Source organism: Pan paniscus, chromosome 6 (assembly GCF_029289425.2).
Source record: "Pan paniscus chromosome 6, NHGRI_mPanPan1-v2.0_pri, whole genome shotgun sequence".
In the NCBI taxonomy this organism is placed as follows: domain Eukaryota; kingdom Metazoa; phylum Chordata; class Mammalia; order Primates; family Hominidae; genus Pan; species Pan paniscus.
Genome location: NC_073255.2, coordinates 180,879,034 through 180,994,917, shown reverse-complemented (window position 1 = coordinate 180,994,917; position 115,884 = coordinate 180,879,034). Strand labels below are relative to the sequence as shown.

Here is a 115,884-nt window from a genome sequence, read left to right as displayed (position 1 = left end):
TACTCCCATGTCACCCGAATCACTCAAGGGTCAATTGATTCTAAAAGATAAGTTTATTACCCAATCAGCCACAGATATCAGGAGAAAGCTCCAAAAGCAAGCCCTGGGCCCTGAACAAAATCTTAGAGGCATTATTAAGCCTGGCAACCTCGGTGTTCTATAATAAGGACCAAGAGGAACAGGCCCAAAAGGAAAAGCGAGATCAGAGAAAGGCCACAGCCTTAGTCATGGCCCTCAGACAAACAAACCTTGGTGGTTCAGAGAGGACAGAAAATGGAGCAGGCCAATCACCTGGTAGGGCTTGTTATCAGTGTGGTTTACTAGGACACTTTAAAAAATATTGTCCAATGAGAAACAAGCTGCCCCCTCATCCATGTCCACAATGCCGAGGCAATCATTGGAAGGTGCACTGCCCCAGAGGATGAAGGTTCCCTGGGTCAGAAGCCCCCAACCAGATGATCCAACAACAGGACTGAGGGTGCCTGGGGCAAGCGCCAGCTCATGTCATCACCCTCACTGAGCCCCGGGTATGTTTAACTATTGAAGGCCAGGAAATTGACTTCCTCCTGGACACTGGCGTGGCCTTCTCAGTGTTAATCTCCTGTCCTCAAGGTCCGTTACCATCCGAGGAATCCTGGGACAGCCTGTAACCAGGTATTTCTCCCACCTCCTCAGTTGTAATTGGGAGACTTTGCTCTTTTCACATGCCTTTCTTGTTATGCCTGAAAGTCCCACACCCTTATTAGGGAGGGATATATTATCCAAGGCTGGAGCTATTATCTACATGAATATGGGGAACAAGTTACCCATTTGTTGTCCCCTACTTGAGGAGGGAATCAACCCTGAAGTCTGGGCATTGGAAGGACAATTTGGAAGGGCAAAAAATGCCCACCCAGTCCAAATCAGGTTAAAAGATCCCACCACTTTTCCTTATCAAAGACAATATCACTTAAGGCCTGAAGCTCATAAAGGATTACAGAATATTGTTAAACATTTGAAAGCTCAAGGCTTAGTAAGGAAATGCAGCAGTCCCTGCAACACCGCAATTCTAGGAGTACAAAAACTGAATGGTCAGTGGGGACTAGTGCAAGATCTTAGACTCATCAATGAGGCAGTAATTCCTCCTTATCCAGTTGTACCCAACCCCTATACCCTGCTCTCTCAAATACCAGAGGAAGCAGAATGGTTCATGGTTCTGGACCTCAAGGATGCCTTTTTCTGTATTCCCCTGCATTCTGACTCCCAGTTTCTCTTTGCCTTTGAGGATCCCACAGACCACACGTCCCAACTTACGTGGATGGTCTTGCGCCAAGGTTTTAGGGATAGCCCTCATATGTTTGGTCAGGTACTGGCCCAAGATCTAGGCCACTTCTGAAGTCCAGGCATTCTGGTCCTTCAATATGTGGATGATTTACTTTTGGCTACCAGTTCAGAAGCCTCGTCCCAGCAGGCTACTCTAGATCTCTTGAACTTTCTAGCTAATCAAGGGTACAAGGTGTCTAGGTCGAAGGCCCAGCTTTGCCTACAGCAGGTCAAATATCTAGGCCTAATCTTAGCCAGAGGGACCAGGGCCCTCAGCAAGGAATGAATACAGCCTATACTGGCTTATCCTCACCCTAAGACATTAAAACAGTTGTGGGGGTTCTTTAGAATTACCACCTTTGCTGACTATGGATCCCTGGATACAGTGAGATAGCCAGGCCCCTCTATACTCTAACCAAGGAAACCCAGAGGGCAAATACTCATCTAGTAGAATGGGAACCAGAGGCAGAAACAGTCTTCAAAACCTTAAAGCAGGCCCTAGTACAAGCTCCAGCTTTAAGCCTTCCCACAGGACAAAACTTCTCTTTCCACATCACAGAGATTGCTGGGATAGCTCTTGGAGTCCTTACACAGACTTGTGGGACAACCCCACAACCAGTGGCATACCTAAGTAAGGAAACTGATGTAGTAGCAAAAGGCTGGCCTCACTGTTTAAGGGTAGTTGCAGCAGTGGCCGTCTTAATGTCAGAGGTTATCAAAATAACACAAGGAAAGGATCTCACTGTCTGGACTACTCATGATGTAAATGGCATACTAGGTGCCAAAGGAAGTTTATGGCTATCAGATAACTACCTACTTAGATACCAGGTGCTACTCCTTGAGGGACCGGTGCTTCAAATATGCATGTGTGTGCTCCTCAACCCTGCCACTTTTCTCCCAGAGGATGGGGAACCAATCGAGCATGGCTGCCAACAAATTATAGTCCAGACTTATGCCACCCAAGATGATCTCTTAGAAGTCCCCTTAGCTAATCCTGACCTTAACCTATATACCGATGGAAGTTCATTTGTGGAGAATGGGATACGAAGGGCAGGTTACACCATAGTTAGTGATGTAACCATACTTGAAAGTAAGCCTCTTCCCCCAGGGACCAGTGCCCAGTTATCAGAACTAGTGGCACTTACCCAAGCCTTAGAACTTGGAAAGGGCAAAAGAATAAATGTGTATACAGATAGCAAGTATGCTTATCTAATCCTACATGCCCATGCTGCAATATGGAAAGAGAGGGAGTTCCTAACCTCTGGGGAAACTGCCATTAAATACCACAAGGAAATTATAGAGTTATTGCACTCTATGCAAAAACACAAGGAGGTGGCAGTCTTACACTGCCAAAGCCATCAAAATGGGAAGGAGAGGGGAGAACAGCAGCATAAGTGGCTGGCAGAAGTAGGGAAAGACCAGCAAGAAGGAAAGAAAAAAAGAGAAAGTTAGAGAAAGAAAAAAAGAGAGGAAGAAACAAAGAAGAACTTGAAGAGAGAAAGAAGTAGTAAAGAAAAACAGTGTACCCTATTCCTTTAAAAGCCAGGGTAAATTTCTGTCTACCTAGCCAAGGCATATTCTTCTTATGTAGAACATCCACCTATATCTGCCTCCCCACTAACTGGACAGGCACCTGCACCTTAGTCTTTCTAAGTCCCAACATTAACATTGCCCCAGGAAATCAGACCCTATCGGTACCTGTCAAAGCTCAAGTCCGTCAGTGCAAAGCCATACAACTAATATCCCTATTTATAGGGTTAGGAATGGCTACTGCTACAGGAACTGGAATAGCCGGTTTATCTACTTCATTATCCTACTACCACACACTCTCAAAGGATTTCTCAGACAGTTTGCAAGAAATAACGAAATCTATTCTTACTTTACAATCCCAATTAGACTCTTTGGCAGCAGTGACTCTCCAAAACCACCGAGGCCCAGACCTCCTCACTGCTGAGAAAGGAGGACTCTGCACCTTCTTAGGGGGAGAGTGTTGTTTTTACACTAACCAGTCAGGGATGGTAAGCGATGCCACCCGGCATTTACAGGAAAAGGCTTCTGATATCAGACAACGCCTTTCAAACTCTTATACCAACCTCTGGAGTTGGGCAACATGACTTCTCCCATTTCTAGGTCCCATGGCAGCCATCTTGCTGTTACTCGCCTTTGGGCCCTGTGTTTTTAACCTTCTTGTCAGATTTGTTTCCTCTAGAATCGAAGCCATCAAGCTACAGATGGTCTTACAAATGGAACCCCAAATGAGTTCAACTAACAACTTCTACCAAGGACCCCTGGACCGACCCACTGGCACTTCCACTGGCCTAGAGAGTTCCCCTCTGGAGGACACTACAACTGCAGGACCCCTTCTTTGCCCCTATCCAGCAGGAAGTAGCTAGAGTGGTCATCGGCCAAATTCCCAACAGCAGTTGGGGTGTCCTGTTTAGAGGGGGGGATTGAGAGGTGACAGCGTGCTGGCAGCCCTCACAGCCCTCGCTCGCTCTCAGTGCCTCCTCGGCCTTGGTGCCCACTCTGGCTGTGTTGAGGAGCCCTTCAGCCTGCCACTGCACTGTGGGAGCCCCTTTCTGGTCTGGCCAAGGCCAGAGCCAGCTCCCTCAGCTTGCAGGGAGGTGTGGAGGGAGAGATGCAGGTGGGAACCAGGGATGCACACGGAGCTTGCGGGCCAGCATGAGTTCCGGGTGGGCGTGGGCTCGGCAGGCCCCGCACTAGGGCAGTGAGGGGCTTAGCACCTGGGCCAGCAGCTGCTGTGCTCGACTTCTTGCCGGGCCTTAGCTGCCTCCCCGTGGGGCAGGGCTCGTGACCTGCAGCCCACCATGCCTGAGCCCCCCATCCCGCCGTGGGCTCCTGCACAGCCCAAGCCTCCTCGACAAGCACCATCCCCTGCTCCACGGTGCCCAGGCCCATCGACCACCCAAGGGCTGAGGAGTGCGGGCACACGGCGTGGGACTGGCAGGCAGCTCCACCTGTGGCCCTGGTGCGGGATCCACTGGGTGAAGCCAGCTGGGCTCCTGAGTCTGGTGGGGACTTGGAGAATCTTTATGTCTAGCTAAGGGATTTTGAATGCACCAATCGGCACTCTGTATCTAGCTCAAGGTTTGTAAATGCACCAATCAGCACTCTGTGTCTAGCGCAGGGTTTGTAAATACACCAGTTGACACTCTGTATCTAGCTAATCTAGTGGGGATGTGGAGAACTTTTGTGTCTAGCTCAGGGATTGTAAGCACACCAATCAGCACCCTGTCAAAACAGACCAATCAGCTCTCTGTAAAACAGATCAATTGGCTCTCTGCAAAATGGACCAATCAGCAGGATGTGAGTGGGGCCAGATAAGAGAATAAAAGCAGGCTGCCCGAGCCAGCAGTGGCAACCCGCTCAGGTCCCCTTCCACACTGTGGAAGCTTTGTTCTTTCGCTCTTTGCTATAAATCTTGCTACTGCTCACTCTTTGGGTCAACACTGCCTTTATGAGCTGTAACACTCACTGCGAAGGTCTGCAGCTTCACTCCTGAAGCCATCGAGACCACGAACCCACCAGAAGGAAGAAACTCTGAACACATCTGAACCTCAGAAGGAACAAACTCCGGACACGCCGCCTTTAAGAACTGTAACACTCACTGCAAGGGTCCACGGCTTCATTTTTGAAGTCAGTGAGACCAACAACCCACCAATTCCGGACACAGTAGGACATTGTGGGAGTTGCTTACATACATCATCTCATTTAATCTTCCCATTAGCTGATAAGACTGATATTTTGTTTTATATGAAAAAAACTGAGATTAAGATGAATATGTTCAGAAATGCAATGCAAAACTAAGTCTTCCCTACTGCAAAGCCCAAATTCTTTTCTTCAGCATTTGATAAATTATATTTTTGAGAGTCTTATATATATCAAATATCATTAATTTTCCCCTACCAATATACAGTTGATGTTGTGCCCTTCTCCAAGCTAAATCAGGTATGCCCCCTGCCCAAATTCTACATGGGATAAATTACATGATCACATCTATAAAAGGACAATTTTACACTTATAGCTACATGTGCATAGAAGAAGTCAAAACTGAGTGTTGGGTTCATCAAGACTGTTTCCAATCAGAAGAAGTCACTGAACAGCCATGAACTTTCAGCAAGCCAACATTCCAAGCTGATAAAGGACTCAGAATTGTGAGTAATCTGGTATGTCAGAACCTCAGTGTACCAAAGTACAGATTACTTTCTAAAATGGGACATGATTAAGCCAAACATGTATGGACAAGAACTCATTTTTTTCCATTCAGAGAGGGAGTTTTCAATCACTACTTAGTATAACCACCTTGAAGCCCTTTTCTAGTGAATAAAGCCTTTTGATCCTCACCCTGACCCCCTCCCATTAAGTATTCAGTGAATTTTGTTGACAGTGTATACTCCTTTGTCTGGCAGGCAAGTAAATAAACTCAGGAGAGAGAGAGTAAGAGTGTGTGAGTGTGTGTGTGTGTGTGTGTGTGTGTGTGTGTGTGTGTGTGTGTGTTTAACATTCTGGTGGACTTTGTTTTATTCAGAGACATACCTGATTACTCTTCTCCATCTTGAATAAGGAGGTGAGCTTCTAAAATGTTTGCTCTTTCCTAAATTGTTAGCCTTCAAGAACAGTTAAGAATCTTGAATCCTTAATATACATTATCCTGAGACACATGCCCCAGGCAGTTCAGGGCATACCTGAGACATAGCTGTCTAAGATGCTGGCTTCGGACAGGCCAGAAGTAGCTGATTCCAGCTCTTTCAGTTGAAGCTGATGCTTTGGAAGTGATATATTCCCTTTATGGAACTTCCAAGGAACAACTCTTCCTGCACTTACCTCTCCCAGACATAAGTCACAGAACTCCACCATCTGTGAGAGAAAAATCCCAGCTATTGGCTATGAATTGTTTTAATGCTGAGATAAAGGCTTAGAAGGGAACCAGCACCTGCCCAGCATCCTCTGTGATTAACATAACACAGAACACCTGCTAGACCATGGCGGCTATTCCAGTCCAAGTTTTATTTTATTTTTTAAATCATTCCCACATGCCTCCAAATAAGCAAGCCAATACTATTTTCAGAAAGCAAGATTATGCACTATGACAGGGCATTCATTCAGAAGTAGACATTTGCCAAGAACCTAAGTCAGGCACTAAGCTGGGCTGAGAGATGAAAATGTGAATAAGATGTCGAGATTACTGCCCTTGAGGAGATGAAGACATCTCCATCAGGTGTGTAAGTCAAATAAAGACACTCTATAATAGTGTTATAAGAACATAATAAAATCATATCCTGTAGCAACTAACACTCAGGTCTGGTAAAATTTAACAGAGGAACTGGTAATCGAGTTGGGTCTTGAGGAACAAGCGGGATTTGGAAAGATGGAAGATACAGGGGAATAAAGTCATCCTAGACAAAGACAAGAGCATGTGCAATGCACTAAGACATGAAAAAGTATGGATATGGTCAAGAGGTGGCATGCTGTCTTGAGTTACTAGAAGTGGGTGAGGTGTGGGTAGAGATTGTCATGAAGTCTGCTTGTAATGTACTAAGTATGCTAAACTAATGAGTTCGAACTTTATCCTGTACACAGTGGAGAACTAGTCAACATGTATAGTTTGTGGGCACTTCATCTTCCAGCCAAAATGGGCAAACAGAAACCAGATTTACCCTACCATCCCAAACAATTAGAACACTTTACAAAATATGGAAAACAATGGTTTTCAGATATTGCACAACAGCCAGTACAAGACAATCATTCTTGAGAAAAAGGAAACAAGGTGAGCCCACAATTACTGTGGCTTATTGTCTAGAGGAAAGTTCCAGATTTCAGGCCAGAGGGTGGTCTAGCTGAGTTGAGGATACAGAATTGAGAATTTGGGAAGACGAAGGTGGGTACTGGGAAGGAGAGCACCACCCGGAGAGGAGCTGAAGGAGAGAAGGATGGAGCAAGAGAACCCTCAGCTGGGTACTAATTACTACATGTGTGTGAGGAAACTACCCTAGTGAGGAAAGAACCAATGAAAAAGAAAAGGTAAAATAACCAGTGAAGTTCACACAGGGCCAGGAATAGTTTGGATTTCTACCAGCCAGAGTGGAAGGACATTGTAATTCATGGGGCATTGGGTGGAGTATTTAGAAGATATTGCTTTGGCAGTAGGGAAAATTAGCCTTAGTTGGAATCCCTCTCTATCTTAAAAAACTTAAAAGTAAGTCTTGAAAAGGTGATAGTACTTCCAAGTAACAGGATACAGAACAAGCACACAAGCACACACACACACTTACATATACACACACACCCTCTCACACAGTAAATCCGGTAAGGTAAAATTCACAATGTTACAATGTCTAGCATCTAATAAAACACTTCCAGCTACGCAAAGCAGCAGAAAAAAATGAGCCATAATCTAGACAAAAGTATTGATAGAAATAGATATAAAAATAGTAGACAAGGGCGTTAAAGCAGTTACATAATTTTATTTCATCTATTGAGGAAGATAAAGGAGAATATTTGCATGTTTAGACACTGAAGATATAAAACACCCAAATCAAATGTCTAGGGATTAAAAAAATTAATGTCTGAGATGACAAACTGGATGTAATAACTACAGACACTGAAGAAGAAAAAAATATAAAACTTAAAGATATAGCAATAGAAACTCTCCAAAATGAAACACAGAGACAAAAAAAACAGTTGCCTTAGGGAACCTAAGGCAACTTCAAAAGGCTAATATCTGTAAAATTGGTGGCCCCAAAGAAAGAAGAGAGAGAAGGATGGAAAAAAATATTTGAAGAAATAATCAGTGAAAAAAATCTCCTAATTTGATGGAAACTATAAACTCACAAATTCAAGAAGCTAAATGAATCCCAAACACAAGACACATAAAGAAAACTACACTAAGGCACATCATAAACTATTTAAAATCAGTGATAAAGAGAAAATATTAAAATCAGCTAAAGACAAAAAGTCACCTGTGCAGAGAAACAAAGATAAGAATTGTGATAGCAGCTTTTTCTTTAGTAACAATATATAAGGTAGAAGAAAATGGACCAACATCTTCATAGTAGTATTCAAGAAACAACAAAACATATCAGCATAGAATTCTATACCCAGCTTTCAGAAATGAAGGCAAAATAAACACCATTCACAAATATAAAAGCTGAAAGAAATTGTCACCAGATTTTTACTACAGGAAATCTTGAAGACATTGCTTTAACATGGAAAATGATATCCTTTGGATATATCCAAAGGATAGAGCACTAGAAATGATAATATGTAAGTAAATACAGAATACTCTTTTTCCTTATTTTGAAAATATTTTTTAAAGATAACTGACCATTGAAATAAAAAATAACAATGTGTTGTGGGGTTTATAACACGTAGGAGAAAACTGTATAATGATAGCACAAAGGCTGAGAGGGGAGACACAGAAGTCTAATGTTGTCTGTAATCCCAGCACTTTGGGAGGCCAAGGCGGGCAGATCACCTAAGGTCAGGAGTTCAAGACCAGCCTGGCCAACATAGTGAAATATTGTCTCTACTGAAAATACAAAAATTAGCCAGGTGTGGTGGTACACACCTGTAATCCCAGCTACTCGGGAGGCTGAGCTGGGAGAATCACTTGAACCCAGGAGGCGGAGGTTGCAGTGAGCTGAGATGGCACAACTGCACTTCAGCCTGGGCGACAGAGTGAGACTCTGCCTCAAAAAAAAAAAAAAAAAAAGAAGAAGAAGTCTAATGTTGTAAGGTTCTTATATTTCAATGAAGTGATTTAATGTCACTTTAAGGCACACTCTGATAAATTAAACATATATCTTGTAAGTCTCAATGCAATCACTAAAAAAAATCAATGAATTTTATAAATCAATAATATACTCAATAAGCCAACAAATGAGATAAAATTGAGTCATAAAAATATTCAATGACTCAAAAATAAGGAGAAAAGAGGAAATAAGAACAGGTGTGACAAATAGAAAAAGAGCACTAAGATCATAAATTTAAACTGAACTATATCAATAATTTTTTTTTTTTTTTGAGACAGAATCTTGCTCTGTCGCCAGGCTGGAGTGCAGTGGAGCGATCTCAGCTTACTGCAACCTCCACTTCCCGGGTTCAAGCGATTCTTCTGACTCTGCCTCCTGAGTAGCTGGAACTACAGACTCACACCACCACGCCCAGCTAATTTTTGTATTTTTAGTAGAGACGGGGTTTCACCATGTTGGCCAGGATGGTCTTGATCTCTTGACCTTGTGATCCACCCACTTTGGCCTCCCAAAGTACTGGAATTACAGGCTCAACAACTTTTATATGTGGTCTAAATGCCCTAATCAAAAGGCAGAGATTGTCAGACTGAATTTTAAAAAGCAAGATTCAACTATATGCTGCCTTCAATGCCATTTTTTGGTTGTCTGTGCCCATCTTTGAAGACTGTAACAGCCTTAATGGGCTGTAGCTCTGACTACTGCTTTTCTTCTCAGCCTCTGAAAAGCAATGGCCTCTGGTGACTATGGACTTTACCAAAGTGTAATGCAAGTCTCATTGTATTCTCTAGAATGGACATTAAAATGCCACATTTTATCCCTAGTTTCTGGATTCTTCAGTTCTCAAAATGGCCAATCCATATTTTCAGGAAGCATTGTAACTTAATGTGCTTACCAAATACCTGTAATGTATCAAATTGTGAATTTCCCAAAACTGCCATTTGTGCCATGAATCTGATAATTTTCTCTTTCTTCCAACTAAAAGGTCCACATTATTAGTTCATTTATTCATTCAACAAACAGTTAACACTTAGAGCCCAGCCACTGTGCTAGATATGTCCTATCTACAGGTATACATTGTTGAAACAAACTGGGATAGTTTCTGTACCCATGAAACTTAAAATATAGTAAAAGCGATAGATTGTAAACAAATAAACATATAATTACATGTTGTGTTAGGAGTTGTAATGGAAACAAAAAGAAAATATCAGGAGGCAGATGTTAAGCAGATAATGTGGCTGAAGGACTTGACATTGAGGGATACCATTTAAACTCAATCCTGGCTATGAACTAGTCACAAGAACAAAGAGAAGAGTTTGGCCAAGCACAGGAACAGCATATGTGAACACCTTGAAATGGGAAAATTCGATCTATTTCAAGTGCTTGAAGGATCAGAAGAGTCACCTGAGATGAAGCTGGGGTGGTAAACTGGAGCCGGATCACACAGGACCACAGCGAGAAGTTTTAATTTTCCTGTAAGTACACTGGAAAATCACTGAAGCTACAAATAGGAGAAAAACATATGTGACTTAATTTACTTTTTTTTTTTTTTTTTTTTTTGAGACGGAATCTCGCTCTGTAGCCAGAGTGCAGCGGCGCCATCTCGGCTCACTGCAAGCTCAGCCTCCCAGGTTCAAGTGATTCTCCTGCCTCAGCCTCCTGAGTAGCTGAGACAACAGGTGTGCACCACCATGCTCAGCTAATTTTTTTGTATTTTTAGTGGAGACAGGGTTTCACCATGTTGGCCAGGATGGTTTCCATCTCTTGACCGTGTGATCCTCCTGCCTTGGCCTCCCAAATTGCTGAGATTACCGGCGTGAGCCACGGCACCCGGCCTTAATTTACATTTTAAGACTTTCACATGCAAATCTCTGGAAAATGGGTGACAGTGGGCTGGGAGTAGAAAGAGGGCAACAGGAATAATCTGGCAGTTTCTATAGATGCTGTGTGTGAGAGAGAAATCAAGGGTGATTCCAGCTGGCTGGAGGATACAAAGATCGGGAGGACAGGAGGAGTGACAAGTTTGGGGGTGGGAATCAGGAATTCAGTTTGAAAATCAGGTTAAGTTTGAGAGATGTGTTTCCCTTGCTCAGGAGCCCACATCACAGAGAAGCTGAAGAACTGGACCTTGGAGCAGGATCTCTAAGAGCTCAGATCATAAACTAGTTCTCCTGACTCAAGAATGCATATCCAGTGATATCTAGTACATCTCTAGTTCCAAATATGGCTTTTCCCTCTCTGTTGCTCTGCTCTCCTTTTCCTTAGGACTGCTCTGAATGAGAGCCTGACTGAGCTCCAGGTTGCCCACTCACAACCTACACTGCCTTGCACCACCTTAATAACATGTGCAGCATACAGCAATGCAGCTTGTAAAACAGAAACGATCAGAATCCCTTTGCAAAACAAAGGCTGGATCTCATAGCCTATCCAGTTTGATTGCTTCCTTCCAAGCAACGGAATGACAGGTTTTGCAGGCCTAATTATTTGTCAGGTAATCAATCTAGTCTGCTATCATTGTTTAATCTCTACGCCTCACTAAACGCAAGCCTAATATTTCACCATTCTCTCCTCCGTGCAAAGGAAGCTGCTCCCAGCTTCTAAACCACACTACTGATCTTGCCCTCGATTGACATCAAGCAAAGGAGATATTTAAAGACAAGCTCTAGTATCTTCAATTTTACAGATCTAGAATTGTCACCATAAAGTTAGTGAGCTTAAAGTGTGTTGCCCCAAAAGGATAGAGGAACCTGCTGGCCATGACATGGCTCTCCTTTTGACACTAACATCACCAGACCTGGAGGGTACCTGGGACACCAGAGACAAGGATGGCTTCGAAGCCCAGGAGGGTGAGCTCGTGTCCTGGAAGCAACAGCAAAATTGTGAGCACCACACTCTGAACAGAAGACAGAGTTGTCTTCCCATACACTGAGGACTCTTGGTAGAGCATCCCCTCTTGGGAGCCAGTGACCCTAGACTCAAACATTGGAAAAATCTATCAAGCCACCAGCAGAACCGGTACAGCCCCAAGATACCAAAGGAGGAAAAAATACCTTGTTCAGGGACATTTCTTGCCTCTCACTAAAGCTGCCCTGCTGGCTGTCAAGTTTACGACCTTAGAATCCCGGACCCCTTCTTAAAGTTACCCTTAGCTATCCACTTGCCAGCCAGGCAGCCTGTCTATTCCTGTGAGATAAACAGCCTCATGGCTTCTCATGGGCTTGGGACTATTAAAAAAATATATAGGGAGATGAATAACCAAGTGGAAGAGGTTTTTATTTTTTAAAAGCCATTAAGGGAAAAAGATGCAAGCTGTATTTCAAATTTGCCTTTTTAATTTTTTAAAACGTATAATATTTAAGTTCAAAAGATTGCTCCAACAGTTGAAAAATAGTTAAATAACAGTACTGCCACTCAATAAATTCTGAAGACTTTGAAACAATACAGAACTGTGCTTTTCATAGTACATTTTAAGGGAGACATGCTTGAAATTATATATGGAGTGTAATTACAATCATGAAAATCATATACAAAACAGCAATAATGGAAAAAATGCTGTGAGGAAATGTTCCAAATTGTTAATAACTGATACTGTTGTTTGATGAGAAATACCATCTTTTTCATTTTTCAGTTGTTCGATATTTACCCTTTTTTCTAATAAATTTGCATTCCTATTATGAGACATGTTATTGTTTTACTTTTAGAACAAATTAGATATAAATTCTTCTGCTTGCTCACCCACACCCCTGTTAAAGGTGTAGATATCATTTAAATCTATATTTTAAAGTTACTATTAAGCAAAAGTTAATAATGCTACTATACCAAAACATTATTTCTGTGAATTATATTTAACCAAGTCCAGGAGAACCAAACTTGTGGTCAGAACACTAGGATCAACTTTTTTCCTGCTTTTTGAGATAATTGTAGATTCACATGCAGTTGTAAGAAATAATACAGGGATTCCATATACCCTTTCCCCGTTTTACATCTTCTGTGACGCCAGTACAATACCACACCAGGAAATTGACTTTGATACAGTCTGTGACCTTACTCAGATTTCACCAGTTTTCATGCACGGGGTGGGTATTTAGTTCTGTGCAGTTTTATCTTGTGTGTAGACTTGTGGAAGCACCGCTATAGCCAAGATTCAGAACGGTTCCATCACTGCTACTATGCTTTTGAACTCACAGCCACTTCCCTCCCCTGCTCCCTAACTCCTGGCAATGGTCAACTTTTTGTCACTGAACAATGATCCATCCCCCATGTGGGATTCACTATGCCAGTACAGTGATGGATACAATCAAATAAACAGTGTAGCCTAGTGTTTAGGAGTGCAGGCAGGAACCAGACTAACTGGGTTCAAATCTGAGGTGGCCACTGTCACCTTCAGAGAAGTATTAAACTCTTTATGCTACATTTTCTTCAATAAGATGGGGATAATCATATAATAGAACTTCATAGGTTGTTAGAATTCAATGAGTTGATACTTAGAAAGCAAGAAGAAAGCACCGGGCCTGAATAAATGCATGTTACCATCTAAGAACTCCGAATCCAGTGGAGAATACACAAAACGCTAATCAGTTCAGCCTGTATGCAGTGATGTAATATACATGTAAACACAGTACAAGGGGAGGACCTAGGAGGGGGCAGTTAATTCTGGCTGTGGAAGGCTGAGCCAGGCTTCCCCAGAAAGGGAATATTTGGGTTGGGTTTTGGAGGATGAGTAAGACTTTGCCAGGAAAAAAAAAAAAAAAAAAGTTTCATGCTGATATACAGCTTGATCAGTGACCCTGAGAAGGCATGGCCATTTCTAAAGGGTAAAAGCTTGGAACAAAAACCTGGAAGAGTGGGGGAGACTTTGCGGGGGGGCAGGGGAGTGGTGGTGGCCAAAGAGGAAGCCTGAGTGAAGGTTGGGGCCGGGTTTTGAGGGGTCCTTGAATGCCATGCTATAATTAGCACAGCAATTGCAATCCTGGAGAAGACTAGAATAGAATAGAAAGAAGAAAGTGCATCCCAGACTCAGGCACATCAGGAGAATTAGAATGGATGTGAAAGTACATTCTAAATTACAAAACGCCAGCAGTGGCGATTAATTGTAAACAATAGCAGCAGCAGCAGAATGTTTAAAACACAGTCACCATTGTTGTTAAACGCAGATTATCCTGAGTGTCTGGGGCAAGGGCATTAGAAGTTACAACGCTAATTCACGCCAGAACTTGTCCTCGCCCTGCCCGGCAGTTTCCACTCTAGCCAGGTGTTCCTAATTCCCTTCACAGGCAACCTGAAACCATCCTTTTCTGGGCTTTCAAAGGAAGCCCCTGGGCAGATACTTTGGCAGTTGCCAGTGTCTCTCCCAGTCTCTGGGACCATTCACTTTTTCCCTGTCATCGGTCCCCAGTATTTATCCAATCATCTGGCCTTTTGCCCGGGCTCTGGCAGTGCCGGTCCCTGAGCACGTGCCTGGCTCAGGCTTCCCTTCGCTCTCTCTGCTTTGGACAGGTCATCTCTTCCCGGTGGTTTTCCGGGGGCCCTGACCTCCCGTACCTTGCTGTGACTACGATCTCCCTGCAGATTTCTGCCTGTCTTTCACAACTTATTCTTGCCTTTCTGGTCCTAGGTGTTCCAATGACCTGATGCTGCCTACACTGGGGTGTGGCCCATAGAACAAGAACACATTACCTTGTGGTTTTGCTTCAAAAAATGTTCTCAATCAGCCGCCTTCTTCTGGTTATTTTTCTCATTATAGAGAGAGAGGGAGAAGGATCAAGAACACTTATTTCACTTACTCTTCATAGACTGAAAAAAATTAACTACTTTTTTTTAGTATCAGACACCTTTCTTTTTGTTCTGGCATTCTCATATCTGTGAGGGGAAAAAAAGATTTTGGAAGAAATGACTCTTGCTAAGTGCATGGTGGTAATGGTGTAAAGTCTAGCTCTGAAAATTAAGAAACCAAAAAAAAAAATTAAAAATTAAAAAAAATACCTCCCTGTCCTCTAAACAAAGTTGAGTTAGGCTATGAACTAGTCAGCTGATCACAAAGATGAAATGCGACCAAACAGGACTTAGGAAGAAACAGCCCCAAGTTCCCCTAAAACAATACCTTGTTGTCCTCTATATAATTGAGCCGTCTCTTTGCTCTAGCCAGTATTTTAACTTCCATAACAAACCTCCTTCACTTGAAGTTGATCCATGTAAGATATGACTTAACAGGATATATCAAAAACACAACACCTTCCCAACAAAACTCACCAGATATTTTCCCATGCAATGTACATCTTAGATAAAATTCACTTGCAGCCAATAAAATTCTTCATGTAAATAAACAAAACATCCAACTATATTACTTGTGGGGAAAAAAAACTCATTTCTATGTTTGGAAAAATGCCAATTTTTTTTTTTCTTTTTTGAGACGGAGTCTCACTCTGTCACCCAGGTTGGAGTGCAGTGGCATGATCTCGGCTTATTCCAACCTCCACCTCCTGGATTCCAGCAATTCTCCTGCCTCAGCCTCCCAAGTAGCTGGGATTACAGGCGTGTGCCAACACGCCCAGTTAAATTTTGTATTTTTAGTAGAGACAGGGTTTCACCATGTTGGCCAGGCTGGTCTCAAACTCCTGACCTCAGGTGATCTGCCCACCTTGGCCTCCCAACATGCTGGGATTACAGGCATGAGCCACTGTGCCCCGCTGGAAAAATGCCAATATTTTAAATTCTCTAAGTCCCTATGCCAATCTATTGTAGAGTCAGACCCTGTATCTTTCACAGTTTGTGGAAGGGTGCCATACAGCCTATGGGCAATTTGGATCTTTGCTTTCTGACCTTCACCCTGGCAGAGGGGAGCCAGCTAGAGAGAGGAAATACAACATAAACAATGGCAGAGAAGGATGACTTATTTTCAGTTTAATGTGACAGGATAATCTGTTAAGAAATTAATTGCACCCGCTTCTCACTGCAGCAGACACCTCAGTAAAGGGCAAAAGGTCATTTCCTTTCCCCACACAGGCCCCTACCATCCCTTGCCCCTACTCCTATCCCCAGGATAGTTTTTAACTGACTTAGTTTTTGCAAAGTCTAAAAGTGTCTCAAACTCTGAAACGCACAAAAATTACCTGAGGGGATTCAAATGGATGTTTCTGGGTACCTCCTTGGACCAACCAATTAAGATTTCTGGGGATTGGAACCCCCATTTTAAACAAATTCCCTAAGAAATTCTGATCCAGGGGGTTTTAAGAACATTCTTTGAGAAACATTAGGCCAAAAAAGACATACACACACCACCACTGAAATACCCAGGTGGGCAACACAGGGGAGCTGAGGATCCAGGGGAAAGACCCAGATGTCAGAGCTTGCCATTCATCCTGGCAGTCAGGGGTCACTGTCAGGTTTTAAGTGGGACTGTGATGTGGTAAACTCCACAGCTCATAGCCCACGTGTCGCCTTCTCCAAGAAGCTTCCATCCTAGTCCAGAAGGGGTTCCTGCTCCTCCGTACTCCATAGTAGCCTTTCATACTTCTAACTCACCACTGACCACACTACCCTGACATGATCATTTGATGATCTCCCCTCCACCAGTAAGCTTCTGTGAGCAAGGACGTGCCTGGGTTCCATTTACCATGTCGCCACCAAATGGTCCTGATTTTTCACCATCAAATGATCCTGGAAGCAATGTCAGTGCCTCACAACTGCTTGCTCACTTGTCCTGGAATGCTTCATTTCTAGCACAGAAACTGGGCCCCATCTATCTGAACGCCTCATAAAACAGAAGCTATCCGCCTTATGGAAGGCATCAGAATGAAACAGCAGATGCCTGAAGTCTTGATCATATTCGAAGTTAGTTTACATTTTTGTGTTTCAGAAAGAACTAAAGGTCTCACAATCCTCCAAAGTCCACATGTGTAGGCCAAGCCCCTCAAGGCAATTAAAGGAATAGGAAAATGTACCCACAGCTGATTTCAGCATGAAAGCACGTGGTGTCCAGAGTCTTTTAAATCCTTAAAGCAAAACACCTGGATTCTGTTCCAGGCCGCCCCGCTCCCCACCCAGCTCCAAGCACCTGTTTCTATCTGACCAGCCCTCCGACTTTCTACCCCTCCCCGCTCAGAAGAGGCAAGAATTTTTAAATTCTGATTTTGTTTGTATAAAGATAGTAAGAAACATTCCGTGAACCAGGAATCATAAGGCTGCACCCCTGTGAGATCTCCCCTAAGAAAGTCCCTTCCATTCTCAGAGAATAAAATCGAAACACCAAATGGATGGAAACACAGTAACCACACCGTCCCTGGCAGGGCCGCCCCTGGCTGTACCTGAATTTCCTGTGTGTGGACTGTACCGGATCTACGGAGTCTGTGGCTCTTTCAGCTCCTTCTTCATCATCTGGTGCAGGCTTTGTGCTCTGGAGACCCTCAAATCAGTACGGGGGGCGAGCGCTGTGGCTCACGCCTGTAATTCCAGCACTTTGGGAAGCCCAGGCGGGCAGGTAACTTGAAGTCAGGAGTTCTAGCCCAGCCTAGCCAACGTGGTGAAACCCCGTCTCTACTAAAAATACAAAAAATTAGCCGGGCGTGGTGGTGGGCGCCTGTAGTCCCAGCTACTCGGGAGGCTGAGGCAGGAGAATCGCTTGAACCCAGAAGGCAGAGGTTGCAGTGAGCCGAGATCCCCCACTGCACTCCAGCCTGGGCGACAGAGCAAGACTCCGTCTCAAAAACCAAAACAAACAAAATCAGGAAGGGGACTTTGAAGCTCCTTAATACTGAGGCTTGGAGGGGCCCTAGCATGGGAGTTGGGCAACCCAGCGCTTCCCCTTTGAGGAGTGGCTCTAGAAATCGCCTTCCACAGTCCACGGGGAAGGGCTTTAGCCACGATCCAGGACTGAGTCCTCCATAGGGTGTGGGTGAGCCCCACGGCTGGGCCCAGCCCCGCGAAGACCACCGGGTAGCCTCGCTCCCGCCTCCCACCCCAGCCTCGCCCTCCAGCCCCGCCACGGGAGGGGCCGCCTGAAGGAGACCCGCACCTGGGCCTGGGCTCCTGGCTGGGGGGAGCGGAGCAGGCGGCGCCCAGGCCCGGGTCCTCCCCGCCCTCGCAGCTGCCCCAGCCGAGCCTCCCGGGCCGGCCTCGCCCTGGGGGTGGGGGTGGGGGTGAGGGGGCGCAGCCTCGGGCTACGGCTCCCCCGGCCCGGCCCGTGCGGGCTGCACACCTGCCCGCCCGGCGAGGCTTCATTAGGCCGCGCCTGTGCATCACGGGCCGGCCGCGGCGGCGGGAGTCCAGGCCATGGAACCCACAGAGGATCCCTGCCAGGGACCGCTGGGTGAGTGTGGAGACCCCGTCGTGCGAGGGGGTCAGGCTTTGGGGGTTCGGGGAAGGGGGAGGCCTGTGATCACCAGGTCAGCGTTAGCCGACCTAAGAGCTTCAGTAGGCCGAGGGCCGGGTGGAGTCGGGTGGGGTAGGGTGGAAGGAGGCCGACCTCACTGCCCCCTGTGCTTTGGGATTGCAACCCCCCTCCCCGCTCCCCCGCGCCCCCTGCCCGCCTCCAGTCTCCCAGCGCGCAGGGGAGAGAACCCTGGGAGCCCCAGGACCCTTCTAGTCTTAGGTCTGACACCCGTCCCCTTCTTACTAGCGCACATCACTCCCACAGGACACGTGCTTACGGAGCACCCACAGTGCTGGGTACCAGGCTTTTTGCTACAGTACAAGCTCTCCTAAAATGCTGTAAAACAAATTTGTCCCTGCTTCCCCACACCACCAGCCAGCTTTGTCCCTTCACTCCATAGAGGCCTGCTCACCCTCTTCACCAGCCCAGACCCTCTCATGCAAGTCGGGTCCAGCCTGTGTCCTAGGAAAGGACTTGGAACAGCACCCTTGACCATGACCTTTTTCCTTGACACTCTGTTACAAAGTCATTCCTAGGGCCAGGCGCAGTGGCTCAAGTCTGTAATTCCAGCACTTTGGGAGGGTGAGGCTGGTGGACTACCTGAGGTCAGGAGTTGGAGACCAGCCTGGCAAACATGGCAAAACCCCATCTCTACTAAAAATACAAAAATTAGCTGGGTGTGGTGGCACACACCTGTAATCCCAGCTACTTGGGAGGCAGAGGCACGAGAATTGCTTGAACCCAGGAGGCCGAGGTTGCAGTGAGCCAGAATTGCACCACGGCACTCCAGCCTGGGCGACAGAGCGAGACTCCATCTCAAAAAAAAAAAAAAAAAAAAAAAAGTTATTCCTTAAGACCTATCTCATGCAATTTTCATTAAAGTAACAGTAGCTCTTAGTCGTTACTTAGCATTCATTACAAATGTTCCAATTTAGTTGGAAATGACAAAGCAGCTCCCTGAGCTGAGGGTTCTTGGAGTTATGAGTAAGTTGGGAGGTGAAAGTGGGGGGATCATTTGATGGCCCCAGGAAGGACTCCATGTGGTGATTAAGTACACAGAGTACGTGCTCAGGGTGCTGTGTGATCTTGGACATATTACTCTGCTGTCTCATCCTCATTTCTTCATCTGTTAGAAGGGAATATTAGCAGTGCTGTTCTTGCAGAGATTAAATATGCACTATGCTAATCTTTGAAAGGTGCTTAGCGCCATGCCTGGAACATGGTAAGCTCCCAATGCATCAGTCAGCTCACAGAAAGGAAGGCAAGCTTTAGGGATGAGTGGTAGGGTTTTTAGTTCTAGCTGGGTCCCAGTTTCCTTACTCGAAAGAGAGGTTGACCAGAGAGTGAGATCCTGCTTTGCAGGGAGGGGGAGGAAGTGGATGTGCTGGATGGTAGTGGGGTGGGGGGTGTGGGCGGGGGGGCATGTATGGAGCTGAGGAGAGTTGGCAGAGACAGAGTTCCATGGTTCTCCCTGTTATCTCTTTTGATGCTCTTGCCTCAGCTGCTGGAGACAATCGAATCCTTTCTTGTCCCTTCTCCAAGCAATAATGCCTGTTGTGCAGCAGAAACAGCATCCCGCCTTGGGAGAAGCAGAATCTCTGTCAATCTGTTTCTCTTTGTCTTCCTGGTCCATCCCCAGCCCCAACATGATCCCTTAGAGATACCTGAACAGTCCCTCAAACTCATACCCCTGGTGTCTGGGAAAAAGGGAACTCACAAGGGGTGAGTACCCCCAAATTAGGAGATACCATGAGCTAACGCCGTCTCAGAATTGCATAAATTTGTCTACATTTTTCAAAGAAGTTGGGTTATCTGATTTAATCCTCACAATAGTCAAGCTAGGAAGGTAAGTGTGGAATTATTACCCCATTTGATAGGTAGACAAATTAAAGCTTAAGATCAAACCGTTTGCAAAGCAGGAAGCAGCACTTCCTCTTGGTCCAGTTCTTCCTTCTCCCTGGTGCTAAGGTCAGTGGATGTTGGCTCCCCACAGGCCAGAAAGCTGGAGAGAAGCCCCTGGCTGCAGGACCCGGGGAGGAGGAACTGCTCCGGGGCTCAGCCCCTCATGCTCAGGACACTCAGAGTGAGGAACTGCCACCCTCCTGCACCATCTCAGGAGAGAAGAAGCCGCCAGCAGTCTCTGGAGAAGCCACCGGGGCTGATGCTGGGAGACTGTGCCCGCCCCCCCGCTCCAGGGCTCCCCACAAAGACAGAACTCTAGCCCGCTCCAGGCCCCAGACTCAGGGGGAAGATTGTTCCCTCCCAGTGGGAGAGGTGAAGATAGGAAAGAGGTCCTATTCTCCAGCCCCCGGGAAGCAGAAAAAGCCTAATGCCATGGGTCTGGCCCCAACATCATCTCCGGGTGCCCCTAACTCAGCCCGTGCCACACACAACCCAGTGCCCTGTGGGTCAGGCCGGGGGCCCTGCCACCTGGCCAATCTCCTCAGTACATTGGCGCAGAGCAACCAAAACAGAGACCACAAGCAGGGGCCCCCGGAAGTGACCTGCCAAATTAGGAAAAAGACACGAACCCTATACCGCTCAGGTAAGTCCCTAAAGAGAGGAAACCGAAGAGATCTGGGGTCATCCTGGGGAAAGGTGGGGCTGTGTGAAGAATCTACCCCCAGGAGACCCGAGGGATGGGGTTAGTTTGTATGTCACTTCGTCCCGGATTCTCTCTTGGGCCGTGGTAGTGCAACTATCTCTGACCCTCAGAGGGAAGGTTGGGTTATCACATCAGAAAATGAGGCTGGAGCCAGGCACAGTGGCTCATGCCTGTAATCCCAGCACTTTGGGAGGCCGAGGCAGGTGGATTACCTGAAGTCAGGAGTTTGAGACCAGCCTGGCCATCATGGTGAAACCCCGCCTCTACTGAAAATACAAACATTAGCCAGACATGCTGGCCTGTGCCTGTAATCCCAGCTATTTGGTAGGTTGAAGCAGGGGAATTGCTTGAACCTGGGAGGCAGAGGTTGCAATGAGCTGAGATTGCGCCACTGCACTCCAGCCTGGGCGACAGAGTGAGACTCCGTCTAAAAAAGAAAAAAAGAAAATGATGTTGGGACCAGGGTAGAAGAGTAAAGAAAGTAAACATACTGCTCTCTGCTGTAGCACCCAAGAGCGAGAAGGCCCAGCCCAATAGGAAAAAGGCTTTGGGAAAGTGTTGGGTTAGGGGCAGTGGCCCCATCTGTTGGAGATACTTGGTGAGCATCTCTCTTTCTCTTCACCTGCCTGTCACTGGCATTTGTCCTCCTCACACAAGTTTCTTCTTCTTTCAGATCAGCTGGAGGAGCTAGAGAAGATATTCCAAGAAGACCACTATCCTGACAGTGATAAACGCCGGGAGATTGCCCAGACGGTGGGGGTGACCCCCCAGCGCATCATGGTAAAGGGGGCCGGCTCACTGGTGGCAGGGTGGAGTGGCGGAGGGCCCACCATTGAAACACTCGAATTGCAGAGTGAGCGCTCAGCGGTCGCCTGGGTAGGAGCTGAATTGAGGCCTCAGATGTGGCTGTGTCCCTGACTGTTTCCAGAGTGCCACAGCCTGAGAGCATTAGGAGAGGAAGGCACTGCAGAGACTTTTGATAAAACCAGCCTGACAGAGGGCTCAGAAGCAGAGTGCTGGAGTGACCTTCCAAAGTCCTGTAGCTCCTTGTGCAACAGCCAGGACCTAAGCCTCAGTCTCTGCCCCTCTTCTCCAGTTCTTCAAGCACCTTTCGCCCCATAGGTGTGGTTCCAGAATCGCCGGGCCAAGTGGCGAAAAATGGAGAAACTGAATGGGAAAGAAAGCAAGGACAATCCTGCAGCCCCTGGCCCTGCCAGCAGTCAATGCAGGTCAGAATTCCTCCTCTTTCTGTATCATCCCTGTGGGTAGAAGTGGGGTCCAAGCTGGGATCCTGAGGGTCTAGAAGGAGACCATTGGAAGGCTAGGCATGAGTCCTAGGTTTGCCAGCTAAGATTTAGAGGGATTTTGGCTGCCATGGGATTGGGAAGTTGCCAATGCCCTGTAGGAGGCAGAGTTTGGGAATTGGTGTCTCTCCTGGCAATGAGGCACCTGTGCAAATCCAGAGACCACCAAAGCTACAGTCTTCATTCTTCCTGTCTCCAGCTCTGCAGCTGAGATCCTACCTGCTGTGCCCATGGAGCCAAAGCCTGACCCTTTCCCTCAGGAGTCCCCTCTGGATACCTTTCCAGGTGAGTTCCCACCTTCAGAGCTGGGGGAAAATGGCAACTAAAGATAGTGAAGACAGGCCTTGTTTGATGGAGGTGGGAGTGACTGGAGTCCTCCAGTGTTTCAGCCAGGAGGGCCTATTCGGGGGGACCTGGGCATGGCTTGTGTCTACCATTCAGCAATGCCAAACCTGCCTCCCATTTCCTTACTGTTATAGCCCCTCTTTGCCTTCTGTTCCTAGAGCCCCCCATGCTGCTGACTTCTGACCAGACTTTGGCCCCCACCCAACCCAGTGAGGGTGCTCAGAGGGTGGTGACCCCCCCACTCTTCAGCCCCCCACCTGTGCGAAGGGCCGATCTTCCTTTCCCCCTTGGCCCTGTCCACACCCCCCAACTGATGCCACTGCTGATGGATGTTGCTGGCAGTGACAGCAGCCACAAGGATGGCCCCTGTGGGTCCTGGGGGACAAGGTAAGGAACCTACGGGGGTAGGTCACTCTAGTTATCTGGGCGGGGGTAGGGGGTTGTAGATGGAGAGAAGATAGACACAGAGAGGAGAGGGTTAACTGAGAGGAGCACAGAGTAGTAGTACAGGAGATGGGGATGAAAGGGATAAGGGGATCTGGGGAATGACCTAGGGGGATCACAGCAATAGAGCAGAAACAAGGGCAAGATGCTAGGAGCAGGAGTGGGGAGAAGAGGCAGTTGCAGCAGCCTTGCAAGGCTGGGCTTACCATGGAGATGAGGAGGAGGTGAGAGGTAGGGACTCAGCTACTGTGGTAGGAACGGGGAGCTCCCCCACCCCTGCACCTCACCAGCTGTTCCTCTGTCCTTGCAGCATCACCCTGCCACCCCCCTGTTCATATTTGGAGGAGCTGGAGCCCCAGGATTACCAACAGAGCAACCAGCCAGGACCCTTCCAGTTCTCCCAGGCTCCACAGCCCCCGCTTTTCCAGTCCCCTCAGCCCAAGTTTCCCTACCTCCCCACTTTCCCCTTCTCCATGCCCAGTTCACTGACGCTTCCACCGTCCGAAGACTCTCTGTTTACGTTTCCCTGTGGCCCCAGCGGGGGCACATCGCAGGGCTATTGCCCAGGTGCCTCCTCAGGACAGATCTTGATGCAACCACCTGCTGGGAATATGGGTGAGTTGAGGCTGGGAGAGAAGGTCCCCTTGAGATTGAGGAAGGTGGGAGGGGACAAAGAGCCAAGTTATCTGGAGGGTAGACTGAGGCAGGTCATGGGTGGTGAATGAATCCTTCTGTTTGCCCCTAGTTCTCTCTATTAAGCTCTTCTCCCTCGAATTCTGCAGAGGCTGCAGAGCACAGTGAGAGTTAGCAGAGAACTCTGGAGTTTGGCATCAGGAAAACAGGCTTGAAGTCCAGCTCAGCCAGTTACTAGCTCTCCTGAGTCTCAGTTTCTGGGACTCTGAAATGGGACTCACAGTTCTATGTCAGGGAGGGACTTGGTGAGGATTAGATACAATAGGAGTGAAAATATTTGGCCTAGAGTAGATGGCAGCTAATATTCTGCTGGGCCACTTGGACCTCTGAAATCCCAGAAACATCTGTCATATTAAAACTAGATTCTAGCAGAAGGGGAGGAAAGATCAGGTGGTTCCTGGTCTCCTTGTTGCATGTACGAAACAGCATTGGCCTGATCCATGGTTCACTTTGTGTCAATGTTACTAAACCACAGGACCTTGAGTGCTGGAGCCTGTGTGGTCCTAAGGACAGAGCCCCAGGCTAGAGTTTGACCCAGACTTACACTGAGGTCCTAAGCTGCGTCTATGTGTGTTGGGGCACGGGGGGATCTGTTGTAGAACACAGTTAATGATAGTTGATACTCTCCGTCCTGTCTGGTAATTCCTACACCCTCCGACCCCACAGGTACAGCCTCCTGGAGTGACCCCTGTTTGCCAGAGCTGCCCTTCCCTGGTCCGTTCTGCCCACAAGCTCTGGGGCATCCCCCAGGAGGGGATGGCTACTTTCCTGATCTATTTCCAACTCCCTGCCCCCAGGCTCTGGGCAGGCAGCCTTCGTCAGCTCTCTCATGGATGCCTGAAGGGGCCAGACCAGGGACTGGGCCCTTACTCAGCAAGGTAAAAGAGGAACCACCAGCTGCTTCCCTGGATCAGCCCTCAGCACTGGAGGAGGCCAGAGGGGATGACAAGAATAGCCATGTCCCCTAGTTGGGGGGTCAAAGAGTGAAAAGAGGCTGCTTGGTGGGATAGGATTGGGCTCGCTGAGAGGACAGGGGTTGGGGGTTTGGGAAAGAGTGTGGACTCTGTAGACTGAGGGGAGAATTAGACATTTCCCCTGTGTAGGCTCGTCTTGTTGATATGAGAAGGAAGAAAGAGGGCTGGCGCTTCCCTTTTCTTCACACTCTGTGTGGGGGTCCTGAAGGAAGCAGGTGGCCTGTGTTACTTCTGAATGTTGTATCAGGTGTTTTTGTTTGTTTCCTATCCTTGCTTGACAAATGAGCTGGAGTGTCCACCGTAAGCAGTAAACTAGTCCATCCTGCGGTTTTCTCTGTGGTTATGTGTCTCCATTATGTGTCTCCACACTCACACTAATGAAGAGCTCCATTTTCGTCCTTTTATTCCACTTGGCTGAGCAGTTATTGGATGCCATTCTCAGGTGGGCACCACCGGGCATGACCACATGGAGGACCTCTTCCCTGGGCTCATCTCTCCCACTAAAGAAGGAACTGGGCATCTCGGGCTTTTCCTTCGGTCCTGACATTTAACCATATTCTATTCCCAAACCCATGACTGACCCTGAGCAAATCTGAGTCTGGGACTTTCTCTGAAAGTTGGGCCCCATAGGGACAGGATCACAAGAGAAGCCTGAGAATATCTGAAGTCACTTCTCTAGTATTGTGAACTATGACTTATTTTCCCACAGCTCTTGTTTTTGTGTATGGGGGGCGGGGCTGGGGAGCACTCCGAGGATAGCAAGTAGACAGATCTCTCCCGCACAGGAGGATGTGACAGCATCCCCAGACTATAATGGCCCAGACCTCACTGGGCCAGGACGAAGGGCCCAGAATGTTCTCTGTCTCTCCCACCCTAGCTTGCAGAGGCACCAAAAGACACTTTGCTAAGCACCTTGAGAGATCACCCCCTAAAATGATCACCAACCATTTCATGCTAAACTCTCACCCATAGACTGCAATTTTACCTCCTCCATTTGTTTATGGTTACCGTTTGAGGTTGGGTGCTAATCTTGGGAGGTTTGGTTATAGGTTGAGATGTAGGAAGAGGAGGGAACAAGAGAGAACTTAACCAAAGATGGAGAATGCTCCCTAGATGTCTGCACAAGGGGTCAGGAGCTCAGGAAAGAATGGACACTGACTGAGGATGTACCACCCTCCTGTTCCATTGCACAGAGTGATTCTGCATCCACATTGAACTTGAATAGCTTCCTTCTGTCCTCTGGTGGTGAGCCAAATTAGGCAAATGACAAATTAGGCAATGAAGGAAGAAACATCAATTAGACCTTATTAGTTCTATGCTTGAGATCCTGCTTTAGTATGTTAAGGGCTAAAGGGAGCATGAGAAGGAGGGTAAACAACCAATTTGTATAAAAAGAGAAGTGGGTGGTGCCTGGGAGAAGGGCGAGATGGGACTGAAAAGGACAAGAAAGATGAATGAAGGGTGAAGACAGTAGTATAAGAAGTAGCAAAACATTGACTGGGTGATGAAAGAGAAAGATAACCACAGAAGAAAATCTATCCTAAAATACATCTAAACAGAAAAGAAAAGGTAAGGCACAGATCTGGAGATTGGAGGAAAGGGACCTGAGGGGTACTAAAGTAGGAAAGAACAGGTCAGGAAGGGAACAAAGGAAAGAGGCTAGGGGGGTGGGAGAGACAGGAGATGACACATGACTCAGGAAGTGGAATGGAAAAAGAGCAGAGAAAGACTGGGCGTGGTGGCTCACGCCTGTAATCCCAGCACTTTGGGAGGCCGAGGCAGGCGGATCACGAGGTCAGGAGATCGAGACCATCCTGGCTAACATGGTGAAACCCCGTCTCTACTAAAAATCCAAAAAAAAAAATTAGCCAGGTGTGGTGGCAGGTGCCTGTAGTCCCAGCTACTCAGGAGGCTGAGGCAGGAGAATGGGGTGAACCTGGGAGGTGGAGTTTGGCTTGCAGTGAGCCGAGATCGCGCCACTGCACTTCAGCCTGGGAGACAGAGCGAGACTCCATCTCAAAAAAAAAAAAAAGCTGAAGGGACAGGAAGATGAATATGAAAAGGGGGAAAGTCAGTAAATAGTTATAAAGATCAATGTCCTCCTAATAGATAAAGAAGAGGAGTGTTTAGGGATTAGAGAGGTGTGATTAAAACCATAGATAAGTGCAAGCCAATGAGAAAATGTCTCTGAAAGAATGCAGAAATCCACCAGAGGGGCAGAAGTCAGGAGAAAACCAGAAGGTCGACTTGGCGGATATGTGATGGAGATTGTAATAGCCAGGTTTCAGTACCCTTAACTTAGGGATTAGGATATGTATTTGTTAAATTGTGAAATGTTTTATGATGCATAACAACTGAGTTTTTAAAAGTATATATTTACATATCTCATTTTATTTTCACATTCTGTCTCATGAGGCTCATGAAATGAACAGCCTAAAGACAGACATAGGGCAAAATAGATGGGAAGACTGTAACTGCTCTTTCTATTAATCACCAGAGCATTCTGTTGCTTTCAAAGCCCTACGTGGTGGCTGGATATTTTCTCCTCCAGATCTTAATTGGTTCATGCTCCCGCTATTCAATGATTAGCAGCACCTTTGTATGGAGCAAATACAGCATCTAACACCAAGAATCGAAGGGAAATCAACTTTGACATCTATCCTTACACGCAACTCTTAGATAAAAAGTGTTGATTTAATAGTATACTAAAAATAAAATGAATTGAGAATTAAAAACAAACACTAAACAAAGAGAAAATCGTGAAAACTTCTTAGAAGCATGGAAACTTAGGGGTGAAAGAAAAAATCCAAGCTCCTGACTTGCAGGAATCTCTTCTACCCACCATTGATGGGGCATCATTCAGTATTGTTTTCCCAGTGGAGGGCCCGGGGCTTGGGGCTAACTCCCTTTCACAAGAACCTGCAGAATTTTTGAAGAGCTTTATTATAAAATTCTTCTACTAGAAATAAACCAATATCTTGTTTGATTGATCTGGGTTTTGTTTTCCAAGTACTACAAAAAATAAATCACAAATCTAAGGACTGTATATCATTCCTATTATAAAAGCTTTGCCTTCTACAGGCGATGGTGGGAGCTCTGTCTGCTAGTCCTCGTGGGGCTTGGGCTCCAGGCTCTTTGCCACCCTGTATGCCTCTTTTCAAATAAATGTGAGTTTGCCCATGTTCCTTTTAGGAGTGGTGTCAGAAATGAAGCCTACTTTGAATGTGGTCTGGTCAACATTTTGGTACAGCTGTCATCTCCATTAAATAGGATACCCTACAAATGGTGTCGCTATTAAAACACATTAGCATTTTTGTGCTGCTGGTTCATATTCTTGGTCCAAAACTATGACCTCTAGGTCATTTAAATAGAAGCTGTTTTAAAGGCAGTTCACCCTCCTCATTTTGCACTTGGAGAATTAACATTTCTAATCTAAACATACAGAGATTTATATGGCCTGTTCAGTTTCATTTTGTTAATTTTAGCCCAATATTGAGCTTAAGATGCTCTGGAGTTCTTATATAATATTAGCCATTTTTTTGCAGTTTTGTTCTGCCTGCAGATCTGATCAATATGTTTTACACATTTTATAATCAAATCATTAATAAATTAGTAAACAGAATATAGGTCAGCACAGGACATTTTGGTACTCCTCTTTGAAAATACTCCATTAATGGGTACTTTTTTTTCTGTATAGAGGGTTAAACTAGCTACAAATCTTCCTTAACTGTATTATCATCCCATACCATCCTTTACTATCTCCCTCAAGGATTTAGGAATAAAACTCCTCTATGATTCAATAAAATCAAAAACATATTCTCTGTATAGCACTCTGATAATATAACATTCTTGTAAACCTAAATATATAACAAATGAGACAGATTAGTTTAGAACACCTGTTGTCTTTTCTGGCTAATTTTTACCTAAGTGTTCATAAGCCATTTTTCAAGAATCTCATAGAATTCCATAAGATTTTACATTAAATTTATTGTCCTTTAGTTTCAACAAATCATGTCATTGGAAATTAGGATATTTGCCTCTAGTAAGTCTTAGAAACCCTCTCTTGTCCTGTACTAGAAAACATATAGGATGATTTAAAAGTTATAAGGCTCCAATTTGGGTTTTTAAGTCCATCTTAGTATTATTATTTTTTTTTTGTCCAACTCTTTTTTTTTTTTTTTTTGAGACAGAGTCTCACCCTGTTGCCCAGGCTGAAGTGCAATGGCATGATCTCGGCTCACTGCAACCTCTGCCTCCCGGGTTCAGGCGATTCTCCTGCCTCAGACTCCCGAGTAGCTGAGATTACAGGCACGTGCCACCATGCCCAGCTACTTTTTGTATTTTTAGTAGAGATGGGGTTTCACCATGTTGGCCAGGCTGGTCTCGATCTCTTGACCTCGTGATCCACCTGCCTCGGCCTCCCAAAGTGCTGGGATTACAGGCATGAGCCACTGCGCCTGGCCCAACTCTTTTAATTTCTAGAATATTTTCATTTCTTTGGGAAGATAGTCTGAAATAAAACTCAAGTGCATCTGCTGTGTTTGTATTGTTTGTTGACATTATGATGTCTGCCGGCAGGAGTACATTTCTCTTTTCTCTCTCCTTCCTGTCCCAAGTTTGGCTTTATTATTATCATTGCTAGTGCTACTGTTCGTATTGGTCTTCAGCATGCTTGCAGAGCGGAGTTTCTTCCAGGCTTCTCACTTTGAGATACCGTCTTTGGAATTCCAGTGTGTGCTTTCTTTTAACTTTTGCATTTTTTTCAACCTTTTCAAGATCTGAGCTTGCCTGTGTAGCCAGCCACACTGTCACCTTTTGGATGACTTCCTTTGTCGCTGGTTGTAACGATGAGTGATTATATCTTTAGAATTTTGTTTCTGATAGTTCCACATCACTTTGAGCCATCCTCAGGTGGAAGAATCTTGCGCTTCTTACAGGAAGCTCTAGCTTTTGCTCTGGTTTTGCGTGGAGAGGGAGCAAAGTTTCTGCATGCTGGAATGGAACAATGGTCCAGGCACTCTGCTTAGAACACGAGGTAAATGCATTTCAGCCTTGCTCCTATTCCATCTGCTTCCTACCCTCCCTTCCCCCCACCCATGTCCTCCTCGTCTAACAGTGCAACCTCAGGACTTTGCAGTTGGCCAGAGCAGAATCCTTCCTGGCAAACTCCAGAAAAACAAACAAACAAACAAAAAAAAACAAAAAATCTGTCCAGTCCTCCAATTTTAGCTTTCACTACTAATATCTTTCCACTAGATGGCAATCTACCACCAGTTTCACTGTGGCCCTAAACTACTCCGGTTGTTTACAGCAAGAAGAGTCCACGCGAATCTTCCTCAATTCTTTCTCCTAAATGCCCCAGAGCCCCATCCTGTCAATAATATCGGGCTCAAAGTTGTTGAAGTCATTTGGGTTATAGCTTGGTTTTCCAGATTAAAAAAAAAGGATGTGCAGTTAACTTCGAATTTCAGAAAAACAACAAATAATTTTGTAGCATAAGCCTGTTCCCTGCACTATTTGGATATCTTGCATTTTATATATATATATATTTTTTTTTTTTTGCTAAACCTGGCAAATCCTAGTTGTAGCACTTTGCTAAGGACATCTACATCCATGTTAGTTTTGCAGTTCAAACAGATAATCCTGAAGTTGGCCTCCATGTTTTACCCAACTTTCTTACTGTTCAGACGCCTAGGCAGCCCTGGGTTCATTGCTGGCATTTTAGTAACTCCTCACCCCACCCCTCACCATTAGGACTCTCATACAGGCTCTGCAACTGTCCAAAAAAATCATTTCCTTTCATGTTCTAAAACTGTTTGATCCCCATTCTATTTTTTGTTCCTGTAGGCTGAATATTTTTTTAATTTTGAGACAGGGTCTCACTCTGTTACCCAGGCTGGAGTGTAGTGGTATGATCATGGCTTACTGCAGCCTTGACCTCCTGAACTCAAGCAACCCTGTCGCCTCAGCCTCCCGAGCAGCTAGGACTACAGGCAAGCACCACCACGCCCGGCTAAATTTTTGATATTTTGTAGAGTTGGGGTCTCACTATGTTACCCAGACTGAGCTCAAGCGATCCTCCTGCCTTGGCTTCCCAAAGTTCTGGGATTACAGGCCTGAGCCACCTCACCGGGCCCTGAATCTTTTATATTAGTTATTCAGATAATTTTATGAGATAGCCCATTAGAATTAATTTTAAATGTCTATTTAAATATTATTTGCGGAAATGGAACACAAAACAGAAACAGGCTACAAAAGACAATTAGGCTTTTGTTGGCCCCACTCCAAGTAAATGGTCTTTATTAGTCAACAGCAAATCTGCTTCCCTGGAAATGATGCACCTTCTTCATTCACCCCCAAGTGCTGATATTCGAGTCCAGAGGGCCAGTCCGGGAGATTCAGCGTTCTTATGTTTGTAGTTTAGTTCATACTGTTCTTTCATAAATACCCTTTCATTTGAGTTTATAACAAAGCCCTGAGATATAGGGCAGACATCCATTCCATCAGGTGACGGGGGTTTACAGGCACAGACAGTACTGGGTGAGCACAAAGATAAACAAAATCTCGTCTCAGCTTTCAGGGAACTGCCACTCTCTCTGGGGAGTCTGACAATCACATGACCAGTTACAATACAGGGGGCCAATGCTGTGAGGTGCCAGCCTGGGAACAAAGAGTGGCAGGAACTCAAATGGAGGAAAAGCCACGTAAGAAAGCTCTAGAGTCTAAGGCATTAAAGCTAGCTTGTGAAGGAACAGTGGAATCTGGATAAGCAGAGGAAGGAAGGAAGGATATTTCAGGCAGAAAGTGTAGGCAGTATAAGACCACTGAGATTGGTAAGAGGATGACAGAGATGCTCAGAGTGGTAGGGTTTGAGTGGAGGGGCTGGGGTGGCAGATGAGGCTGGCAGGGAGATTGGGAAAGGCCTCACACAATGCTGAGTGTTTGCATGTATTCTTTGGGCAAACAGTGGCACTGGCAGTTTTAACTCATGGGCATGACTCTCCCACATTTGTGTTTTAGAAAGTTGAACAGGCCGGGCACGGTGGCTCATGCCTGTAATCCCAGCACTTTGGGAGGCTGAGGTGGGAGGATCACGAGGTCAAGAGATTGAGATGATCCTGGCCAACATGGTGAAACCCCGTCTCTACCAAAAATACAAAAAATAGCTGGGCATGGTGGCGTGTGCCTGTAGTCCCAGCTACTCAGGAGGCTGAGGCAGGAGAATTGCTTGAACCCAGGAGGTGGAGGTTGCAGTGAGCCGAGATTGCTCCACTGCACTCCAGCCTAGCGACAGAGCAAGACTCTGTCTCAAAAAAAAAAAAAAAAAAAAAAAAGAAAGTTGAACAGAGAATGAGATTGATAGATGGAAAGAGGAGATGCAGGGACATAATCCAAGGCTGCTGAGACAGCCTCACTGAGAGATGTGTAGAGTAGGGCAGGGTGAAGAGAGAAGAGCGAACAGACTTGAGGAATATTTTGAGATGGAGTTTCGCTTTTGTTGCCCAGGCTGGAGTGCAATGGCACTATCTTGGTTCACTGCAACCTCCGCCTCCCAGGTTCAAGCGATTCTCCTGCCTCAGCCTCCGAAGTAGCTGGGATTACAGGTATGCGCCACCACACCTGGCTAATTTTGTATTTTGAGTACAGACAGGGTTTCACCATGTTGGTCAGGATGGTCTCGACCTCCTGACCTCGGATGATCCACCCACCTCAGCCTCCCGAAGTGCCGGGATTATAGGTGTGAGCCACTGTGCCCAGCTTTGACGAATATTTAAGTCAGAATCAATATAATGTGGTAGATAATTAACTGAAAGAAAATAAGACTTTGGTAACTAAGAAATGCTATAATTGAGAAAAAATAATGGAGATTGTATTATGCCATTTTTGCATTGCTAGGCTGGGTAAATAAAAGAAGTTTAACTGGCTCACGGTTCTGCAGGCTGTACAGGAACCATGGTGGCGGCATTTGCCTAGTGAGGGTCTCAGAAAGTGCAGGATCATGGCGAAGGCAAAGGGAGAGCAGGAACAAGCAAGGGAAGAGGAGGAGGGTGCCACACTCCTTTAAACAACCAGATGACCATATATGGCATGAAATCAAAGCGAGAACTCAGTCATGATTGCAAGGCAGCACCAAGCTATTCATGAGGGATCCTCCCCCATGACCCAAACACCTTCTACCAGGCCCCACCTCCAACACTGGGAATTACATTTCAACGTAAGATTTGGAAGGGACAAACATCCAGACCATATCAGAGATGAAGCAAATTTAGGGAAAAGGAGAGCTTCGTTTATATATGTTGAGGATAAAATTTCTGTAGTTATCTGGTTAGATAAGTGGTTATCTGGGTAGAGTAGGGTCTGTAAGTTCCCCCCATAGGGTAGAACTTACAGATCTTTGTTGTAAGAAAAATATAGAACTAGGGTCTGTAACAGAGACAAGGACTAAAAAGACCAAAGGCAGCTCTTAGGCCTATTCAGCATAGAGAACACTAGTTCAAGTCAAGAGAAAGTCACGCAGGCACAGCACGTAGCAGGAAGAAAAGTGGTCTTAGGCAGACTCACTATGTTTCCTACGGAAAAAACAACACAGTGAAGGAGCACTGGGCAGAAGTAAAAGTGGCATTGATAATGGGTCAGGGACAGCCTGAGAGTACAAGTAGAAAGAGCTCCAAGAGGTGCTGGATTGGGAAATGATCAAAAGCCCAAACAGGGCCGTAGGTCCTGGGGAGGGAGGTTGAACAGGTGTGAAAATATAAATGCAATTATCCAAATTCACAGAGCAAGAAACAGGTTTAAATGATTACCTAAAAATGCCTTAACCAAGGTCAGGTGTGGTGGCTCATGCCTGTAATCCAGCACTTTGGGAGGCCGAGGTGGGAGGATGACTTGAGTCCAGGAGTTCAAGACCAGCCTGGGCAATATAGCGAGACCACACCCCCCCCCCACCCCCATCTCTATTTTAAAAATTATCTTACAATTATCTTTTAAAAAAATGAAATTAAAATAAATGCCTTGACCAAGTCTAGATAGAAGTCTTTTAGTTTTTTATTCTCCACTTCAGCAAGTGCAGATAGAAGAGTCTTGCTTTGGGAATGCTAATATATCTTTGAAAAAACTGAAAGAGCCTTAACAAGTAAAAGGCTATAAATGATAGCCAATTTTGTGTGCTTGTATGTTTTACAAGATCATCAGGAGCTGAAATAGCTTACTTAATCCAGAAATTGGTCCTTAGGCAAAATATTAATGGTGATGCTAGCTATTTATTTGGCATTCATCGTGTATCTAGCTCTCTGCTAGGTAATTTTATTTCACAACCACCCTATAAGGTATTCCTTATTTGACAACTGAAAATCTGAGACTCAGAGAGATTGAAGTTATTTGCCCAAAGTTGCAAAAGGAATACATTCTGGACATGATTTAAGCCCATTCATGAGGTGTCAACTGCAATAAGCAATGTCTAGTGATAGTTTTAGAAGGAGGTGTTAAAGAAGGTCAAAAGCTGGGATTGGGTGGGACATGTCAGAAAAGAGTGGGTATAAGCTAGATTTGAGTTAGAATCAAATCTTTCCACAGGCCCTGGGTCTGTGTTTAAATAACTTAAATTCTCAGTACTGTTTAGTTTGATTTAAAAAGAAATAGACACATTATTGTGATATGTAAGAGGCAAGAGAGAATAGTCGTCAAAGGCAGCAGGAAGCTGAATGTTCCAAAACTAGAAAGGGAGTTGGGATGTGTGAGAAGAACAGGTAGTGAGGTTAGTGAACGTGTAACCTAAGGAGCAGTGTGAGAAACAGAGGGGGCTCATGGACGCTGGATGGCTAGGTTGGGCCCAGCATTATTACCTGGTAGACAACGAGAGGGGTAAATAATATAAAGTCAAATTTGAGACTGTGGAACACTCTTCCAGATAGATTCTGGGTGAAAAGACTGAGAGTAGATGGACCAGTGGGGAAGTCATTCCAGTACCCAGAGATGAGGGGACCGAGACCAAAACAGCAGTAGGGAAATAGGAAAGCAGTCAATGTGATCAATGCTGTGAAGAAATCAATGAGTTGACTGCATGAGTGGGGAGGAGAGAATGTCAAACGGACTCTGGGTTTCAGAGCCCAGGCATCTGGGAGTAAGATGTGCAAAATACACAAGCCCAGGGGAGGAGTTGGTGTCAGACCCAGGGTTGTGGCATCTACACCTTACTTGCTTCTTCATTCTGTAGCCTTTACATTTTATTTGTTTCTTCATCTCATTACCCTGGCAGGTTGCCTCACATACATTCCTACTGCCACAGTTTCATTATCTGAGAATGGAATTTCCACCCACAGAGATTCCAGGGTGCTTTCTGGTACACTTTCATTCTATTGGTTTTTATGTCATTCTTTCCACATAATTCTACCCAACGTGCCCCTTCTCAAGCTCCTGCACCCTTACCCCAACCCATATTCTTCTAGCCTGCCAGGGATACAATCCTCTGTTTCTCAAAAGCCCCTTCATCTGAGCTACCAACCACAACAAGCATTTAATGTTTCCAAGCATTCCAATTTGACTATTTCATTATTTCACTTCATTGCCCCATACAAAACAGATTGTTCATTTTAGTCTGACTTTTCTATTACTTCCTATAAATTACTTAAATTGGTGAGATCAGGTATATTTTCATACCCGATAAACAAAAAATGTTCCCAGAACCATATTCAAAAGATGACTGTCAAACACTTTAAAAAAATATACATTTGGCAGGGTGCAGTGGCTCATGCCTGTAATCCCAGCACTTTGGGAGGCCAAGGTGGGAGGATCACTTGAGTTCAGGAGTTCAAGACCAGCCTGGGTGACATAGCAAGACCTCATCTCTACTAGAAATCAAAAAAATTAGTTGGGCATGGTGGCACACGCCTGTAGTCCCAGCTACTCTGGGAGGCTGAGGTGGGAGAATTACTTGAGCCCAGGAAGTCAAGACTGCAGTAAGCTGACATTATGCCACTGTACTCTAGCCTGGGCAAGAGTGACATCCTGTCTCAATATATATATTCATTTCTCTTGGTTTCTTAACTGGAACACACCTTATCTTTTTTCCCTAATATTTGTTAATGCAAATATTATTTTATTTAATCCATTTTTTTGAGACAGGGTCTTGCTGTGTTGTCCAGGCTGGAATGCAGTGGCGTGATCATGGCTCACTGCAGCCTCAACCTCCTGAGCTCAAGCTATCCTCTCACTTCAGCCTCCCCAGTAGCTGGGACTACAGGTGCATACCACCACACCTGGCTAATTTTTAAATTTTTTCTAGAGATGGGGCTTTGCCATGTTGCCCAAGCTGGTCTTAAACTCCTGGGCCCAAGGGATCTGCCCACCTTAGCCTCCCAAAGTGTTGGGATTACAGAGGTGAGCCACTGAGCCCATCACAAGTATTATTTTATTTCGGGGAGGAAGCCCAGTCTTACTGCATAAATCCCATTTCTCCCAAAGATCTGTTTGTACTCTCCTCCCTTGAATCTAAGCAGCCACCTCTACACACACACACACACACACACACACACACACAGAGGACTCTTCAGTTCTTTAAGGCCCTGCTTGTGCAAGGACAATGAACTGCTTTGAAAACACCACCTTGATTCGTGTTTTCTGGATCATGTTGCCTGACTAAGCTCAATTCCATAACCCAAACCTGCTTATTAACAATTCCACAAGTCTGACCACCACCTCCTCCTGCTCTCTCAAAAATATTCTGCCTGTGCATTTTCTGTTCACTCAACCTTTGCAGTGTATGGCAAGTCACCTTCACCCTTTGGGTGATGAGCACAAGCTCAGCAGGTCACTTGCTTACATCCTAGCAGTGGACATAGAGCTGGACAAATCTGTCCTTTATAAGCAACTGGCTGTATGACCTTAGGTAAATCACTTCCCCTCTCCAGGCTCCACTGTAACCAGTGAGAGTGTTAGACACAAAGACTTTCAAGGTTCTTTCAAATCCAGCAGTGGATAATTTTCTCATTTGCACCACACATTGATCTCAATAAGAAAGTACTTTAGAACGGGCTGGCTGAGTCCCACTTGAGGGCCCATCATTTCTTTGCTTTCTGCATTTCCCTTTTCTCCCTGAGACTGTCTGCTTCTGGGATAGCCTACAGTCTGTCCTGTTGGGCTGCTATGACTCTCCCACAATATCCCACGGTCTGTTGCTCTTGCCCACCCTTTCCCCAACAGTCTGAATGTTCTCCCTGGTGCTCAGGAGCCCCTTGGTCTGAGCAAATGCAGAGCCCCCATCTCAGCACACCATGTGGACTGGCTCCCTCTCTCCTTCTGGGTTTCCATCTGCATTGTTCAGAGCTAGTTGCCTCTCTGAAATGCCAGGTAAACTGCCGGAAAATATTCATCTGCCCCTTGGTGCTCCTGGAGAATGCTGTGAGCCAGACGCAGCCCCTCCCTAGAGCAAGTTCTGCCCTCAGCCCATGACTCATTCATGGAGCAGCAGACACCAGCTACCCCCACCCCAGCAGCGCGGAAAAAGTTTGTAATGCACACCAACCCGGCTCCTTTCCTACACAGATGCCCCACTCAGCCACCCAGAATCAACATCCTCACTCACTCACCTTCACTGCCCGAGTTTTGTCTGTGCCCTTAGCCTCGTTTTTGCGACGCTCCTTGGGAACTGCAGGGTGAATGGATGCTCTTCCAAGGAAGAAGCTAGGGAAATTTCCACTCCATGACTGTCATTTACAATGGGCGGGTCGGAAAAAATGGGTCAAAGACTATTAAGCATAGAGAATGTTTTCTAAATCTAAGCAAGAAGTGCATTTGAATCACGACTGAGTTTGGCATCTGTCTCTCTTCAGCTCATTTACTCATAACCTTCGGCCCTTCCACACACCTGACTCCAGAGTTAGAAGATTACCCTCAACTACAGGCTTGGAACTGCTGTAATCACACAGCTTCTGAGTCATGTTTACAGCCAGTGTGGCTCTGGGGTCACTGGACTGTGTTAGCGATAGAGCGGAGTTACCACCACAAAAGATATTTACGTGTAAGTCTGAAACATCAACAAGTATAAACCTGCACAAGTCTCAGTGGTGTGTCTTGAGGGGATGGGTGGGGAATAACTGTCTGTGAAGGGCCACTATATCAAAACACTGGAATTCTCATTTGTCCCCATAAACAAGAGGAGTTTATGATAAGGGCAACATCACTAAATACTTAAAAAGCACACAGACTATCAAGAATAGACCAGGCCAGGCACGGTGGCTCACGCCTGTAATCCCAGCACTTTGGGAGGCCAAGGCAGGTGAATCATGAGGCCAGGAGTTCGAGACCAGCTTGGCCAAGATTGTGAAACCCCGTCTCTACTAAAAATACAAAAATTATTTTGTGGCATGCGCCTGTAATCCCAGCTACGCAGGAGGCTGAGGCAGGAGAATTGCTTGAACCCAGGGGCCGGAGGTTGCAGTGAACTGAGATTGCTCCACTGCACTCCAGCTTGGGTGACAGAGCAAGACTCCATTTCAGGGAAAAAAAAAAAAAGAACAGACCAACATGAGGTCCCTCAGGGAATCAAGTTTATTTAAGGGGGTAAATATGTGTGCAAAGGAAGGGGAACCAGCAAATGTAATCAGGGTTTTAAAAGACATTTTGTTGTTGTTGTTGTTGTTGTTTTTTGGGGGATGGAGTCTCACACTGTTGCCCAGGCTGGAGCACAGTGGCGTGATCTCAGCTCACTGCAAGCTCCACCTCCCGGGTTCACACCATTCTCCTGCCTCAGCCTCCCGAGTAGCTGGGACTACAGGCACCCGCCACCACGCCCGGCTAATTTTTTGTATTTTTAGTAGAGACGGGGTTTCACCTGGTTAGCCAGGATGGTCTCGATCTCCTGACCTCGTGATCTGCCTGCCTCAGCCTCCCAAAGTGCTGGGATTCCAGGCGTAAGCCACCACGCCCGGCCTTAAAAGACTTTTTAACCACTTCTATCCTAAAGGCTAATTTAAAACAAAATCAGTCATAGAACTCAGATTCATTTTATCTGTCATGGATATAAAAGTTATTTGAGACAAAAAACAAAATCAGGGAAAATAAACACATATTAAACTGTGTGCCTTCCAGATACTTGCAGCCTGGTCTTATTAAAATCACTATAAATGGCCAAGACAGAGCAAGTAGTGCACAGCTAAAAGCTAAAGGTCATAGTTAACTTTAAGTAAAAGTTGGTAGTAAAAATAAACTTTAAAAAATAGCTTTCTAAGCTGTGTGCTTAGGCAAAAATGACAGAAGTCCAGTGTGGTCAAGTGCACAAATAAAATAATTGAGCACACATCTATATGATTTTAAGCTCCGAGCATATTACAATTCAGAAAAGGTTCTATGAATAGAACTATTTTTGTCTCCTGAAGACACTACTCAATGCATTGTTTTGCTTAAGAAAGCAACAAAATACTGTATAATCATACATGCTTCAAATGCAGTTCTGTCCAAAAAGTCTTGGTTAATGATTGTTTTCATAATCTCTTTTAAGAAATGGCCATGTAATGGTTCCAGTAATCACTGAAGAAGTTGAGTTCAATTCTGGAAATTTGAAGACGGAGAAGACAATGAGTGAACCTATATTCAGTTTTTCTAAACCTAAAGTATAGTTCAGTAATTCAACTGAAGAGACATTACTCATATCTAAATTTCTCTTTTTCTTTTTTTAACCAAGGACTTAAAAGACAGGTAAAGCCTAATGCTTTCTAATATCCCAGATTAGGTGAGTATAACCCAATTAAATGAATACATATTAAAAATCTAAAGAATAGTTTTAGTTAGAAGTCTTACAGAACTTATGTTCAAAAGGATGAGAAAGCCTTAACAACTTCAAGCAAAGCAGCAGCCATGCAACTCAAAAAATTATTTGCATTCAGAAGCTGCTATTGTACCTCTCTGAGAAAATAATGGAGAATTTGCCTTGAAAATAATATAGGGCTGGATATGGAACTGTTTGAGCCATATGGCCAGTATTCAAATACTAGTTTGTACAAATAGTTTGGATTATAATTATTGTTATTGCAATCAATATGAATCAATTATTATTTTATGTTAGTATATGCAAATTATAGCATATACAAATAATATATATTATTTACTTTAAAAATCTGGCTTTTTGAAAAGAGTGAAAAACCTCAATTGAACTTCTCTAAAACCATCCTGTTTTGGATATTTTAGCAATGTCATCTTGTTTATGATAAAATAATATTAGCCCACAACTTTTTTTTTTTTTTTTTTGACATGGAGTCTCACTCTGTTGCCCAGGCTGGAGTGCAGTGGCACAATTTTGGCTCAGTGCAGCCTCTGACTCCTGGGTTCCAGCAATTCTCCTGCCTCAGCCTCCTGGGTAGCTGGGATTACAGGCACGCACCACCATGCCCAGCTAATTTTTGTATTTTTAGTAGAGACAGGGTTTCACCATGTTGGCTAGGCTGGTCTCGAACTCCTGACCTCAGGTGATCCGCCCGCCTCGGCCTCCAAAGTGCTAGGGTTACAGTCATGAGCCACCACATCCAGCCTAGCCCACATCTTAATGGTTATGGTGATGATTTTTTTCAACATAAAGTAAACTGGCCAAACACAGTGGCTCACGCCTGTAATCCCAGTACTTTGGGAGGCCAAGTCAGGAGAATTGCTTAAGGCCAGGAGTTTGAGACCAGCCTGGGCAGCATAGCAAGATCCTGTCTCTACAAAAAAATTAATTAAACTTAAAACATTTAAAAAATAAAAAATTAAGCAAGCTAACATGTTAGGATACATTGAAAACAGTGTGTGTTATTAAAAGGATGACAAATATGTCACATCATTGTTAAGTGGGCCTAGGACAAATTTTATAGCATCATTCTTACCTTTGTACGAGGCTGCAATGCAATTCTACTTTTGAGCCTCCTAAATATGAAACAGAGTAGTAGAGTATCAAAGGAAGGACTATTATAGATGAAAAGATGGCATAAAAGATGACTATGGTATTGTTATATATGGATGCTAATGAGAAAAAAATTTAGTCATATTCTTCAACTGAGACAGGCAACCTGAAAGAAACTAGAGAATAACACATTTGTTAGAGTTAAGTAGGGCTTTGGACGATACTTGGTTCAAGCCCATGTTTTACATTTCAGGGCACAGAGACACAGAAGGGTTGAACTGTGGCAGTGTGGGGCCTGAACTTTGGGTCTTGTCACTTGGATCCCAGGCCTCTTTCCATTCTGCCTTTCACAAAGAAGAAAGCTAAAGCAGCTGAGAAGATATTTTCGCAATAATTCAGGTCACAATATAAAATCATGGATGGTCGGAGTTGGATTTGCCCAATCCACCCAAACTAGTCTATATCTATACCTTATGGGTACAGCAAAGATGGGGTTTTCATCACCTATCAATTACTTCTAACTTTTTCTACAACCTCTGAAGCTGTAACAAGCAGAAAATCTGTCCAAACTCTCAGGGGTCAGAAAGCAGGAGTCAGGAACTGCCATCACCTATGCACCACCTTAGACTTTTATGACACCTAAACCCAACAGGCAGGAACTCTCGGGATTCCATGTTTTGAACCTTTTTCAGTGCTGAGGAGTTTGAGAAGAAAATACTCGGAGAAGTGCCAAGTTTATTAGAGTGAGAGAGTATCACCCTCACATAGCCACCAACAGACATAGATCTCAGAGACACACTGACCTTGCACCATAATTATGGCGAATTTCTAGGTTGGAAGATACCTTGGAGGTCACCGGGCTGACCCTCCCATCTGATGTGTTAACCCCTCTTAAACATCTCCCTCCAGGAGACTGAGGTGAGATTCTGTTTAACATACGGCTATCACTGAAACTCTGGCCAGCTCTGAATCTGCACCCTGGAGGCGGAGAATGTTTAAGCACTATAAGGCAGTAGAAGGAAAGTTCCTTGGCTCAGGCCCCAATGGTCCCCTTTTTTTTAATGATGAAAGGTTCCCAGAGTCCAGTGCAAAGTCCCTCGAAATCCCCCCCACCAAGCACAAAGCACGAAAGGAGGCCTGGGCCGAGGGACTGGGTTAGCTGGCTTTTGTCCTTGAGCTTTGAGAAGGCCTAGTTCTCCATCCACAGAAGGCCTCTCTTGCAGGGTTCTGGGGCCAGCCCTTGCCATGAGCAGCTTGTTCTTCAGCTCACGAAACTCCTCTCAGAGAAGACTTAGGCTTGCTGTTCCACCAGCTGTAGTTTGGCAGTCTTGACTCGATGAGCTTCCTTCAGGTTCTGTGCACGGACCTCTGGGTTGGAAATGAACTCCACCTGCTGCACAGGAAACCAGCCTCGCTCCCCGTCTGAGAGCCTCACGCCCTCCAGCCAGCCTGTGGGCACAGGGTGAGTGGGAAGAATTACCTGGGAAAGGCTCACGATAGCTTCTCTGGATCACCTTCCTGGAGACTTTTCTGAATCCTCAGGCTGAGTGAACTGGGGAGCCTCCAGCATAAACCCAGCCTCCAAGTGTCCTAACATGGCGGCCCTGGGTGTGGCCAAGTCTACAGCTGTCCATTCCTGAGCCTTCACCACTGTTATGGTTGCATCGTGTCCCTCCCAACATTTATGTTGATGTTCTAATCCTCCGTACCTCAAAATGTGACCTTATGGGGAATGAGGTTGCCACAGATATAATTAATAAAGTTAAGGTGAGGTCATACTGGAGTAAGGCGGCCATTAATCCAGTATAACAGGTGTCTATATAAAGGAGGAAAACTTGGGCTGGGCGTGGTGGCTCACGCCTGTAATCCCAGCACTTTGGGAGGCTGAGGGGGTGGACTGCTTGAGGTCTGGAGTTCAAGACCAGCCTGACCAGTATGGTGAAACCCCATCTCTACTAAAAATACAAAAATTAGCCAGGTGTGGTGGCTCACGCAGCTACTTGGGAGACTGAGACAGGAGAATCACTTGAATCCAGGAGGTGGAAGTTGCAGTGAGCCAAGATTGCGCCACTGCACTCCAGCCTGGGCAACAGAGCAAGACTCTGCCTCAAAAATAATAATAATACATAAAATAAAAAAAAAAGGAGGAAAACTTGGACACAGACACAGGAAGGCAGCTAGCCACAGGAAGACAGAGGCAGAGATTGGAGGGATGCTGCCATAAGCCAAGGAACAGCTGGGGCTACCAGACTGGAAAAGGTACGGAAGGATCTTCCCTACAGGTTTCAAAAGACGCATGGCTCTGCCCACACCTTGATTTGGGACTTCTTGCCTCCAGAACTGTGAGAGAATGCATTTCTGTTGCCATAAGCCACCCAGTCCATGGTACTTTGTCACGACAGCTGCAGGAAGTGAACACACTCACAGCACTGCCCTGCCTGCAGTGCCTGGCCTGCTGCTCACGCATGCTCAGGCTTACCGTCACTGCTCTGCTGAGTCACCATCACCACGTCGGCTTTCTCCAGTGCCAACTCGTCGTTCTCTCGGGGCTTATAGGCTCGAAGGCACTGTACCTGGGGGGAGTCTTTGGAAGAGAAGAGTGTGAAGAGAGGTTAGGAGAGGCAGGGGATTGGAACACAGACAGGGACTTGGAGGGACGGGTGGCGTGGGAGGACTTGAGATAGAGACAGATTTGGGCTGTTGAAAGTCACAGACAAAAGAGGAAATTTGAAAATGGTTAATAAAGAAATAGACATACCAGAAATGAAATGGACCAAAAATTCCACTTCTCCAGAGGAGACGGGTTGAGAAATACACTGTGATCATCTCAAATACCTGAGATCCAGCTAATGACCCATCTTCCCTCTGAAACCGTCCCTGACTCTAGTCTTCAATGGGTTCTGAACTCTTTTAAGACTGCTTGTTCATGCCAAGGCATTTATCCCTTATTTAACTGCTACATGGACGTGTTTTGCCTCTCCAACTGGATTATAAAATCGGAGTCTGTGTCTTATTCTTCATTTTCTTCCCAGCACCAGATGTGGAACCAAGAAAGACTTAACTAGTGGTGTCCCAGGTTTGACCTAAGCAAGAGACTGAATGCCCTGGAGCTTCAGTTTCCTCATCTATGAATGATCAAGATGGTTACTGATCAAGGTTGATCAGATGAATCTTGAGGACATTCAAGATTTCTCTATTTCTATGTTTTTGAGAACCAGGGGACATGTCCATAGATCTGAAGCTCAAGAAAACAAGCCTCAGAGAATGCTTCACCTCTCAGTATTCCATCATATGTGGGTTTATGGCTCTTTTATGTTACCACACTGCCTTGATTCTCTTGTAAAATAAACGGAATACTGCATTACTATTTGCTTTCTCAAGATCCTCCCCATCTGCCATTCACAAGGTCAAAATGAAGGAGGAAGAATGCTCCTGCCTCCTCACCCACTGGGGAACTGAAGCCAGCAGATGGAGCGCACAGTGAGCAAGTTAACAGCGTTCAGTTACTACACGGCTCTCCTACTTCATTCCCAGGGTTCCTTGTAGTTGTTTGTTCTTTTCAGTCACTAAAGGTCCAGGGTTGAGATCAGATTCTCTCTGGATTTAAATTAGGGAATCTTTGCTGGAGGACAACTGTGGGGCTGACATGAGAGGCATAAGAAGTCCAGTCTTGGTGTGAACACAGACACATACATAATGTGTGTGTGCCTGTGGCTCCCCATGGGCACCCAGAAGCCTGGGGGGTAGGTGACCTCAGGTCATCCTCTTAGGAGAAGTGTGGTCAAGATAGATCTGGGGTGCTATCCTCCTGCACACCTCCCACCACCGTCAGGCTTTCTTCCCCTACCCCCACAAGACCTTCAAGCAGGTAAAATCTAGGCAAAATAATGTCAGCTTAGACTTAAGGGGACAAATATTTTTAAAAAGAGCAAACTATTGCCCAAGGAAGGGAATGTATGGGGAAGGGGGACTGCCATAGTGATGAGCAGTTTTAGGCGATATATTTCAGGTTTTTAAGCTCTAGAGGCCAATCTTCCACTCTGACATTTTACGGACTATCAATAAATGGAAGCCTAGAGTTCCCACCCAGCCCTTTAAACTCCTGTATCCAAAGGTGACATCTGACCCTGCTTGCTTTTCTCTCCCTCTTAGACCCTCACTCACTGTAACACTCCAGAAGGTCCAACTCCTCTCTTGGCATGGCCAAGGCTGAGATCCACCGAAGCTTTTCACTTCTGAGAAAACAAAGCAGGGTCATAGCATCAATTGTGGGGGTGTAGGAGGAGGGCCAAGGATGGGGATGGCAAAAGACTGTGGGAAGGACTTATCTAGTTCCATGACTTCTATCAAAAACTATATAGGACTCTTTTTGGTTGGAAACATGACACAATCTTGAACTATATGTGAATGTGTCTTGTCACACTTTACTTTTCCTCTTCTCTTTCCAGAATTATCCTCCTAATGGCTTCTCATATCTTCCAAGTTGGGGCGTAAAGTTCATTAGTCATAAAGTCTGGAGATTTTCTGTTTTGGAAATTGTGCTAAGCGAAGTGTTCATCTCAGTTTAGATTCCCTCCATCATTTGGCATGATTCTTGACACTCGCTTGCCTATCTCCCTTCAACCAACTATCTCAGAGATGATCATTGTTTCATAATAATAATTAGATCAGGGAGATATGTCTACTGTTTTATTTGTTGTTGTTGCACGGTGTAATCCAAGCTTAGGTTTGTAATCATCTGAAGGTTTCTGCATTCTGTTAGCCTCTGTGCCCAGTTGTGCCTAGGTAACTGGGAACGGACTATTACTGTTCCAGGCACAGTGCCCAAAGCACCAAACCAACAACATGCATCTGCCCTGATTATTTGACTTATGTGCTGTTTTGCACACAAACTCCGATACTAGTCCTTCTGTTCAATAAATGAGAACAGGTGTTATCGGTCCCACTCTGAAGTATCTTCCAAGGGACAAAACTGAAAAAGTGTCTACAACATAGGGATCCTCAAACACTTAGATACGTCAAACTTTTAAATAACTGTTCATATATCTTTTATAATAGCAATAACAGCTACAGGCTTTTACATGTTCATTATTGCAGGCACTGTGTTCCAGATTTTATAGGTACTATTAATACTCTCAAAAATGTATGTCTGTGTGAATGTATTTTATTTTATTATTATTGAAAACATGAGCAAATCAGCATTCTCAACACTATGGATTTCTGGTCAATAGAGGACTGGTTTGGAAGATGGGAGCACAGAAAGTAAAAGTCACCCAGCACTTGTCTTATTCACATCTGTGCCCACCAGCTGGGGCATAGAAGGGTTTCTGCCTCAGGCATGGAGGCATGTGCTCACAGATACCAGTATTCCAATTCCTTGCTCACTCCATACCAGTCCTTCTCCTTTCTGATACTACACAGACCTTGTCCTTCTTGAGTAAAGAGTATAAAATAGATGCTAAGCCTCGGTGGTGACTTTGTACCCTCTCCCACCCCAATCTCCTGCAAGTTATCCATTAGTTTTAGGAGTTTGAATTTCTCTATGGTGGTCCCCAGTCCAGAATGGGCTAAATGAGGCTGTGGCTGTCTTCTGGACACATTTTCTGCCTTGGTCTCATTTCTTTTCTAGGCTGCCCATCTTCCCCCACCCCCAGCTCCTCTGCCCAGCCCCATCTCACTGAGTCTCCGTGCGGAAGAGGAACTCGGCCTGGGCGCCCTGAGTGTTCTGCCGCAGAAAGAGTCGAAACAGGTTTTTGTGAGGTCCGTGTAGCTTCATTTCACACTTTTCCCCCCGAATGGAGGAGAAGGGAGCATGGTCAAATACCAGGAATCGGCTACCCCTGCAAAATACAAATCTTTTCAACCTGATTCTAGAGTTTCCATACTTCACCTACCCTCATAACCTTGGGTTCGAAATCCCTACATCTACAGCCTGCAAATTCCCATAAAAACCATAAGATGGTCCTAACTTGCTCCCAAGATGGTAGCTCCAGGGTCCTCAGGGATTTGTCCTAGTCTGGCAAACCACACACCTAGTGCAATGGATACATTACCACTTTAAAGAGGTGAAGAGATGGAATTTATATACATTTCCCAAGAACCTTAAGACCAGAGACTTAAGATCTGGAATTAGCTAAGTATCTCTAGAATAGCTGGTTGAGGCCAGTCCAAAGAAGCCACAAATAGACTCATGTGAGAATGTGATAAGCTAATTTGCTACATTTTGCTCTGTGTCTATACCATATTACATGTCCTGCTATGTGGTCTCATGATATAGTTTGATGGGATCCCCTTTTTGCTTTGGGCTTGTTTTTCTCTTCTCTAGGCTATGACCTGGGCTCTATGGGTTAAGCCATTGAGAAGGGCTCTTCCAGGAACACGACCCTTCTCTCTCCCTTTCAGACACCCCTCTTTCCTCATCCCTTTCCCCTCTTGTGCCCTGGCCTGCCACTCCAGTCACTGACTCTCGGGGCCGAGACAGCAGCAGACAGTCATTGAAGAGGTGCAGGTGGACTGGACGCGTGTTCAGCTTCCTTCGTAGCCCTGGGGAAGCACTGAACTCCAAGGCTGTCAGCTCCCCACTTTTCACCAGCCAGCGTGACTGAGAAATGAGCGGGAATATCTACAGGGCAGAGGAAGAGAGAGAAGGCAGTGTCACAGATGGGAGAAGCATGAGGTTTGCTCCCAGTCCCACCCTCCTCCCCATGCCACTTCCATGCAAGTTCCACCTTGAACAAGCATCTCTTCCACATCTGCCTTCTGGCTCATAACCCATCACTTAGATTCTCTTTCTCTCTGAACCCTCTAACTACCACTGTCCACTGGTGTGTGGCTCCCATGGTTGTATGCTCAGGTAAATAGAAGATGCCTATGGTCCAACTCAGGATAGTGAGTGTGTGGGACAGCTCTGCCCTAGAAGCCTGAACTGAAGGAGGGATGGAAGAGTGTAATCAGGGTATGTGATGGAACAAGTCAGTGAACACTATATGTGTCTTAGAGGTTAAAATAAAATATTAGAGGCAGGTCTGGTATCAATTCCATTTTTTATACCAGAGATATGTGAGCAGCTGGAATCAAACATGGGGGTGAGAAGAACTAGGTGGGGCGTCTTGGAGCTGGAATTTGGTTAAAGATGAGGGTGTGGTCTATGCTTAGTATGTGAATAAGGGATTTTCCTTCTTTTTCAGGAGTGTAAAGATAGTATGTGTTCTAAGCACAGGCGTGGTGGCTCACGCCTATAATCCCAGCACTTTGGAAGGCAGAGGTGGATGGATCACTTGAGGCTACGAGTTGGAGATCAGCTTGGCCAACATGGTGAAACCCCATCTCTACTAAAAATAGTAAAATTAGCCAGACATGGTGGTGCAGTCCTGGAATCCCAGCTACTCGGGAGGCCAAGGCATGAGAATCGCTTGAACCTGGGAGGTGGAGGTTGCAGTGAGCCAAGATCGCACCACTGCACTCTAGCCTGGGGCGACAGAGTAAGACTCTGTCAAAAAAAAAAAAAAAAAAAAAAGATAGTATCTGTTCTAAGTTGGAATTTGAATGTGGAATGTCTATTTTAGATTTGTATTTCAATGAGGGATGCTGGCTCTAAATTTGGATCCAATCTTATGTGGGTTTGATTAGACTAGAAAGAGATTTGATAAAGTAATAAATGACTCAAGCACCAAAACATTCTTTTATAAAGGCTCATCCTGAAAAGTTCTCTCTCATTTGCCCATTTCTCAAATGCACCCCCCTTGTCCTCAGGTAACCACTATTCCTTTTTTTCTTGTTCTCCTTCCAGAGTTTCCTTATGCACACACAAGCAGATACCTGTATAGATTTGTATCCTCCCACTTTTATACCAAAGGTGATATAATATACACACAATTCTTTACCTTCATCTTTTCACTTAGCAGTATGTCTTGGAGACTCAAGTAGGCCTCCCAGAAATAGGACAGAACAGAAGGTGGGCAGAAATGAGGGGAGGGGCTGGGGATAATGTGAGCAAGGTGGTTCCAGGTTAGGGGGTGATCTGCAGGACATGTTAAGGGAGTTCATGGGCAGGGATAGGGTGCATGGGACCAACTCACTTTGCACTCAAACTCAATCTTCTGGCTCAGGTAGATTAGCTCCTCTGTCCGTCGCATACTCTGGACATTGTTATTGCAGTCCCGGATCAGCTAGGGGTGCAGAGAGTGAGGAAAGGGGAAGGGCACTGTGTTAGAGGCTTTGACCTTTGAGTCTCCTACAAGCAATCTGGAAATAGGTTATGACAGCCTCGGTCATTTTTCCCAGGCTGGAATTGGGCAGGCAGTATCAAGCACAAGTCCTAGGCAACTTTGTATGACTTGGTAGAACATTCCTGGACTGAGTAAAAGTGAGACTGAATGTGGGGGTGCTGGTGGAGAGGGCACAGTCCCTTGATGTGGAGTGTGCTCGGTGTGGGAGAGGTGGCCGTGGGGTGTGTATGTTTGGAAGTTTGGCGGATGCAGGGAGGTGGCTGAGCTCTCCCAATAGGGTCCCACCTCCCATGCTCCCTGGAGTCGTGGGCCTAGGTGGGAAAGACCTCTCTGAGAAGAACACACAGAGGGTCAGAGTGGAGGTGGTGGCTGCCTACCTGCTCCAGGGCGTGGTGTGCCTTCGTGGCCTCTGCCTCCTCCGAGGAGCCAGGCTGTGTTCTCTTCAGAATGTTCTATTGAACAGAGAGTAGGCAGGAGTGAGATGGGAGGAAGAAATGGGAAACAGGAAGAAATGATTGGGGGCTGGTGAATGGAGAAGCCCAGGGACCACATTTTAGCAGCAAATATTTCCAAGCAAGCAGGCAGTGGGCAGCAGGGAGACAGGATGTGGACACCTGGCAGAAGAATGGTTGGTCCTTTGTTGTGGGTCTTCCTGAGGGCATCCCTTTGAGTTAAGGGGAGAGGATCAAGGTAGCATCTGCCCTACCTGGAGCAGCAGTTTGAGGCGGGTGATGCGTTGGAAGGGCAGAATCAGAAAGGACTTGAGGGAAAGGCGCTGGCAGACGGGGTCGCTCTCCAGCTTCTCCAAGACCTCCCGGAAATTGCTGTTGCTATTCCTGCACGGAGAGTGAGCCTTAGGGGAGGGGGGATGTGGGGAGCAAGGGGATGCAGTGAAGGTGCGGGGAAGGGAGGTCAGTGGAGTATCTGTGGGCTGGGAAAGAGCGGTGGGAGCTGATGTACAGGGCGATCAGATGTGATGCTGGGGTAACCAATACAGAGGGCGGAATGGGGAAAGTGTGCTCTTGGGATAGCCCTCTGGGCTGGGGACTGGTGCATGGTCACCTCAGGGCCTACATGGGGATTAAATGGGGGATGAGTCTCACATCAGGCTCTGGAAGGTGCGTTCCTGATAGGTCTGGTTGGTGACATAAGGCAGGTAGACCCGGCGGAAGTCTAGGGCGTGGTTCAGGACTACGTCACATACTTGGAAGGAGAAGATATTGTTCTCAAAGTTCTCTTCCAGGTCTGAAAGGAACCTGTACAGGATTTAAACGAGTCTCATGAGACTTCTGGACCTCAGCTAAGCAGCTGACTGGCCCCTGATGTACACTGAGCTGGTGACTTCTTCACTCCATTAGCCACTAACTTCTATTGACTCTCTGCTCTGTGCTCCTTGCTATGCACTAGAATTCACTCCAAAACTGTCCTGAGTTTGAGCCTGATTTAACACTTTTATTCTAATATTCCATTTCTCATTCTTCTTTTGACCCTGTTCAGGTTTTCTGATCTTTAGATGGTTTTTCCACCTCATCTCCAATGCAGTGCATGACCACAGTAATCCAAAACCTCAACCCAGGAAGCATTGCTCATTTACTTATCCATTAATGGATCTATCCACCCACAGACCCTCTCCTCTTCTTGCCATTCTTCTTCCTATAACCATCGGGAATCATGGAAGAAACTGAGGCCCAATTTCTTCCCATAACTGTGAAAATGAAAGGGTTTCTAAGAGGGGAAAAAAATAATGGAACATTTAAAGCCTAACAACAGTGAGGCTGAGTGAGTGGTATTTAGGAGAAGGGGAGTCTCACGTGGCGCTGACGTCTCGCACATCCTGTAAACGAGAGAAGAGCCATTGGTGCTCCTGGTTGGAAAGTGTGGCCCGGAGTGAAGTTGAAAGTTGGAAATGATCCACAGCTATGTTTAGACTGCGCAGGTAGGAGGCCTCTGACACAATCAGCTCAAATTTGACCTAGGAGGTTGGAGATGAGGAAGATTAATTAAGGATTTTATTTACCCCCTGGAATATGCCAGCCACTGTGTAATGTTTTGGGGATAGAGCGGTGAGCAAGATCCTTTTATGGTTCACAGTCACACCAGAACCTAAGTTGATCTGCGGGGAGGGGAAGAGCATTTGAGTAGGATTTAATCTAGGGTACAGGTACAGGCCTTCAAAGGTATAAAAGAAAAATATGCTTTCAAGAAATCTAAATAACAAAAACAAGAACAAAAAATGAGTAACAAAGTGAGATGAATATGTTAATTTGCTTCACTAGGGTAATTCTGTTACTATTTATATGTAGCCCATAACATCATGTTGTATATCTTTAATATACACAATGAAATTTATATTAAAAAAGCTAAGTAGACTGGGTGCAGTGGCTCACGCCTGTAATCCCAACACTTTGGGAGGCTGAGGTGGGTGCATCACTTGAGTCTGGGAGTTCAGGACCAGGCTGGGCGACGTAGAGAGACCCTGTCTCTACAAAAAATACAAAAATTAGCCGGATGTGGTGGCGTGCACATGTAGTCCCAGCTATTTGAGAGGCTGAGGCGGAAGGATTGCTTGTGCCTGGGAGGTGAGGTTGCGGTGATCCCAGATTGCACCACTGCACTTCAGCCTGGTGACAGAGTGAAACCCCATCTCAAAACAAACAAACAAACTAAACTAAATAAATTGAGCATTTTTTGAACCAAGTGTACAGCAGTAGTGGCCAGGGATGAAGCTGCAGCAGTCGAGGAGGCCTGAAGGGTAATGTAAACAATGTAAAATTGTTTGGACTTAAGACAATGGGACAATGAAAACAGGCTTTACATAGGAGAATAACTTGACCAGATTTGTTTTATATAAAGTTATTTTTTTTATTTTTTGGAATTGAGATGGAGTCTTGCTCTGTCACCCAGGCTGGAGTGCAGTGGCACGATCTCAGCCCACTGCAACCTCCGCATCCCAGGTTCAAGCCATTTTCCTGCCTCAGCCTCCTGAGTAGCTGGGATGACAGGTATGCACCACCACGCCCAGCTAATTTTTGTATTTTTAGTAGAGACAGGGTTTCACCATATTGGCCAGGCTGTTCTCAAGCTCCTGACCTCAGTTGATCCACCTGCCTCGGCTTCCCAAAGTGCTGGGATTACAGGTGTGAGCCGCTGCGCCCAGCCTGTTTTTCATAAAGTTATTTCTAAGCAGAATGAGAAGAAAAGATGAAAAGAAGCAAAAGCCATCCATGTTAAGAAACTGTTGTAATAATTCCACATGAGAGATGAAGGTCTGAATAGCCATGGAGCTGAAGAGAAGTAGATTAATTTTATAATTATTTATGAGGTAGAATTGGAAGGGTTGGATTATTTGCTAGAAATGGGGCCTCAAAGAGAAGGAAGGTTCAAAGCTAATGTTTTGTACTCACAGCAAAAGCTTTTTGAGTCGGGCACCTGGGTGAATGATGGAGTCATTTACTGAGCCAGAGAACTTTGAAAAGGCATAGATTTAGGGGATGAAGGTGATGAGCTCAGTTTGAGGTTTGAGGACAGATGAGAAGCAGGAGACAGAAGCAGGATATCTGAGAACAAGATGGCGCAGCTGTGGTTTAATGCATGCCCAGCATGTGAGAACTTGTCTGGAGGTTCCAGCAGGGGGCGCTATGACTCATGACCATGCCTGTAGCTGGGCTCCTCATGCTTTTCATCCAAGCATGTGGCCTCAAGAGAGATGCCTGGATAGAAAAGAGAAAGGAGACACACCCTGGTGATGACTTGGATGACCAATGACACAGCCAGATGACCCTCCCATACAACAACCCTAAACAGGGACACTGAAGGCTCATTTGCATCCTTGCTCTAACATTCACTACACGACTGACTTTGGGTGGCTCATTTAACCTCTCTGAATCTCACTTTTCGTGTCCTTTTATGTGGATATAGTGACCCCCATCTCACTGTGGAAGATGCAACAGTCGAAAGAAATGGAGCCTGTGAAAGCACTTTGTGAACCCCAGACGTACTACTTTATAAAATGAATATGTGTGTTTAAGAGATAGAAATGTAAAGCCCTTTCTTCTCACAAACATGAGACCAGGGCTGGAATAGGAGCCCTGCTGGACTTCCCAGCATGCTGGAGTTGGTAAAAGAGAGCTAGAACTCGTGTCATCTCCCACTGTTTGGTCAACAAATATGGGGAAGATGAGTTATTTTCTAAATATCTTCTCTGTGCTTAAAAATTTGCAGCCACAACAGGGCTCTCAAGTCTGAACTTTGCAAAGTCTAAAAATGTATTCTCTCTCTGACTTGGTAAAAGCATTGTCTATCCATAAGTCCCCCTGGCCCAAATTTTACTCCTCCCTGCCTCTGAAAGGCAGAGAGTACGGCACTAATATTTATGAAACTATACATCAAATATTACAGCTAAATTAGATATGCATTATTTCATTTAAACCATTCAGCAACCCTGAAAGGCAGGCATTATTATCCTCAATTTGCAAGTGAGGAAACTGAGATTTAGTGATGTTGTAAGGCTGCCTAAGCTAGTAAATGGTGAAGTCATGTTTCAAACCTAGGTCTGGCTTACTTAAAATGAAAAGTCAACATTTTTTGAGAAATTACTATGTACCAGGCATTCATGTTTCTTGATTCTTGCAGTAACTGTTTGTATCTCAGTTTTACAAATGAGGAAACCTCAGTTTTACAAATGAGGCTTAGAAAGATCATGTCATTTGGCCAAAGGTAAATTGGAAATATTAAAGCGGGCTCTGGGGCTGGGCTCAGTGGCTCATGCCTGTAATTCCAGCACTTTGGGAGGCCGAGGCGGGAGTATTGCTTCAGCCCAGGAGCTCGAGACAACTGGGCAACATAGTGAGACACCATCTTTTCAAAAAATTAAAAAATTAGCTAGGCATAGTGGCACATACCTGTAGTCCTAGCTACTTGGGAGGCTGAGGCGGGAGGATTGCTCGAGCCCAGGAGGTTGAGGCTGCAGTGAACAATGATTGTACCACTGTACTCCAGCCTGAGTGACAGAGCAAGACCCTGTCTCTAATAAATTAATAATTAAAAAAAAAAGTGGTCTTCATATCCAGGTCATTTCTTCCAGAACCTAATTTCTTAAACATTATTCTATTCCATTGTTCCATACTGTCTTTCTGGGAAGAAAGGTTTTACCCCATATTTCAGACAAATTAATAAGAGGCGCTCTCCATGTAAAACTTACTAATGGTAATAGCTTAGAATCAGACAAACAGCCTCTAGTTCAGTCTTGCTGTTGGGAGTAACAACCAAGCAGGGACTGATGATCACTCTAAGGCCCCTGTTAGATTGATGGACCACAGGACAGCTGCAAGGGGCCCTCTTCAAGGGACCCAACAAAGAGCCCCAGAATGTGCCTTGGCTAAAGAGGAAAACTGTAGTGTAGCCTGAAACCCTGGTTGAACAGGGAAGTTTTCCTCTACCCTGAAACAGCAGTGATGATGGGATTAACTCCACATTCTTCCACACAAATTCAGAGGCAATGGCCACCATGTATAGCCCAGACCAACAGCAGGTAGGAGCAAGTGGCCTATGGCATGAGGAGGTGAGGATGAAAGGGGAGGTGGTGAAATCCAGAAAACAATTCAACTTCTTCAGAATGGACATGACCCACAGCTGTGGCATGTACACGCGCCTGTGTGGTGGGGACAGCCGACTCTTGGTGGCAGTGGTGAGCAGGAGAGAAGGATGCTAGCAAACAAGACCTTGTCATCTTTTCTGTAGCCCCCTCCCCACCGTGGCCTGCCCAGTACCTCTTGCAGCTTTTGGTCTTCGTGGGTCATGGAGAGCAGCACGGTGCTGTTGCGCACCACGGGGATTTCCTGCCAGAGGGAGCCACTGGAGGCCATGGAGAGCCGCTGCAGGTACGACTCGGAGGAGACCAGGGCCTTCCGAGGCTGCCGCGGAGAGCTAGGCCCGGGTGTCTCGGACAGGCTCTCCAGCCGCTGCTGGCTCTGGATCTCCTTATTCAGGACAACATCACTATACTCCTGGTAAAGCAGCTGGGCTGCAGGGTAAAGAAGCATGGGAAGGAAGAGAAGCAGGAAGAAGGGACGGTGAGCGGAGGCAGGGAAACAGATCTTCTGCAATGCCTTCTCGCTAGGGACATCCCCACCCCACTGCTGACAGCCACAAGCCCCTCTCCAGTGCTGGGCAGAATGCCCACCTGGGTCTATAGTTCCACTTCAAGGTACTCACAGGAGTTGATGAGTTTGGAGCAGCGTCTTGAAAAGCCTCCCATCACCTCCTTTGGTTTTTTCTCCCTGTGGAGTAAAGAAGGGCTCTGGGGTACCTACTGGCCATTAGACACAGAGCACCCCAGGTGACTGTGGGGGACGAAGTCTCTAGCCTCTGGGATGTGTGCTGGGATGTCAAGACCAAATCCCCCGGAGAGGCACAGAGTTGCAACTTGACCCACTTGGGCTAACGTGGAGCTTTTGTGGGGTTTAGTTCACAGCCATAGGGCTTGGGAAGATGGATGACTCGTAGGCTCGGCTGACCGAATGAGGTAGATAAAGACAATCTCCCTAAACTGGCATCCCGGCATCTCTCTCTTCTCCTTACACCAAGAAGAAACAGGAATGAGCCATTCGGGGTCTCAGAACCCTTATCAACTGAAATCCTCACTAGGGGACTCTCAGTATCCCAAGTGAAGAGAGTACAGTGTGGCTGTTAGGGGAGAGGGTGACTTACCGAAAAACAACAGTGTCTGAGGGTCCCGGATGTTTCTCCACGGCTGGACCTCTTGAATCTAAAAGTGGAAATGGGGAAGATAACTGAGATTTCAGAGGGATAGAGAGAGCCAAAGAAGATCTAGAGCAGGAGATGTAGGGGTCCAGAAGGGAAAATGGGCTTTATTGGGAAACTGGGAGGGAAGAAAGTGGCAAAGCAGAGAGCGTGAAAGAGATCAGTACCAGTGACGTCCCGAGCCACGGGTCAGGATGGGACTGGGACAAGTACAGAAGGCCTTTTCTACTACCCAGGAGGAGAGCAAGCAGGGACTGTAACTGAAGAGTAGAAGGGAGTCCAAAATAACCTTGGGACATCCAAAGAAGGTGCTGGTTGAGGGAGAGACAGGGAGATAGAGGGGAAGAAGAAGGAAGAGCATCCCAAGGAGCTTGGAGGGCACTTCGGGGCTCTCTCTGTGTTGAGGTTAGGCACACGTGAGCAAAGCCAGCAGAGAGAATGTTAGGAACCCTAGGGACAGAAGATGGGATGAGGTGGGAAGAGCTGGGAAAAGCTTGGTCTGATGTGTCACTGTGGTCCTGGTTCTTGCTCACCTGAAGAGCCCTCAGGCAAGATGGAAGGTCTGCGCAGGCCCTGCCGGCTCCAGCCCTTGTGCTTGTTGGCCCCCTCACTAGGAGCCACAGCCTGTCCACTGCTGTCCCCTGGTGGCCTCCCTGAGTCCCGCCTGTGGGGCCAGCTGGACGCCTTCTCCAGGTGCAGATGGCTGGGTTTTTCTGGCTGCCTTGCTTGGCCCACAGGTGACCTCCCTGGGCCACTGGCTCCTTGCTGAGGGGTTGTCCTTCTCAAAGGTTCTCTCGCAGGGGCCTCAGGGTGTTCTGAGACCCCTGCTTCATCCTTAGAGGTGGGTCCCTGGAGCTCCGGAGTCCAGGGAGTGGTAGGGGAAGAGGGGCATAGGAAGTTTGTCATGTTGCTGAAAGCCATGCCAGGGGACACTTCGCTCTTACTCCTGCTGGTGGAAGTGAAAGACTCTGTTGATCTAGCTGTGGCTGGGGGCCAGGAGGTGCGTCCAGCAGAGGCAGGGAGGGGGACTGTCCAGTCTTGACAAGCAGGTCTTGTTTTGGCATGACCCCCTGAGTTCATATGTCCTCCCCGAGTGCTCCTGCTCCTCCCCCTGGACTTTGGGGGCAATGGGGGTGGTTCGGTGGGAGGGTCTATGATGGGTAGTGGGGGTAGAGGCCTGTAGATCCTTGAGCTACCAGGAGCAGAAATGGAAGGAAGGTGGGGCTGCGGCAAATCAGGGGTAGGGGGTAGTGGCTTGTTGTATCTCCACCTGGGGGTGGCCTGAGCATGGTGGGAGCTGTCTAGGGTAGATGGCAGAGGTCGGTGCTGCCTGGCCACAGCAGGGTCAGAGGCTTGGGGAAGTGGGCCTTTATGGGGGGCATGCAGCCCTGAACCTAGGGCCAATGGAGGACGGTGGCTATGCTGCTTCAGCGTGGGAACCACTACACGAGCATGGCCATCTGTCTCCACCACGGAGGGATGGGTGTCCCTCCTCTCTGGGGGAGGAGGGGGCAGAGGTTCGTGGATCCTCACATCCTCCATGGAGACAAAGGATGGGGAAGAACCGTAGGCGGGAGACTCTGTGGCAAAGGCTGGATTATGTGGGGAGACCCAGGGCTGGATGCTGGGAGGACTGCTGGGTCTCTCTAGATTTGAGATGGATTCTTGAGAGTCCTGCTTCAGCGTGGATAAGGCAGTAGGGGATGCTGAAACGGTGCTGTAGTCCCTACCACTCCTTCTGTCCCTTCTTGGGGTCACAGAGCTGTAGATGGCAGGTTTGGGGGGCCTCTGGGGCAGCTCTGAGTGGGAGTAGGAAAGCAACATTCCCACCAGGTCTGGAGTCTGCTCTGTCCTGTGAGAACCAGGGAAGGAGTCACTCCGTAAGTGCTGGACGGTGCCTGTGGAGTTGGCTGGGGGCCTCGGAGGGCTGGTCCCGGTGGAGGGGAAGCCATAGAGGACAGCCGGGCACATCTCAGAAGTCCCACAGGGAGATGGGTCATCCATTGAGAGAGGGGCACTGGCAGTTTCTGGAGCACGTGCAGCACAAGAGGTTTCCCTCCCGGGAAAGGCAACTGGGGGCCTGGCAGATACCGAGGCAGGTGTGATGGGGTAGGCTTCAGCAGGACTGGGAGGAGCTGAATCTGGTGTCCTTGGAGGAGTCACAGATGCACTGGCAAAGACCACCTCAGTCCCTTGGCTGGTCACTGTTCCCTTCCTCAGCCTGGATCCCTCTTGCTGGCTGTTTTGATCTATTTCCTTGTCAGGTGACTCCTCAGTCAAAAAGGAGCCCAGTAGAGAAATGGGCTGGTGAGAGCATCTGATGGGCTCTAGCAAGGGAGACAGAGCTGCGGGGGACAGTTCCTCAGCCCTGGACTCTGTCTGAGTCCCGGGAATCTGAGTCACGAGATATGAGGCACCTGGAAACAGGTCACAGTGAGGAGAGTCCTCAGGGGCTATCAGAGCGGGCATTGAAGGCCCATGATGCTCATTCTCCTCTTCCCTGCTCCTCGCTCTTCCCACTGCCCCCAGCCTGCCCCCATCCCAACTCTCTGGCTCTTTTGCCTCCTGCCCGCTGACTGGCACCCCTTTCTCCTTTATACCATGATCTTCTTGCTTTCCAGTTACTTCCTCTGATTTTCCCAAAAAGGTTTGACTCTTTTCGTCCTGAGAGTCCGCCCTATTCTCTTCTGGCACCTGCAGCTCCCTCTTCCTCTCTTCTCCCTGTTCTGGACCTCCCTGACCCTGAGCCTTCCTCTCCATATCCTCCTGCTCCCACTCACCGTCATTCAGACCCTCTGGTTCCCCAGTGAGCCCCATTCTTTCTCCTTGTCTCCCAAGCATCACATCTTGTACCTGTTCCTGTTTTTGCTTCTGTTCTCCCTTTTCATCATTAACCTGCTCTATCATCTGTTCCTCCCCTAATAGCCCATCGGCACAAACATCCTCCCTCAGAGTTCCTTCCCCCCGAAATCCTGCTTCCTGCTGTCCCTGCTCCTCCAGAACTTGGACCTCCTGGGGATGCAAGAGCCCTTGACTTTCCTGCAGCTCCTCAGATGGCAGCTCTTCCCCCTGCCTGATAGTCCCACTTTCAGAGCCTTCATTCTGGTTGGTCTCTGCAGGATGCTCTTCGCAGGGAGAATAATATCTGGTCTGACCAGAGTTATCTGAAGAGGTTTCCTCTTCTTCTTCTGCCTGTCCAGATCCCAATGTCAAAGAAGTAAGTCCTGGCCAAAATTCCACCTCCTCTTCTTCGCTTCCCAGGTCACTGGAAAATGGGGCCATGTCTAGATGCTCACTCTGAATGGGGCAGGCCCAGAGCTCTGGGGGAGCTAGAGTCCTTGCTTGTCGGCCTGCTAGGCTCTGGGGTATTGCCTCCCAGTGTTCCGGAGTGTCACAGGCCTCAGCCACAAGGCTTTCCTGATTGGGCTCCACATCTGCAGAACCTTCCTTGGGAAAAGAGGGCATCGTCTCAATCGCATAGTCACACACATCCCTTAACTCACTCTGCTGAGTTGCTGAGAGTCTGTGTTCCTCTCTCCACTTATAGGATGGGTCCTCATCTTCTTGAGCTTCAAGCCCCAAGGCAGAGACCTGGCTGCTCCTCATGGGAGTCTCAGGGATAATGCTGAATTCCTCTATGGCAGAGATGGGAGGAGAGGCTCCATGCTGGGCCTCCTCAGCCTCCATCAGGGCTGAATCCTAAGGAGGAATCAAAGACAAATGTTTCTAACAACTCTGCTTTTACCTATCAGAGGAAGAGACCATCAAAAAGAAGAGTGATGCATTTATTTGGTTCCATTTAGGGTCATTCTTTGAGACAACAGGTTCTCAACAAAATAAGCAATAGCCTCTAAAAAACTTGTCATTGATGTATTTATTTCATAAATATTTTCCTAGCGACCCTGTTAAGTGTGGGGCATTCAGTAGTGAATGAGACAAAGATCTTGTCGTCATGGAGCCTGTGGTCTTGTGAGGGAAACAGGTCATAATGAACAATTAAATTATAGCAGAGGACCATTGTCAGAGAGTGCCCAGAAGCTCCCAGTTGTTAGTTCTCTCTAGACTCCATTATGTCATCTTCTGTCTCTCCCTGTCTACTCTTCGGACACTAGGAGTGACTCATCCTCATATAACCCCCAGACACAGCAAGGGACACACCTCAGATCTATTAGGCCAGAGAAGCAGTGTCAGGAGAGGGTCTTCCTTTTAAGCTGTGGACATCAGTTAAAATAGGCCAGGCTATGATAGCCAATGTGTGAGGTGCTATGGTTTCATCTTCTTTACAGAGGGTTTGGAGTTTACTCATCTTTCTATTTTCCATAGTGTCTACTACAGCATTGTAACTAACAGTTTTGTTTCCAATTCTAGAGGCAGCTGTTGTAAAGTGGGATGATAACAGCCTTATTGGATTAGTGTTGAACTAGACACATTACCACCTTGAAGGAAGACCACAGAAGGGTGCTTTCTGCATCACCTTACTCTCCCCTTGGCCTCAGTATCCATATGAACTCTTCTCATTAATTCTTTTGACCTTCCTGTCTTTTGATTTCGACCTTCCTGCCTTTCTTCTCACTTCCAGCAGAACACCTCATCTCCTATTTTGCAAAGAAAATAGAAACTGATGGAACTGGGTTTCTCTCACCTCAATTTCTTGCGATCCAAAGCAACCTGTATTTCCACTCTTTCTATCTTCCACCCTCAGTCAGGAAAAGACGTATCCCTCCTTTCCATGCTCTGTCATTTCTAGCCTGCTTCCCCAGGAACCCTGTGCACTCATACCTTCAACATCCCTGCTGAACCACCCCTGGGGTATGGAAGCATTCCCACATTCTTCTCATCTTTCAAATGACTAGAAGGAGTTGCTCTTATCTGCTGTCTTCATACTCTCACATCCCACCTGCCTCCAACCGAGCTTTGATAGCGGCATTCTGCCAATATTCCCTACAATCGACATGTTGTTAATTCCAAAGAAGACCTTATGGATCTTCATTTTGGGTGGTTCTTGTCAGTATTTGACAGTACTGAGGTTAGAAATACTCTCTTGTTACTCGTGGTATTACATTTTCCTGGTTTTACCCCTTCAGTTTCCTCCAGTCTTTTTTTTTTCTTTCTTTCTTTTTTTTTTTTTTTTGAGACGGAGTCTTGCTCTGTCACCCAGGCTGGAGTGCCGTGGCGCAATCTTGGCTCATTGCAACCTCCACCTCCGGGTTCAAGCGATTCTCCTGCCTCAGCCTCCTGAGTAGCTGGGACTATAGATGTGTGCCACCACACCCAGCTAATTTTTGTACTTCTAGTAGAGACGGGGTTTCACCATTTTGGCCAGGATGGTCTCAATCTCCTGACCTCGTTATCCACCCGCCTCGGCCTCCCGAAGTGTTGTGATTATAGGCGTAAGCCACTGCACCCGGCCTCCCCTGATCTTTTAACTAGGTTAAATTGTACCCCTCTTTGTAGCACTTACCAACTATAATTCACTTTACTTTTCCTTTGTAGCATTTATACAATTATAATTATATAATGATGTGTGTATTTTGATTTACCCTCTATTGCAACCAATAGATAGTAAAATTTATGAGATTAAGAACTATGACTTGCTGAATTATCCATACTTAGCCTAATACTGGCCTATACTCAGTGTTTAATAAATATTTTTCACATAAAGAATAAAATTCAGGTCAGAATAAAATGTGATCCTTTTACTTCAATGGAAAATGCCCACCTTTTCCTAAAATCATGATTAACAGTTTACACAGAACTTTAAACATTTAGAGCTGTATACACAACAAATTAATTTTTCTTATTTTTCATTCTGAAACACTAAGGTTTTCCTGCATACATGTCATTAAAAATAATGAAATGCTTCTTTAAATATGTATATGCCATACATCTAAGAGTCATCGTATAAGATGGGTACCATTATTCTGCCCATTTTACAGATGAGAAACTGAGTTTCCCAATGCACTTTATATATATAATCCTGACACTCTGGGAGGCTGAGGCAGGTTGATTGCTTGAATCTAGGAATTTGAGACCAGCCTGGACAACCTGGTGAAACCCTGTCTCCACAAAAAATACAAAAATTAGTGGAGCATGGTGGCACGTGCCTATAGTTCCAGCTACTTGGGGGCTGAGATGGGAGGATCCCTTGAGTCCAGGAGGCAGAGGCTGCAGTGAGCCAAGATCACATCACTGCACTCCAGCCTAGGTGACAGAGTGAGACTCTGTCTCTAAATAAATAAATTAATTAATTAAAATAAAATAAAATTCTTGTTTCCCTCCTGGCCCAGATTCCCCATATCTAATCAATCACCATGTGCTATTGACCTCGTCTGCTAAATATCCCTTAAGACTGTCCACTTCTGTCCCATCCCTCTCCACTGGTGCATGCTGCTACCATCTCGCCCGGGCCACTGAACCCGGCCACAGCTTGGGCACTGGCCTCCACCCATTTCACGCTATTCCAGTCCTTTCTCCATACAGCACCTAAGTGAGCTTCAAAAGCACCAGTTCTAGCTTAGATTCTTCGGCAGCCTCTGAACGCTCTTGAGATGAAATCTAAATCTTCAGCATGGGTTATACTCCCTGCACAACCTGGCTCTGCCTTCTTCTCTAGCAGCCTATTCACCTGTCACCATCTGTCCCTGCCCCCATCTCCCCTCTCCCACTGGCTTTCAGTGTCTTTAGCTTACTTCTCTCTCTGTCTCTCACCTGTAGGCCTTTGCAGACACTGCTCCTCTGCCTGGAATCCTCTTTTGCAACAGAGAATCCTTTGCTTCTCCTCAAACACACCTTGCACTTGTCATGTCATATTTAATGTCTATTTTCCAGGCTAGATTATGAGCACCATGAAGGGACAAACACTGCCATATAACCCCCTCTGCCTGAAGCCTAGTTGGCCCTCAACAAAGATGTATTGTATGAATGAATGATGGAAGAATATAGAGTTAAAAGAGTGTGGATCAGTGTTTGGTTGTGCCTCTCTGGTATCTTTGCTGGTTTTAAGACAATTGTAGAAACCATTAAATTTATTTGAACATCCATTTTCTTATCTTTAAAAAGGAGATAAAAGGATTCCTTCACAGTTCTAGTAAAGATTAAATAAGGTAACATAAAAATGTACACTGCTATCTTTAAGGGTCATAGAAATGGTGGCTGTGGTAAATACTGTTGACCTGAGAGACAGAGAATAAGTGTAAGAGAGAAACATAGGATTCATAAAGCTGGAAGGACCTTCAGAGACACACAGAAACTGCTCAATTTACAGATGAAGAAACTAAAGGTCAAAGACCCTAGACCCTTGCTCAAATCTCCTAAGCAAATGGTATGGGCAAACCTGAAGCAAAGTCGCTTGACTTAAGTCTCCTGTAAGCACTTAGAGGGGTCCTACTGAAAGAAAGCTGGCAGGCCATCAGTCCAGAGAAGACCCCAGAATTCTATGGACCCAATGCTGCACCTGACTGTGCACCTTTCTTGTCTGGTCCAGGCTTAAACTGAAAACTCACCTGCTCAGAATACTGTCCTGCTTAGCCACTGTGTACATACACACACACACACACACACACACACACACACACACACACACACACACTGAGCCATCCTTACAAACTCTTGCAATAGAGCCTGACATAACCAAACAGGCAGGTCCCTAGCACACTGCAGAGTAGTATGTGACAAGATTCTGGCCATCCCAGAGACAGAGATACCATCTATATGGGGCAAAGAGATATGTCTGACCTAATTGTACACAGGCAGAAGGACTTTTATGTCCTTTTCCAGTTAACTGACACCATGTGCGATTGGCTCCCTATGTCTAGCCCTTAAGTACAAAATACTATAATCCCTATGGGTGATTCTGTGATGTGGCCCTATTCTCTCAACCACACATCGAATAATATACTTGCTCACTTTAAGACACTTTCTGAAACTTGGCCTAAGGAGACCATGGGACTAAACCTGTAGTCTCTCCTCACTTACATCTGTATGGTTCAGGCCCTCTCCTCCATATACACCATCACGTCTTCAAAACAAGTAGCCTCTAAATAAAAGTGTGTTTCTGCCATATCTAGGGTATATCTATAAATACCATGTGCTACCTGGACATTTTCTGTTCCAATCTAGTGGCACAGTGCATGCCTGCCTCTGCAAGCCCATTGACACCGTTTCTAACTGTCTTTTTTCATTTGGAAATATCAGTGGTCACCTGCTCAGCCACCAGTTACCGCAAAGGGAGAACATACCCCACGTTCCCTATACTTGATCCTATCTCAGTGATCCCGTTGCAATCAGGCATGACAAAGCTAAAATGTGACAAAGTGAAAGGAAATCTGTAAATCATGGTCTTACTCACGTAAAGGCATCAGGAGGGAGTTTTTTGCAATGCTCATTACGTTAGAGTGCAAACATCCTCATCTCCTTCTCCACTGAGGGTGAATAATCACTGTTTATCTGTGTACAGGCAAAGCCAGGGCATGGGATTATGGGGATACGGCCTTGCTTCAGACCACAGACATTTTGCATCCACATAACCTCACCCACGTGTGACTTCTTGAGAGGCAAAGCTTCAAGTCATCCCTTTAACACAATGTGTGACAGAGCTCACTATCTTCCCTAGAGCCCCCCCCCCAACACCTTAGCTCTTGTCTATTTCTAGTCACTAGAAACAACACTGTATTTCAAGGATACAACCCCTCCCCAATCAAACTGCCAAATCTTTGAACTGAGACTCAGTGCCATATATATATTTTTGAGGACCATGCTTCCTGGATTTTCTAGCAAGGTTGATTTCAAATATTCTGACTTACAAATCACTAAAATAATATTGAGGTTAAAATAAGATCACCACATAGATATATAACTTTATTCACTGTTCGACATCACTGCCCTCAATACTACAAAGATATCAAAACAGGGGTAGCTTTCTGGACCACTGACTACTACAATGTGTGTTCTATCCATTGCAGGAAAGTCCCACCATGCCAGTGAAAGCTGTAATACACATTTATCTATTCTCTAATGTCTGAAAATGTCACACCAACTGCCTTATAGACCAGATGGTTTATATAAGAACATTATTAGTGTCAATGCTGACTTACACTCTACAATCTCATCTGTGGTCCTGGTGGCATCCACACAGATAACATTAGTGTGAGTGACGTGTTTGTGTATTAACATAGACCTTGAGGGTGACTTTGTTCCAGTCTACCTTGCAGGCACTATAAGTGATCAGCTCCTGCTTACTCCACAGACACTGTGAGTGACCCAGCCCCTGTCTACACTAGAGCTGTTGGTCACCTGTTTGTCTACACCACTGACACTTGAGTAATGCTGCTCCCATTGAACCCAAGACCCTACGAGTGACTCCATTCCTGTCCATACCACATAGCGACTGATCTCTCCAGACACCACAAATGACGTATTCCTGTCTATCCCACAGACACCACGTGTAATGTGGCCACAGAACCTCAGACAGACCGCGTTAAGGGCATGATACACTCTCAGGACCTCTAATATATGAACACTCTTCTCTCTATTGAGAATCACTATATTCTGTTGATGAGAGAGATTCCTTTGCACTCCTCCTGATTTCTCTCTCCTCCCCACTAGGACCATGACATACATTCCTCCTGCATATCAGTCTCACCCAGAACTGACACGCCCTCATCCCATCTTCCCAGCTCCCCAGGACTCCTTCACTAGCCATGGCTTCACTTTTAGGCCCACAGATTGGTTAACAAATGACACCCATTTTGCTAAGGCCTATGCCAGGAACTTCTTCATGCTCCAAATGTGGATAAAACAAGACGTCTGAGACAGAGGCCACATCAAGAGCTTTTTAGCTGGAGCTGGGACCTCTGGATTAGGCCCAAGATGCAAGGCCAGACAGTGGAGTGCAGTAGGGGAGCAAGCTAGGGAGGAAGCTCGAAAGGAAAACCACCCTCTCTCATCTGTTTGACACACCCTTCTCTCTGAACCAGACAAGAGTCCTGGCCAGAGTTCACTTCTAGGTAGACAGGAGGGCAAATCTGTCTTTGGAACCCAAGATCCAGGAAGGGAAGAAAGGGACTGAGATCTGGAAATGACGTAGTATCACAACTGGCTCTCCTCCGGTAGTTTTGCCGGAAGGCAACTGCAAAAGATGCTCAGGGGTTCTAGAGCTCTGCGTCCGCATTCTAGCACCCCAACGCCTACCTCAGCCCCCAACTCTAAATAACTTCTTTCCACCTTGCTAAGAATGCAATGTTGTGATTCACATCAAGCTTTAGGAGGCTCCCCATATGTAGGGAACTGGGGTGAGGGGCAGGGCAGGATTCACTGTTCCAGGTTACGGAGCTTTGGTTAACACGGAGAGAAGCTACACATAGACTCACACAGTATGCAAATACCTATGGAGATACATAAGGAAAGGCCCCGGCCTGGTTAAGGAAAAGGAGCCGATAAAACCTCTCCAGGTAAGGAACAGCCTAGAAAGGGAATCTCAGTTATTCCTTCTGATATGGCTTAGCTTTCCCCAGGGCGCCTACTTTGAAGAAAGAGCCCTGATTATTGGCCCGGGGAACGTCTGGGGGCAGGGTGCCCATTTCCTAGGCGGGACCCGACCGGAAGCAAACTTGTAGGCAACAACATTTCCTCTAGTTCCTCTCCTCTTCCCCACCAGGGTCCTCAGCCACACACCCCGAGCCCTGCCTGCGGGCCCAGCCCCCCCATTTCCGGAGCCTGCGCCCCGGACCCAGCGGGGGCTGATCCCTGGGAAAGGCCTGGCTTCCTCTTCCTTCCTGTCCCTGCCCCACCTCCGCCGGGCTCCACAGCCGCCGGGAGCCCAGGGCCGAGACGGGAGGAGGGCACCCACCTGGTCGGTGTCACATGCTGCTTCGGCCCCAGCGTCCCCTCCAGGTCCCGGCGCCGGCCGCAGTCCCCAGAGCCGTCCCCAGCGCAGGCCCGGCCGCCCCACCCGCGGCCCGCCCCTGGCCGCCCGACGGGAGGGAGGGATCGGGTTCTCCTAGGAAGTTTCAGGTGAGGAAACAGGGACACACCTTCCCGGAGGAGGGGCAGGGCCCCTCCGCGCGCGAGCCCCATTGGTGTGAAAGAAGCTCCCGCGTCAGAGCTGGGAAGTGCCGGGCCGGCGGGGAGGGGAGCCCGGGCGCACGGGCCAGGCCGCGGGCTGTCCCAGGGAGCCCCGAGGGCGCGGTGCGCGGGCGCAGGGCGGGCGCAGGTCGGGCGCAGGCGGGGCGACCCGGGGAAGGGGCGCGCACAGAGACAGAGGGAGCCAGCCGGGCCCCACGGTGTCCTCAGACGCCTCCGAAATCTCCCTGCGTGTTTGTTTCTTCGGAGCTTCACCGGAGCCTGACTCTGGACCCGGCCTGTCTGCCTGCTGCAGTCTGTATGTGTTTGTCTTTTGCCTTGGCCGTGCCTCTGGAAGTCTGACATCCGTGGTTGTACATGTGTCTTTATCTTCAGGCCTCATTGGTTTTTGGTTTGTTCGTTGTTGTTGTTGTTGTTGTTGTTGTTGTTTCTGAGACAGAGTCTCGCCCTGTTGCCCAGGCTGGAGTGCAATGGCGCGATCTCGGCTCACTGCAACCTCCGTCTCCGGGTTCAAGAGATTCTCCTGCCTCAGCCTCCCGAGTAGCTGGGATTACAGGTCCGCGCCACCATGCCCGGCTAATTTTTGTATTTTTTAGTAGAGGCCGGGTTTCGCCATGTTGGCCAGGCTGGTCTGGAAACTCCTGACCTCAGTGATGCACCCGCCTCGGCCTCCCAAAGTGCTGGGATTACAGGCGTGAGCCACCGCGCCCGGCCAAGGCCTCAGTGTTGATTTCTCTTCCCTGATGTCTCCTCCTATAGAATAAAGAGTGTCTCCTCCATCTCCTCCTCCGCCCCCTTCTTCGTTTCTCTCTCTCTCTCCCTCCCTCCTCCCCCCTCCCTGTCCCTCTCCCTCTGCCTCTTCCTCTCCCCTCTTCCTTCTCCTACTTAGGGCCTATAAGTGTGCCTCTCTGAAAGGACATGCCCGTGTCCTTCTGTATTCCCGAGTTTATTTTAGAATGAGTGCATATCTCAGGGTGTATGTTCCTTCTAGGGCCTGTGTGTGTGTGTGTGTGTGTGTGTGTGTGTGTGTGTGTGTATTTAAATCTCTAAGCCCATGTTTGTGTGTTTTCTTATGCCTGTATTTTTTTTTTTATTCTTTCAGGGAAACGTTGTGTTCTGTTAGTCTTGGAGGCCAAGGCTGAGTGGGTTTATCTCTGTGCCCCTCCAGTGACTTCAAAGAATGCCAAAAGTCTCTCGAGTGTGCCTGTGTGCACACACAGACACACACAAAGTAGGAATCCTTTACCTGGGGGACAGAGATTTCTGTTATTTTTGGTTGAATCTGACCACTCCCCAAAGCCATTCACTACTCCAGGGGTTTCCATGGTGACATAAGTCAAGTGAAATATTAATGGACTCCTTGCCTATTTTGCTCTTAGGAATGCCATGGTCTACAGCCCAAACAGCTTGGCTAGACCATTTCCAGATCACTGTGCCCATTGACTGTTGCCAATGATCCTGGTTGAACGTGTTCACTAGTTATTTTGAGGTGGCTGTAGAATAGAATGTAATTAAGGAAGTATAGCCTCTTCTGTAATAGAGTCCTGAACAGCTTTATGTTCAAAAAGTGTGCTACTTCTGCCATGTTACTCTGAAGGATTAAGTCTTAAACAGTTCAGCAGTTTTCAGCCTACTCTAAGCTGCCATGGAGTGTATGGGAAACAATAGGAAAAATTGGGATTAAGACTCAAAAATCTGGATTAAGAAGGGCAGGCCTTGCATGTGTCCTAGGCTCAGCAAAGGGGTAAGAACTGGAAGTACAGAAAGGCAAAAAGTTCAAACTGGGACTGGCTCTACTTCTAGGCTGGAATACAAAACTCATTCCCAGGTATGAGAGGGTCCTTGATTTATACCGAGTGAGCAAAGTGAGTAAACTTCTGATCTAGGGCAGAAGCTGTTGACCTCTGGGTCGGGTGCGGTGACTCACAACTGTAGTCCCAGCACATTGGGAGGCCTTGGCTGGTGGATCACCTGAGGTCAGGAATTTGGGGCCAGCCTGGCCAAACATGGCGAAACCCCTTCTCTACTGAAAATACAAAAATTAGCTGGGCTTGGTGGTGGGCACCTGTATTCCCAGCTACTTGGGAGGCTGAGGCAGGAGAATTGCTTGAACCCAGGAGGCAGAGGCTGCAGTGAGCTGAGATTGCACCACTGCACTCCAGCCTGGGTGACAGAGCGAGACTCTGTCTAAAAAAAACAAAAAAAAAATTGTTGACCTCTGGCATATTTCATGCTGCCTACTGGGGGTGGGCAATGGGGTCAGAGGTACCAGAACTGCCTCCTGAACCAGCCTGGCTATTCTTTCTGCTTCCCTCCAGCTTCAGTTGGTTCTCCTTGATTACAGCGCTCTCTCTCTCTCTCTCTCTCTTCTCATCAACTCGACCTCCTCTTGTTCTGCCAGCTCTGACTTGTCAGCATATTTTTTTTTGAAGTCACAACCCTGGATTCTTGTGCGCTTGTCCAGAGAGTTAGCACACAAGGCTTTTCCTGACTTTTCAACTAGTAGGAAAGTTACAACCGACCATTTAGGGAGTTTGCTCTTCCCATCAAGCCTGTTCCTGTCTGCAGGGTGTATTTGCATGTGGAGGTCACTCTAGCTCTCCCAGGTATTTTTCCTTTCACTTTGCAGACTATGGTTCTCAGCATTTTATTATTTTTTTTCTTTTTCATTTCTTACTGCGTGGTCTTGGTGACTGGGTTTCTTAATCAAGCCTGTCATCCCATCCTGAGATTTTGATATTTTATTTGGGCCTATATTTCCTCTATAAAGGCCTAGAGAGGAGAGAGAATGATGCCATGGAAAGAGAATGAGATTTAGATTCAGACAGGGCTAAATTTGAATCCTGCATTCCATTTACTTAATGTGAAATCTTGGGCATATTCACCTTCCTGTGCTTTCTCTGAATCTTCCTACATTTCATTTCCCTAATGTCTTAATTGGGGATAATAATATGTAATAATACCTACTTCACTGGATTGTTGTGGTGATTCAATACTGTAATATATAGAAATCACCTTAGTATAAGTACCTGATGTGTAAAGGTGGTCAAGATGGGTTAGTTTCCTTTCCTAGCAGTGCCTGTCAGTGATGCATGTGGAATGAATATATTTATAAGAACAAAGTGATAGGGGCTGGGAACAGTAAATAGATTCAAAATAAAGCTATTTTAAAATGAAAGCCCTATTAGACGAGGCTGAATAAAAATAGCTTCTGGAACTTGGGACTACTTTAATTGACAATAATGCCTTTAAGATCAAGTTATGGGGCTTGGGGAGAGGCAGGGAACAATCCTGTAGGTATCAGGACTAAAGGAATGACAATGACCTTTTTTGAAGCAGGAACTCATCAGCATTATCCCTGGGGCTGTCATTGTCCTGACTAGATACTGTCGTGGTGCCACCATCCCACATGACTGGCTGCATTGTTCCCACGTGGTGAACTCTCTCTGACTCTCAGCTGGTCCAGTGCTAGTTCTTGGAACACTCCTAAGGCCTTTCTGCCTCTGCTTTTTGCCTGATCCTGTGACCCGACATTGAACCTTTCGAACTGATTTTGAACTCAGTTCTTCTCTTTTTTTTTTTTTTTTTTGAGGTGGAGTCTTGCTCTGTCGCCAGGCTGGAGTGCAATGGCGTGATCTCGGCTCATGGCTACCTCTGCCTCCTGGGTTCAAGCGTTTCTCCTGCCTCAGCCTCCTGAGTAGCTGGGATGACAGGCATGTGCTGCCACACCCGGCTAATTTTTGTATGTTTAGTAGAGATGGGGTTTCACCATATTGGTCAGGCTGGTCTCGAACTCCTGACCTCATGATCTGCCTGCCTCGGCCTCCCAAAGTGCTGGGATTATAGGCATGAGCCACCGTTCCTGGCCCCAGTTCTTCTGTTAATGGGGCTGACCGTGGTCTCTCCATTCATCTCTGTTGAAGCCAGGCTGGCTTGGCCACTGTGGTTCTTAGCTATCTTCTATTCTGGTTTTTTATTTTATTTTATTTTATTTTTCAGAGATGGAGTCTTGCTCTGTCCAGCCCAGGCTGGAGTGCAGTGGCACAATCTAGGCTCACTGCAACCTCCACCTCCTGGGTTCAAGTGATTCTCTTGCCTCAGCCTCCCCAGTAGCTGGGATTACAGGTGTGCACCACCACGCCTGGCTAATTTTGTGTTTTTAGTAGAGATGGGGTTTCACTATGTTGGCCAGACTCATCTCAAACTATTGACCCCAAGTGATTGGGATTACAGGCGTCAGCCACCGTGCCCAGCCTATCCTCTTCTATTCTGATGAGCATAGTTTTATTTTCTATCCTTGGCTTCCCCTTATTTATTTTCTCAACCTTTGCACATTGATTGGCATGAGCCTAAATTTAGTGCCATTCAAGGCATACATACTAATTGCCTCATTCATTTTTTCTTCTATTCATTTACTCAGTATGCATTCTTAGAAACCAGATATACAAAGACTGGATCTCTGCTTTCAAGAAGCTCTCAATCTGATTGAGGAGAGAAACAGGTAGCAAATAATGACAGCAGAGCATGGTAAGTGTTTTGTTGAGATGGACACAAAGTACAATGGAAGCATAAAGGAGAGAGTAGGTGGCACTGCTTGGGGAATCAGAGAAGCCTGAATGGATAAGGTGGATTATATATATTTTTTTCTTTTTGAGATAGGGTCTCACTGTGTCACCTAGGCTGGAGTGTAGTGGCGCAATCATGGCTCACTGTAGCCTCAAACTCCTGGGCTTAGGTGATCCTCCCACCTCAGCCTCCTGGGGCTGGAACTAGAGATGTGTACCACCATGCACACCTGGCTAATTTTTGGTATATTTTTGTAAAGACAGAGTTTTGTCATGTTACCCAGGCTGGTCTCGAACTCCTTGACTCAAGCAATTCACTCACCTCGGCCTCCCAAAGTGCTGGGATTACAGGTGTGAGCCAACATGCCCAGCGAAGGTGAGATTTGAGTTGACTTGTCTTTTAAAAATATTCATTACTGGCCGGCATGGTGGCTCACACCTTTAATCCCAGCATTTTGGGAGGCTGAGGTGGGTGGATCACGAGGCCAGGAGATTGAGACCATCCTGGCTAACACAGTGAAACCCCATCTCTACTAAAAATACAGAAACAATTAGCCGGGCTTGGGAGACTGAGGCAGGAGAATGGCGTGAACCTGGGAGGCAGAGCTTGCAGTGAGCCGAGATCGCACCACTGCACTCCAGCCTGGGCGACAGAGTGAGAATCTGTCTCAAAAAAAAAAAAAAAAAAATTCTGTTAACCTGGTATAGAGGAGGATATAGGAAAAGCATACCAATAGCGGAAGTGAAATATGCAAAAATACAAGCCTGAGCACCCTCTGTTCAGGGATGTGCAAATAGTGTGGGTTTAACATGAGATGTGGTGAAGAAATGGCAGAGAATGAAGTTGGAAGGGTAGTCGGGCAGCCAAATCATGAAAGGCCTTGTAGGCCATTCCTGCTACTGAGTTTGGACTTCATCCTTCTGGGGATAGGCCTCCTTGGAAGGGTTTCAAGCAAAGTCATGATGAGATCAGATTATAAGGTTAGATTTAGAAAAAGAAGCTCTGGGGGCAGTTGAGAGAATGGACTGGTGTGGACAGTGAAGTGGAGGGGCAAGGAAGGCAATCAGCTGTTGTAGCAATTAGATGGATATTGTAGTCATGGAGGTAAGAAAAGAAGACACCTTGAACGAATGCAGGGGCAATGGGAAAATAAGACAGGGAATGGATTTTAGTATTGTGCTGACTGTTTTTTGAAGATAAAATGATCAAGTCAGATTTGAAGAATTGACTGTTGGAGGTGAATAAAATGATGTCCTCTCTGAGTACTTCTCTGTTTGTGAGAGGACTCCTTGAGGAGTTCTGCTCTTGATTTTGCAGGGGCTGCCTCTAGAGCTCTGTGTTTTATTTGCAGAAAGAAGCTTAACTATTAATACTTTGCTGCTTGCTTTGAACTTGCATTTCACAGCCTGGCCCTTTTTTTTCTCAATGTTGCTACTTTGCTTTCAAGATGTAGAGGCCTACTGGCCAGATAGACACATGAAAGGGCCTTGCCTAGGAGTTTAGTCACAGCTGTCATCATTTGTGTCCAGGAGCCATGGGCTTCAGCTTGCCTGGTTTAATCGGCACTACCTGTTTTTCTTTTTTTTAATCAGTAGTGGTAAGAGTGGTAAGATGGGTGGTTCTGGGAAGGGTTACTGAGGAAATGGTCTGTTTTGCTTGTAAAAAGAATGTTTCTATTAACTCAGACATTTAGAAATTCACTTATTCTCAGAGATATTAAGTCATGGGTGTAGGAAAAGGATGGGAGTTTAAGAAGTGAAAGAGACCACCTCGACCTGAATGAATGAATGAATTGTGAATTTTTAATAATTCACAGTTGTGTTCACTTGTGAATTATTAATAATGTATATAACAACTAAGTGTGCGGAGGGTCTCAAAGTATAGTTTGTGGATGCGTGGGTGATCCGGCTGTGACATCTGCCACACCATAGATCAAAGTGTAGTTTGTGGTACACCTGCATTGGAGTCTCCAATTCGCTTTGTGAGTCATTCTTTTTTTTTGAGATGGAGTCTTACTCTGTTGCCCAGGCTGGAGTGCAGTGGCATGATCTTGGCTCACTACAACCTCCGCCTCCCAGGTTCAGGCAGTTCTCTGCCTCAGCCTCCTAAGTAGCTGGGGTTGCAGGCGCCCGCCACTACGCCTGGCTAATTTTTTTGTATTTTTAGTAGAGATGGGGTTTCACCATACTGGCCAGGCTGGTCTTGAACTCCTGACCTCGTGAACCACACACCTCAGCCTCCCACGGGTCATTCTTAAGCACAGTAAAGCTTAGGACTCAGGGTGTTCCAGCTTGTATAGAAGGAAGAAGTACAGTGGACTGCAATGCCTGCTTTAAGGATATTAGGGAAACAAGAAAAGAAACTTGTGCCAGGCCACTGGGTATAAAGTTTTATGACCCGAGGATGGAAGGAAATTAGAAACAGGGATTGTAAGGCCAACAGGGAGAAAAGCAGAGCAAGTATTCAACAATTTCGCTAGACAGTACATGTAATCATTTGTAGTTTAACACTGGACATGCATGTGTGATGTAATTTTTGAAGTTATGAAAGTGTAAGCAATCTTTTGTTCCGAGTTTACCCCTGGATGCTGTGGGCAATGAGGGATGAGCCTGGTGCAATGAAGAAGTAAATTGCTGCACAGCATGGTGCCTCAGGCCTGGAGCTCTTCACATCCTTTAGAGCTGGATTAAGAGATGCTGTGTTAGCTCCAGCAAAGGTCACTAGGAGTCTTTGGGTTAAATTTTTTTTTTTTTAATCCACAAATTCTTGTAGTTCACTGAACTTCTTTAAGAGGAGGAAAGCCCAACTTGGGGTCAATAAATGGTATAGTAAATATTTGTTCAAGTTCTAAAATGGACTATCATTTTAAAGAGTTGATTAGCAAAGTTGAAAATACCCGATATTCTCCATGGTTTGTATCTGTGGGAGATGTTTGGTGGAATGGTCAGGAGGAAGAGATGGAAAGAGTGCCATTGCCTTAAAAAAAAGAACAGCCCTGGCCGGGTGTGGTGGCTCACGCCTGTAATCCCAGCACTTCGGGAGGCCGAGGTGGGCAGATCACCTGAGGTCGGGAGTTCAAGACCAGCCTGGCCAACATGGCGAAACCCTGTCTCTACTAAAAAAAATACAAAAATTAGCCAGGCTCAGTGGCTTGCACCTGTAATCCCAGCTACTCGGGAGACTGAGACAGGAGAATTGCTTGAACCCAGGAGGTGGAGATTGCAGTGAGCCGAGATTGCACCATTGCACTCCAGCCTGGGCAACAAAGCAAGACTCCAGCTAAAAAAAAAAAAAAAAAAAAAAAAAGAACAGCCTCTTACCAGCTCTGCTGGGTTCTAAAAGATGAATAGGTTGCCTACCCTGATGTCAAGGAGCTCACAGTGTAATGGATGTGACAGATGAACAACAGTGTTGAAGTGCAGTGCACTTTATGCTAGAGGTGCCATGGGAGTTTGGAGGAGGAAAAGATTATCTTGTTGGTGACTTTATAAACCAGTGCCAAAGTGATGATGCCTCTGTGTGATGCTAATAGGTCAGCAGTTACACCATCACTCTTCCTAAGTCTCTAGACTAGAGGCTCATATTTTTTGAATCTCCTGTACAAAGACATTTTTAACTTGAGTGCATATATCATAGAAAAATATGTATGCTTCCAAATCTCATTCAGTTGAACATTTCCAAAACATCTGGTACATAATGTCTGAGAATGCCCAGGTCCTCCTGGAGGCTGGTTATAGCTATGGTGAGGCGTTGCAGTCATGAAGAGGGAGTGGGTCCTTGCCTGCCTGCCCTACAGTGAGCAATCCCTACAAGCACTGTTATTCAGGTTGTCTTGCTTTTTGTCTTTTGAAATGTTTGGATTTGGGATGTTTTGGAAATTTCCCCATCCAAAATTTTTGGAAGATAGGGATGGGGATGGGAATGATCCCTGTTCCTTATTTTTTATTTTTTATTTTTTTGATACAGGGTCTCGCTTTGTTGCCTAGACTGGAGTGCAGTGGTGCTATCATGGCTTACTGCAGTCTCCACCTCCCAGGCTCAAGCAATCCTCCCACCTCAGCCTCCCGAGTAGCTGGGACTACAGGTGCACACCACCATGCCTGGCTAATTTTTGTATTGTTTTGTAGAGATGGGGGTCCCACTTTGTTGCCCAGGCTGGTCTCAAACTCCTGGGCTCAAATGATCCACCTGCCTCAACCTCCCAAAGTGCTGGCAAGATTACAGGCATGAGCCACTGCACTCAGCCAATTCCTGTTCCTTTGAAATGGAGTCTCGCTCTGTGGCCCAGGCTGGAGTGCAGTGGCATGATCTAGGCTCACTGCAAGCTCCACCTCCCGGGTTCATGCCATTCTCCTGCCTCAGCCTCCTGAGTAGCTGGGACTACAGGCGCCCGCCACCACGCCCGGCTAATTTTTTGTATTTTTAGCAGAGGCAGGGTTTCACCGTGTTGACCAGGATAGTCTTGATCTCCTGACCTCGTGATCCGCCCGCCTCAGCCTCCCAAAGTGCTGGGATTACAGGCGTGAGCCACCGCGCCCAGCCCAATTCCTGTTCTTAAAGAGACTATAACCAGTAAAGTTCATTTAGTGGAGTTCTGGCTCTACTGTATTTGTTACCAGAAAGAGGTTCTGATCCCAACCCCAAGGGAGTGTTCACGGGCCTTGCACAAGAACGAATTTGGGGGAAGCCCATAAAGGGAAAGCAAGTTTATTAAGAGAGCAAAGGAATAAAAGAATGGGCTGTTCGACTGAGTATACTTACAGTTATTTCTTCATTATATGCTAAACAATGGGTGGATTACTCATGAGTGTTCCAAGAAAGGTACAGGCAGTTCCCAGAACTGAGGGTTCCTCTCCACTTTAGACCCTATAGGGTCTAAAGTTCAGACACTGCCTGGCATTTTTAAGTTGTCATGGCACTGGTGGGAGTGTCTTTTCGCATGCTAATGAATTATGAGTAGCATATAATGAGCAGTAAGGATGACCAGAGAGGTCACTTTCATCACTGTTTTGGATTTGGTGGGTTTTGGCTGGTGTCTTTACTGTATTCTGTTTTATCAGCAAGGTCCTTGTGACTTGTATCTTGTGCCGACCCCTATCTCATCCTGTGACTAAGAACGCCTAACCTCCTGGGAATGTAGCCCCATAGGTCTCAGCTTTGTTTTATCAAGTCCCTATTTATGATGGAGTCACTGTGGTTTGAACACTTCTGACACAGTGGCTCCCAAACCTGGCAAATCAGCAAAATTTCCTTAAAATCCATCTGTCTATCTATCAATCAATCAATCTATCTATCTATCTATCTATCTATCTATCTATGAGACAGAGTCTTGCTATGTCGCTTAGGCTGGAGTGCAGTGGCGTGATCATAGCTTACTGCAGCCTTGAACTCCTGGGCTCAAGCCATCCTCTCACCTCAGCCTCCCTGGTAGCTGGGACTACAGGTACACACCACCATGTACAGCTAATTTTTAATTTGTTTGTAGAGATGGGGTCTCACTACTCTCTATTTTCCCAGACTGATTTTGAACCCCTGGCCTCAAGGGATCCTCTTCCCTTGGCTTCCCTGGGTACAGAGGTTACAGGCATGAGCCACTGGGCCTGACTGTTGTTTGTTTTTAAGATGATTATGATTAGGATGAGAAGCCAGGTTTAGGAATCCTGATAGAAAAGCAGTGGTTCTTTAGCAGAGGCTTCCATCATAATCATCTGATCAGCATTCTGAATTTGCCATTGCCCTAAACCCACGGAGTTTTAATTCTGTAGGTTTGGGGTCAAACAGAACTATTTGAAAATAGCTCCTTGCTGATTTGGATGCCTAATAATAGTGGAAACTCTCTGACCCACAGCAGTGATTTTTAAACATCTTTCATCCTACCTCCTGTCAACAAAAAAATTTTGAGCAGGCATTTCCCCAATATATGCATGTTTTATTTATTTATGAATTATATATGTGTACTTCTGTATGATATGCAAACACAGATGTTTTAAAATAATGAGGTACAAATAAATGTCATTGAAAGTTCTAATATTTTTATCTCGTTCCCCCAGTGGATACACTGAAGATCCCATTGTGTAGAACACTGAGAGAAAGAACAGGGCCATTGGTTCCATAATTGACCCCAACTCTTATTTAGCTGCTACTATCACGGGTAGCTGTCTGAAACAGAATCACTGGTTCCCACCCCAACCAAAGCACTCCTACTCCATTCCTTAATTTATGCAGTCATTCAACACATGTATAGGTTTAGCAGACCTAATCCCCAAATCCCAAATCCAAAATGCTCCAAATTGTGAAATATGATACTCAAAGGAAGTGTTCATTGGAACATTTGACATTTGGGATTTTTGGACTTGGGACGCTCAACTGGTTAAGTACCTGCAAATATTCCCAAATCCAAAGAAATCCAAAATCCAAAACACTTCTGGTCCCAAGCATTTCAGATAAGGGATACTCAACCCATATTGTGCAAAGCGTTGAATGAGGGGCTAGGGATATAGTTGTGCACATGGTCTTTGATCTCAAGGACCTAGGTTATGCCCGCATAAACATTAAACAAATGATTACTTAATAATAAATTACTATAATTTTGATGGATGCTAAAAAGTGTGAACTCAAAAGTACCTGAGACAAGTCTCAAAGAAAGTTTAGAAAGTTTATTTTGCCAAAGTTAAGGATGTACCCATGACAGGGTTTCAGGAGGTTCCGATGACGTGCCCGAGGTGGTCAGGGTACAGCTTGCTTTTATACATTTTTGGGGAGACATAATACATCAATCAATACATGTAAGATTTACATTGGTTCAATCTGGAAGGGTGGAACAATTTGAGGGCGGGGGTAGGACGGCTTGCAGGTCATAGGTAGATTTATAAATTTTCTGATTTGTAACTGGTCAAAATAATTATTATCAATAGGAATGTCTGGGATATGTTAAGGGGTTGTGGAGACCAAGGTTTTATCATGTAGATGAAGCTTCCAAGTAGCAGGTTTCAGAGAGAATAGATGGTAAATGTTTCTTTTTTTTTTTTTTGCCAGGTCATTCAACATTTATTCAACCAAAAATACTAAGTCAGCTCTATACAAACTAATGGAAGGATACAGCTATGCAAATACAGAAGAACACTAAAGTGTTACATGACAGATGTATGAGGTAGGTATTATTTTCATGCACGTCCGTGTGAAGAGACCACCAAACAGGCTTTGTGTGAGCAACATGGCTGTTTATTTCACCTGGGTGCAGGCGGGCTGAGTCCGAAAAGAGAGTCAGTGAAGGGAGATAAGGGTGGGACCGTTTTATAGGATTTGGGTAGGTAAAGGAAAATTACAGTCAAAGGGGGTTTGTTCTCTGGTGGGTAGGAGTGGGGGTCGCAAGGTGCTCAGTGGGCAGGAGTGGAGGTCGCAAGGTGCTCAGTGGGGGTGCTTTTGAGCCAGGATGAGCCAGGAAAAGGACTTTCACAAGGTAATGTCATCAGTTAAGGCAAGGACCGGCCATTTACACTTCTTTTGTGGTGGAATGTCATCAGTTAAGGTGGGGCAGGGCATATTCACTTCTTTTGTGATTCTTCAGTTACTTCAGGCCATCTGGGCCTATACGTGCAAGTCACAGGGGATGCGATGGCTTGGCTTGAGCTCAGAGGCCTGACATTCCTGCCTTCTTATATTAATAAGAAAAATAAAACAAAATAGTGTTGAAGTGTTGGGGCGGCAAAAATTTTTGGGGGGTGATATGGAGAGAGAATGGGCGATGTTTCTCAGGGCTGCTTCAAGCGGGATTAGGGTCGGCGTGGGAACCTAGATTGGGAGAGATTAAGATTTTAGTTTCCTGACTCGGGACATGTTGAGTAAAGCTAATTTGCCAGTCCTGGGTGGGGGCAAATCCTCGAGCTTGATGTGTAGGGAAGGAAGGGGGCCTGAATAATCCCTGAGGAATAGTAGAATAGCAGATGGAACACTGAGAAATTATTTCCTTGAGGATAGATTTCCACGATGGAAAGGAAATGAGAGGTTCTGAAAGGCGGGCTAGTGGCTTGTACTATAGCATAGCCTGCCTTTGCTGGTGTGTGGCGATTAGGCCTGGTGGAACTGCCATCAATAAATCAAGCGTGATCAGGGTGAGGAACAGGAAAGATATGGTAAATGTTTCTTATCAGGCCTTAGGTCTGTGTTGATGTTAGTGCCGGTCGGCTCTTCCTGAATTCCAAAAAAGAGGAGGGCATAATGAGGCATGTCTGACCCCCACTTCCATCACAGCCTGAAACAGTTTTTCAGCTTAACTTTGGAATGCCTTTGGCCTAGAGGAGGTGTCCTTTCAGATGGTTGGGAGGTCTCAGAATTTTGTTTTTGATTTCTGAAAGTATATATATATAAAACCTGAGAATGACCTCTTCTGGAGGGTTTGAGAAATCTGTAATTTGGAGGCAGGAGTGTCATTGAAGGAAAGCTAGAAAATTTCAGATCTGGAGGACAGAGGTGGAAATCCCATAGCACAAGATGAAACTGAAGATGTGAGCAGAGACCAGGGATCACGTGGGCCTAGTAGACCATGTTAAGGAATTTGATCTTTATTTTGAGGGCAAGGTAATCCATTGAAGGATCTAAGGGAGAGTGACAGGGCCAGATTTTCATCTCAAAAAGATCACTTAAAGATGCAGCAAGTTGTATCAATTCTTTCCCTTCTTTCTCTTTTTGAGATAGGGTCTCATTCTGTCACCCAGGCTGGAGTGCAGTGACGTGATCATGGCTCACTTCTGCCTCAACCTCCTGGGCTAAAGCCATCCTTCTACCTTGGTCTCCCCAGTAGCTGGGACTACAGGCATGCACCACCACACCTGGCTCATTTTTAATTTTTTTTGTAGACATGGGGTCTCACTATGTTGCACAGGCTGCTGTCAAACTCCAGGGCTCAAGTGATCCTCCCACCTCAGCCTCCCAAGGTGCTGGGATTGTAGGTATGAGCCACTGCACCCAGCCTATTCTCTCCTTTCTTATCTTTTGCTTGTATTTAGAAACCTTTGCTTTTACAGTTGCCCTCAGATTACACTCCCCTTTTCCCTACTTTCTATGAACTCTTACAAGTCCTCCAAGATCTATCTCTGTTGTTACCTTCTTGGTGAAGCCTTTTCTTATTCTCTCCTCCAAACATCCACACTCTTTAGAGCTAATGTATTTTATGTATGTATTTTTTAATTTATATGGTATACGTGCTGCTGAAGCGAGCACTAGAGCTAACCTCTATAAAGGCACTTTGTAGGTTTTATTGCAGTGTACCTATTTTGGTAAATTGGGGGAGGACAGTTGCAGAAAATAGAATTCCTTGAAATCTTCATGGCACGGTATCATTTGGTTTCTTTGGTTTGTTCAAGCTCCTGCCTTATTTTACTTATTCCTTTCTTATTATAACGAATTCTGCACTGTTTGTATGTGTTTTTAATTTACATAAATGCTGTCTTTTATCGACTTTACACTTTTTACTTTTTAAAATTAGGACGAGTTTTAAACATCTACTCATTTTCCTTTGTGTATCTGTAGTCTTTTGCTTCTAACCAGTGCTTTTGTTCCACAGTCTGAATTCATCATATTTTACCTATTCTCACTTTCAGTGGTGGCCACCCAAATCCTTTCACCTTCCCTGTATCACAAACGATGCTGTAATGGGCAGCCTTGTATACATCCTTTACGGACCTGTGTGAGAATTTCTGTGGGATGTGAACATCCAAGATCAGAATTCTGGGGTTGGAAAGCGATGGTGTGCTTATTTAGCCAGATCCTGGCTGTTGCTCCCTCGAATGGCTGCACTGACTGTGTGTTCATCACAGTGCAAGAGTCTTTGTAGCCCCATGTCCCCAACAACACTGGGCATGTTTTGATCAATTGAGTGGCTTCAAAGCGGTATTACACTGCTGTTTAATTTTCATTTCTCTGGTTACTAGTGGGTTGAGGATCTCAGTAAATTTGTTGTCATGTGATTATTCACATTGCCTATCATGCCTTTGTCTACTTTTCTGTTGAGTTACTCTCATTTTCCTGTTGCCTTGCAAAACTTTCTTGTATCCTTGCAAAACTTTCTTGTTGCCTTGCAAAAGCCTAGGTGGAAGGATGGCTTGAGCCAAGGAGGTTCAGGCTGCTGTGAGCCAGGATCATGTCACTGTACTCCAGCCTGGGTGACAGAATGAGACCCTATCTCAAAAAGAAAAAGAAAAAGAAGAGAAAGAGTAGATACAGTTTGCTGCACCCTTAGGTGATCTTTTTGAGTTGCAAATCTGGCCCTGTCACTTGTATAATCTCAATGTTAGTTATCTGTAAGTTTTAGATATTGAAAACATTGTCTCCTAGTAATCTGAACAGAAATGTGTAACAATTTTGCCACACATTAATTCTTCTATATTATCTTAACAGCTTTATTTTCCATCCTGAGTCTATTTTTTAGTCTAATGATATTGAGTAGATACTTAATTATGTCAGTCTATTATGTCAGTTTTTAAACTCCAATGTTCATCTTTTCTTGATTTATGCTACCAACTTTATTATGTATTACATTCTTATAAGTAGATGAGTCTGTTTCTGACGCTTGCTCTCTGTTCTGTTCTACTTGTCCATTTAAATGTTCTTGCTCGAAATTGTTTCTATGACAATGGCTTTGTAGTACATCCATGGATTTGGTTGGGACACTCCCTCCCCTACTTCTACTTTTCTCCTCTTTCTCAACGTTTATTTAGTTATTTGTGGACCTTTATTTTTCCATGTAGATTATAGAGGTTTTCAGAGATCCTCAGAAAACCCAACTGAAATCTTACTTGAGGTTAATTTGGGGGAGAATTGAGATTTTATGATAATAAACCGCCCTTCCCAAAAGTATAGACTGTCTCACCAATTATTCTTCTCATGTTATATGTTCTTTAGACTAATTTAAAACTTTTTCTTTATTTTTTATTAAATAAGGTTATCAATACTTTATAGATTTTTATGCTATTGTGAATTAAATCTTATTTTTGAATTCTGTTTTTCTAGTGAGTTTTCCTTGTCTAGAGACATGTTCTTGATTTTAATTTATTCGCTATGCTGTGTTTCTCAAGAGCAGAGGCTGCATCTTTTGTCTCTGTATTCCCAGTGTTTAAAACATTGCATGGTAAGTGATCAATGAATGTTTGTTTGTTGAATGAATGAATGAGTGAGCAGGATACATAAAGCAGAATGGGCTGCTATGATATTTGGGTCCATATAGAGGCTTCATGGCAACATCCACGACAGTTCCAGTAGACACCCCACCACAAGGACCAAGGGAAGGGGCAGCCAATTCCTTTACATGGCTATCTTCCTCGGTGTGATCAATTAATTCCCCAAAGTGGCTCAATTAGCCTTAGTTGGTACCCTCCCCAGTTTTCCTCAGACCACATAGATGTTTTTGAACATAGCTTTTTGCTATTTACTATGGCTTCTTCTGGACACCCACTCTTAGCTCAAATTTACACATGCATTTTGGAAGCCTTCACTGCCAGAGTGGTGGTCAGACTAAAAAGCTTGACTTGGGTCTCCAAGCCATGGTTATGAAGTACCATAGGATTGGTTGTCTTCCTGGTACTTTCTTCTCCTCAGAAATGAAGCAAGCACTTAGACCTCTTAACTGCTAATGAGCTGAGCTTGGATCCCTAAAAGCGGAAAAGAGAATTTGAATACCAAGACCCAGCTACCCTTAGGACTGGAGCAAGATTGGACACAGGTATAGGTGCTCTTGGTAATGTTAGACAAAGGCAAAGGCAACACACAAGGAAAGTTAGGCTTTTAAAATGACAGTTCATTTATTTTACAAAAATTGTACTGAGTGCAATATAAAGGCCTTTCACAGTCTGACTCCTGCCTTCATTCCCAGGCTTCCCCTTGGTCACTATCTTTTTCTGTCTCTACCATACATGCTTTGTGCTCAAGCCATACCTGATTGTTTGTCAAACCATTATATGCCAGTTCTTTTTTTATTCCTGGATCTTGCTAGACAGTATTCTCTGTGTCTAAAATGCTCTTCCTACCTTTCTCTGTCTATTTATCAAACCTCTATTAATTCTTTTCAATGATGAATTCATGTTACCTTATCTCTGAAACTTTTCCTGACTTCTCCAAGTAGAATGGTTATCTTTCATTCTGTGGCACCTTAACGTATTCAGTATAGCCTTCTGTTAGTACATTTTTAATGCTGTGATATTGTAACTAATTTATTTTTATTTTCTTGTCTGCTTATTTTCCATTGCAAGCTTCTTAAGATTTGGGACCATACATTCTCTATCTTTGTGACTGAAAGCTGAGCATAGCTTCTAGTATGCAGTAGGTGATCAGTTAGCAAATAATTGATTAAGTTGAACAAATAATTGAGTAAGTTCACCATGAAGAGAATGAGATTTTGATCCTATACTGGTCATGTGGTTCTAGAAAAGCAACTAATCTTTCTATTCATCTGTAAAATAAATTTATATATGTATTTGCTGAATTGTGAAGATGTTATATTAGTCATCTTGGGTTGCTGTAACCAAATCCCATAGGCTGGTTGGCTCAAACAACAGACGCTTATTTCTCACAGTTCTGGAGGCTAGTAAGTCCAAGATCAAGATGCCAATAGATTTGACTCATGATGGGGGCTCTCTTCCTGGCTTGCAGATGGCTGCCTTCTCATATTCTGCAGAGAGAAAGGTCTAGTGTCTCTTCCTCTAGTTATAAGGGCACTAATCCCATCAAGGGGGATCTACCCTCCTGACCTCATCTAAGCACAATTATTTTCCAAATGCCCCACCTCCCAATACCATTGCATTGAGGTTAGAGCTTCCTATGTGAATGGGAGGGTGGAGGAAAGAACACAAACATTCAGTTTATTACATATCTTATAAAATATTATGAATCTGGTTAAAGTATTTTCAAAGAAATGTTTTAACTATGGAGACCAGGAGAGTGAACAATGAACCTTGCCATAAATATGACAGCAGAGAAAAAATGACTATCCTTGATATGGTTTGGCTGTGTCCCCACCCAAATCTCAACTTGAATTGTATCTCCCAGAATTCCCACATGTTATGGGAGGGACCCACGGGGAGGTAATTGAATCTGAAATGCTCTTCCTATCTTTCTATGCTTATTTATCAGTCCTCTGCTAATTCTTTTCAATGATTGATTCAATGATGAATTCCCATGCTATTCTCATGATAGTGAATTAAGTCTCACGAGATCTGATGGGTTTATCAGGGGTTTGCACCTTTACTTCTCTCTCATTTTCTCTTGCCACTGCCATGTAAGAAGTGCCTTTTGCCTCCCACCATGATTCTGAGGCCTCCCCAGCCATGTGCAACTGTAAGTCCAGTTAAACCTCTTTTTCTTCCCAGTCTTGGATATGTCTTTATCAGCAGTATGAAAACTGACTAATACAGTAAATTGGTACCAGTGGAGTGGGGCGCTGCTGAAAAGATACCTGAAAATGTGGAAGCGACTTTGGAACTGGGTAACAGGTAGAGGTTGAAACAGTTTGGAGGGCTCAGAAGAAGACAAGAAAATGTGGGAAAGTTTGGAACTTCCTAAAGACTTGTTGAATGGCTTTGACAAAAATGCTGATACTGCTATGGACAATAAGGTCCAGGCTGAGGTGGTCTCAGATGGAGATGAGGAACTTGTAGGGAACTGGAGCAAAGATGACTGTTGTTATGTTTTAGCAAAGAGACTGGTGGCATTTTGCCCCTACCACAGAGATTTGTGGAACTTTGAACTTGAGAGAGATGATTTAGGGTATCTGGCTGAAGAAATTTCTAAGCAGCAAAGCATTCAAGAGGTGATTTGGGTGCTGTTAAATGCATTTCATTTTAAAAGGGAAACAGCATAAAAATTTGGAAAATTTGCAGCCAGTTGATGCAGCAGAAGAGAGAAACCTGTTTTTTGAGGAGAAATTCAAGCTGGCTGCAGAAATTTGCATAAGTTACAGGGAGCTGAATGTTAATCTCCAAGACAATGGGGAAAATGTCTCCAGGGCATGTCACAGGTCTTCATGGCAGCCCCTCCCATCACAGACCCTGAAGACTAGGAGGAAAAAATGGTTTTGTGGGCCAGACCCAGGGTCCCCATGCTGTGTGCAGCCTAGGGACTTGGTGCCCTGCATCCCAGCTGCTCCAGCCATTGCTAAAAGGGCCGAGGTACAGCTCTGCCCATGGTTTCAGAGGGTGCAAGCCCCAAACCTTGGCAGCTTCCATGTGGTGTTGAGCCTGCAGGTGCATGGAAGTCAAGAATTGAGGTTTGGGAACCTCCATCTAGATTTCAGAAGATGTATGGAATCACCTGGATGCTCAGGCAAAAGTTTGCTCCAGGGGCAGAGCCTTCATGGAGAACCTCTGCTAGGGCAGTGTGAAGGGAAATGTGGGGTTGGAGCCCCCACACAGAATCCCTACTGGGGCACCACCTAGTGGAGCTGTGCGAGGAAGGCCACCGTCCTTCAGACCCCAGAATGGTAGATCCACCGACAGCTTGTACCGTGCACCTGGAAAAGCCACAGACCCTAAACGCCAGCCCGTGAAAGCAGCCAGGAGTGGGGACTATACCCTGTGAAGCCACAGGGGCAGAGCTGCCCAAGACTAAGGGAACCTACCTCTTGTATCATTGTGACCTGGATGTGAGACATGGAGTCAGAGGAGATCATTTTGGAACGTTATAATTGGACTGCCTCGCTGGATTTTGGACTTGCATGGGGCTTGTAACGCCTTTGTTGTGGGCAGTTTCTCCCATTTGGAATGACTGTATTTACCCAATACCTGTACCCCCATTGTATGTAGGAAGTAACTAGCTTGCTTTTGATTTTACAGGATCATGGGTGGAAGGGACTTGCCTTGTCTCAGATGAGACTTTGGACTACGGACTTTTGGGTTAATGCTGAGATGAGTTAAGACTTTGGGGGACTGTTTGGAAGGCATGATTGGTTTTGAAATGTGAGAACATGAGATTTGGAGGGGCCAGGGATAGAATGATATGGTTTGGCTGTGCCCCCACCCAAATCTCAACTCGAATTGTTATCTCCCAGAATTCCCAGGTGTTGTGGGAGGGACCCAGGGGGAGGTAATTGAATCATGGGGACCGGTCTTTCCCATGCTATTTTTGTGATAGTGAATAAGTCTCAGGAGATCTGAGGGGTTTATCAGGGGTTTCTGCTTTTGTTTCTCTCTCATTGTCTCTTGCCGCTGCCATATAAGAAGTACCTTTTGCCTCCCACTGTGATTCTGAGGCCTCCCCAGCCATGTGCGACTGTAAGTCCAATTAAACCTCTTTTTCTCCTCAGTTTTGGGTATGTCTTTATCAGCAGTGTGAAAATGGACTAATACGATCACCCTCTTCTTTGTTCTCCTTTCTATTTCATCTCTAATTTTTTTTGGCATTTGGAGGGTGCTATACATTGCAAAAGTTGGGGACTCACTAATTCCACTGCTCACTGTATATCAAAGTAATCTGTCAGGGGTTTGGTTTTATATAAGAAACAAATGAGTCCCCAGAACATTCAAGTTAAGATTATTCAATCAAGGGAGGCAGTCATTACCCTTTAACCTCTGAAAGAAAACTGCAAGTAGGCATCAAACTAACCCTGAGATAGGAGAGAGTAGAAGTTCCCACACCCAGTGAATTGTAGGACATTAGGTAATTATTGGTGGGAAGTAAATTTGAGTGGGGAACTGAATTTCAACTGACTTTTATCCTTGAAGATGGTGCTTCTATTTTCTCAAATTAGAAGGTTATGAAAATTGCATCTGAACAACAAGTTGTATTAGCATAAGTTCTAGAAGAAACTGAGAAAGCAAGGCTAGTCTGAGGAAAATTTATACCGCTCACATTTCCCTTCTGAATTGGAGAATAGAATTGAATAGCAAAATTGTAACCTACCTTTCAAAGATGCATTTTATAGTGAAGTATATTTTGTGAACTTTTATATCTTCTATTCTTATTTTTCTATTGCCCTATTTTAAAATCTATCTTGAATTTATTAAATGTATATGTCTCTGTTTATATATTTATGAGTAATATGGTAGTCTTTTTGGTATCAGATGAGAACCCAACACACACAAATACATACTGACACATACAAAGATGTTTATACTGCCTCTTACATCTGTCGGAAGAGAGAGGGTTCCAAGAATTCCTGTGATGAGGGCTTAAAGCCAAATATTTTTGTTATCATTTTATACATATATATTTTATTTTTTTTCTATTTGGGAGAAGCTAGAAAACACACATTACTTTTTTTTATATCTTTTCTGTTTTAGACTAAAATCTGCTGCTATTCAAAGAATAAATTGTATCTTTGTGTATTCTGATAGACATAATAAGTAAGTTGTGTAAGTTATAAGTATGTATAAGTAAGTTGTATCTTTGTGTACTCTTCTTCTGATAGACATAATAATATAAGACAAACCCAATAACAGCATGCTGTTTATTTTGAACACAGAAATGTCTTTAGTTCAGCCTAACTCTGTCCTTCCTTTTTGCTGATAGAAAGTCTTCAGCCTCATCCCTCATCTCACGTCCTTGATGCCTATTTCTTGAGGTGTTCCATCCACTGTCAAAGTCCCCAGTCAGTGATTGTTCTTAGGTATGAGTATTCTTTTCCATCCTAATCCATATTATCCCACTTATCTTCCAAAAGGCATCCTCTACTCCTAGAGCAGCACAACAGGTTTCCTTCTCTACTCTTGATGGTGAGCCCAGAGTACCCTGTTGTCTCTGTGGCCCTAGGATTCCACTTACCCTGCCCTTACCTCTGTGGCAGTGGAGAGGATATGGTAGCAAAAGAGAGCAGGAGTGATCCACCATGTCCAGTCATCCTAGGGGATTGGTTCCAAGGACCCTTCCCACCCCCTACAGATACCAAAATCCCCAGATGCTCAAGTCTCTGACATAAAATGGCTTAGTCTTTGCCTATAACCTATGCACATCCTCCTGTACACTTTAAGACATCTCTAGATTAATACCTAGTACAATGTAAATCCTATGAAAATAGTCGTTATACTGTGTTGTTTAGGGAACGATAACAAGAAAAAAAGTCTGTACATTTTCAGTACAGACACAACCATCCATTTTTTTTCCTGAATTTGTTGATCCATTGTTGGTTGAAGCTACGATGTGGAGCCTGTGGATAAGGAGGGCTGACTGTACAGCTATGTCACATTTTTGACTGCCAAGGCACAGAGGCACAGAATAAAATAGAGAAAAATGGAGACAAGAATAAAGATGAGACCGGTGTAGTGGCTCACGCCTGTAATCTCAGCACTTTGGGAGGTGGAGGTGGAAGGACTGCTTGAGCCCGGGAGTTCAAGACCAGCTTGGGAAACATAGTGGGACCCTATCTCTATTTAAAATTTTTTTTTTTCTTTTTGAGACAGAGTCTCGCTGTGTCACCCAGGCTGGAGTGCAGTGGTGTGATCTCAGCTCACTGCAACCTCCACCTCCCAGGTTCAAGCGATTCTCCTGTCGCAGCCTCCCGAGTAGCTGGGACTATAGATGCCCACCACCACTCCCGGCTAATTTTTGTGTTTTTAGTAGAGGGGGGTTTCACCATGTTGGCCAGGCTGATCGCAAACTCCTGATCTCAAATGTTCCACCCACCTTGGCCTCCCAAAGTGCTGGGATTACAGGTATGAGCCATCACGCCTGGACAGAAAAAATTTTTTTAAAGAATAAAGATGAATAGGAAGGGAGGTGCCATTCACTTCAGCAGAAACATCCTTCTATTTTCCTTGTGATGCAAATATTCCCACCTCTATGACTCTGTCAGGAGAGGGATACTGAAGATGTTAAAGTCATTAAAACAAGATATTAAAAAAAATCAGAACAGTTTAATCCTGTCCTGGTAGAGATGATCAAACAACTCCAAAGAGGTGATGACTTAACATATTTCTAGGTCCAAGTAGTGGCCAACCGGGGCCAGCATCCTCCCAGTCACCCAGGCTGCCAACCAAGGTGGCTGAATACTTGCTTGAGATTGCCAGCATTTGTGATATCATCACTGTGCATAATTTCAAGGTAGGATCCTCATTGCTGTGGGCTATAAAATGGACTCTGCCCACCACACCCCCCCCCGCCAAAACTTGGCACACTTAGATGGAAATGGAAAAATGGTATTCTAAAACATTCTGTTGCATTATTATTTGTACCCCTAGGCAGGTGTGATTCATGTGGGACAGAGTGGCAAGGAAAGGCTCTATTGAAGGGGTGAGCCTTGAGCTGCCCCTGGGTGGAAGTGTGGGTGGCCATGGGAGCTGCATTTCCATGGTGGTGGGAGCTCTGGGCCACTCCTCAATCCCATGTCTGACACACACACACACACACACACACACACACACACACAAACACACACACACCCACTCCTGATAGTAGGAAGAGCAGTATTTTGGACAAAGAGGAGGCTGAAGGCTGCATGACGCCTTGAGACATCAACTCAGGTATGTGTGGAGGTGGCGGAAAGTATTATTACCTGGAACAATCTTCACCCTTTAGGCCTAAATCAACCTCCACCTCCACCGGGACGTTTTTGCACAATGTGTTTCTTTGACAGACTCACCAGAGCGTATGCACATTTGGTTCTCAATTAGAAACATATTTTGTATTTCTAGTTCCTAAAGGAAATGTGAGTTTTGTACTTAGCAGAAGCTATAGCACCATCTTGTGGAAATAAATGCATTGGATCACAAGCTTGCTCTGAAAATTTTAGTCATCTTAAAAAAAAAAAGTAAATCTTGATATGACTTCATAGCTCTAAATCACTCTTGGAATGCACAATCTATTAGTAGCAAAAGACTTCTCATATATTCTAATTGTATGAGGGTGGAGTTAGCATTCTCCACCAGCTGCAGCTTTCTTTCTGTTTTGCTTTCGAGGTAGGGTCTTACTCTGTCCCCCAGGCTGGAGTGCAGTGGTGTGATCATAGCTCAATACAGTCTCGAACTCCCAGGCTCAAGCAATTCTCCTGCATCAGTCTCCCGAGTAGCATAGTGTGCCACTATACCCAGCTAATTTTTTGTAGAGATGGGGTCTCTCTATGCTGCCCAGGCTGGCACTGGCGACTTTCTTCTTTTTAGAATAATTACCTTACTTAGGATCCAATATTCTTCCCATCTCATTTGTTTTAGAATGTGTGTCCTCAGGTTTGGATTTTAACCATGTCCCAAGGGATCTTGCCTTCTAAATAAAGGAACACTCACTGGGTACCAATGTTCTTTTCTGTCTCCTCTGGTGAATCAGACACCTCTCTTCTTAATAGAGTTCATTGATAAAGGGCTTGGGAAAAGGAGGTCCCTTCATTATTGAGAATCTAAAGCATTGGATTGGGAGCCCACAGAAGAACTGGAACAGAGGCTGAGGCAGGAGGATCACTTGAGCCCAGGAGTTCGAGGTTGTAATGAACTGTAATCGCACCACTACACTCCAGCCTGGGTGACGGAGTGAGACCCCATCTCAAAAAAAAAAAAGTCCCTGGAAAAGGTTTTATTTAGAATCACGAAATCATTGAATCATTTAATAAATAATGAGTCTTTTTAATGTAAGTAGTATACCCTCCAGTGGAGGGGAAAAAATGCCCAATGTTCTCAACCTTTCTTATCCCTAGTTTGATCTGCATCAAACGTGGAATTGATGTAAAGCTTTGGGGCTTCACCAGGCTCCCCTCTGAACAGTCTCAGGCTTGATTAGAATTTAAGGCTGGTGTGAATTTTGCAAATTTTAAAGATCTGTGTTTATCTTCAAAACATATTTTGAAAAAATTACACATTGACATCCTTCAAAAAAGCTAAAAGCACAGAAGTAAATGTCTGCCTCCACATGTTTCCCAGCTATCCAATTATCTTCTCTCAAGGCACCAATATTACAAGTTGTTTGTGAAATGCTTCCAAAAATATTTTGCACTTACAGGAAATATATTACATCAATGATAGTCCACAAAATATTTCAAAACTTGCATTTTTCATTTAAAAATATAGGTTGAAGATTGTTCTATATTAGCACATAGTTTCCTTATTTATTTTTCAGCTGTACAAGATTTTATTGAATGGGTGTAGTCTCCTGCTGAGGTTTTTCCCAGTAGTTTGGCAGTACAAACAATGCTGCAGTGAATAACCTTTACATCTGTTGCGTAGCACACATGCTAGTCTACCTGTGGGCTATATTCCTAGAAGTAGAATTGCTGTGTCAAATGGTGCATTTGTAATTGTGGGAGACTTTGGCAAACTTTTCTCCATGGAGGTCATTTATACCAAATTACAGCAATATATGACACTCTATGCCTCACTAACTGTATGTTTTTAAAACTTTTTTTTTTTTTCTGAGGCAGGGTCTCACTCTGTTGCCCAGGCTGGAGTGCAATGGCGTGATTACAGCTCACTGCAGCTTCGACTTCCCAGGCTCAAGTAATCCTCCCACCTCAGCCTCCCACAGGAATGCACCACTATGCATGGCTAATTTTTTACTTTTTGTAGACAGAGTCTCCCTATGTTGCCCAAGGTAGTCTTGAACTCCTGGGCTCAAGTGATCCTCCCACCTCAGCCTCCCAAAGTGCTGATATTACAGGCATGAGCCACCACACCCAGCCTTTAAAACTTTTTGACTTTGCTAATGTAATAGGTGAAATATTATATTTCAGTGGTTACTGTTGTCATTTTTGCAGTGTTCCTTTTATGAATTTGGTTATAGGAACTCAAATTTTTCATGAGGCCTGGTCACCTAGTCAGTTATCTTTCTCCAGAGCTATTTTGGCAAATACATTGATTTTTTTAAAATTAAATTTTATGAATAGATATAAATGACTCAGATTTCAATCAGCTTTCAAAAGTTTTTTTTTTATATTCTCCCTTTCCTACTTGTCCCCAGTAGTGGATTTACCATGAAGCTAGCAAAGCTTAAGCTTAGAACCCCTTCCAAAGCTCTGAACTAATTTTGTATTCATACATTCACATTCTGTTTCTTAAAGAAGCTGCCCCAAATTGTATAAGCTTCAGGCCTAGATATGCCGCTGCTTGTCACCATCTTCCCTGTTTTCAACCTCTCTCTTCTTAGTTTCTTCTGTATTCCTCTAGAATGACTTTATGCATATGTAAGCACATCTAGATAGAGTTTATCCACTCCCTTCCTTTTTTCTTGCTTTTCTGAATGGGTCTTGGAGATTTTTCAATGTAAGATCTAGAGACCATCCATATTGTTTACTGTTGGTTGATAATTTTATGGTATTCCATTGTATGAAGATACTGGTCTTTACTTAATCAGTCCTGTATTGGTAGAACTTAGTGGACATTTGTTTTGTTTGTTTTTTGCATTAAGAAAAGCTCCTGGCAGGTTTCAGAGACTTAAATGACAGCTAAAAATCTGGTAGGATTACAGGTTTCAGAAGTGATAAGGTTTAAAATAGATGAAATTGTTGGGGGAGCCCTAGCCTCCCTTCCTGCACACCCTCTTCAGGTATCTAGGACTCGAAGTCTTATCAAAACAGGACACTTATTACCTGCTAGTCACAACCTATCTATATGAACATATACATCGGCATGGGAAGTTTGTCTGTGATTGTGAAACAAGATTGTCTTGCTGAAGACATTCTGAATATGTGAAGGCAGGAGGGAGAGATAATTGTAAGGCTTTGAGTGCCTCTAAAATCCTACTGGATAGTTGTTGGCTTCAAAAAAGGGCAGATAGCTTCTGAGGTCATAGTATTCCATCAGTGGCATTGCTACAGCCTGCTAACTGACTTTCATTGCCCACACGCTAACATTTTGTTCTGCCGTATCTGATGGGGAAGGGTTGAGCCACGCAGGCATGGAGTGCTAGATGTCTTCTGCATGCCAGAAGAGTTCATTACTTAGTATTTTAACCCTTCATTTACCTGATTTTATTTATTTATTTATTTTTGAGACGGAATCTCCCTCTGCCACCCAGGCTGGAGTGCAATGGTGCAATCTCGGCTCACTGCAACCTCTGCCTCCCGGGTTCAAGTGATAATTCTGCCTCAGCCTCCCGAGTAGCTGGTTTTACAGGCATGCGCCATGACGCCCGGCTAATTTTTGTATTTTTAGTAGAGATGGGGTTTCACCATGTTGGCAAGGCTGGTCTCGAAGTCCTGCCCTCAAGTGATCCACCCGCCTTGGCCTCCCGAAGTGCTGGGATTGCAGGCATGAGCCACTGCACCTGGCCTTTCATCCACCTTAGTCATCACTTCCTTTCTTCTCTTCCAGTTCAATGCAAACACCATGGGAAACACATTTGGGATAGCTGGAAATTCAGCCTGTTTATTCTCTCTACCCACTTAAAGCATGGAATGGCTGATCTCCTATCACAACCCACTTTTTGAGAAGAAAGGATCATACACCTGTCTGATTTGGTTACCTCAAATCCAGTCCTATTGCCCAGTATTACCTTTTGTTCATATGTCCTCGTTTGGCTCTTTCCTAGAACTGCCTTCCCTGGGACTAAATTGTAGTGGGTTTTAGTTTAAGATACCACATTAAATTTTTAAAAACATTTTAAATATTTGTGGGTACATAGTAGGTGTATATCCTTTACCTCTTTTATAAGGGATCAGGTAAATAATACATAGAGAAAGTAAGGAAGGAGAAAACAAAGGTGAGAGAAGAGAATAGATGGATCTCAATGCTTCATGATTAAGAATAACTTTTAGTACTTCTTTCAGCTTACAAAGTGCTGTGTATATTACCTTTTGTGAAGCTCACATCTCCTTGAAATAAATGGGGTGGTGTCTTATCACCATTTTACAGACAGGGAAGGAAAATAAGGATAAGGCTGATCATGGCGCACCTGAATCCAGGTTTATAGGATTTCCCAACATCTTGAGACTTGATGGTTCAGGGTTGACTTTGTCTGGGTCCCTCAGAAGGTAATCAGGACAGTAGCAGTTTCAGAATTTTTGTACTGAAATGGGGGCTAGGGGATTTGTCTTGAAGCTCTATTTGGATTGTATTTCAGATAAAATTGAAAAAAAATCTACTGTCTGATAAAATTGAAAAAAATTCAGATAAAATTGAATTCAGATAAAATTGAAATATTCAGATAAAATTGAAATATTCAGATAAAATTGAAAAAAAATTCTATGGAGGTGCTGATGATGGAGATCTGTGGAGGAGTCTCAAGTCTCTTGGTCCCTCCACTTCTTTTGAGTTTTACTATTGTCCTGAAGAGGCAGAGAGCTAGAAACTCAGAACCTCTGATTCCCTGTGGCACAGGCTGCTAGATGTTTATCATAATTGTTCCTCTTATGCCTGGGTACACGGACCACATTTCTCAGAATCACTTGCATTTTTTATCGCCATGGTGACCAAATTTTAGCCAATGGGATGTGAGCAGAAATGAAGAGTCCCCTTTTGGGCCAGGTCACTGAAACTTTCATGCTTTGTCTTCCTCCAACACACATGACAATCATGGGAACCATGTGGAAATGAGGGCAGATCCATGAGGTGTAAGGACCCTGGGTCCCTGAATCACCAATTGATGGCGTGATGTCTGCTGGTCAGGAAAACCTCCTCTGAACAAGGAATGAACATTGGTTTACTGTAAAATTTTCAAATAATGCAATATTCTTTCCCGTGGTTCAGTCTACATTTTGAGAGGTCTCTTCTTTAAGTCTTTAATGTGTATTATTTTAAACATTTTCCCATGCTTTAGTATATGTCTCTCTATATATTCTCACACATACACATATCTATGGGTTTTTAAGTGAATGAGAAAGCACAGTATCAATATACTTTGTTTCCTCACTTCACATTTTGTGAAAATTTTGCTTATGGTAATATTAGTTTATATGTTAACTGTACATTAATATCTAATTAGATGTTAATATACTAGTAAAACTTATTTATATTAAGAGTTGCATAATATTTCATTGTATATATTTGCAATGTTTTATTTAATAACCTCACTATTGATATTAGGTTATTTATCAATTTACAAGTATTGCTTCTGCTTAAAATATATTTACATGTATATATTTATGCATATGGGAATATTTCTGTAGGATATGTTCTTAGAATTGAAATTGCTGCATCAAAAGGTATGCACATTTTATTTTTTGAGGCCGGGCACAGTGGCTCATGCCTGTAATCCCAGCACTTTGGGAGACTGAGGAGGGAGGATCACTTGAGCCCAGGAATTCAATACCAGCCTAAGCAATATAGACCCCATCTCTACCAAACAACAACAACAAAATTAGCCAGGCATGGTGGCTTGCACCTGTAGTTCCAGCTACTCGGGAGGCTGAGGTCAGAGGCTGTTTTCAGCTCAGGAGTCCGAGGCTGCAGTGAGCTGTGATTGCGTCACTGTACTCCAGCCTGGGCAACAGAGTGAAACCCTGTCTCTGAAAAATCAAAACAAAACTAACAATTTAGTTTTTGAAGAGACATGACCAAATTTCCCTGAAATCTATTAAGACTGTGGGGAAGTATCCACTTGCCTACATGCTTAGCGATGCTAGAAAGTATCCATCTTTTAATTTTTGTCCATCTAATGGGTGAAAAATGGTATCTTGTGCTTTAAAATTTATTACTTACCAGAGGAACTATACATCTTTCATTACATTTATTATTGTCTGTCACTTGTTCTACTGTAAATAGTTTATCTGTCTCTACTTGTATCTATGTGTTTTTTTCCAATAAAAAACTGGTTTGTGTATTACTATTTTGCTTGTTATATATATTGGGGACTACGTTAGCTATATTTTAATCATTTTCTTAAAGCTGATTTTCTTTTCTTTGTGTGTGGTAAAGATGGTGGACTTTTTAAACGTTTTATTTTTTTCTGCCGGCTGCAGTGGCTCATGCCTATAATCCCAGCACTTTGGGAGGCTGAGGCGGGTGGATCACCTGAGGTCAGGCATTCAACACCAGCCTGGACAACATGGTGAAACCCTGTCTCTATTAAAAATGCAAAAAATTAGGCAGACATGGTGGTGGCCGCCTGTAATTCCAGCTACTCAGGAGCCTGAGGCAGGAGAAGCCCTTGAATCGGGAGGTGGAGGTTGCAGTGAGCCGAGATTGTGCCATTGCACTCCAGCCTGGGCGACAAGAGCAAAACTCCATCTCAAAAATAAATAAATAAATAAAATTAAGTAAAATAAATGTTTTATTTTTTAATTGACAAAATTGTATAGATTCACCATGTAGAAAATGATATTTTGAAATGTATGTACATTGTGGAATGACTAAATTGGGCAAATTACCATATGAATTATCTAACACCCTTGTCATTTTTATGGTGAGAACACTTAAAATCTACTCTGTCAACATTTTTCACAATACAATCTATTGTTATTAGCTATCATCACCAAGTTGTACAATAGATCTCAAGGCTGATTTTCTTGATCCTTACTTAACTGTTCACAGAAAAAGATTCTGTAAGTCCAGGATAGAGGGAGGCCATATGACCCAGTGGTTATGGAGTCAGGCTCACCTGGATTAGAGTCCAGGTTATGTCAGATACTTGCTGTGTGACCATAGAAAAGTTTCTTACTATCTCTGAACCTCTATCTCTTCTTTTGTAATAATAATAATAATAATAATAATAATAATAATAATAATAATAGTACTAGAATTGTTATGAAGTTGAGACATGATAATGATGCATGTACCTTAGCACAATGCCTGACATTTCATAAGCTTTCAGCAAATACTAGCTCTTAAAAGTATATCTACAATGTGGGTAATATGGGTACAAAACTAGATATTTATGTTTTAGTCTAGTTCCTAGAACCATTCCCAATAAAAGTTATTCCTAGTAATATTCTTTCCTTAAGGTGGGCATTTCGTGTTAACTTTTAGCCAGTCTTATGAAATTTCTATTTCCCAGAGCACTAAAATAGTCAACTAATTAATTACTTCAGTATGTACTATTTTTTTTCCTTTTTTGAAACAGAGTCTCCCTCTGTCACCCAGGCTGGAGTGCAGTGGCATGATCCCGGCTCACTGCAACCTCTGCCTTCCAGGATCAAGCGATTCTTGTGCCCCAGCCTCCCAAGTAGCTGGAATTACAGGCGCATGCCACCATGCCTGGCTGGTTTTTGTATTTTTAGTAGAGAAAAGGTTCATCATATTCGCCAGGCAGGTCTCAAACTCCTGGCCTCAAGTGATCCTCCTGCCTCAGCCTCCCAAAGTGCTAGGATTACAGGCATGAGCCATCATGCCTGGCCAGTACGTATTTTTGGGGTTCTACTGTATTTAAGGTCAGAGAGATTCAGTTAGCCTCAGAAGTCCATTTCATTTTCTCTGTATGGAATTTATTTTATACTCCTTTGACAAAAGTGAAAATCCGAATTAATATGAAATGTGAAGAAACTAATAAAGACAGGGAATTAGAAAACAAGAGGCGACCTTAAAGTTTTTCTAGTTCAATTCTTTATTTTATATGTGTGGAAATGGAAGTCCAGAGGAGTTAAGCAACTTTTCTAAGGTCACACAGTGTGTAAGTGAGGGAATTGTCGTGAGAGCCCAGACATTCTCATGCTGAGCCAGTATTCTGTTGACCAAATCATACCGTGTTCAAGGATTCACTTCTTCTTTTGGCACAACATGATTTCAAAAATTAAAAACAGAGAAACACAGCTTGGAAAAACACAGATAAAAATGAGCCAATGCTATTTAAAATTTATGAAGAAAGCAAAGGATGTAAGACACTTCTCTGCTGGCTGCGAAAACATGAGAGCTGTGAAGTCCAGTGAGACAGCATCCAAATGTCTTTCCTTTTTGTCTATTCTCAAGAACCTGTATTTAACAATGGTACTCTACACTCACAGCCAACAGTAAACACCAGTCCTACAGGTCGGCAGTTGGCAATCCCTGGTCCACATGCCAAAGATGCTGCAGGTGCCAATCTCAGGCGGCAAGGAAACTGACTACAACACACAAATTCCCATCCCTTTCATTCCCAGTAGTTATTGCCTACAGTTGTCTCCACCCTCTTGCCAGAGTTTTCAAGATCAACACCCTGACATGACTTCCTGTGTAGCACCAGTACCATCCTGGCCTTCTGGAATCACAGTTTCAGTCATTTGGCACACTTCTGTGAGAAGGCAATGGCCATGGACTCCTACGATAAAACATAAATAAGTATTCCCAGCATTTTTAATAGTAAGTGCTAAATTTCAACCCTAAATTGTTTCTTTTCTTCTCTGTGATCCTAGAGCAATAGGATATTCTTGATTATTAATATCTACTGCATAAGAATATGCCAAAAGGATGAATTGGACAAACCAAATGCACAAGATATCCAACCTTAAAAGAATAGGCCAGGCACGGTGGCTCGCGCCTGTGTTCCCAGCACTTTGGGAGGCCGAGGCGGGTGGATCACCTGAGGTCAGGAGTTCGAGACCAGCCTGGCCAACATGGGGAAACCCCCTCTCTACTAAAAATACAAAATTAGCCAGGCATGGTGGCCCACGCCTGTAGTCCCAGCTACTCAGGAGGCTGAGGCAGGGGAATCACTTAAACCTGGGAGACAGAAGTTGCAGTGAGCCAGCAACTGCACTCCAGACTGGGCAACAGAAGAAGACTCCTTCTCAAATAAATAAGTAAATAAATAAATAAATAAATAAATAAATAAATAAATAAAAAGAATAAAGGGTAACACATCCCTAGGCCTGTATGATGTGAGTAGAAATTTGAACACAACCACTCATTTGTTCATTTAGTCAAAGTTTATTGAGTGTCTACTATGAACAGGCCTGTTGCCAACCATTCAGGAGATGAATATCAGGAAGTCCTCTACAAGAGAGTGGCTCAGAATTTATTTACAGTCAGACTGCCTGGTCTTGATTCATGTTTCTACCACTGAATGATTTGGCGACCTTGAATAAATTAATTAATTACACTAAACTTTATTTCCCCCCCTTTAATGTTAGGATAGTATTAGTACCTACTCCACATATTTGATGTAAGAATTTTTCTAAAGCATTTTATGCAGTGCCGACCACATAGTAAGTGCTCAATAATTATCAGCTACAATTAAATTTCTACTGTAGTATAATCTAAAATTAGAGGGATTTAAAGAAGTTTAGAAATCAGAAGATGGCTCAACACTGAAAATTTGGAAATGGGGTCAACAGATAAAGTGTCCTCTATGTATTCCATATGTTTTTTGTGAGTACTCACTCTGTGCTAGGAATGTATAGGTGTAAAGAGATGAACCAGTGCTTGTCCTTCCCTTTGTGAAGCAATGAATGAAACATAATTGAGACATGCACTGTAAATCCCAGGTTGAGGATTACAAAAAGTTGGAAACCAAAACCAAAATCTGAATTCCTTGACCATGGGAGAAGTGTCCTGTTTTTTCCAAGTGAACGGGCTAGGACCAGATTCAGAGACAGGCTCCCCAGGAGCCTTTGCCAGCTGACTCACAGAGGTTCCCTGAGTCTGGGCCACAGCTCATGCTCCTGGTCCAGCTATGCCCTCCAAGAGTGAGTGGCCTCCTGTGCCTCTAGGGGGGACATGGGGAAGCCATGAGGGCAAAGGCGTAGGCGACCTACCAGCACCAATGCTCTTCCTGTTTAAAGAGCAATTTTGGTTCCAGATCAGAAAGTTTAGCAACCCCGACAGGATTAAAATAACTTCTGACAGCAGGGTAATAATAACAGTTTATCTTATGTTCACATAGCACTTTTAAGTCTTCAGAAAAAAAATGTGTCCATTTGCATCTTGCTTTGGGTTTTCAGTGGCACTCTGTGGTGTCCTAAACAGCTTCCATATGCATAATTTTCAGATGAAGGGCTGAAGCTTAAGCAGTTTAAGGGACTTCTTTGCAAAAAACACAGCTAGCAAATGGTACACCTGGAACTAGAACCAGGGCCTCCGGTACGCACCTTGTGTATTTAAGGGGTAGGCAGCATCGTGGGCTTCCTGGATGCCTGGGCCTATCCTAAGAGAGGACTGCACATACAGAATTTAGGGTCCACACAGGCAACCGCCTGAGCATGGTTTCTGCACACCATGATTTCCTGCTGCTCCTCTGGTACCAGGGGAGTATTCATCCCTTGAAATCTACCCCTGGTATTAGAGCTCCTCACCTTTGTCCTGCCACTTGAATGTATCCCTTCCCAGTGTTAGTTGCAATGCAGTATGCAGCATCTGCTGTGAAACTAAACAACCGTTTAAAAACTGTTCGGCAGCAATGGAATTACAAATTGTATATCCAGTTTGGGTAATTTCAAAAAATTTAATAAATTATTTTATTTTTATTATTGTTGGAGACAAGGTCTCACTCTGTCACCCAGGCTGGAATGCAGTGGTGCAATCATGGCTCACTGCAGCCTCAAAATCCCGGGATCAAGTGATCCTCTTGCCTCAGCCTCCCGAACAGCTGGGGATATAGGCACACGTTGCCATGCCCGGCTAGATAATTTACAAAAACACTTTCTAATGTTCTTCAATTGATGAATCATCAACTTAAAACTTTTATCCATTGTTTTTGGTTTCACCATCCTGCCCGTCAAGAGGCTCCTCCTCCATCTCTGACCCTTGGAGTCACAGTTCCTTCTTGCTACCACCTCATCTCATTTCATGCACCAGTATAAAAAAAGCTGTTTTTTGTTTGTTTGTTTGTTTGTTTGTTTTTCCCCCAGCTTTAAGTACTTTTCTGTCTGGAGCCCAATGCCTATCTTTGGCTAGAGATTGAAAATTGCTTTTCATCTCTCCTCCTCTTCATCTTTGGAAATTTCATGATCTCTTTGATTTTTATATAATGGTTACGATTATAGGTTCAGCAGTCATATTGCCTAAGTTTGATTCTGGACTAGGTACTTATTAGCTGGGAGCATTGGTTAAATTATATAATCTCTCTATAGTTCTGTTTTCTCGCCTAAAAATAGTCTCTACCTCATAGAGTTTTTATGAGGACTTAAAGAGCTCTTACTTGTAAGGTTCTTGGAATAGTGCTTCACTAAGCACTGTGTGTATATGTGTGTGTGTGTGTGTGTGTGTGCGCGCATGCATGTACGTGAGCATGTGAGTGTTGTATGTGAACTAGAGATGTCTTTGTTCTGGATCTTACCACCCAGAACCAAGTACAGTTCTAAACTTACTCTCTAATCTCATTGAGAACAGCCTCTACTCCCACCCTGTCTGTGTTCTGTGTTCCTCTGAATCTCTTAACCTCCTTTGCAGCCATGCCCACAGGACTCGTCAAACAGGATAAGAAGCCTTCCATAAATAATCTCTGACTCTCCTGGCCTCATCATGGCACATTCTAGATGGGGAAGAAACCCACATTCACTTAACATATCCTACGTTAGGATTGGTTAGACTTATTCTTAATTTGAAATGTTGCTAATAAAGTCCCACATTGTCCTGGTTAAGTAAAGAAGGCTTGGGAGCCAGATTGTTTGGGTATGAGTCTAACATTTTCCATCTGCTTAAAGTTCACATCTATAAAATGGGATAATAATGGGAAAGGAATTGGCTATAATGATAAACTGAGATTATCTCTATAAAGTACCTATCAATGTGCAGTGGATGGCGCAGAGTAATTTATAATAATGCTAACTATTAACATTATTATTAAAACGCTTTTTTCCATTGAATTGTCTCTGTGTGGGGCTTTCCATTCATCCCCAGCAGTGAAAAGTTGTGTGGTGGTACTAACTTCCTCTAAGTGAAGAGCATGTGCTTATTCAGAGACAATCATAGACAGTCCCCTGGAGGAGGTGAGAAGAGTAGAAACAAGTGACCATCACAATCTCAGGGCAGGTTGGAAAGTGGATTTTGTTGTGTAATTGCTTCAGATTGCCAGCTGAATGTTTATGGATTCACTCTTTCTGACAACAGAAATTGTCAGACAGTTTGTAGGATTTTATAAAAATCAATTTCCCTCCAAGCTGAAGTAGGCACTTACGTACATTTACTGCTTATAAGAAAGGAAGTACAATTGAGGGGAAACATCCAAATGAGGATGAAAATGGACAGAGGTATCAATGGGTTCTGGAGTCTCTGCCTGTGGCTGTATTTTTTAAAACTTTTTATAGATATGACTTTATCTGGTAATAACTGTTATTCCTCTACTACTGAGCATACCTGACTAAGTCACAGGTGGAGTGTCTGTTTTAAACTTCTGGACTCATAGCAGTGTACAAAATAAATCTTTCCCCAACATTCTCAACTCAATAAGTGCTTAAATTAAAAAATGTTAAGTATAACAAATGCATCAAAAACTAAATACTTCCCAGGCAGGAAAAAGGAATGCTTTGCAGAGTCTCTTGGTTCATTCAGTCTCAGATATAAAGAGAGTAGTGAACTTAGGTGGTGTTTGGTACCAAGATTCCAGGAGATGACTGAGGAGGGAGAGTCAAATGTCACACCAGTTAGGAATGACTTTCCTTGCCCAGTGCTCTTCTCAGGGCACCCTTGACCTCTGCGTTCCTCAGGCTGTAAATCAGGGGGTTCAGTGTTGGGTTGAAAAAACTGTAAAATAGAAAAAAGACCTTCTGCTGCTCCTCAGGATGGTGGGACTTGGGGGCCATGTACATGATGATGGCACTGCCAAAGAAGAGTCCCACCACGCAGAGGTGGGAGGAGCAGGTGGAGAAGGCCTTTCTGCGGCCCTCCCCAGACTGGATCCTCAGGATGGCCGCCAGGATGTGCGAGTAGGAGACAAGCACCAGGCTGGGTGGCCCCACCAGGAAGAACACGCAGGCTGCAAAGATGACCACCTGGTTGAGCCAGGTGTCAGCACAGGCCAGCCTGAGGACAGACAGGATTTCACAGAAGAAGTGGTTGATTTCATAAGGCCCACAGAAGGGCAGTCTTAGGATGAGAACCACATGGACCAGAGCCAGGAGGGAGCCACACGTCCAGGAAGTGACGGCCAGGGTGATGCAGACTCTCCAGGTCATGATGACGGAATATCGGAGAGGGTGGCAGATGGCCACATAACGATCGTAGGACATCAGCACCAGCAGGAGACATTCGCTGTGTCCAAAACTCAAACAGAGAAAGGTCTGCGTCATGCAGCCAGCAAAGGAGATGGGCTTGGCTGGATGCAGGAGGTTCGCCAGCATCTGGGGCACCGTGTTGCAGGCATAGGCGATGTCGACGACAGCCAGGTGTGAGAGGAAGAAGTACATGGGGGTGTGGAGTCTGGAGACCAGTGAGATGAGCCCCAGGATGGCCCCGTTCCCCAGCAGGGTGAAGACATAGAACAGGGAGAAGAGCCCAAAGAGGAGCATCTGAATCCTTGGGCCCAGGAGAAATCCCAGTAGGAGGAACTCTGTGACCATTGTCTGATTTTCCCCCATTTCCCTGTGAAAAAGAAAAAGATCACTTAGGACCAGATTGTCAAAAAACACCTAGACATTATTTTATGAATTTAGTCATTTTTAAAAGATAAACTTTTAACATTAGTGATTGAGCTACACATTAAGTTAATTACTGATTGTAAGTATCCAGTGTTATAGAAGGGATTGTGTCACCAATGATAGGATACATAGAGCCATTGACACATCATGGGAAGAAAGAATGTCGTACCAAAAGTGGAAGTAAAATGACCATCTAATAAGGATTGTCTTGAAGCTGCACATACAAAAATTACTGAGAGAATTCCTGAAGTGTAGAAATAATCAGTAATGGAAGAACTCCAAATATGGGAATTAGAGTAGTCCTAGAAAAAAAATGATGTAATCCCAATTTCTCAGTGGAAATATCAACTATTTTGCTTTCAACATCTGAAATCAACCTTTGCACTCTGGAGCAGTTTATATAATAACAGAAGCAGTAGAAAGACAAAAAACAACTTTAATGACATTGTGATTGTTTGGGTTCCTGAGAAGGAACTAATGGATGTGCTACAAATGGGTTCTAATTGCAATCTTTATTTTACAATGGGTCATAAGTAGGAACCGATAATTGGTGATTTGGCAGTTAATCTACTGATTGATGCACAGTTACTGATTTACCAAAAACTGGTTTTGAATAACAACTCACACAATTTGTAGAAATTAGATTTTTCTGGGCTAGTTTGTACATATGTATCATTTAAAACATTCACAATGCCTGAATGTTATGTTTGCCACTGCGTTATGTATCATTTCTTTTCTAGTCTCTCCTTTCACTTTTGCCAACCCTTTGGTAAATTTAATCCATTTGTGTTTAAGTAAGATGTTCTTTTTACATGTAGAATGAAAGAAACTATGGAGAAAAAATTTAAATGAAGTATCTTTCAAAAACACCAGAAATGACCATTCATAAAAAATTAATTGTGCTTCAGCAACATAAGAATTGCTAAACACTTTACAGGTGGCTAATTAAAACTTTTTTTGCAAAGAGCTAATTTAGTGACTTCATTATTTTGCAGATTATTATAGCAATAAATTGTCAGGTAATTGGTATTTGTGAATTGGTGATGTGCCAAATAATATTTGGGTTTTTGTCCTTAAGTCCTAGATAACATTTTCCTTAATATACCATGTAGAAATCCAGTATTTTGCCAGTGCAAATGTTTTTGTTAGTGCCTTTGCTAGGCAAAAATAACCTGCGGCTGAGCCGTTGAACCTGCTTATCTCTGAAGAAAAAGCTTCTCTGGATTAAGGAGAACTTCTCCAGATTAAGGAAATATGCTGCTTTTGATAAGACCCTGGTCCAGCTGTCATTGGAGCAAAGACATGGAATCACCCTAAATGTCCACCAACGATAGACTGGATAAAGAAAATGTGGTACATATACACCATGGAATACTATGCAGCCATAAAAAAAGAATGAGATCTTGTCCTTTGATGGACATGGATGGAGCTGGAGACCATTATCCTTGGCATACTAATGCAGGAACAGAAAACCAAATACCTAATGTTCTCACATATAAGCAGGAGCTAAATGATGAGAACACATGGACACATAGAGGGGAACAACACAGTACTGGGGCCTATCACAGGGTAAAGGGTGGGAGGAGGAAGAGGATCACAAAAAATAACTAATGGGTACTAGGCTTAATATCTGGGTGATGAGATAATTTGTACAAAAAACCCCCAAGACAGAAGTTTGTTTACCTATGTAACAAACCTGCATTTGTACCCCTGAACTTAAAAGTTAGAAAAGAAAAAGTTAAAAAACTAATCTAATTGGAACCCTAAAGAACGTTCCCACTGGATCCTTTTCCAGTGGTAACAAATGATTGTATACTTATAAGCATTATCAATAAATTGTTGATTATTATCAGCAAGACACAAATAAATTCTAGTGAATATTGTAACTTCATAACACATGGCCAAGGGTTATATTTTTTTTTCAGGATTCTATTAAAAAAATACTCTGCTAGGCCAACCTTCTACATTTAATTGGAAAACACGCAAAGCATATGAAATATTTGGTTGTGAAATGCATTTGAATTTACACCTTATAAAAATCTTTATTTATTTATTTATTTATTTGAGACGGTTTCCCTGTGAAACCTGCCCTGGAATGCGGTGGTGTGATTACGGCTCACTGTAGTTTTGACATATCAGGTTCAAGTGATCCTCCCCCTCAGCCTCCCAAGTAGCTGGGATTACAGGTGCATGCCACCATACCTAGCTAATTTTTTTAAATAAATATTTTTTGTACAGACAATGTATTATTATGTCACCCAGGCTGGTTTCAAACTTTTGGGTTCAAGTGCTCCTCCCACCTCGGCCTCCCAAAGTGCTGGGATTGTAGGCATGAACCATGTACCCAGTCTACATCTTATAAAAAACTTAATTTCTTTATTTAGTCCTTCATTATTTCCTTTTGTAACTTCCCAAATGATTATACAAAGAAAAAAATCCACTATGCACAAGTATGAATTTCTTTGAAAGCTAGATGGAGAGTCAAGAAGAAAGGAGAGCTTGGTGAAGACACTCAGATTCTTTAAGGACAATTGCCACATGGGTTGAAACCCTGATTTCTTTTACAGGACTGGGTTGTTAACACACTCCCTGTGAACAAGGAAAAGGTGCTCTCACTTTTGTAATCCTGACAGTAAGTACTTACTGTGTGGACAAATTAATCAATAAATACAAATGAATAAATGAATGAATGCATAGTTTTTTTAACCATCCTTTGACTGAATCTGGAATGTCTACTATAATCTGAATACTTGAAAGACACTTTTATTTTCTTTTTCTCCCCCATAGTTTCTTTCATTCTACATGATACAAAGAACATCTTACTTAACTCAATGGATTAAATTTACCAAAGGGTTGGCAAAAGTGAAAGGAGAGACTAAAAAAAAAAATTAAATATAACCCAGTTGCAAATGTAACATTCAGGCATTGTGTATACTTTCAGGGGTGTCCAATCTTTTGGCTTCCCTGGACCATGTTGAAAGAAGAAGAATTGTCTTGAGCCACACATAAAATCCACTAACACTAATGATGGCTAATGAACTTTAAAAAAATCACATAATATTTTAAGAAAATTTACAAATTTGTGTTGGGCCACATTCAAAGCTGTCCTGGGCCACCTGCAATTTGGACAAGCTTGCTTTAAGTGATATATATGTACAAGTTAGCCATTTAAAAATTTGGCAAATTATTTGATGACTAATAAATTAACCAACGTTTCCATGGCTTCTAAGTAAATATGTAAGACTGAAATCATTTCTTTACACATGATCAAACCTGTCTACTTCAAAAGGTAAAACTTAAGATCTGATGAGCTGACAAACTCCTTTCTAATGAGTCACACAACATTCTTAAAATGAAAGCTGTTTTTAAATCCTCAGGTCAAGTAAAGTATTAGATGATTTATTTCCAAGAATCAGAAATATTTGAGGCTGGGTGCGGTGGCTCATGCCTGTAATCCCAGCACTTTGGGAGGCTGAGGCAGGAGGATTGCTTGATGCCAGTAGTTTAATACCAGCCTGGGCAACATAGTGAAACCCTGTCTCAAAACAAAAAGTAAAACAGAAACAAAAAAAAGTAGCTGGGCGTGGTGGCACATGCCTGTAGTTCTACCCGCTTGGGAGGCTGAGGCAGGAGGGTTGCTTGAGCCCAGGAGTTTGAGGTTGTGGTGAGCTATGATAGAACCATTGCACTTCAGCCTGGGCAATAGAGTGAGACCCTGTCTCAACAAAAAGAAAAAGAAAAAGAAAAAAAGATTATTTGTTAAAACTAATACACTCATAACACTCCTTTTTTTTTTTTTTTTTTCTCTTTTTGAGGCAGGATCTCGTTCTGTCACTTAGGCTGGAGTGCAGTGGCGCAATCATAGTTTGTTGCAACCTCAACCTCCCTAGGCTCAGGTGATCCTCCCACCTAGCCTCCCCAGTAGCTGGGATTACACGTGTGCTCTACCATGTCTGGCTACCTTTTTTTAAAAACTGTTTTTTAGAGACAGGGTCTCACTGTGTTGTCCAGGCTGGTCTCAAACTACTGGCCTCAAGCAATCCTTCTGCCTCAGCCTCCCAAAGTGCTGAGAATACAGACATGAGCCGCTGCACCTGGCCTCAAATATTCTTATTACTCGGGAGTAAAGCATCTAATACTTTATTTGACCTGAGGATTTAAAAATAGCTTTTATTTAAAGAATATGATGTGACTCATTAGGAGTTTGTTGGCTCATCAGATCTTAAGTTTTACTTTTTGAAATAGACAGGTTTGGTCATCTGCAAAGAAATGATTTCAGTCTTACATATTTACTTAGAAATCATGGAGATGTTGGATAATTTATTAGTCATAAAATAATTTGCCAAATTTTTAAATGGCTAACTTGTACGTATATATCATTTAAAACATACACAATGCCTGAACATTATGTTTGCAGCTGGGTTATATTTAATATTATTTTTAGTATCTTCTTTCACTTTTTTCAATCCTTTGATGAATTTAATCCATTTGCATTTAAATGAGATTTTCTTTGTATCACATAGAATGAAAGAAACTATGGGGTGGGGGTGGGTGGAGAAATAGTAGTGTCTTTCAAGTATACCGATTATAGTAGGCAAGATTTAAGCAAGCCAGAAATTCCAGATTCAGTCCAAAGATGGTAAACAAACAAACAAACAAACAAACAACAAAAAAAAAACAAAAAATGATATTTAGGAATTCATTCATTCATTTGATTTATTGATCTAGTAAGTGACTAAAAAGGTGAAATACATTTGACTATATATTGTGCCTGGAATATGGTAGGTGTTCAATAATTATTTATTGACTAACTAGATATCAATTTGATTAAATATGAGAAAGCAAAACATTAATGAACTCTCCACATTCTTCTGTGAATCAGGTTCTCAGGCAGAGTAAACACTGAAAGAAACAAAAAAAGTAGCAATTAAAGAGCCATGGGCTTAGTGGTCAGATGCACATTTATTAGTTATATGACCTTGAGTGCATATCTTAGCCTCTCCAAACTCGTTTCCTCTTTTTTAAAAAGGAGAAAAGTGATGGTACCTATTTTATGAGGTGGTTGTGAAGATTAATTGAGATGATCTGTGTTATACATTGAACACATTCCTGGTATGCAGTGAACACTTAATAGCTGAGATCAATTTTTATCAGTCTTTAACAATTTCTTGAGTAGCCTGAAGATTGTATGAACCTGACAAGCATTGCCTCTTCAAGGTTCACAATAGTCCCTTAAAACCATGATCCTCTAAAGCTGATTTTGTAGTCTTGATTATGGCAGTGGAAGTCAACATGTTAATTTTATGGATGATGTATTCTTTATTTATTTAAATCTGGCATTGATGTTTATAGCTTTGTTGCTTTCATGCAGTTACTTCTCCATCATATAAAAAATTAGCTTAATTCTCTACATACATACATTATTTGTGATAATATGTTCAAAGAAGTTAGCATGAACTTTCCCTCAAACTATCCCCATTGCAGAAAAATAATCAGCACATATTTAGAGAGGAGTGAATTTCCTTACCAATGTTTGTAGTGGATGTGAAAGTTAACCAAGACCAGGAGCTACAACATGTCTAGGAGGAATTCATGGTAAAGTAAAAAAAGGCAACCTGGTTAGCTCCCACATTTGGACTCAAGGATCTTAGAAGAGTGAAGCACCTGAAGGTTTCTGGGAGTTTCTGTGGGAGCTGCAGAATCTTTGCTTCTGTTTCTGATTGAAAATGTATCAGAATCCTCAGAAAAGGAGGTGGTATTCTCTGATGTGCTCAGCCTGGTTGACAGCTGAGGGATCACTGGAGGAGCTGGGCCATGAAACCTCCTGCATGCTCATCTCCTTGGGGAAGGAGAGACAAGACAATTGGCTTTTTCTATTTCTGTTCTTAACCCCAGCAGGATGCACAATTAAGAAACACAGACAGCCACAGAGCACACCTCTGAGACAACATCTTTCATTATAGTCCCGGAATGCTTGGATTTCATGAATCCCAGCACTGCCCTTGTTCCCCAAGCTTCAGATGGTTCAAGTGAACCTGTCAGGAAGCAGAACCAGTGTGACAATGAATAAGCTCCTGGCAGGAACCTCTGTAGCTCAGCCTCTCCCTGATGTAATCTGGGTTACTTGTGTTGCAGCAGAACTGGGAAGAAAGGACCCTGAAAAGTTAGCTTGTTCCAAGTGACCCTCCAAGGTATGGAGATGCTTTGGGGAGCTGGTGAGGGAGGCACAGAGCAGACTGGGGAGTCCACAGAGGGGCCAAGGTGTCCCAGTGGGGCTTATTAGAACCTGCCTGAAGGGAGGGTCTCCTAAGACACAAACCACCACTATAGATCGTGTATTGGAATTATTCTCTAATCTTTATTCTGAAAGGGGAAGAGTGCTGGATTCAGAGCCCACCTCAGGGGAAGACAGGACGCTCTCCAAGATGGTTTCCCTAGAAGCTACTACCTCTCCCTGGAGGGTGGAGATATTTGCTGGTCAAAGGTATTTTCATGTTTATTTCTACTTCATTCTTCTACTGGACATAGGAGGATTATGAATTTTATATTAAGCAATTATGCAATTTACAAACTAATGAGTTTATTACAATGTGGTCTTTGACCTGCTGGGGTTATGGTATAAACCCAAGGAAAATCTTGCCCAGGTAATCAGGGTGTGAGAACACGCTCACCTGTGTTCCAGCTGTATATGTCCACAGTGAATTGCTTTGGGGACACACAAAAATGCTCCTGATCATATGAAAAGTCTAGTGCCTAGTAGGCCATCCATAAACATTAGAATCTGTTCTTTATTTTTCTTTCCACACCCCGGTGAAGTGCAACAGATATAAATGACAAGCCTGTGAAAACAACAATTTTAGAACTTTTTTCCATATTCCTCGTCATATGAACATCAGTTAGAAAAAGTCATTTTAAGGTAGAAAACAGAAAATGTGAGCTAAAACAAGTTAAATATAAGGTTTTTATGATGCCAAACAAACTAATTTAGGAAATGCATTGCCTCAAATTACATGATTTATCACATATCAAGTTGAAGAAGCTTAAGCTTCTAAAAATGGTCAGAGTAAACACATACAAAATGTAAAAGTATACGAAGGAAAATAACACAGACAGAACAGTCCAATCTTAGTAGAAATGGATATGCTTACAGATGTTTGCATGATACGCCAGTATGCAGAAATCAGGAAACTGCCTTTTGGGAGCAAGTAGTCAACTGAAAGTTCTGTGAATAATGGCTTTAGAGAATTCATTTCTATATAACCAACACCTTAGGAACATTGGTTATAAACACACATTTGAGGGTATAAAAATTAAAAAGATAGAAAATAATTAGTAAGTAAGTATAACATTTGGGAATGTCACACAAACAAAAACTTAGCAAAAACCCTTTAGGAACATGAATATCAATAGCTATAACTCAAAATTGTCAATATTCTGTTAAAATTAAATTGAAATAACTTATGTTGAAGACAGTAAAAATGACACAAAAGTATATGAAAGAACTCAGCACATAAATGACACAGCCAATATTAATTGAAATGAGAAATATTTACATGATCTTCCAGCATTGGGCATTTGATTTCATTGAACATGTATAAATTCTATGCTTAAAGTACTTTTAGAATTTGACCACAGAGTTCATTTGAGAGTAATACAGACAAAAGCTAACATAAGATGGGTGGATTTAGCCACCTTACAGAGTAAATTATCATAAGAGATGTTTTATAAAAGAGCAGCTAATAATGTTCGGAGAAACAGCCAAGACATAGGTAAATATATCTTCAGGATGGCATGACAGAAATGGAATGAGAAGAGAGTGAAAATGCTAATGTTCTCAATTATATTTCACAAATAATTATGAGTTAAAAGGGCAGAAGTTCATCTGAAATCCTTTGAAACAGAGAACAAAAGAGAAATAATTGTAAGGACTTACTTTTAGGGTTTGTTTCAGCTGCTAGTGTTACCTTAACTAAGACAAATTCCTTAAAAGATGTGGGATCTTCTTCCCTTGCACAATTGTCTCTGGACTTAACTGCCAGTATGGGATTGCATTTCCCAGCCCTTTTATATTCAGGTGGAGTCATGTTCTTACAAAAGTTATACAAGCAGAAGAGACTTGTGCAGCTTCCAGGGCTGCAGTGGAAGGAGGGCATGCATGGAGGAGGAGGGTATGCCTCCTCCATGTTTGGCCTTCCCATCACTGGCTGGAAGTGAAGGCCTACAGGGCTCTAGGATGGTGGGACCATGAGATGGAAGGTGCCTGGGTCCCTGCATCACCACATGGAAGGCTGTCATCCCTGCCTAGGACTTTACATGAGCAAGATGTAAACTTTTATTTTTTTAAATCACTGTGATTTGGGAGTTTACCTGTTGCTGTTTATCCTACCTAATACATTATTTAACATTACTATGGCAATGAGAGGAATGAGGAAGGGCTAGTAACTCTAAAGCTAAGGTATTAGGAGCTCTCGAGATGAATTCATATTATAAAAAGCATCAACATATGGCATGAAATACTGACTTTTTGCTTATGTCATGCAGTTATCGTAGAGTCTGAGGAGTCATGGTTTATTTTGTGTGCTATTTGGTTTCTCATGCAAACTATTTTAATTAATAATATAGGTTAACTTACTTAAACATAGCCCAATATTGAATAATAATGTAAGTGATACAAAATGATATTTTTGAGGAAACACTTTGATACAATTTAGCAGAATCCAACAAGATTCTAAACTGCTTTTAATAATTGCTTAATTTTGGCTTTTACTAAAATATATGAGAAATGTGTACTGTTTTGAGAACTTAAGGGGCCAGATGTTTTTTGAGAAAAGGCTTTTTAGAAATTCTAACATTAATACATGTTTCCTGTAATATTATTGAAAAACATAGAAGTGTTTATTTCTCCTAGTTCATTCCTCTGCCTAAAGCAACTTCTGTTGACTACTTAATGTGCATCATTCCAGATCACGAAATTAAATACAGATGTATGTAAACACACATGTGCATACATGTGTACTCACATACACATATACAGGTGTATGAATTTATGTATAGCTAGGAGATTTCCCTGCACAAATGACAAAGTCTTATAAAAATGTTACTTGCTTTTTTCATTTAGCTATATTTGATGAGCTATTTTCATTGCAGCTCATTTTAGATAATACTTGTTCTATTTAATAGCTGTGTAACATATTTTTCATAATTTAGTAATTTCAAAATTAACACTTGATCTTTTGAATTTTTGAAATCAATTTAATACCAAATCCATGTACACATTTCTTTGTGCAGTTACATATGTAAGTATTTCTGTAGAATGGATTCTTAGAATTAGTATGCGTGTTTTAAATGTTGGGTAAATAATTTCAGTTTTTTAAATCCAAAATGTGTGCCAATTTATACCTCCACCAATAATGCGTGAGTGTCATCAACATCACATGTAACACCATTTTCCCCTCACAATCTATTGAGTAAAAAAATGATATCTCATTTTATGGTAGATTTCCTGATTGAGATAGATGACATTGTCATATTTATTGGTATGTTGTGTTTATTCTGTTGTCTGTATCTACATATTTTTGTCCATTTTTCTCATGGATTTGTGTATTACCCTTTTGTTTTTTTCATATATGTTAAAATATATTAGCTGCATTACTATCCTCTTTCTTAGGATGAAATTTCAGGCCAGTCCAAAATTCAGGCTCATTTTTCTCAAGCTTTTAATCATGGGTAGAAAAGACTCCATATGTCCAGGCTGGAGGAGATTGGTATAACTTAGTATAATAGTTACAGACATAGTCTCTGGCCTTTGGAACACCTAGAGAAAAGTCCTCCTGTGCCACCTACTAGCTGTCTGAGGTGTACTTAACATCTCTGTGCCTTGATTTTTTTCATGTATAAATTGTATATAATAGTAATACTTCCCTCTGGCAATTGTTATGAAGATTAGATTAGACATAAATGCATATGTGTAAAACATTGTTTGATATGAAACAAGTACTCAATAAATGCCAGGAATTAATATTATTATGTCACTTGTGCAATGCCAGCACAAATGTGCAGATCTGGGAAACTGTGAATAAAAGTTATTCTTAATCTTTTTCAAATAGGGTAATGAAACTGTTTTTACTTCCTTAGAGAGGACAGTTAATGTGAAACTTCTTTTGCCTTATTCTGCAAGTCTTATGCCATTCATAGTTCATACAGCATAAATATATTGAAATCAATAATTAATTTTGTGGTTACTCTTGAATTCCTACTATTTGTGAGGCTCAGGAGTTCGTTATATTCAATTATTCTCAGAAATTCCATTTAATTTTGTCTCCTATGTAAAAGAAAAACAACATACATTCTAGGAAGTTAATAAAAAGGCATAGAATTTGAGAACTAAAAGGAACTTAACAATCATCTAGTCCAACATTTCATTTTATATGTGGGGAAACCAATGTGCAGAGGAATTAAGTGACTTCTCTAAGGTCATGCAGTGAGTAGGTGGTAAATTGGGAGAGGAACCCATAATTTTGTGAAATATATATTTGGTCTTTGTCCCCATTTCTTGGCATACAGTTTCTAAAACTCTAGGCATCCCCAGAGTGATAAGAGTATCTTTTGTATGTTCTGTGGTTTGAATGTGTCCCCCAAAGTTCATGAGTTGGAAACTTAATCTCCAATGTAACAGTGTTGAAAGGTGGGACCTCTAAGAGGTGATTAGCTCATGAAAACTCTGACTTAATGCATGGATTAATGGTGTTGTCTCAGGAGTGGATTTGTTATGTGGAGATTGGGTTAGTTACAAAAGCAAGTTTGTCCCTCTCTCATCCTCTCACCTTTCACCATGCAGCAAGAAGGCCCTCTGCAGATGCTGACACCTTGATATTGGACTTCCCAGATTCCAGAACTCTGAGAAATAAATTTCTATTTTAAATAAATTACCCAGTCTGTGATATTCTGTTATAGCAACACAAAATGGACTTAGATGGTATGCTAATGAGATGACTGCTGGCAGGGAGCTCTGAAATAACTTTAGGATAGGGGCTGGTTACTACAAAAACAAAGGCATGTTTAGTGGGTTGGGACTTTCAGCCTCAACCTCTGGGGAGCGGAGAGGGCCTGAAGTTTGAGTTGATCACTAATGGCCAATGATGTAATCAATCATGCCTGTGTAATGAAGGCTTTACAGAAAACCAAACAGGGTTTGCAGACTCTCTTGATTGCTGAACACATGGAGGTTCCTGGAGGGTGGTGTGCCCAGAGAGGTCATGGAAGCTCCATGCCCCTTCTCCAGTACCTCACCAGATGCATCTCTCTCATCTGGATGTTCATCTCTATCTTTTGTAATATCCTTTGTAGTAAATGGTCAAACTTAAGTAAAGTGTTTCCTTGAGTTCTGTGAGCCACTTTAGCAAATTAATTGAGCCTAAGGAGGGGGGTCATGAGAGTCCCAATGTATAGCCAGTTGAACAGAAGCACAGGTTGCAACCTGAGGCTTGCAATTGCCATCTGTAGTGTTGGGTGGGGGGAACAGGCTTGTGGGATCTGACACTGTCTCCCAGTAGATAGTGTCAGAATTGAATTGATTTTTAGGGCATGCAGTCGGTGTCCATTGCAGATTGCTAGGTGTGTGGGGAAAAACCTCAACATATCTATTGTTAGAAGTAAATTGTTGAGTGGCTGTGTGAGTATAAGCAAAGGAGTAGGAAAAGCACCTTTGGTTTTTTCAATATTTTAGAGAATCCAGATGTCTTGGCTCTGAGCCAGTCATCTGAGGACCAAACCAGGCTGTGCCTAGTAGTGAACCTCTTCTCTTGACCCAACAAGATTACAAAAATTAAAAACAAACAAATAAACAGAGACAGGTCAAAAAAAGTAAACAAAAACCAAAACAGCAAGTCAAATGAAAGCAGGGCTCTTAATCAAAGTTCATCAAGCAGGTAAGAAAAATTGATATGGTCTGGGAAAACATCAGAGCTGTGAGACAGCATTCCAACTCTTGTTTTTCTCCCACTTTTTCTTTTTTCTTTTCTTTTCTTCCCCTCCCCCTTTGAGACAGGGTCTTGCTCTGTCACCTAGGGTGGAATGCAGTGGTGCAACCATGGCTCACTGCGAACTCAACAACTCAAACTCCTAGGCTCAAGCAAGTTTCCCATCTCAGCTTTTCAAGCAGCTAGAACCATAGGCGTGTGCCACCTCACCTGGCTAATTTTTTTATGTTTGAAGTTTTTTGAAGAGACAGAGTTTCACTATGTTGCCCAGGGAGGTCTT

At 44.1% G+C, this 115,884-nt stretch overlaps 3 protein-coding genes across 3 annotated transcripts; 1 reads left to right on the top strand and 2 right to left on the bottom strand.

Moving 5' to 3' along the window:
• The first annotated feature begins 11,832 nt into the window (after window positions 1-11,832).
• On the top strand, window positions 11,833-24,823 carry NOBOX (NOBOX oogenesis homeobox). The gene is given in 11 exon segments (XM_003820516.4): window positions 11,833-11,917; window positions 17,357-17,481; window positions 20,078-20,137; window positions 20,139-20,160; window positions 20,432-20,983; window positions 21,717-21,919; window positions 22,166-22,272; window positions 22,547-22,632; window positions 22,851-23,079; window positions 23,447-23,751; window positions 24,496-24,823. Coding segments are annotated over 11 exon segments (2,076 nt in total). The 3' UTR covers window positions 24,798-24,823.
• Window positions 24,824-41,386: 16,563 nt separating this feature from the next.
• Window positions 41,387-66,669, bottom strand: ARHGEF5 (Rho guanine nucleotide exchange factor 5). The gene is made up of 15 exons (XM_003820517.5): window positions 66,508-66,669; window positions 56,195-59,360; window positions 55,608-55,665; window positions 55,113-55,177; window positions 54,668-54,921; window positions 50,711-50,871; window positions 50,003-50,155; window positions 49,606-49,735; window positions 49,277-49,351; window positions 48,750-48,839; window positions 47,136-47,293; window positions 46,350-46,511; window positions 44,836-44,906; window positions 43,151-43,255; window positions 41,387-42,120 (listed from the first exon to the last, which is right to left on the bottom strand). The coding sequence occupies exons 2-15, from the start codon at window positions 59,346-59,348 to the stop codon at window positions 41,963-41,965; spliced, it is 4,794 nt and encodes a 1,597-aa protein (XP_003820565.2). The 5' UTR covers window positions 59,349-59,360; window positions 66,508-66,669; the 3' UTR covers window positions 41,387-41,962.
• A 31,469-nt stretch (window positions 66,670-98,138) lies between these two features.
• LOC100975788 (olfactory receptor 2A1/2A42) lies at window positions 98,139-106,722 on the bottom strand. Its single transcript, XM_057302778.2, has one exon. It carries the CDS (start codon window positions 103,564-103,566, stop codon window positions 102,634-102,636), a length of 933 nt encoding a protein of 310 aa, XP_057158761.1. The 5' UTR covers window positions 103,567-106,722; the 3' UTR covers window positions 98,139-102,633.
• Window positions 106,723-115,884: the final 9,162 nt, after the last annotated feature.

Coding starts and splice junctions, on each gene's coding strand:
- ARHGEF5 (XM_003820517.5), bottom strand. CDS start 59,348: ATGGAGGCTGAGGAGGCCCAGCATGGAGCCTCTCCTCCCATCTCTGCC. Junction 55,666..56,194: donor CTTGCCTGAGGGCTCTTCAG/GTGAGCAAGAAC, acceptor TTCCACTTTTAG/ATTCAAGAGGTCCAGCCGTG. Junction 47,294..48,749: donor AGATTGAGTTTGAGTGCAAA/GTGAGTTGGTCC, acceptor TCTGCCCTGTAG/ATATTCCCGCTCATTTCTCA.
- LOC100975788 (XM_057302778.2), bottom strand. CDS start 103,566: ATGGGGGAAAATCAGACAATGGTCACAGAGTTCCTCCTACTGGGATTT.